The sequence below is a fragment of the Eucalyptus grandis genome, chromosome 6 (assembly GCF_016545825.1).
Source record: "Eucalyptus grandis isolate ANBG69807.140 chromosome 6, ASM1654582v1, whole genome shotgun sequence".
Lineage (NCBI taxonomy): Eukaryota > Viridiplantae > Streptophyta > Magnoliopsida > Myrtales > Myrtaceae > Eucalyptus > Eucalyptus grandis.
This window is the reverse complement of record NC_052617.1, coordinates 49,071,330-49,215,508: the sequence shown is the minus strand read 5'-3', so window position 1 is coordinate 49,215,508 and position 144,179 is coordinate 49,071,330. Positions and strand designations below refer to the sequence as shown.

At 39.8% G+C, this 144,179-nt stretch overlaps 9 protein-coding genes, 1 long non-coding RNA gene and 3 pseudogenes across 11 annotated transcripts in view; 5 read left to right on the top strand and 8 right to left on the bottom strand.

Moving 5' to 3' along the window:
- Positions 1–7,522: 7,522 nt before the first annotated feature.
- LOC104417011 lies at positions 7,523–10,637 on the bottom strand (annotated as a pseudogene).
- A 26,547-nt stretch (positions 10,638–37,184) lies between these two features.
- Positions 37,185–38,909, top strand: LOC104417012 (annotated as a pseudogene).
- Positions 38,910–41,793: 2,884 nt separating this feature from the next.
- Positions 41,794–44,812, bottom strand: LOC104414140 (non-functional NADPH-dependent codeinone reductase 2). The gene is made up of 4 exons (XM_010025167.3): positions 44,126–44,812; positions 42,902–43,145; positions 42,588–42,767; positions 41,794–42,306 (listed from the first exon to the last, which is right to left on the bottom strand). The coding sequence occupies exons 1-4, from the start codon at positions 44,467–44,469 to the stop codon at positions 42,082–42,084; spliced, it is 993 nt and encodes a 330-aa protein (XP_010023469.1). The 5' UTR covers positions 44,470–44,812; the 3' UTR covers positions 41,794–42,081.
- A 9,007-nt stretch (positions 44,813–53,819) lies between these two features.
- Positions 53,820–59,608, top strand: LOC104414141 (inorganic phosphate transporter 2-1, chloroplastic). The gene is made up of 3 exons (XM_010025168.3): positions 53,820–54,722; positions 58,031–58,222; positions 58,379–59,608. The coding sequence occupies exons 1-3, from the start codon at positions 54,021–54,023 to the stop codon at positions 59,201–59,203; spliced, it is 1,719 nt and encodes a 572-aa protein (XP_010023470.2). The 5' UTR covers positions 53,820–54,020; the 3' UTR covers positions 59,204–59,608.
- Positions 59,609–59,953: 345 nt separating this feature from the next.
- On the bottom strand, positions 59,954–67,991 carry LOC104414142. The gene is made up of 12 exons (XM_010025169.3): positions 67,527–67,991; positions 67,096–67,147; positions 65,980–66,417; positions 64,729–65,078; positions 64,457–64,654; positions 64,181–64,378; positions 63,942–64,016; positions 63,784–63,850; positions 62,591–63,641; positions 62,348–62,404; positions 60,624–60,695; positions 59,954–60,469 (listed from the first exon to the last, which is right to left on the bottom strand). Exons 1-12 carry the CDS (start codon positions 67,881–67,883, stop codon positions 60,421–60,423), a joined length of 2,964 nt encoding a protein of 987 aa, XP_010023471.2. The 5' UTR covers positions 67,884–67,991; the 3' UTR covers positions 59,954–60,420.
- Positions 67,992–69,158: 1,167 nt separating this feature from the next.
- On the bottom strand, positions 69,159–76,992 carry LOC104417013 (ABC transporter B family member 26, chloroplastic; the record flags this gene model as incomplete). The annotated part of the gene is made up of 18 exons (XM_010028340.3): positions 69,159–69,695; positions 70,097–70,157; positions 70,229–70,293; positions 70,415–70,696; positions 70,807–70,881; positions 71,220–71,294; positions 71,383–71,439; positions 71,827–71,900; positions 72,436–72,646; positions 73,010–73,112; positions 73,254–73,324; positions 73,465–73,519; positions 73,708–73,811; positions 73,891–74,013; positions 74,118–74,162; positions 75,038–75,080; positions 75,424–75,551; positions 76,579–76,992. Coding segments are annotated over 18 exons (2,067 nt in total), but the record flags the coding sequence as incomplete, so codon positions are not given.
- Positions 76,993–83,923: 6,931 nt separating this feature from the next.
- Positions 83,924–86,326, top strand: LOC104414143. The gene has a single exon (XM_010025171.3). It carries the CDS (start codon positions 84,191–84,193, stop codon positions 86,120–86,122), a length of 1,932 nt encoding a protein of 643 aa, XP_010023473.2. The 5' UTR covers positions 83,924–84,190; the 3' UTR covers positions 86,123–86,326.
- Positions 86,327–89,117: 2,791 nt separating this feature from the next.
- Positions 89,118–89,771, top strand: LOC104417014 (MADS-box transcription factor 4). The gene has a single exon (XM_010028341.2). The coding sequence runs from the start codon at positions 89,118–89,120 to the stop codon at positions 89,769–89,771; it is 654 nt and encodes a 217-aa protein (XP_010026643.2).
- A 2,717-nt stretch (positions 89,772–92,488) lies between these two features.
- On the bottom strand, positions 92,489–93,656 carry LOC120294715. The gene is made up of 4 exons (XR_005551956.1): positions 93,516–93,656; positions 93,107–93,264; positions 92,640–92,878; positions 92,489–92,540 (listed from the first exon to the last, which is right to left on the bottom strand). It is a non-coding gene; the product is annotated as an uncharacterized LOC120294715 (long non-coding RNA).
- A 1,993-nt stretch (positions 93,657–95,649) lies between these two features.
- On the top strand, positions 95,650–96,291 carry LOC104414145 (agamous-like MADS-box protein AGL82). The gene has a single exon (XM_039314641.1). The coding sequence runs from the start codon at positions 95,650–95,652 to the stop codon at positions 96,289–96,291; it is 642 nt and encodes a 213-aa protein (XP_039170575.1).
- Positions 96,292–100,664: 4,373 nt separating this feature from the next.
- On the bottom strand, positions 100,665–102,474 carry LOC120294514 (annotated as a pseudogene).
- A 1,431-nt stretch (positions 102,475–103,905) lies between these two features.
- On the bottom strand, positions 103,906–107,219 carry LOC120294513 (fructose-bisphosphate aldolase 6, cytosolic-like). The gene is made up of 3 exons (XM_039314640.1): positions 107,192–107,219; positions 105,023–105,250; positions 103,906–104,801 (listed from the first exon to the last, which is right to left on the bottom strand). The coding sequence occupies exons 1-3, from the start codon at positions 107,217–107,219 to the stop codon at positions 103,906–103,908; spliced, it is 1,152 nt and encodes a 383-aa protein (XP_039170574.1).
- A 32,396-nt stretch (positions 107,220–139,615) lies between these two features.
- Positions 139,616–144,179, bottom strand: part of LOC104414148 (F-box protein At1g70590) — a 23,156-nt gene continuing 18,592 nt past the window's right edge. The window contains exons 4-6 of one of the 2 annotated variants that reach the window (XM_039315145.1): positions 140,835–140,989; positions 140,458–140,626; positions 139,616–139,933 (exon numbers count right to left, since the gene is read on the bottom strand). In XM_039315145.1, the coding sequence (XP_039171079.1) occupies positions 140,459–140,626; positions 140,835–140,989 (323 nt within the window). In that variant the 3' untranslated portion in view covers positions 139,616–139,933; position 140,458. Of the gene's footprint in view, positions 139,934–140,457; positions 140,667–140,834; positions 140,990–144,179 lie in introns of those variants that run through there. The other variant, XM_039315147.1, reaches the window with a different exon arrangement.

Genomic DNA, 144,179 nt, shown 5'->3' with positions numbered 1-144,179 from the left:
TATCCAAACATCGTGTCAATGCTAATTCCTTGTTAGTATCTCAATTAATGAGATTGGCTTTGTATTGAGAAATAGACTTATGTAATTGACTCGGTACACATCAATCTAGTTAGAGTCCCCAAGTTTTTCTTATAAGTATGAAATTTTTTTATGTTTTAGGCCATCATTTAGGTTATGATTAGCGCCTTATTTTATCCATAAAATTAATTTGGGATACCTTATGGGCTCAAGGCTTACTTAACACAGGCTTTCATGTCATTAAAGATATCGGTGTTTGACCTATCGATAATGCAACATATACATGTGCTGAATCAGATGCACAACTTAAGTTTGACTTCCCTATTATCTAGTGCAAATTATCTTGTAGATTTCATTAACAAGTGCCTTTAGGGAATCTGTTAAAAACTATAAATAAATAAAAAAGAATCGTCCTTTTCAATGTACCGTCTCTCGTGTTATATGCAATTAATGTGTTGGACACAACAATTTCTTCATATTAAGTGTGGTTATTGAGACCCTAGTCTTATATATGGACCATTCGCATGAATTTTGAATGATGTCTTATGTGATATGTGAAGTTGTTACGACATTTAAAGAGTCAAATTTACCTAGTTAAGGCGAGACTCATTCGGTCTTGAAGAAAGGAAAAAAGCATACTCTATCATTGCGTTGGTGACGAAATCGTGTGTTAATAGAATTCAAACATGAAAAAACGTTGTTTCCTCACCGAATGTAAATCTTTCATTAAACTGCATACACGATCCTATGCCAATTCTTTCCTTGGGATATAGCAATATAAAGTGTTTGTACAATATATGTAGTCGTTATGTCGTAATTGTGCGGTGAAGTCCTATAACTTATGTTCACCTTACGGCAAAGCTAGCTTTGGGATTGACGTTTTAACATTGGATGCATTATGGATATCGTATAACTCGACAAGACGTCTCAAACGAGTGACCTTTCGCCCTGAAGAAAGTCATGCTCGGTTTCTAATTGTCATTGGCTAACACAAATTTATGACTACTAAGGCCATCGGCAAGCCCTCTTAATAGAGTTCAATGACACTATCTATTGATGCTTTCAATCGTGCCCTGGTGTACTCCACCGCACAAAATAATTTCACAAATCATACCCCCAAAAGCATCTCTCTCTCCCCTCAACCCACAGAGTTTGCCCTACGCCGCCGCCGCGTCTACCTCTGTCTCACCTCGGCCACACCTATCAGACCCATTGCTGGCGGCTGAACATCATCGAACCGCCACAGCAACCCCCATCATCAGCTCCTCCCTTGCGGAGCATCGAGCTCAAGAATCCCACCGGAGGCCATCGCCGACCTCGTAGAACGTCGGATCTACGGCCATCGAGAGCGGGCCAAGCCCTAGATCTCGCACGCCCGAGTGCACGACAAGAGTACTAACGAACGAGCGCCACCTTAACGAGTAGAAGCCACGGCATGTGACCAGACTTAGTCCATACTAAAAATAACAAAAAGAGCGAACACCAAAGGGATCCGTGAGAAAACTAGGAAGTCCTCGGATATGCTCTCTCGCATGGATCTAGATAAATTGCTTTCATACGGATTGCACGGTCAGGATGCTGCCTCCCGCAATCCACCAGCAGTCCAGCGCCACGCGTGTCTGGTGTCTCTTGTTCTTATACACGCGCACCTTCACATTCCTTGCCGTCTCAGTGGAGCCAGACTTTGCTCCTCATGCGGTACAGGGCTAGGCTACACATTCCCCTGTAGAGCAGTTGACCTTCTTCACAAGAGGAAATACAATAAATAATAATCGGTTCGTGTAACGAACGATTCTGATGCCACTTATGAAGGATAATCCATCCCAATAACTACAGGAATTATAAGTCTTTTTATATCATGATGCAAAATTATTAATATAAAATGGACTTTCTGGTTGTGAGATAGTTCGAACTTTGTAATTATTTTAACGACAAAATGCGGTTGGATGGAAACATAGAACTTTGGAATATGATTATTAGAATATGAGTTCGAGACCAATATTATATTCTCTTTGCAGTTCTAATTTTTGTGAAGGGTCATATGTAATACTAAGATAGGAATAAGGTCATGGTCTAAAGTTATAAATGCGGAACACATTTAAAAGAGTGTGGAATATCATTGAATAAGCTAACTTCGTCAACTAATCTTAATATCCTCAACACGGTTCTTTGAGATTAACTACCGTGGAGAAATCAAACTACTTTATTAGATAAAGGTACGAACTATTTCGATTAATAGAAACCTATTCGATATTGACTCGGAGTTGATAAGAAATCAATCCATGCCTAAGAAGTAAGGGAATAGGTAGTCTCATTCATTCGCTAGCGCTTATGGGTATGCTCTATTGACCTTTACAGCTTCCGATCTTTACAATCATGGAACACTTTTCACTATATTTCATTATAAAAAAATCAGTCAAACAACGGTTGCATATAATATGAAAAAAAAATTATTCCGAAAATGACAAACTCCTTTTTCTTTTTTATCAAGAGTGCACTTGATAATAAGACTCAACTTAATGCACGCAAGTAAATACATTGATATATATATATATATATATGTGTGTGTATATATATATGTTTAAGGTGAGTTTTATGTATGTAAATTTTTTTGTGGTTCCTTTTTTTTGTGTTTAATCTAAGAGAGGCAAAAGGCCATGGGAACGGGGGAAGCGGGAAAGCTTTGTGCCGCCGAATCAGAAAGTCAGCGTTGGGGGCGCGAACTCCGAAAACGACAGACCTTCCCCTGCGTTTCTTGCCTCCTCCCCTCTCTGAATCTCGAGGGAAGATCCGATTGTCGGCATTTAAATTCCCTTCCCCATCGCCATCAATGCCTCCATTCCTCCTACTCCCTCCCTTCCCCATCAAATCAATCTTTTTTCTCCCTTTTTTCTTCCCCCCTTTTTTTTTAAAAAACCCTGTTAAAAAAAAAAATTTTAAAAAACAAATCTAATTAGACCAAAAGCCTAATTGAATTCACTACTTATTTTTTTATTCAGATCTAAAGGTCAAAGTTTTCAACATTTGTTTGAATATTCACGCGATATCAACGCTTTCTTTTTTCTTTTCGAAATTTAGATGATTTTAAGTTTTGCAGGAGCGCTTCTTGTGACTCCTACTTAAAGCTTAAAAAGGAAAAATCGGAACCTTGGTCGAGTACGTTAAAGAAATCGTCTTTCATTTTTACAAGTATTAACTATAGATAAAGCAAGATAAAAATTCTCAATTCACTCGTCAAATAAATCCACTTTACAAGGAAACTTCATTGATTGGGTAGAACTTGTTGAATAAGAAACACGAGGAAACATTGAATTCTTTAATATATGGAGTTTTCTCCCAAAAAAAGAATATCTTATGAATGTTTTGAAATAGTTACATTTATCAAGTGGAATTAATAAATGCTTCACCGCAATTATTAACGGTAAAAAAGAAGCAAGAATAAAGCCATATATTTCCTTATGTAATCGCTTGATAAAAATTCTCAATTCACTCATCAAATAGATCCACTTTACATGAAAACTTCATTGACAGGTTGGTAGAACTTGCTGAATAAGAAACACAAGGAAATGTTGAATTCTTTAATATATGGAGTTTTCTCCCAAAAAAAAAAGAATATCTTATGAATGTTTTAAAATAGTTACATTATCAAGTGGAATTAATCAAAAATGTTTTTTTTTTTTCAAAGTCAAAGCAATTGTTAACACTTAAAAAAGAAAAAAACAAGTACCTTATTCTAAGGTAGTTCAACCAACGTCACATTTAATTTAGCGAGTGAACTGAAATGTTTTCTCTATCATCAAAGTATCATAAAAATTCATATTTAATTTATCAAGTTTACACTTTTTATTTCGTTTTTCACTAGAACACACAATTTTTTGTAAAGTAAAAAATAGGTACTTTAATTTTTTTCTTTGGGGTAAAATTAGACTAGAACTATCATCATGTGAGGTAACTAATTGTACGGATAAGAAATCCAATCGCAAGAGGTGCGTGGGTGATCGTGACGATAAGACATGTTCCTATAAAGCCTTATTCCCCGATCGCCTCGAGAAACGAGGGACCTTAGATCCTTGCTCTGAGGCATGGATTTGGATTTTGCTTTTCTGTCTCGTGGTACAAATATATATGGCCGTGAACATTTCTCAGTTTGTATAAAGGAAAAGCTGACCTATTTTTTTGGTTTTTCCATTAAGGACCCCCTTTTTTTTTTCTTTTTAAAAAGTAATTGTAAAGCTAACTTTAAAATCTGGTGTCTACGTATGAAATTAGCAATGTACCCTCGACGTATAATGTTATCTTGACTAGGGAGGATGAGGGAACGTTTTTTCTTTGCAACCATATGCGTCTAATGAAGAGAAAAAAAAGAGGAGAAGAGATAAGACACAAACAGTTCATGAACTTTGATTCAATGTGTAATTTGGTCTCTGAACTTTTAATTTGTTTAATGCGATTGTTGAACTTTAGCCTATTATGCAAAGAGATTCATGAACTTTTGATTTATTTAATATAATCCTTGAATCATATGAAAATATTCAATATAGTGCTTCAATTAATTCAAGAATAGTGACTACATTTAATATTTCCATACAATTCAAGGATCGTATTAAACATATATAAAAAGTTTATAGATCATATTATACATCAGGCTAAAGTTTAGAGACTATATTAAACGAATTAAAAGTCTATGGATATTGAGCGAAAGTCTTGAATAATTTATGTCATTTTCACAAAGAGGAAAGTAACGAGTGAACACTTGTCATTTTTTTTTCTTGCGTGGAAAATTACTTTCCTTTTCAGTACGTGCGGACCAATTACATGATAAAGGGGCTTCATAGCTATTAAGCGAGGAGGGGGATTAGAACACTAGTTTTGTGAAAAGGGCTTTACATCCATGTGTCTTAACTAATCTAGTTGGCGAGCTTATTTCTTTATTTTTACAGGATGGTGGGCTAGCTTTTGATGTGGATGTTGGGCTAAAAGTACCCTGCAATTGGTGATGTGCGCGTGGACATCCTAGGAGCAGAGCAAGTCGCCCGTGAGAAAATCTATCGAATTTAGATTGTTTGACTCAAGGGTAAAGTTCAGTTGATATTTTGTTGACAGATACTTGAGGATTTGAAGACAGGCAATGGTTTCGACTTGAAGCCCTGAAGAAACCTTTACGGTCCCACACGAACCCATCAATCAGTCTCCCCCCAAAATCGCGGCAAACGCAAGCTATGGAGCATTTAGATGATCATTCATGGAAAGACCCCGATATTAGTACTACTTTGCTTGTTGGTGTCTATCTCGTGGGTTAGTCACCTGGGTCCGTTCTTCTCTCTAATTCTTGGCTATTAATGTAGGATCTAGGAGTTGGTGCTTAGAAACATGGGAATTTCTTGTAGTCCACATGCTCTACAAATCGACTGCATCCAATTCAAAAAGCATGGGTGCTGAGGTAAGCTTTTCGATCTTTAACAACCATTCTTCAATTTGAGTAATTTCTTGATTCGAGATCTAGTTGTTGAGTTCAGGGACTGGCCGCATCTGTTTTGTCCATTGACATCGGAGGTTCAAGCTCCTTTTGGCAAAGAGGGCATGCCGACTTAGGTACTGTCTTCCTTCTAAATAGATTTTCTATGGTAGATAGGGTATTTTGGCACACGCTAACATAAATAGTCTCGTTTTTGATAGAGCTTTTAGATTCCATAACCAAGGCGATTTGGTAGGAAGATGAGGCCTGATTTGCGTTGTGCTTTGTCTCAGTGTCTCTGAGCTTGTTACAGTGGCTTTTGATTGAGCAGCATCCTAATGGATCGCATGTCTAGACTACTAGCTTATCTGCTGCTGATGTTGTTGAGAGATGAATAGCTAGAATATCATCCAGAGCTTGCTCGTCATAGAGATGAGCAGCATCCTAATGGATCGCATGTCTAGACTAGCTTATCTGCTGCTGATGTTGTTGAGAGATGAATAGCTAGAATATCATTCACAGCTTGCTCGTCGTAGAGAGAATGTAGTCTTTGCTCATTCCATTGTGTTTCCTCTATTATTAATTTCGCCACTAGCCTCGGCTCATTTTGGTTTGCTAGACCCCAAAATATGCCTTTCTTTACCCACCTGTCCTATCTGATTTTGTTTTGTCGTCTATTACCTGCTGACCATCTCACCTCCAGAATTCCCAGATGGGTGAGCCCTTTCCAATATGCGAGAAGTCACTATGGGGAAAGTAGATACCTTTTAGTATCTACTTGATAGAGCATTTGGGGTTTGAGTGAGTGTCTAAGCTTGTTTGTCCAACATGACTTCCTTGAACTTTAGGAGGTCCCTCAACCCCATTCGTCCCCTTGTCTTTCTTTTGATTTCAATATCTCCCACTTTTTTCAATGCAGATCAGCTCGGATGCATTTATTTTCTGTTCAAAAGATGCCATCTTTTGCTCAAAGGCTTTATAGATAGACAGTGAAATTTTGAAAATTGACATCACATATGGTAAAAAAGTCCACACCACAGCTTTGATTAGAATTTGCTTTTCCATCTTGAAAATAAAGTTTTCTTTCCAGCCTTCAAGTTGCATGTTCAACCTCATCATGATCCAAGCAAGCATTTGTTTTTTAGATTGGCTCCATTACGATGATATCTTCAAGAATTCTTTCTTTTTTAATTTTTGGGACTCTCATTTCCTAAACTATGTTCTTTCTCAAAAGTTGTGGACATCCAACATTGAAGTAGATTCCGGACTTGTGGCAAAACAATATTCACCTAGGATAATGGCTAGATTCTAACATTCCCCAATCTTCCCATCAAGAAAAAAGGATGGTCATTTAAAAACAATAGATGGGTCAACATAGGTTAATTACTGTTTACTTTGATACCTATTAAGCTATTGTCTTCAATTGTTTTTTACATGAGGAAGGAGAGTTCATTGGTCACACTTATGAATGGGTAAAGGGGATATTAGGTCACCCTAACGAAGTCCTCTTGAAGGTTTGAAGTAGTTAAGAGGTTTCCTTTAAATTTAACACTAAGAGAGACTGAAGTGATATATTACATGATCCATAAATTTCATCTCTCACCGAATCCCATTTTTTATCGTAGAAGTTTCTAGGAAATCTTATTCCACTCTGTTGTAACCCTTTATCATTCCAATTTCAAAATAGCCCAAAATATCTTCTTTTTTTCTTTTCTTTGACTTTGAGTTGGTGCACTACCTTTAGAAAAGTGGAAGAAAAAGTTATGGATATGAGCTTGCAACTATCAATTAGCTAAAAATTGAAAAATAAAAACCATTCGTACGGAACGCGCATTTTACTCTTTTTTGTTTTTTTGGTAGCAGTAGAGACTAGAGGCTACTTACAAACTTTCTCATTAAAATCTGAAATCTTATTGTAAATATAACATAAATATTTAAATTTTTGCGAATGAATTATATAAGACAATATACGCATACTTTGAAAGACATTTCAAGTTAAACATAGGTCAACTCACAAGAATTGTAAGATTTGAAAGAGTATTTCAAATATAAACTGCGAATCATATGAAATAACATTTAATGCATACGAAATACTGGCCTAAAGATAATAGCAAGATTAAACTGAGTGCTAGCAAGTTCGGATTACCCAATCAGGCCTACAATATAATCGTTGGCCTTTTACAACTTCAAATCTAGAATCACCATCCTCCCGTTTGATAAAGAAAAATTTGCTCGATAATCATCGACAAGCCGAGCTTATGTGCTTGTCACCTCAAATCACTAGAGTCTCTTCTTTTTGGTTGCTTTTAAAGGAGGTTTCTTAAATTCGCCGATAAATTATCAAGGCAGATGATTGTTCAAATCTCGTGAGTGATGTCCTAACACAATCATGCACACATCAGTGGATTAGCACTGCTTGTGCAACTGATGTCTCTGCACAAAACAACCCTGTGCCCCTTTATTTCAAGTCTAACGATCCACACCAAGAAGCCACTCAACAGGATCCATAGAGAAGTCCAGGAAAGTGATTATTCCAGGAGAAGAGTGCCATTTTCATTCCCAGCTTCAGAGCTCTCCATCCCAAAGCTCTTCCGCAGATTCGAATGGCCACTTAGCTGAGGCAAACTCTTCTTTGAGCATCATTTTCTTTTGTGGGTTCAACCTTCTCGTAGTCGCCCTAAGTCAGTTCCCAGTCGAAGATGCCGAGGTTCTCCTTCAGCCTCTCCTTCTTGAAGCTCTTCACCACAAAAGTGACTCCTTGCTCATAGAGCCATCTCAGACATACCTGCCAAGGGCAATCCCCAATCGTTGCATTTAAATGTGCAAATGGCTATCCATTTTGACTTGCAAGTTTATGTTAACCTCCATCTGAACTTAGCTGCCTAGTCTTAACATTTTGCTATTGTCACTTTCAATGGTTGGATTCGCTCATAATCAGGTGTCTTCTAAGGCTGATTTACTTCTATTATGACTTGCCTCTGTACAAACAATAGGAGTCCAAGAAGTCAATTTGAACAATAAAACACATTCAAGATGTCGAAAAATAAACAGTCAGCTTTCATAGTAAGACCTGGGCAATGCTCTTTCCCCGAGCCTTCGCAATCTCTTTCAGAGATTCATTGTCCATGACTTCATTCGTTCCCCAGTTCGCTCCTCGAGCTCCCAAGGAGAGAAAGCAGTGATGATGACATTATTCGCTTTACAGAACTCTCTCGGCTTCTTCTGCTGCCAGAGAGGGTTCATTTCCACCTGCAAGACAATCATCATCCAAACGGTTATTGGGTGCGGACACATGCATACTGCCATGTCGACTAGTGTTCGACTTCCCTTAATCTTGTACCACAATTGAATGGATAAGAAAAACAGGCTCGCCTGATTCACCGTGGGAGGGATCTTGGCGAAGCTGAGGTCGTTTCCAAGCTTCTTGCAAGAGAAGTTGCTCACTCCAGTGGCCTTTGTGAGACTAACCTCTGGCCCTCTTCCATGGCTGCCCAGACTGCCTCAAAATCCATCAGCATGAGGTCAGCTTCGTCCACTGGGTACACGTATGTCCCTGGCTTACAGCTGATTGGCCAATGAACGAGATAGAGGTCAAGGTAATCCAACTTAAGATTGCTGCACATATGGAACAGTCGGTGAGCTTCGGTCCTCCAAATCTGATGATTTTACAAGAATAAAATGAATGACATTGATGATAAATGATTTTACAAGTATCATAGTCTCCCGCATGTATGGCTTTGATTCAGAAACTGTATATCACGATGACTTAAAATGCAAATGATGAGCGTCTCTGCTAAATTCAGCCACAATATCATCTTTTCTTCCCTTGCAATTAACTGAAGGAAAGGAAGCTCCCTTACTGTCACGGCCAAAGGACAGCTCGATAATTGCATAGGACAGTACACCTAACAGTGCAAAAATTTCGTGCTGCAAGTGAAACTGATGTAGAGAAAACGCTCTTTAATCTGATATAGCACAAAATTTTTAACTTCAACTGATGCGAATACAAGTTTGTTCGTTCTTTCACAGAAATTCATTCTATTAAGTTGTGATTACAGCTACTGATTCTTTATACTACGGGTATCAGAGCGGGCTAAAACTTAGATAAACTGACGAGTTTCGCAACAAAATTTCTTGTTAGAAGCTGCCCAACTCAAATCTAGGGAACATCCCTGAAATCTAAAAGCACGCATGTTCGTCTTTTTAGGAAGACCACTAATTTCTTTGAGTACCCCAACTGTCGATTGGACAAACAAGCATTATGAAACATAACTAGACAAGAAGGTACTTTCTTGTCCCTAGTCCGTATGTCTGAACTCGTTTAAAATCATCAGCCAACAAGAATCGGCCCTACTGGATTCGCAGAAAAGTCGATTGCAGTGCAACTATCTACTCACGACCGAACAAAGAGAGGCCCAGATAGCAGGATTCTGCAGAAAACAGTTAGCCAGTGACAACAATCGATTGAAACAAGTAACCTCAATTCTATGCATCAGAATTCCTAATCACGAACAGCATAACATCCCGAAATCCATAGATGATTAAGAACGGTACCACTAAAATAAATCACGGTCGGTCACTCTTGAGTCATGAGCTAAGGTCCAATGGCTAATGATTACCTCAGCAACTGCCTAAGCACAGGCACAACGTGGTCGGCGTGAGTGTCACTGCTCCAGAGCTTCGAGATGATGGAGAATTCAGCCCTTGAGCCAACGAGACTGAGCCCGGGCACTTCAGCCAGGACTTCCCCTAGTGGCTCCTCAGATCTGTACATGGAAGCCGTGTCGAAGTGCCTGTAGCCGAGCTTGATCGCCTCCAGCACCACTGTCCTCATTGCAATCGTATTGAAGGGGTCTGCTGCCGTGCCAAGGCTGATCACTGGCATTGGGCGGCTCCCGGCGGCAACGGAGTTCAGCCTCACCTCTGGGACAGCGATTGACGGCCCTGAAACGCTCTCCATTGCTGCTTGAACTTCGACTGCTTGTGAAGACAATGGATGGAGGAATTGAAAACGATTTTGGGGGCTTTTGGCACGGGAAATGGAGTGAAGAGCTCTTGAGGGTCACGAGTCAGGAAGTTGCAGGTTGAGACTTGACAGCGTAACCGAAAATCCTCGCCGCCCTCAATATTTCAAGATAATCTTTAGCACTTGCATTATAACAGTATTAGCTTCAACTTGCGGACGATGGTGGAGCCCCATGGGGCATCCTCCACTCCTTTTATATCCTGTCTACGATTGTTCAAGCTCTCAAGATATTTTTAGCACCTGCATGATTACAGCTTTAGCTTCAACTTGGCGACAATGGTGGAGCCTCGCAGTGTGCCGTCCCCATCTCTTATATTCCGTCTGTGGTTGTTCTTGTGCGGACTAGAACGCAACCCTGAAGGACCTTCAGGATCTGCAAAGGCCGTCGACTGATCTTCGAGTTGGACCGTCCACAGTGAGGGCCAAAATCGCGAATCACAAGCATGGGGGCATTAAATCACATGTCCATTTGAGACGCGACGGACCTTGGCCAGCCAGCTATTTCTCGAATGCGATCCCTTCAGGATAAGCGTCTGACTGTACCATTTAACGTCAAACTGAGGATTACGATGTAGTTCGAGATTAATGAGCTCATAGGTACAACCCCGTAACTATCCTTGCAGCCAAGAAATCTCTGTCCGAAGTATGCTGCTGCTAGCCAATGGAACACGAGCTATTCAAAGGTAGGGGTGAGCATGGTCCGAATGGGTAGTTCTCATCTTAGAACTAAGAACCACCCACTAAGAACAGACTCCGAAAAATTAGAACTTAGACCCCCTGTTGGTTCCATGGATCCACTCAGGAAGTGTACCGCCGGTCCAGTCTGGTTCCTAAGTGGGTCTATGGAATCGATTCTCAATCCCTACAAAACTTGTTCAATCTTATATTCGGATTGAATTGCGAGCCATTTATTTTGATTAAGAATTGAAAATTATAAAACAAAATGAATCGACAATACTCATTAGTTAAAAACTTTATTTACTCGAAGATCACGGTGTGATTCTCTTAAGGTTTCTTGACACCGAAAACAAGTTGAGAATTACACTCCACATTAAAAGTCCTAACATCATAAAAGTTCAAACATTACTCGCTTGATTCATCTTTTTTCAACATCAACCTAATTGAATCATGGGATGACTAAGGAAAGACCTAATTATACTCTTAAAATGAGCCATTGGCTTTTATGGACATCTTCAATCGGTTCTCTTACACAAAATTAGTCAATAATGTTTAATAACTACAAATACACATATATGTAAATATATATTTTGTCGAATTAAGTAATTAAAATAAAATTTCTTTTAAAATATATATATACCGGTCTTATCCGGGTGGGTGGGCGAGCGATTCCGCATCTAGAACTAGGAACCGGACCAATACTCATTAGTTCCACTAAATTGGAATCGGGAACCTAACCTGCCCCATGAAAACCGTCTATTTCGGTCCGATTCTAGGTGGTTTTCGGTTATTTTGCACACCCCTATTTAGAGGTTTGTCACTTAAGATATGAACTGTGTCGGAAAGCAAAAAGTAAAAGAGAAAAATCAGAGAAGAAGACAAGCAAATTTTTACATGGAAAATTCTTTAAGAATGCAAAAGGGGGAAAAAGACATAGGGTGCGTTTGGGAACCACTTTTGAGGAAAGTTTTTAGGAAAATGCAAATACTTTTGAGTTAAAGATATTTTCCAAAATGCAACCGTGTTTGGTAAATTGTACTTTGAAAGTTCTTTTGTGAAGTACTTTTAGCAAAATGGCATTTGGGGAATTACATTTATAAAGGATCTTTGTGGTAAAAAAAAAAATTATCAAAAGAAATTTTTTTAAAAATTGACCAAAGAAGGGCAGCGGCTGCCGGTGACCTCCAGCAACCTCCGGTGACCCCGAATCTAGGGCGGTGAGGTCGCGCGACGCCGTTGCGACCTCCGGTGACCCTGGATTTAGGGCGGCGAGGTCGCACGATGCCGCTTCGACCTCCAGCGACCCCGGATCTGGGGCGGCGATGTCGCATGACGTCACCTCAACCTCCGGCGACCTAGATCCGGGGCGTTGAGGTCGCGGGAGGACCTTCGCCACCTTGGATCCGGGTCGCGGCGGGGTTGCGTGACCTCGCCGCCCCGGATCCGGGGCGGCGAGGTCACGGGAGGCTGCGCGACGCTGTCGCGACCTAGATCCGGGGTAGCGAGGTTGCGCAACCCAAATCGGGAAGAAGAAGAAGCTCGCCGCGACCGCTCAGAAGAAGAAGAAGAAGAAGACCGCTTGCCACCCCCAGATCTGGGTGCGGCGACCTGCAGACCTCGGTCGCGCCACCCCTCGACGGTCACCGGCGTCCAGTCACCGGCCCCTCATACTCGCATTTAATCGAAGCTCCCCGGAGAAGATGAACAGTGTCACATACAAGGGCAAGAACCGGAAAAACAAAAAACTCGTGAGGACAATTTTGGAAAAAAAAATATGAACAGTGCCCGCGTGGGCAATGCCAAAAAAGCCAAAAGCTGGCATTTGGAGAAAACGGGTTCAAAATTTTTATCAAACGGGCTGGCATTTGCCCAAGTATCTTTAGGCCTCCAAAGGGCTTTGGGAAGTGGTTCCCAAACGGACCCATAGTATCACGTTAGGCAATCTTTTCACTATCAATATCAATTTACAATTACAAGAGATATTATCCCAACATATAGAAAGAGTCCATGGCATACAATTCTATGTTGAAATTACTGGTGCACTCTTAAGAGTAAATTCCTCCATCGAACCCTTCAATCTCTCACTTGAATGCCAATATTAAAAAAGGCAAGTCTCTCATAGTCTTCACGCTTTTTAATTGTCCTACTATGGCGGCACCTCCTCATCACCAACGATGAGAGCTAACTCAGGCAATACACAACATCAATTTCTTAGTGGTGATAGTCTTTTTTAACAAATCTACTGGATTTTTTGCAACAAGGGTCTTCTTTGATAACCATGTCCCATTATTTACTAGCGTATGAATATGATGGTACTTCAACTAAATGCGCTTTCTTTTTGAATGAAATATTGGATTCTTTACAAGATAGATGGTACTTTGATCATCACTGAAAAGAACGCTGCTATCCTACTCCTTGCTTATTTCCTTCAGAAAATTCTTCAACCAAATCATCTTCTTGCCATCTTTAGATATAGCAACATAACTCTATTTCAATAGTTGAGAGGGACACGCATTTCTAAAGTCTAGATATCCAACCAACTATAGTGCTATCTAAGGTAAAAACATTACTGGAGGTATTCTTTTCTTTGTCATGTCACCAACAAGACTAGTATTGACGGAGCCTTATGAAACAAAGTGTCATACTTGAAAATTAAAGTAGTAAATTCTACATGCCTGCGTTTGTTATAGAACTATGGTTCTAAAAATTCAAGTGTTTATATTTAATAAAAGATCACCAATGCTTAAAAGTAACAATAAAAAGAGAAACTAAGGATAAGTCATTTAATCACCCGCTCAAAGGGTTTAAGAGTTACAATATTTCCATTTTGGCAAAACATGTTTAGAAAAATAGATTTGTGACTTTGAGAGTCACTGTATATATTATTAACAAATATGCAGATGTATTTTATGTATGCAAAGAAATGACATTCGAAAAATAAAGAGATATACATAATTACTAAACATTTGGATAATTAAATAATGAAAAGATTCCTTCGCTCAAACGGTGAGAGTGAACTTGGCGATTTAAGCGAAAGTGACTGCCATTGTAAGAATCTCCAAAAGTACTTTCAAGGAAGAACCAAACTGATGTTGGAGAGGGAAACAAATCGATTTGATCGGTGAGTGAGATAACCGGTGCTGCAGATCAAGTAAGTTGCAGAGATACATAATCACTAAACATTTGGATAATTAAAAAAAATGAAAAGATGCGTTCACCTGAATGGTGAGAGTGAACTCAGCGATACAAGCGGAAGCAACTACCATTGTGAAAACCCTAAAGTACTTTCAATGAAATCAAGCTGACGTTGAAGATGAAAACAGATCAGTTTGATCTAGTGAGTGAGATAACTGACGTTACAGATCAACTAAGCTAGGAAGTTAAGGCTCTTATCACAAAAGCCCAATCTCGCTTGAGTAATTTCCATAACTTGAAGTTAGCTCATTGCAAAAGAGATTGTAATAAAGTTTTGTATTGGGTCATCAAAGTCCATCGCAACAAACCCTTCCCTCTAACTAGGACTCTTAGCCCTTTGGAGTTGCTTTGGTCTGAAGCTAATACCTTGTACTCTCGGTGTGACATCCAAATTTTTGTTGTCAAAATAACATTTAGGCTATAAAGCTAAGTATGATAAAGCTTAGAAGTTAGGTGGATACGTAGAAATCTTAGTTAGATCATAAATTTTGTGAGGCACGGAGGATGATTTTTCGACAAATGTAATCATCTCATGTTTGACATGTTGAAATTAAATTAATAGACAATTAGATAGTTAAAGTAGACATCGATGGATACGTGGATAGTTAAAGTGGTGTTAACTAATTTACCACCATCTTAGTTGTTGATAGGTACTGATATTTTTCGAATTATGTGGTTAATGATTGTCGAATTTATAATTATACTAGATCGAAATTTTCCTAATATTTGGTATGACTTAACCAAAATTTTGGTGAATTTAGGATGTCATTGATTATATTATTCATTTAAAATGTAGTTAATTAGTATTAATTATTATTTATTTACATTAATGATTTCATAGATTATAAACAATGATGAAGGTGTTGGGAGCGTGCATAAGAAGTTTGATACCTTTACCTATGAAAATCACCAAGAGGGAGCCGAAATCCGAGCCTATCAATATATCTAATTGGAACCACCTTTACTCAAAAGCTTAAACCAATGAGTTATGAGCCAACTAAAATATATTAACTGTTCTACTACACACCAATTTTCCAATGTGGGACTTCTTTGACACAACTCACTCGCATGTGTATCCTAATAAACTTTCCCTCACATGTGAGCTCCGTGTTGGGCCTACTCCCTCTTAATTCAGGTATCATTTTGCATTAATTTATGGTCACACGTTGCCATGTTACAACGCTAATTTGTTTGGAAACCGCAACCATTGGCTCTAATACCATTTGTTGGGAATATGCAGTAGAAGTCCAATATCTTGACTTGGGGCAATCGCCAAGAGGAAGTTCAAATTCGGCCCGAGGCCCACCACCGTTAATTCAGGTATCTTTCTGCATTAACTTATGGGCCTGTTGCAAGCCACAATGCTTGCTTGTCCGAAAACCACAACTATCGACTTTGATATCTTTTATTAAGAGGGCGTAACAGAAGCTCAATACCTTATTCTAAGAAGATTGCCAAGAGCAAACCCAAGTCTAAACCAGTCAACATATCTAGTTGAATCTACCTTTACTCAAAAGTTTAAGTCAATGAGTTATGGGCTAACTAGAATATATTAATTGCTTCACACCACATCAATTCTCCGATATGGAACTTCTCTAATACAACTTAGTCATACATGCATCCTAACAGAAGGTTTACTCACTTGTGTGGTCAAAGGAGGATGAATTTCTTCCCAAATGATATTTTTAGAAGCCACTTGTTTCTTCTTAATGGTCTATTCTTGACACATAAAACATCAGTTACCATTCTATATTGCTCTTATTAAGACACGTCATGCCCACTTGTCTTCTTCAAATAGAAACACTTATATACCTAAGGCTAAGTTATCATCATTCCTATGATTAGCCATCCACTCTTCTTAAGGTTTTTGCACTTGGTGATATACTAAATAAAATCTTGTAGACATCATGTATAACTTCAAATTGGCATGCAATATTACACCTAACAATTTAACTCCAAGTCACCACTCTTAACTTAAAAAAAAAGTTTAAACTCATCTCTGACATTTTGCTCTCCCCTCGATCTTCAAAAGAAAATTTCTTCTACCTTCAAGTCTAGATTTCATTTGTCAAGAATTTCAAGGTGGCTTAAACTTGGGGTTGTGCAAACTCCATTCAAGGTGAGTGAAAATTCTAGGCGTTAAGTTAGTTTAATATACTTAACACTTTGGACTTAGTTGGTTGTTATGTGACTTTAGTTGTAATTAAAATTGATAATAAGTGTGACTTTATTCCATAGTGGTGTGCTGATATGTTGTAATGTTTCGATTGGGGATAAGTATACTAATGGTGCCATAATTTGTGTACGGAGCTTACTTTGGTGCCAAAAGTTTCCGCCGGATTACTTAAGTGCCAAAATTTTTGAAAAACTCTCACTTTGGTGCCACTCCGATCTGATTGGCCGGAAATCCGACATGACATTTTTTTTTATTAATATTTGAAGCCGACGTGGATCGCCGGAGAATACAATCAGCATGCAAACAACAAAACGACGATGTTTAACGTCTTTTCCCCCAAATAAGAAACCCTAAATCGCCAAATTCGAGTAGAATCGGAAATTGAAAAACCTAAATCCCCAATTTGACCAATTCGAATGCATACTTCGATTTTCTCTCAAAGTTATCAGCTCGCTCTTGCGAATGGAGGGCAGAAGCTTCAGCAGTGGCTCACATTCCTATAAAAAAAAAAAAGCGAATTAGATGGTGAGTGTTACTGTTATTAGGTTACCGAGTCCGAGAAGAACATCTTGGACTCGGTTGAATCCCGGGAGAAGATTCCATGGGTGTGGCAAATATAAAGAAGGCTCGAAGTGCAAATATTTCAAATGGGTTGATAGGAAATTCTCTAATTGAGCGATAGAAGTAATCCTGGAGTTACTTGAAGGCCGAAATCAACCTCCACCTACGTTAATGGACGAGTTAGAGGATGTCGACTCAATGCAAGCTCAAATGAAGGGTTTAACATCTCTGGTCGACCATTTGAAGAGGGAGGTTTCAAGACTGAAAATTGAAAGAAACTTTTATCGAGCATTGATTGTGTTCTTATTCTCTTGTGTAGTTTATTCAAATGTGAAGTTAAGTAATGAGAAGAAGTTTGTATGTCTACCATTGTCTACCATTTTTTATGAAGCAGAAGGTTTTGTTGTAATCCATGGTAGAAATGCAAGGTTGGAGTTGGAATGCATTAATTGTGAGCACTTCAGAAATGCAATGTTTGCTTATTGTATTTTTTATTTGCCCTCCTGATTTGTGTTAAGAGAACTATACAAAGTACTAGTGATGTCAAGAACAGAGCAAGGAAAGAAAGTGTCGAGAACAGAGGAAGGAAAGAAGCTGATGAAAATGAAGAAAGCAACAATAGAGATTATAGCACGTGTAGCATGTTTACATTGAGGAATCAATATTCAGTTTTAAGCGTGTAAAGTCAAACTTTCTGTTTTTGTTTTTAGTTAGTTAGTTGGTTTTCATTCTGTTGTTATCCTCCAGATCGATATAAAAACTGATAAGCCAAGAGTAAACAATTAGAAAATTTCTTTGATGTAAGCGAGCTCTCATTGAATAAGAATACACTTTTTCTCTCTGCATCGTTTTTCATTTTTCTCCCTCTCGTTTCCATTTTTATTATGTTCATCAAATCTCTTCAAGCTGGTTTGTTGGTTTGCTGCAATTGCAAACTATGGTCGAAATGGAAGGTTGGAGTTGGAATGCATTAGTTCCGAGCACTTTTTATTGTTTAGTTATGTATTGGCAATGTTTGTTTTGGTTAGTTTTTGCTTCAAATAGAATAGTTGCTGCATTTTTATCGTTGTAATGGTTTGCTGCAACTGCAAACCATGGCAAAATTAAGGGATGGAGGCAAATTAACGATTGACCATTTTAGTGCCAAAAGTTGTAAATAGTGATCGCTTGAGTGCTAAGTTTTTATAAAAGTGATCATTTAAGTGCCAGTCACGATTACAAAGTGATCACTTATGTTGCACAAGTTGTAAATAGTGATCGCTTGAGTGCTAAGTTTTTATAAAAGTGATCATTTAAGTGCCCAGTCACGATTACAAAGTGATCACTTCTGTTGCACAAGTTGTAAATAGTGATTGCTTGAGTGCTAATTTCAAACTTGCACCAGTCGTGGTACATCCTGCATCTTGTTCTTGCACTAATTGGCTTGCTAATGCATCTTCTTGCAACACAACAGCCCTGCAACGAGATGCACCAGCACCCAAAACTGCATCTTATTCCAGCACATACAACCAGAACCCCATAGACAACATCAACGCATCAACTGCATCCTATTCCAGCACATACAACCAGAACCCGACAGATAGCATCAACGCATCAATGACTTCAACCAGCAACACTATATGCACACATTTAAATCTAAAAATAATAGCAACCTCATAAGAACATTGCACCAACAGCAAAATATACAGAAACAGCTATTGTCATTGATATTGATTGATTGTTTACAAAAGAAAAGAAAAACATGAACTTCACTCCCCAATCACTAAAGGTTCAGCATCCTCTTAAAAAAAAACCAATGGCAATATGGAGGCAGCAACTACCATCGGTGATATAATATCCAGCACCCTCCTAAAAAAAGAAAACATAAAAAGATGCGACCATGTCCAGCACCACATAAAAATAAACATAAACTATGTCCAGCACCCTCCCATCAGCAGCACCACATAAAAAGAGACCAAGTCCAGCACCCTCCCATCAGTCAATATGAACAACACCCTGATCTCCTTTTCGTCTTAGGGCTTTGAATTGATTCATTATCTGAGCACTCTTTCAAACTGGATGTGCAGGTTCTTTAAATGGGCGTTCTGTCACCTCCTTTTCCTTGTTTTTGATGGTGGCTATTCTTGTTCTAGCACGTGTCATGTGTTGGTCCATATCATCACTATCGCGCCCATTCGTTGGTTGAGATGGAACTGGTGCTGGGTTCTGTTTGGATGGCTATTTTGCAGCTATTCCCACTGTCTTCTTCTTTGGAGCACTCTTCTTTGGCTGTGCCTTTGATTCTTGAGTTGGCCCACCTTGAGAGAGAAGTACCTTCGAAGTTCTCCCAGGCTACAAGAACATAGTGATATTGTCAACCAAATGAATTGAAGTATAACAAATTAAATGCATGAGGCCTACAAATCTTACATTCAAAATAGTCATTCCAATTCGTTCATCTGTGTAAATCTCATAACCATATTGCCTTAATCTTTCTCCAATAGCCCATCTTGTTCGCTGTGGTGCATCATTTTCAGCAGCAACAGATGGGGGAGCAGCCTCTACAACTTGTGCAGTTGCTCGTCTTCTCACCTGAGAAATACATAACAAATTTAAAATTCAGCCCATAAAAGACAAACACAGCGATGTACAACTTACATGAACTTTTTTTCTTCTCGTTTGCTCAACGGTGGACTCAGTTGTTGTTATTGTCCTGCCTATTCCAATCCCTGTCCCTACACTTGAGCCTACAACAGGGCCTTTTTCTAGCCCTTTAGAAGGCCTTACAACAATGTACTATATCAGGATCATGACCAACTACAATGAATAATTATACATCTACTCATTTTCATGGTCGAAACAAATGGAGAAAACTTATCAAATTACAAATGCATGATAGAGGAAAAGCACCAGAGAAGCCAGTGCACATGGTCAACCATCAAACTCTATCGAATAGGAAATGTAAAGTTACTGAGGTAAAGAGGATACTTACCTTACAGTAGGGCTTTTTGTTTGCCCTTCAGTAGACACTACTACAGGGCCTTATGTCCTACCTTTACTAGGCCCAACAAGAAGCTCTTCAGTAGAGCCTTCTGTCCTACTTTCAGCCATTATATCTTGCTGTTGATGCTGCCTTTTCAACTAACAACCTTTCTTATTGTGCCCTTCCTTGCGGCAATATGAGCATTTCATCTTTGAGCCAGTCCTACTTATCCTTTGACTTGATGCCTCTTCCTGCTGCATTCTTCTTTTCTTTTTTAGCCTTCCAATTTGCTTCTTCAGCAGCAAAGGTAGAGGGCTTTCATGATTTGTTGGCTCCCAAAATTTGCTGCTTCTGATAGGCTGCATCATGAATTGGTATGAAGCAAGGTATGAGCTTTTTTTGTACCAATCATGTAGGTAATCATCTGGGTTTTCTTGCTTCATCTGAATAGCACAAATTGCATGGGCACAGGGAATTCCATTCAGTTGCCAGGCTTGGCATGAACACTTTCTTCTATCCAGGTTGACAACATACTTATCTTGATTTTGAATAATCTCATATCCATTATCTCCATTCCAAACTGGATGGCAGAACCTACTAGCAGCAATGTTTGCATCCAATCTCTTCATAATCCTAGGGCCACAGTCTCTAGTCCATTTCGTAGCCTCATCTCTTTGTCTATGCAGTATAGTCATCACCATCACTCGAATATCATCAAGCATGCTGATGATTGGTTTGCACCTAGCCTCTAAAATTCTGCCATTGAAAGCTTCGCTAAGGTTGTTATAAATGATATCGCATTTGAACTCTTCGCTGAAGAAGGCCCGACACCAGTGCTTAGCTTCTGTTTAGAAGAGTGCATTAAAACCTTCCTTTGTCAGCTGCAACAATCCTTGTTTGGCTAATATGAAATCAGCCATGTTTGTACTCTTTGCTATCTGCCAGAACTGCTTCAGGAGCCTATCTCCTTTGAAGTTCCTTGACCAGTTTGCATATATGTGCATCACGCACATTCTATGCTCAGCATGTGGCATCAACTCAGCCAATGCAAGAATAAGTCCCTACAAAAATTCAAACCAATAAATACAAGTCAGGAAAAATATGCAAATGATTAATATTAAAAAGGAGTGAATTAATTGACAATGAAATTACCTTCTGTTGGTCGCTCATGAATGCCCATCCTCCCCCATCGGTTATCTCAAGGTCAGCTATTAATTTTTTGAGAAACCAGGACCAAATATCCTTGTTCTCTATCTTCACCACCGCCCAAGCTATCGGAAACATTTGATTATTGGCATCTCTTCCCACAATAGCCAACAACTCCCCCTTACACAAATCCTTTAGAAAACATCCATCAAATCCTATAACTCTTCTACAACCAGCCAAGAAGCCCCGTTTGCATGCATCAAAACATACATAAAATCTATCAAATCTAGGCTCAAGATCAGGGAGTGGCCACTCCATAATCTCTACATACACCCTACTATATGAGTTTTGAAACATGCACTCGCCAGCATAGTCTCATACCTGCGCATATTCTTCCTTATACCCACCCATCAGTATTTTCATCACCATCATCTTAGCTCTCTTGCATTGATTCCTTGACACATTAACCCCTACTTGCTCTTTCACTAATTGTTGAAATTGAGGACTCTTGATCCTGGGCATTGCTTTGATAGTATTGAAAAAATGCTTCGATAACCACACACTTGTTATCCTTTTATTTTTAAAAATAATTGGACAAGTATGTTCCTCCTGCAAGGACCTAATCTAGAATGACCAATTCTTACTCATCATGTCATAGAGCTTCCATGGACAATTGGGTTGTGAGCACTTAGCTCTCACAAATTCCTTCGTGTTTCTAATGAATTTAACACTCCTCTGTTCACCAATGGAGTTCTTCACAACAGTTTCCTTGAACTGTTTGACATCGTCAAATCTCATGCCCACAAACAAAATAGGTTTATCAACAGTCGGATCATAGCAAAGGTACTTACTTTTTCTTGGACAAGCAGGTTCTTCATCATCATTGTCAAGCTCATTCTCCGAACCAGCAACTTCATCGCCGTAGCTTTCTTCATCTTCACTTCTATTACCTTCAGCTGGAACTCCATCCTCATTTATTAGCTCGGGCCTCTTTGCTGAAGGTGCAAGTTTTTTTCTCAGAAATTCTTTTTGCTTTTGTCTTGATTGTGCGAGTTCATCATCATTTTCCTCACTTAAGAAATTTACTGAAGCAAAATATTCATCTTCCGATTCACTGGATAAAGCAATTTCCCATTCTAATCCAATGAAGTCCTCATCACCCAAATCTTCACCCAAGCTTTCAGGACATGTCACTGTTTGTTCATCTTTATCAATGTGAGTTCTCTCCCTTTCATCCCTGACCTGATTACTTGCTTGAATAGAATCCCTCACTTCTCCTCTTTCAGTGGTGGTCTGCTCATCCACATCCTCATCCTCATCCCCATCCTCATCATCACTATAATACTCAATATATACCTTAGCTTCTTCACCGTGAAGATAATAGTAAATGATATCCTTAATACCATTATCATCATTAAAAAATCTCAACCCATCCTTCAATTCCTTCCTAAGAACACAGTAATGTAGTTTTTGCACTTTGCATCGTAAAAAATACACCAAATCCCTCAGAAAATCAATATATGATGGTTTCTGAACATTGACATAAATAGTACCTTCATTTCCACCAGTATATTCCCAATCATTGGTGCCGATAAGAAACTCTTCACCATAGCAAACAATGATGCCTACCTGATTCGCGTCCATGTCGATGCTACACCCAATGAAAAAAAAAACAAATGTCATTACTTGTTGGGACCACATGACAGAATTAGCAACTTCACATGGAGGTCCTTGTCATTTTGTTGTCAAGAAACAAATGCAACTAATCTCCCCAATTCAGTGCTTTTACAGAAACAAAAGAAACTGAGTTGAATAAACAAAATGAGGTCCCACCATCGATTTTTCATTTCAATCACATTCGGTCCCCCTGTTTCCCCACGAAACAGTCTAATTAATTAAATAAATTCAGTCCCACCACTGTTTCCCCGAGTCGAGCCCATTTTCCCTTTGCGCCCTATTTTTCTATTCGGTCCCCACAAAAGAAAGGGAACGAACGACGAAACCCTCAATTCGGTCCCCACGACTTTCCCCATGACTTTCCCCTTGAGCTAAGCCCTCAATTTGCCCTCCACGCCCTAACTTGCCCATTGGAACCCTAAATTTTTCAGTAAATTGATCCACGTACAGAACATGACAAACCCGAGTGAGTGACAGTTGAGAACGTAACCAGTGAACGAACGTGAACGACGGCGCAACTACAGCGGTGGCCGAGCGATGGCAGCCGAGCGACCGCAGGCGAGTGAATGACGGTGGGTCAGCGAGCTACGGCCTTTCTTGTAAAGCGAGAACCCTATACGAACACTATTTTTGGCCCACGTCGTTTTTCACCGTATTAAATCCACTATACGACGATCGTTTTGTAGGTAATCCACGTGGAATGGTAAAACAACGTCGTTTCTTATGAAGAAAAGGAAACGACGTCATTTTATGCCATCCACCGTGGACAATATTAAGAGTTGTCGATTTTTTTTTAAAATATAAATGCCACGTAATCATTTTGGCTGGAATTTCTCGCCGATGGCACCAAAGTAAGCGTTTTTTCTCCGATTTGGTACTTAAGTGATCCGGCGGAAACTTTTGGCACCAAAGTGAGCGCCGTACACAACTTATGGCATCATTAGTGTACTATCCCGTTTTGATTGATGCTTATATGCCTAGCAAGTGTTCGAGTTATTTCCTTGGGATGTGATAACATGTTACATAGAAAGGATAAATCTAATTTGCCTACAAAATATGAGTATATTTACCTTTTGAACTTGAGTATACTTACTCCTGAAATTTGAGTATGTTTACTTTTTGAGTCGAGTATATTTACTTTCTGAATTTGAGTATACTTACTTTCTGAGTTTGAGTATATTTATTTTATGAATTCATATATCTTCATTTGTTTGATCGGATTTCATTGAGTCTAGACAAGTTTATTTGTTCAATAAGATTTTACTGAGTTTGAATACACTTACTTTCTAAATCTGGGCATATTCACTTATTAAGTCTAAGTATATTTGATCCCGAATTGTGATCTCCGGCGGTTTCTCGGTCAACAAAAAAAAGAGTCTAAGTATATTTATTTTCTGAGTTTGAATATATTTGCTCACTTAGTATGAGTATATTTACATTCTCAATTGATTTGCTTCTAAGTTTAATTCACTCTCTTAGTATGATTACTTACTGAATATGATTCTCTTTCTAAGTCTAATTTTCTTTTAGAATTTGATTACCTATTAATCAATTTCACGTCCTAAGTATGATCAATGGGTGCTTCTTATTCAATTGGTTGACTAGGGGTGTCAAAATGATTCATGGACCCATTTTTGGACTCATATTTACATGGGTTGTACATGGGTCGAGATTTTTAAAGACCTAGTTTAAACTATGTTCAAAAAGTGAGCATGATTTAAATGAGTCAAAAATGGGTTAGAACTTATGATCCACCTTCAACTAGGGGTGTGCATGGTTCGGGCGGGCGGTTCCCGACCTAGAATCGGGAACCCCCCACTAAGGATCGGTTTCGAAAAATTGGAACCGGGATCCACCCGGGAACCGGACCGCCAGTCCGGTCCAGTTCCCGGGTGGATCCATGGAACCGGTATCAAAGCTAACATTTTCCCAAAAATAGACTCGTTCCCTCATCAACCAATCCGTCCAAATCAACACAACCGCATCCCCGACGCGTGATACCAAGGCAAATCGTTCGATTATGCCCCCTAAACCAAACCAAGGAATGAAATTCCACACAAGCAAAGCCACGGCCGAGCAATTTCGACCATGGATTTCATAGCCTCGAAGAGGGAGAGGAAACCCCTCCTCCCCCCCGGCAATGCTGAGAAAGCCCTTGAGCTGGAAAACAGCCACGTGGCCTCCATTCGCTTACTAATCATACACGCTGCATAGTGCGGTATCTTTGCGTGTTTGCCCCTCTTCTTCTCCGACCTCATGCACCCGTTGACGAACATCAAGCAGTCCATCAAGCTCTCTCTGCTCAGCCCTTTCATATCATGCTTGCGATCTTCTCCAAGCTCTTGCAGTGATTGTTCGCCAAATTTGACAAGCAAAGAGCTCTTGTGGTGTCTCTGATGGCAAAATCAAGGGTTTGTTAATTAGTAATTTTAATTTTTTTAATATTAAAAATTAATTGGTCCGGTTCGGGTGGGCGGGTGGATGGATCCGCCCATGGAACCGGGAACCGGACCGGTTCCCTCAAGAACCACCGGTCCGGGGTGGTTCAGGCGGATCCCGTTCCTTTGCACACCCCTACCTTCAACCCATTTACAATATGAAACGGCCCACTTAACCCCTGCAACTCTTGCAAGGGAGATGGCTATTGATGACCCCTTTTTCACTCTTTAGTGACCTAAAGCTATCAACCAGCTGCTCACCTCTACCTCCACCTCCGCCGCTCGCCTTTGTGTCATCTCCGTCACGTCTTCGTTTGACCCAATCATTTTTTGCTTCTCTTTGAGCAATTTCCATCTTTGTCTTCGCTTGAAAATTCGAATTTGCAAAACCGAAGGAGATGAGCCTTGATTTTGAAGGAAAAAACTTGAAAATAGAGAGGATTGTGATGATCTATGTAGCACCGACACGCGACACGACATGACACGCGACACGACATGACACGTGACACGTCATTTCTAAAAAGTAGAGAATTTCGACATATTCCGACACGTTAAATATTAAATAAATATTTTTATATATAAATGCATAAATAAGTAAATAATAATAAAAAGAGTCTAGAATTAGTCTATACTAAAAACATTAATCATACATTTGTTAATATCACTCATTCTTTTAATTTGACAAATTCAACTACATTTCATTGTAATAAACCATAAAACTTGAAGGAAAAAACAAGCAATCCACATTCCACTATTAAATTTAAAATTTAACAATAAACAAAAAAAACAATCAACATTACATCAAGTAATATAACAAAAAGTCATTCATCTACATTATCCACTTCTTTTGCAAAAAAAAAACAGACTCCATCTCCGGCACATCAAGTGAAAGATTTGTAACTTCAAGCATCCCAACATCTTCAAACGAGTCAAATGCATCTCCGCCAATATCCCACATTTTAGTCTCTCATTCTGTGTATTGTGGGTTTTTTCTTGATAGAAGACGGAGATTGCTATGAATAAAAACAAAATCTTCTGCACGTTTTGGGGTCATTTTATTTCTTCTCGCCGAGTGCACAAATGAGTAAGTACTCCAATTTCTCTCAGCACATGATGAAGAAGAAGGTTATGCAAGAAGCTTTAAGGCTATGCTTTGAAGTATCGGTGCACATGCACCATGATTGACCCACCAAGCCTTAGGATCCATTGAATATCGATTTTGAATGGAATCAAATTCTCTAAAATCCCCATTTTTACTTGCAAAATCTATGTACTCCAAATTCACTTTGTTGCGCTCATCCAAGTTAGGAAAGTATTTCTTGAAGCATTTCAATCTTTCTTGGTTGATCTCATTATTCTTGTATAGAGAAATTCTAGTAGGATCTTCATCAAGCCATTGATCACTATAGTACCTTTATTTAATAAAATGAAATAAAATTAGAAAACAATAATAAATAAGAAGAGTATTATATTATCATGTTAAAAAAAGAATAACTACTAAAGTAATAATCTCATACAATTTTAAAACTTACCTAGGATTTAAAGCGTGTGCCAAGCAATGAAGTGGAGTGTTGTTTTTTGTCCAACAATCTACAAGAATTGTGTGAATCATCTCATAAAATGTAGACTTCTCATCTAGCCTCTTCACTTCATGTGCATATATAACTTTCTTCACTTTTTCGATCATCGAACCCCACATATCATAAACTAAGTGAAGACAAGGCTTATCGATGTCACAAACTCTAAGCATATCATAGATAGGAGCCATGAAGGAAAGTATATAATCAATCAAATCCCACCAAAAATCATTCAACACCTTCTCCTTGACAAGCTTAGCTTTCTCTTGATTAACATCCCGATAGATATTCCATTTGTCACAAATCACCATGTTTTGAAGACCACTTTTTATCAACTTGAATCTCTTAAGCATCACAATCATCGAAGCAAAACATGTATCCACTACAAAAAGTAACTTCAAGCTAACAAACTCATTGTATATTGATAATCTCATAGAATGGTTCATGATGAAATGTTTGATTTGCATAACTTCATTAATAATATCTGAAATCCAACTACATTCCTCATAAACTATTTGATTGCTCTCCATATTTTTTGCGGCACAAATGTTCTTTAAAGCTAGATTAAGGGTGTGCACCACACAAGGCGTCCACATAATGGATGGAAATTCTTGCTCAATGAGTTGTCCCGCGCCCTTACAATTTGAAGCATTATCCGTAATTACTTGAACCACATTCTCATGTCCAATTTCATTGATAACTCATTTCAACAAGTTAAAAATGAAATGCATATCTTTTGTTTCTCCCATGCATATCTTTTGTTTCTCCTGAGCAATCAACCAATTTTATAAACATTGGTTCTCCATCCGATACCACCATGAAATTAATAAGCGGTCTTCTATGTGAGTCGCCCCATCCATCACTCACAATACTTATACCCTTCTCTTTCCACATGATTTTGATAGGTGTACACAACTTATCAATATTTGCCTTCTCCTTTTGCAACAAAGTGGTCCTCAACAAATTATATTTCGGTGGTATATAATCCGCAATATTATGATTAGCAGCATAAGTGAAAGCGGATTGAAAATAAGGATTCCTTGCTAGATTAAACGGCAAGCCCGCCGAATAAAACATCTTAGCAATCTCACAATCTAGACGTTCCTGTTGAGTCATATTAAATGCATTTTCAAGTGATTTTCCACTCCCACTTTCACCTTTCCTTTTTTTGAAGTTCAATGATAAATCCATTCCATCACCACCACCACCACTAAGTGAATAACTAGTAGGAGGCAAAGGTATATTTCTAGGTGCAATACTCATTAATTTAGTATTGACCTCTTCCTCTAATCTTTCCATCTCCAAAAGATCTTTTTTTCTACTTTTGTGCACTTTCCAATTCATTTTCCACTTATCATCATCAAATGGCACCTCACTCTTGTATATGAACTCTTAAAATCTTTTTCACAAAAGTTGCATCTCCAAGACAAATTTCCCCTCACATCAGTATGATTAACTAACTTAGTAACATACCTCCATAATGGTTGTTTTACAATTGCATTGCTAGAGGTAGCTTGTGTACTTGAAGTACTACTAGCCATGTTTGAACTTGAAGACATTTTACAAAAAAAATAAAAAAATAAATAAACATGTTATTATCAATTGCTATAAGATTTCAAGTCGGAAGCAAGTGAACCAACATCAACGCCAATCAAACACCCAAGAAGAAAGAAATGAGAACAGAGCACAATCCATATCACCTTAAAAATCGAGCTAATATGGTTGAAATCTCAACAGAATAAGACCAATGAACTCGAGACTTGGGAGTTTGATAAGACCTCTAACCCTAAGCCAGACTCTACGCTTGAGCTCGGCTGGAATCAACATACCCAAGATTGACTCAACCCATATAGTTTCTTAACTAGATGAGTTCAAAGAACTTTGAAGCTTGACCAATCATACAAATTAGACAAGGATAAAAACCACTAAACCAGTAGTTTCTCACTGTAAGCCCCCTTTCCTAAACCAACATTTAGAACCCAGATCATAGATTGCACTAATTGTATAAATGATAATGCTTTAATATCAATTACAAATCAGTAAATCGCCCAAAAAAAAAAAAAAAAAAAGAACTTTGTAAAGGGGAGAAACACATTCGAACGCTACAGAAAAAAAAAAAAAAAAGAACAAAATTCGAAACTATCCCCTCATGCGTTAGCAACAAAAGCAAGCCAATCAACCATAGAAGTTTTTAGTCCCGCAGAGTATTCTTTGCTTTGCATCGAGAGAGAGAGAGAGAGAGAGAGAGAGAGAGAGAGAGAGAGAGAGAGAGAGAGAGAAACAGAGAGATTCTGACTCCAAATGCAACCCCGAAACTGAAACACAAGCGCAAAAGACGAGTACCCACCTCGGAATCAATACTTCGAATTCGAAAGGCAACTCAGATTTACGGTGACGATCGCGATGGTAGAGAGAGTTTCCAAGCAGCAATCGACAGAAAAGACAATTCACGGAAAATCTCACAATCAAGTGAAAAAACGGAACGGACGGAGCACCAAAATCTGAAAAAAAGAAGGAGAACGCGAAGCATCAGTCAACGAGCAGTCCACCGAACAAAAACAACAACAACCCAGGGAGCGAAATCGGCAAAAGAATGGCACAAGAGCGCCGGAGACAGAGAGACGGAAAGAGGTCCGAAAATCCCCCTTTCCCCGAACTAGGGTTTACCAAAAATCCCAAATCGCAAGATGCTAACCCGAGGCGGGGGCTACGGCGAGTTGGCGACTAGTGGGGTGGGCCACACGGCCGGCAAAGCAACACCGGCGACACTCACGGCGAAGAAGAGAACCAAAGTGGTCTGCTCACCGCTCAGGCTCGTTCGCTGCGACTGAAGAAGACAAAGAAGATCAAGACTGAAGTGAAGAACCCGTGCGTGCGAGTGCAACTGACGTTTTAGCTTTTATTTTATTTTATTTTATTTTATTCATATATTTATATTTAGAGCCCAAAACTTTTGAAAATTTATAAAAATAACCCCGTGCGTGTCGGACTCACGTGTCGGAATTTTTTACTCGCGTGTCAAAGCGTGTCAAAGGAAGTTGACCGCGTGTTGGTTTTCCCGACACGCGTTGACCGCGTGTCGGAGTGTGTCGGACACGTGTCGGAGTGTCGGACACGACACGAAGGGTCCTGGAGAGTATCCGTGCTTCATAGGTGATGATAGTCTCTCTATAATTTCATTTTTTGTTTTTGTCAATCTCTCAAATTGACTAGTATTGCAAACACCGCGTAGTTAGTAATGTTTGAGTCAATTTTCCTTGTATGGTTTGCGGTCACACCAACCTAGGTGGTGCACTCATTTAAAATGTGGTAAACATGTTCTTATAGTATCACATAAGAATGCTGTTAGGTCAAAAATTTTGCTTATGTAGTATTCATTGTTGGTTATTTGTTTTATCAAGAATGCCACTGGAGATAGTCATCTCTCTGTGTATTTTGGCATTTGTTATGCTTACTTGCTGCATTTTGGGGGCGATGATAAAGGCTCATTGTTGTCTTCTTTTGTGCATCTTGCCCAAGAAGCAGTCGTTTCTCAGAGCCCCTTATTGGCCCTATTTTTGTTTGATTGTAAGTTTTCTCTGTTATAAGGAACTTACGAATTGATTCAAGGACGAAGTGGCAATCACTTTTGCTTCTTTATTTGGAAAAAGGAAATGAAGATTTTCCTTGCAAGGATAGTGAAAGTGTTGCTTATGGATCTCCACTTCATTTGGGTTTGTAGTATAACCTATGGATGGTAGTTTTGTCTTTTACCTTCTCATAATACTTTATCATGTTTAATGAAAGTATTGAAGTTTTATCTGCATTGGATTATGTATTTATCCTTTTCCTAGTCTTCTTATTGCCAAAATAGGATCGGTTGATAAAATCTGACTTTATTTGATTGTTTGTCAATGCTCTTGGTTATTTGATTCTCAAGGAGACATATACGATCAAGAGAGTCTGTTGAATGCGATTAAGCAAGTTGATGTGGTAATCTCTGCTGTGGGGCAAGTGCAACTAGCGGACCAAGACAAGATTCCCAGCTGCGAATATCAAGGTCATGTTGTTTTTTTATAATTACATCCAAGTTACTACTTTTGTTTACCATTTGACTGATGATATAGGTTGGCATTACCTTAATTCTTTTCTTCTGGTATAAGTGCATCGCGTTCTCCTCATGAGCTTTGCTTTGATGAAATAGGATGGACTGTTGTATAAACTTAACCTCTTTCTTTTCTTATATGAACTTCTTAATCCTTCAAATGGTCTTTTTCGGTGGTGTTATCATTGTTGCAATTATGTTGCCAAAACCTAGTTAGTGGATAGTTTAGTATGTTGTTACTTTGGCGGTTGACGGTCCATAATGAGTGGAGCTCAGCATGCTCACAAAAGGTATTGGACTTACCTCATATTTCATTAGTTGTGAAAGTGTCCAAGCAGGCAACATGTGCGTGCTTGTGACATATAATTTGCTGTATCTTTTGAATGGAATTAATGATGGAAAATGATGAATGCTTATGCTTTTGACATATAATATTGTATGTTAGAAATTTACTCCTATCTCAATTCCCACATTCCCACCTTTTTCAGGTTCAAGATTCCATATTGTATCATACAATGTAGTTGCAGGAATTTGCTTTGTAAATGTCAAGCTCACTGGATCATTCATGAGGTCTTGTGAATAGTACAATTTTTACTATTTTCAAGTTCTTGTTCAATGTGTTTTGAATGAATCTATTTTATGGTGATTGTTGTTTGTTGAGGTGTGGTATGAGATGGTGCATTACTGTGTGCATTTGAGAGAAAAGAAGAGAAGTGTTACTCCTAACTGACATTTTTGCAATATTGGGCTTGTAATGGTACCATGCAAACTGGGGTTAACCTATATTAGGCTAAAGGGAGTGACTAAGGTTTTAGTCTTTGAAATCTATCACTTGATTGTTATCGCCTATTTGGTCGCATGTTTTCTCTTATGTACTCTACTCTTAAAAGGGAATGAAAATTGGAGATGCTTTCTTTTAGTGTTAAATAGAAATATAACATGTTATTTTTTCTTTGAGTGTAAATAACTTATTCTAATTCACATTTTCTTTAACTAATTAGTTGACATGCCAAGATCTAATGAGGATCAAGAAGAATATTCAACTACGTAAGGGTCCAAGAGATGTAGAGCCGCATCCTTAGTTCATGCAAATGAAGAAAATAACTCTACTTGCTCTATATGATAAATAAAAAAAATGCACTTCTGTCGTATGGTCTAAATTCGAAAAATTCATAGATGAGGATAGCAAGAAAAAAGGCCAAGTATAAATTGTGTGAATCAACTTACATGACTAGCCATGGGACAAAAATATTGTTGCATCATTCACGTACTCGTCCCAATCGAGAGGCCAACCTTGATGATTCCACGGTGTTTAGAAGCAAGCTAACAAAAGCAATAGTCAAACACAGTTACATATACTCTTTTGTAGAGCATGAGACCATTAGAGAGCTACTTAGGGTGCGCATGAGAAAATTTCTGGAACAGAAATCAATTTCTATTTCAAAAATTGAGAAGTTAAAAATTTTAGTTTTTGATTTCTTCTTCAAATCTATTTCTGGAATAGAAATCTGTTCCAAAAATAGAAAAATCAAATTGCGCAACCAAACGAATTTCTGTTCCAAACCTGTTTCGAGGAACAGAGAAATAGAGAAATAGAGAAGTAAAAAATTTATCATGCACGCCCTTAGTTATCTTGGTTTTGATGTGAAGCACATATCAAGATAGACAACAAGAAGTGATGTAGTAGAAGTTTATGAGAAGAAGAAGAGAAATTTAAAATCAAACATGGTGTCACTTTCTAGCATAATATGTTTAACTTCTAACTTGTGAACTTCTGTGACACCGATCATCATATGATCGTCGCTACCCCATACATTGATGAGAATTGAGAATTGAGAATTGTATGCAAAGGTTTTGTACTTCTCCTACGTGCCACCTCCATACAATGGCATCATTTTATTGGAAAAATTGCTGACTTTGTTGAGAGAGTGGGGCATTGAGAGGAAAATTGTAAAATATGGGTTGAAAAAGTCAAAAAGAAGAAGAAGAAAGGTTGAATGGTCAAAAGCAGAAGAAAGAAGAGAAAGAAGAAGAATGAGGAGGAGAGACCAAGAGTCTTTGGGAGAAAATGTGGAAGAAAAAGAAGAAAGAGAGAGAGAGAATAGGAAAGAAAAGAAAGAAAAAGAAAAGAAGAATGGACTTCAACTTTAAAAGAGAGAGGGGAGAGCATGAGCAAAAGAAAAAGGAAAGAACAAAGAAGAAAAAATAAGAAAAATGAGAGAGGAGGAAGAAAAGGGAAAATTTTAGCGCACTCATAATCTAGATGCCTCACAAGCCAACTTAACTCTATTTTGCAATGCCGGTAAGTAATCGAAGCCTTTAATCGTCTGTTCAAAGGAATCATCGCAGTTAGGGCTTGAAATTCGGAATTCTTGGAGATTTGTGCGGCGAAGTCCGATTTTTGAGTCGTTGAGCTATGTAGTTTTGTAGAAATTATAGTTTATAGTATTGTGAAACTGTTGGATTTTACGGATCTTGATTTGAGCTTATAGTTTACCCGAAACAAAATTTTGAAATTTCTCATGCGCGTCCAGGACTTCGAGGCAGTATTTCATTGATATTCAGTTTGATTTTGGGTCGACTAAATAGGGGTTCTTGTAGTATATTAGAAGGGCTTTTTATTGACTATAAGTACGTTTGAAACAGGGTTCAGTGGAGAAAGTTATGGCATGAAAAAATTTTGCGCTTAAGCTCTACACTATGGATAGTTTTGAGAAATTGCTTTGGGTGAGGGATTTATTGGTGCATGGGAGTCGTTTTGTAAGTGTTCAAGCTTAGTTTAGTCAAGTCATGGTTGAGGTAACAATTTACTCGATTTTAACATTGATAAGATCGCGAGTTTGACGATTTGAGTAATGTTTGTTATTTGGTCATAAATATTCTGAGATGAGTGGTGATATATATTCTAAGAATTTATAAAGTCATGTCTTCGAAATGACAAAGTTTGATATTTTATGAGATATGAATAAGTATATTTGTTGCTTAAAATTTGGATCGGGCATTTGCTACATTTTGGTATTTGTGAATGATGTAAGAATTGGATTGTGGAAAATATAATCTATTTGAGGAACGAAGATAAGAAATATTGTATATTTTGGGTTCGCGAAACCCTTTTACAAAAAGCTCTTGATTTTGAGAGATATCAATTTGTGAAATGCTTTATGATATGCATTTGATTTATTTCGGTTTGTAAAATCAATTTATGAGATGAGTCTTGGAATGATTTGAGAAATATTTTATGAAAAGTATGAGTTGCGTTACAAAAGATTATGTGGTTGATTTATAAAATATATTGTGATATATTAAATGATTTATGGATTTGGCATCGTGGATTATGGAAGATGCTGTAGTGAATTGGTATTGATGCTCAATATCACTTTGTGAGCCCAGTGAGGGGCTTGTGGGTATATGCATATTGGTCTAGGATATGCTTATAAGCTGAGCCACCGGCTACTAATAAGTGAAAGCCTTGCCAAAGGGGATCTTGGTCGCCTCGTTACCAGGCGTTGTATTATGACCATGGTTTGAAATTTTGCAACGGATTGGTCAATGGAGTGGACCATTAACAGGTAACAAGAGTTTGGTTAATTGAGCTAATCATTGACATGTGATTTGAGTTTAGTGAATTAAATAGACCATCAATATATGATTTGAGATTAGTCGTTGGAATAGACCATCGACGTGTAATTTCATTATACCATTTATATGTGGCATGAGATTAACTAATAGAATGGATCATTGGCGTGTAAATTAATGAGACTGATCAATGGATTTGACCATTGATGTTTGTTTTGATATTATTATAAAATGATTATTTCTACTATAAATATTGCCATGTTTTTTTTTTTTTGTGACTCGAGAACTACCGTACAGCCGGTAGTCGACGGTGTAAACCTGAGACAAACTGAGCCACCACCACAGACCCGATGCGAGTGAGTCACGCGAATGCGACGCCTCTGAGATTCGAACTCATCCCCTTCGTGAGGGGAAGAGAGCAAAATATTGCTATGTTGAACCATATGTAACCTATTCTTTTATTGTGTGTTTGTTACATCATGGATTTGGGTTTAAAAAGCTGTGGTTTGGTTTTGTAAATATGCACAGTGGGTGCTTGATCCGCTTAGAAGAGATGCACTACTCACTGAGTTGTCCTCTATTTGCCAATCTTTTTCAGGTTCCTCAGTTAACAATGAGTAATAGGAGAGCGATATCGATAAAGGGACTTTTAAGAGTTGGATTTTGGGAGCTTTTAGGCTACGTCCTTCAGGTGGAAGGATGGTCATTTCATCCCCCATTCATGATGGTTTTGGGGTGAGACATTTGTGGTATCAAAGCTTAGGTTATGATATTTGGATGAAGACTTTATGGGACATGGTGTGGTCGTGTGTTAGTCTTTTGTTAGACACTATAATGTATGTCTCATTTGGGTCAAGGTGTGTGCAAGGATGTTTAAGTGTGTGAAAGACCTTGTGAGTGCTATGAAAGTCACTATTGGGCTCAAATGGCCGTAATGTGCTGATTGAGCAAAATTTTGATAATCTCAATGTGACAAAGTATGGTATTACTATGGCAAGAAATGTTGAGTTAAGGAAATAGTTAAAAACATTGGTGTTAGTCTTGTAAAGCAGATTGCAAAATGTAACTGATGATGTCGTTGGAGATGGCACTTATGCCCCAAAATCCTCACATGAGCAATTTTTACTGAGGGAACAAGTCAGTTGCAATCGGGATGATTACAATAGACAAGGGACGTAGCTTCAACATGGCAATTAAGTAAAATGTTAATAGTTATAATATATTTTTTTCTTTTTTTAGGGTGTATGGAGAGGCCGAACTCTTTGACAAAGCGATTCATCTGTTTCTACTGATACAAAGGAAGGATATTGAGTAGAATGTTGTTACCTGCAATACTTTGATAAAGAGATATGGAAAATCTCTTAAGAATGAGATACGACAAATCTGGTCTAGGAGATGCAGAATATAGGAATTGAAGCAAATGCGATTACTTATTCAATAATAGTCGTGATATGGGGCAAGGAGGAAAAATTAGACTATGCAGCGACTTTTTTTTTCAAAAGCTAAGGAGTTCAAAGATTAAAATTGCTCGGGTGCTTTATAAAACCATGATTGTGACTTGCAAAAGAGCTGGCTGGTTGGTCATGCAATGAACATAGGCGCTCAAACAATATCCCTAGAGAGACCACAATAACATTTCTTGCTAAAGCTAGTCAGTTAGAGAATATCACTTGGATTTTTGTCAAGCTTTTGATGCGGGAGAGGTAAAGGCTATGGCAATATTTAGCCGCATGACCGAGCTACTTTCAAGGAATAGATAGTATGCCAACGTCATCAAGGTGTTTGATAAGATGAAACTTGCTAAATACTTTCTTGATTCCGATGGCATTGCTATCGTCTTGAATGCTTTTGGAAATCGCGAGAATTTGGAAAGGTAGATGCAATGTACGTGGAGTTGTAGGAAGAAGGATTCATTCTTTTTAGATGAAGTTCACTTCCATATGCTCAGAGTTGAAGGTGCAAGAAAGGACTTTACGATGGTAGAGTCTCTATTTCAAAGATTTGACTTTGATCATAACATTAACAACTAGAAGAAGTTACATCCTGTCGTGATGAGTATATACTAGAGAGCAGTTAAACTAAATGATGCATCCAGAATGATGAACAGGTTGAACAAGAGGCGTATCATCATATGACAATCTTAAAATGGCTAAGGCAGTTAGTTCCATAGAATTTCACTTGCTTGGCATTAGCAAACTTTAAAGGGCATATTGGAGTTGAGATAATCTTGCACGAATGGGAAATGGAAAGCATAAAAGTTCCAGGAAGTTCAAGCTGTGAAATACATCTATTTTGTTGATTTTTCTATAAATCATTTTCTTGAGGAAGTGTTTATTCTCCTCTTCAATGAAAGTGAGTCTAATTACCTACTAAATGCCACTTGCTCCATAGTACTGTTTAAAGTAGCTTCCTATTATATGTTTTGGTATATAAATTAGAAGCAAGGAACTTAATTTGTACTTGCCACTTACATCGTGGCTTTGAGGATATAAGTTGAACAGAGAATACTAGTGCATCTTGACCGTGGATTTAAATCCAACTACTCCGGTTTGATTCAACATATATGTTTCGACATTTTGTCTTCTAACTAAATTTGGACTATCCATTTGGCAATGATGTGGAGAAATAGGAAAGCTAGTCTATAAGATCTTGCCACTTTTACTGGTGGTGAAGTAATGACTAAAGAGCTTGGGATGAACCTCGAGAAGATAAATCTTAAGATTTTTGGATCTTGTAAGAAGGTCACAGTAGCTAAAGATGACAAAATTATCCTTAATGGTGCTAGTGACAAGAAGTCCGTAGAGGAAAGATGTGAACATAGTTCCACTATTGAGTTGAGCACTTCATATTATGATAATGTGAAATTGCAAGCAAAAATTAGCGAAACTTGAGATAGCTAGTATAAGCACTTAGAGGGGGGTGAATAGGTGTAAAAATATTTTCTCAAGATAAAAGAGCAATACTTAAGCAGACAATAGAAAGGAAGTTCTCCTTTTGTTAAAACAGCAAATTATGATCAAAGTAAAACAGAGAGTAGGGAAGAGAAAATGAACACAGAAATTATAGTGGTTCAGTTTATTCCAAGCCTACGTCCACTCTTCCGCACTGACAGCCCACTGGCTGGATTTCACTTTGAACAAAAGAGTTTTTACATCAAGGTTCTCCCTTGATTCCACAGTGTAGATACTCTACCACACTTCCTCAAGGTTTCTCAAGAATATGAACTCTCTTTTGCGTACAAGATTTCGCTTAGAAAATGAATTGACTAAGAACAAGGAGTTTCAGACTTTGGAATTCTTCTATCGCGCACACACTCGAACAACTGGAGCGTCTTCCTTATATACTTCTTTATGCCATCATACCCATTGGCACTTACCAAAGGAATTCTTCCAATCTTCCTGTTGGACAGAATCAATTAGGAAGATTATTCGAGCTATTTAAGGAACATGTCGATAGCCCATCAATCATGCTCGCCCATACAATTAGGATCTAGGTTTCCATAAGTAGAACCTTCCAAGTATACTTCGCCAATCATCGGATCCTTAATCTTTGAATCAATAAAGGATTTCGTTATGTCATATCCAGCCAAGAGATCTTCTCCAGTCGATAAGGTCAAATCCTTAACGAAACATCTAGTCCTGGTAGCCCTTCTTCGACGGATTAGAAATTGTCAATGAGAATAGACTTTGAGTCTTGAGTTTGGCAATCCAGAGGTCTTCAGACTTTAAATAGTAAAGTCTGCAAATCTTCAGACTAGACTGATGGAAACGTTTTGTCAGCTTCAAAATACTCCAGGAAGATTTCTCCAACAAAACTATCTAAAGGCATAGCTATCTTAAAGATCAAAAGAAGCTAAGTGAAGCAAAAGTAGGTGAGAAGAAGGATAAGGATTACTAACATCTCAAATGCTACAACAACAACTGGATACTAAGGTATAGTATCAGGTGGAGTTGCTGCTCTTCTTTATGCACCAAAAGAGTGGGACAAATTGTAAACTGCCAACTTTGATCAGATGTCAAGTGTCCAAACTATTTAGAATGCATTGAAGACATTTGTAAATAACATTGCTTACAATGCTAGAGTAAAGGGAGTTGTTGTTGTAAGGAAGCTCTTGGAGTAGGATAACCCCGACCTAGGATATGGTGTAGCAAAATGTGATTATTTGGTTATGGTGAAATATGGAGTTATTGAGCCATTAAAGGTTATTAGGATTGCTTTGGTTGATGCTACCAATATGTCATTCATATTGACAATGACCGAATCAATTGTGGTTAAACTCTCTAAGGATGAGAAAAATGGTGCATTAAATACCTACTGGCACGGGCGGCATGGACTATTAGACTTATAATTAATGGTGCATGCCAATTGAACTCACCAATCTTTATAAGGAAAAGGGTTTTGGTTAGGACCAAGGGTTTATGCCCATCTTATACAAGTTGACTTTTTATGACAAATGTGAATCTAGGATGGAGATATTGGAAGAAAATTGAATTGGTATAGTGCGAATAAGGGGAAGATCGAAGGTGGCAACTCTACTTATGCTTTGTTGAGGTCTATCATGGTGGACATTTAGACTATGGTGAAGTTTCAAACCTAAAACAAAGCTCTTTGCTCATGGTTCCTTGCAAGTATGTAACCAAAAGTTTGGACAAAGGAGTCACTTGAGCCACGAGAATATGTAAGAGTTACTTTTGAGCTGCCTAAAAATTGACTCAACTTCAAATAGTTGGAGTAGTTTTTGGGTATAATGAGGTAACTGAGCTATTATAGAAGATACAACATTCTCCAATAGTGTCGGAAATTCATTTACCGAGAGTTTAGAGGTGGATTTTACTAATTTTGATAATGGATTGGATGAAGTCTATGAAAGCTGACCTGATACTAGTGTAGTAGATGCTCACCACTCAAGAAACTACTGATGAGAAAGTTGGGTCATGTTTTGTAAGGAAAGTTACCAATAGTAGGAACCTTAGTATAGCTTCCGAACATTAAGGAACGTTTCCTTAAATGCACAATCAAAGTTTGTTCTTTCAAATATTTCAAACTTTCACCGATTGGCTATTACCCTTAAGATCTAGTTTTGTGGCTAGTGGTTCATGCTAATAGGCCAGTGCCATATCCGCATCCAAGTAATTATTTATACACTAGCCATGTGGAGTATGGTTTAGAGGAAATTCTATCAGTTGATAGTCGAGGATGACAATGGTACCCATTCATTGGATAGGAAGACGAATGACATGTTTGGAGTCTCTAAGAACTTATTCTTTTTGAGCCATGCAAGAAGGATTTTTCTCTTATGAAAAGGAATCTAGTACAAAGATTTACATGAACTACACATCATGAGTCGTTGTGATTGCAGAGAATATATGTGAAAAATCTAATGGTAGAACCACATGGAGAGCGAAGTTACTTCGGAGATTGAGGATGAGGTAAAATGAAAATACTTTAACTTGTTTGGTGATTAACGTATATCTAAATTTCGATAACGAAATTTTTTAAGGAAGGAAGAATGTAAAATATGGGTTGAAAAAGTCAAAAAAGAAAAAAAAAGAAAGGTTGAACAGTCCAAAGTAGAAGAAAAAGAGAAAGAAGGAGAATGAGGAGAGACCGAGAGTCTTTGGGAGAAAAGGTGGAAGAAAAAGGGAGAGAGAGAAAAAGGAAATAAAAGAAAGAAAGAAAATGAAAAGAAGAGTGGACTTCAGCTTTAAAAGAGAGAGAGAGAGATGTAGAGCACAAGCAAAAGAAAGAGGAAAGAACGGAGAAGAGAAAAGAAGAGAAAGGAGAGTGAAGGAAGAAAAAAGGGGGAAAATGTAGTGCACTTGCGATCTGGATGCCTCATAAGCCGACTCAACTCTATTTTGCAATGTCGATAAGTGATCGAAACCTTTAATCGTCTATTCGAAGGAATCGTTGCACTTAGGGCTTTGAAATTTGGAATTCATGGAAATTTGTGCGGCGAAGTCCGATTTTTAAATTGTTGAGCTACATGTTTTTGTAGAAATGATAGTTTCGGGTGTTATGAAACTGTAGGATTTTACGGATCTTGATTTGAGCTTACAGTTTATCCAAAACAGAATTTTGAAGTTTCTCACATGTGATAAACAGTGTGCGTCCAGGACTTCAAGGTAGTATTTCATTGATTTTTGACTTGATTTTGGGTCGACTAAATTGGGGTTCTTGTAGTATATTAGACTTTTGAAACAGGATTCAGTGCAAAAAGTTATGGCATGACAAAATTTCGTGCTTAAGCTCCGCGCTATGGACAGCTTTAAGAAATTACTTTGGGTGAGCAATTTATTGGTGCGTGGGAGTTGTCTTGTAAGCATTCAAGCTTAGTTTAGTCAAGTCACAGTTGAGGTAGCAATTTACTTAATTTTAACATTGTTTCTCACTTATTTGATAGGATCGCGAGTTCAACGGTTCGAGTAACGTTTGTTATTTGATCATATCTCAAGGTGAGTGGTGCTATCTCTTCTAAAAATTTATAAACTCATATATAAAATGACAAAGATTTGATATTTTATGAGATATGAATAAGCATATTTGTTGCACAAAAGTTGGATCAGGCATTTGCTACGTTTTGATATTTGTGAATGATGTAAAAATTAGATTGTGGAAAAATATAATATGTCTGAGGAACAAAGATGAGAAATATTGTGTATTTTGGGTTCGTGAAACCTTTTTACAAAAAGCTCTTGATTTTGAGAGATATCGATTTGTGAAATGCTTTATGACATACATTTGATTTGATTCTGTTTGTAAAACCAGTTTATGAAATGAGTCTTGGAATGATTTGAAAATTTCTTATGAAAAGTATGAGTTGAGTTGCGAAAAATTATGTGGTTGATTTGTGAAATGTATTGTGATATACAAAATGATTTTTTGGATTTGACATTGTAGATTATGGAAGTTCTTAAATTGACATGCATTTGATTTGATTCTGTTTGTAAAACCAGTTTATGAAATGAGTCTTGGAATGATTTGAAAAATGTCTTATGAAAAGTATGAGTTGAGTTGTGAAAAATTATGTGGTTGATTTGTGAAATGTATTGTGATATAGAAAATGATTTTTGGATGTGCACAAAGAAAGTTCTTAAATTCGCTGATAAATACGGAACTTATTCACCATACATCTTTTCCAGAGTCAGGCATAACTGTTTATAAGACATGTCCATGTGTAAATATAAAAAGCTGAGGATTAGCAAAAGCCAAGAAAACTAGACATGAAAGACAACAAAGAGGGATTACCTTAATTTAATCATGCCCACATTACGCGATTAGCATAGTGTGTCCAAGAGGTCTTACACAACACGACCTGTGCCTGTTCTACAAATTCCACAATCCATACCAAGAAAAAACACTGAACAGTACCAAATATGTGGGACACAGGCTCAAGCCCATGTCTCACACTCCTTTCAAGCTGGCCCAATACATCTATCTATCTGCTACTACAGCCACCCTCAAACATTAGAGTGATCATCTCTCTGAAAGAATGCCATTTCATTCCAAGCTTCAGAGCTCTCCATCCCAAAGCTCTTCCACAGATTTGAATGGCCCTTTGGCTGAGACAAACTCTTCCTTGAGCATCATTCTCTTCTGCGGGATCCGCTCTATCTTCTCATGGTCGCCCTCCGTCAGTTCCCAGTCAAAGATGTTCAGGTTTTCATTCAACCTCTCCTTATTGAAGCTCTTCACCACAAAAGTGACTCCTCGCTCATATAGCCATCTCAGACATACCTGCCAAGAGCAATCTCAGAATGTTGCCGTTAAATTTGCACATGACAATCCATTTTGGCATGCAAGTTTATGCCAATCTCCATCAAAATTTAACAGCCTAATCTCTGTATTCACTTTTGTAACTTCGAATGCTTGGATTTACTAATAATTGCGTGTCTTCCAAGGCCAATTTACTTCTAATATGACTCACATATGTCCAAACATTAGGAGTCACGGTAGTTTATCTTAAAACTGTAACATCTAAAACATTGAAGAGATTAACAATCAACTTGATAGTGAACCTGGGCAATGCTCTTTCCCCGAGCCCTTGCAATCTCTTTCAGAGATTCATTCTCCATGACTTCATTCGTCCCCCAACATGTTCCTCGAGCTCCTAAGGGAGAGAAAGCGGTAATGACAACGTTATTCGCTTTACAGAACTCTCTCAGCTTCTTCTGCTGCCAGAGAGGGTTCATTTCCACCTGAGAGACAATAATTATCCAAACAGTTGTTGGGTCATTTACAATGCGGACAATTGCATACCGCCATGTCAACTAGTTATCAACTTCTTATAATACTTGAAACAGAATTGTATGAATTAGAAAAACAGGCTCACCTGATTTACTGTTGGAGGGATCTTGGCGAAGCTGAGGATGTTTCCAAGTTTCTTGCAAGAGAAGTTGCTTACTCCGATGGACTTTGTGAGACCTAACCTCTGGCATTCTTCCATGGCTGCCCAGACTGCCTCAAAATCCATTGGCATGAGGTCAGATTTGTCCTCTGGGAACCCGTACAACCCTGGCTTACAGCTGATTGGCCAGTGGATGAGATAGAGGTCAAGGTAATCCAATTGCAGATTGCTGCACATATAAAACAGTCATTGAGCTTCAGCTGCTGAATATGGGAGAAAATGATTTTAACAAGAATCAAGATATTGATACTGATGCTGATGATGAAATTAACATGGCCTCCAACATATATGGCTTGGGTTCAAAAATCGTGTATCACGATGACTGAAAATGCCGGTCATGAGCGTCTTGGCTAAATTCAACAACAATATCATTCTCATCTTCCATTACCAATTACCTGAAGGAAAGGAGGCTCACTCACGGTTATAGCCAAAGGACAACTCAATAATTGCATAGGACAGTACACCTAATATAAACAATTTTCATCCTACAAGTGCAACAGATGTAGAGAAAAACACTCTTTAGTCCGTTAATAGAGCAAAATGTTCAAGCTATAACTGATGCGGATACGACTTTATTCGTTCTTTCACATGAATTCATTCTTTCAAGTTTTAATTACAGCAATAGATTTTCCTTATCCTGAGAATCCGAGAGGGCTCCAACTTAGATAAACCGACATGCATCGCTACAATATTTGGTGTTAGAAGCTGCTCAACTCAAGTCTAAGGAACATCCATGAAACAAGCTGAACAGCAAACATGTTCATCTTTCTTAGGAAGACCACTAATTTCTGCTGGTGCGTCAACAGATGAGCCGACAAACAAGAATGATTAAAAAAAACTACCCAACAAGGTACTTTGTTGTCACTTGTCAGAATGTTTAAAATCATCGTTTTTAAAATCATCAACCAAAACAATAAGTGGTCCCACTGGATATATTGAAAACTCGATCACAGTACAACAACTATTACTAATTCCAGAACGAAGACAGACCCAGATAGCAGGATTCTGCAGAGACAGTTTGCAAGCAACTTCGCCAAAATGATTGAAACAATCAACCTCAATTCTATGCATTATAAATCCTAATCGTGAACAACACAACAACCATACAATTCATGGATGAGATAAAGGTCCAATCGATAATCGATTTACCTCAGCGACTTCCTGAGCGCAGGCACGACGAGATCCGCGTGGGCGTCGCTGCTCCAGAGCTTTGAGGTGACGAAGAGCTCGGCCCTCGAGCCGACGAGCCCGAGCCCGAGCGCTTCGGCCAGGACTTCCCCGAGCGGCTCCTCCGACCCGTACAAGGAAGCCGTGTCGAAGTGCCTGTACCCGAGCTTGATCGCCTCCAGCACCGCCGCCTTCATCGCCGCCGCGTCGAGGGGGTCCGCCGCCGTGCCCAGGCCGATGACTGGCATCGGGCGGCTCCCCGCGGCGGCTGAGCCGAGCGGCACCTCCGGGACCCTGATCGTCGACGGCCCTGAAGCACTCTCCATTTCCGGCTCCAACTTCGTCCGCAGGTCAAGACGACGAGCGGAAGAACCCAGGATGGTCTCGAGGGCTTTCGGCACGCGAAGTGAAGAGGAGCAGTTCAGGCGTCGCGAGTCAAAAAAGCTGCAGGTCGGGGGCTTACCCGAAAGTCCTCGCAGCCATCAAGCTTTCAACGTGAGTTTCAAGCAGTAAGCACTTCCCATGATTGGGAGCTCAGCTTCGACTTGGCGGCGATGGTGGGGCCTCGCGGTGGGGCGTCCACGTGGCTCGTATCCTGTCCGAGATCGGTTCTGGTGTCGGCACGGACGGACGGAACCTAGAAGAAGCTTCAGGATCTGCGGAGGCCGTGGAGTCTTCATCGAAATCGGACCGTTGACCGTGAGTTTGCTGGGCTGAGGCAAAGCGGAGTATGTTAATAAATTATTTCCTATATCAGATTTACACGTGCGGCGCTCCAGTTCTCACGAGGGTTGGGATCTGGACGCGCCACCACCCCAGGATTCGGACGGCCCGGATTTATCTCCCATGTGTGATCATTGAAAAATGAGATAAAGGTACCGGAAATTCTTAAATTTCTCAAAAAAGTGCATTGGGTCCCAAATTTTTAAAAAAATAGAATTAAGTCCTAAATTTTATCAAGTCTATGCAATCGAGTCTCTTCATTAACTCAACCCAAATTGACAAACAAAATCTCAATTGCGTCAACTTAACAAGTTTTAACACTTAATTACACAAACTCGACAAACTTTACGATTTGTTTGCATTTTTTGGAAATTTAAGGATTTAATTGCACTTTTATGATAAATTTTAGGACTTAGTTATACTTTTTAGAAATTTTATGACTCAATTATATATTCGTGAAAAGTTTTAGAACTTTCAGTACACTTATCCCTTAACAATTTTATGTAACTTGGGAGTTTTAGGATCGAAAATGTGAATCACAAGCATAAGGCATTAGTTCCCAGGTCCAAGCACAATGTAACGGACCTTGGCCATCCAGCTGAAAAACCATCAAAACATTCCGTCCTTCTCGAATACAATTCCTTCGGGACAACGGTCGATGGGTTGGCCAAGATAACAACGGGATTTATGATTGATAAACTTGAACATACGATACAAGAGTCTGATTTGTTATAAAAAAAAAAAAAAAATTACTAGCGAAAAATGGGCATATGATGGCCGACAAAGGCAAAAATTTCGAAATTTAGCTTTGGCACTATGACAGCTTAATTGACGTGCAAATCGCTAATATGTTCATCTAAAAATATGCATTTTGAAGTGTAAAATCAGACATTATGAGTACTCAGTGCGTCGAGAACTTACCCAGTGGTCTGATAGAGCTTTAGACCAGCAAAACACCGGTAAACTCAAAAGAGAAACCACCAAAGATGTTGGCACCATTTCAAAATTTGATCAGCGTTAAAGGGTTAAAGGGTAAGGGGTTCCAGGGTGAGTAGGTCTCAAACTTAAAAGCTAAAATCTACCTTGTCAAAATCAGTTCTCAATTTTTGGAACTTGGTATCTATCTTGTAGATGAGAATCGACCTTGTCGATCTAAACTGGTCCTAGGATCTATTTGGGAATCGACGAATTTCCTTTTCTTTTCTTTTTCTTTTTTTATATTTCTTAGAAGCATAGACTAAAGTAAAACATCTCTTTATTTACAATTGAGACAAATAACAGTTACAGGAAATTAGCAAAGCAATTGGAAAGGAGCCAACTCATCCCTTAATCGACCAAGATGAAAGTTAAAGTAACAATGAAAATTCCCATCCGCCAAAAGCACTATTCCATAATATATGAAAAAATTAAGGCATCTTCAACTACGGTATTGTGGAGTGTTTGGAACCGTCAATGATTGAAACACTTGAATTATTGAAGGAGGTGGAGGTCAAACAATCTATGTCCCTGAAAAGTTTGCCCCATGTGCCGACATTCAACGAGTTGGAGACACATCAAACGTGGCCAGAAGCTGTCGAGCACACCATTCAACTGGGGAAGCGATTATGTAGGACAAATAACCATCATAAAAAATGCAAGAACTTATGCTAGATGAGTATGAAATGTATGCAAGTTAGAGATAAGCAGTTCTAAATCGGGTAGATTCCCGATCTGGAACTTGCCCTATTAGGATCACTTTCCAGTTGTTGACATCTGGAATAGAACCATAACTGATGGGGTATGGTCGATCCAACCCGATATCAAGGTCTAGCCAAACTAGTGCTCACCCTTAATCATTTGTCTCCCCAACTTCTCATTTCTTTTTCTACTTCACACCTCTCCTTTTTGTATTCTTGATGACTTCGAAAAAAAAATTGAGAATTTTTTTTTAAAATATGTTTCTGTCAGATTTGGGACTGTCGTGGCTCTGTGTCGGCTTAATAAGTAGAATCAAGTTTCCTTCAATGTTGACCTAAAAACCATAGATGAAGAAGTCTATTGGGATTCTAATGGGATGCTCAAAGGCTTACAAAATAAAGGCGGGAAGTCGTAAAATTAGGGAGAGGAGTTAGGAAATTGTCAAAGCGTAAGCTCATATACAACAAATTTGGGCATACTTCTTGTGGTCTGGCGTTTGAATGTTTACACTAACCTTGTAACATCCCTTTAAAGTCATTATCTAATAGCTCAGGCTGTGTTTTTGGGCTAATTCTACAACTTGAACCGGGCCGGGCTTTTGGGCTTCATAGTGTGTAGCTATGTAGCACGGACACTCTCCGGAAGCTTTCATGTTGTGTCCGACACTCCGACACGTGTCTGACACGCTCCGACACGTCCCGACATGCTCCAACACGCGGTCAACGAGTGTTGAAAAATCCAACACGTGGTCAACTCTCTTCGACATGCTCCAACACGCGAGTCCAGAATTCTGACACACGATTCCGACACGCACGAGGTCAATTTTAAAAATTTCTAATACTTGGGGGGTCAAAATATAAATATACACAAAAGAAGTAATAAAATTGCTATAAATATACACGCATGGAGTCTTTTTCTTTTTCAGTTTTGTTTTTTTATAATTTTTTTAGCTTTTTTAAAAGTCTTTTACTATGAAAGAAGTAATAAAAAATGCTATATATGATAAATAAATAAATTTAAAAATATCATTTCAGCATTTTCTTTAAACAATGTTTTTTCCTCTAAGTTTTATGTATTAATGTAACAAATTAAAATAATGAATGATATTATTTAATATTTTTTCGTAAATTAATTCTAGGCTATTATTATTATTTATTTATGAATTTATCTATAAAAATATATTTAATATATAACGTGTCGGAATTCTCTATTTTTAAGAAATGACGTGTCGGCGTGTGGTGTCGTGTCGTGTCGTGTCACGTGTCGAATGTCCGTATCGATGCTACATAGGTATGTAGCCTAAAATGGCTCGATCAGATCTGAAATTGTTTATTTTTCCGTATTCAATTATCATATCTAGATGAATAATTCAATGGACCCACACATCATCAGAGAACAATCTCTTATCACTCTTTTTTGTAGCATTTCTTCTTGTTAATCGAATTACTCTTCCAAGTCAACAAGAACAAGGTTTATCAATGGTTTCCCTCAAATTTGAGCCCCTGCATATAAAGAGTGAAGAAGGGCTCGAATCTAGTTGATGGGCTCTTGAAGTAAAAAGCCTAGACACTTGTAGCTCATTAGAAATTCGACAAAATTCAAGGCTCTATTTGTTCTACAAAAAATAAATATTTTGAAAAATATTTTTCTTAGAAATTTTTTACTTATATTATTTGAAATAATTAGTCGATGAAAAATTATTCCTTACTGACAATAATTTTTATTTAAATATTTTCATGAACGATGAAAGTATTTCTCGTTAATTCATTTTTGTAAGTGACATAAGTGATCATTTTTAGAAAAATGTTATTAATGTACATGAGCCAACCCACCAACGAATAGGGTTAGGCATCCATGTCACATCTTCCATTCATTTCGAGAGAAATAAACTCATGCCAAATTGAAAAGGAGAATTTCGGATCGGATCTTAGCCTACCCAATTCAAATAGGCACGAATATGAAAGGGCGGGCTAGTCTCTATTATTCGATTTTTTAGGGATATATTGAAGTAAATATAATAGGGTTAATACCACAAAAAATCCAAATTAATATATATGTGATAAAGAATCACTCGTAAGAAAAATAATTAATGAGATGGGAGCAGCATAGCCCTTGTGAGGATACAATGACCCTCGCCCTAAGAGCTAAGGTAAGTGCGTCCAAGCCCTCAATTTAACTTAGGTTATGCTTTTCTGGTCATCGGCTCGAGGAAGGCGGCCGGGGTGGAGCCAAACCACGGCCATTGTAGGCCACCTCGGTCACTCTCCTATTTTTTCTAAACGTGCTCTTCACACCTTCTCTTTTTAAAAGATTTGATGGTTTGTGATATGTCTTTCTTATGTTTTTAGAAGGTTTATCTGGCTTTTATCTTCTTCTTTTTTCATATTAGGCCAGACAGGGCATTATCTCGGCCTAATGAGGCACCTTGCCAGCCTCATAAGTCATCTATGTTAACCTTAACTCATCAAGTTTTATAAAAAAATAAATATATTTTGTGGGCCTCCATGTTTTATCATTATTATATTTTTATTAAAATGTGTGAAGTTAAATTATTTAATTATATAGTTGGCCTTTTTGGAAAAGGAACGGATCTGGAATAGTTGCTAAATCATAGGCTTATGTACTCCATGTTATATAGTGGTAGAATGTTCAACTATGAAACAACGTTTTTATCTAATAACAATTGACGATGATTTCATAAAGCTTTACATTATAGAAGAGTAGTTCACACATGGAACAATGTTTCAGTATCTATGCAACGCATTGCCAAAATTTCTAAGAGGGATTTATTTAGATTTTTTTTTTATGACTCGGGAACCGCCGTACTGCCGACAACCGGCGACGTAAACCCGGGGCGACACTAGCGTGGGGACCCATCTCCTATGGCGCCACACTTAAGTCGCGCAAATGCGACCGCGGTGACTCGAACCTACCCCCAACTAGAAGAGGGGGGAATGCCCGAACCAACGCGTCCACAACGAGGTAGGTGGGATTTATTTAGAGTTAAAGCCTTGAAAAACCCCAAATGACAAATTAATCACAGACTAATTTTTTAACTACTAAAAACCCTAAATTTGTATACATGTCACAAATTTACCCTGAATTAATTTTTTGAGCATCAAAAACCCTAAATTTGGTACACCTATGACACATTTCGCCTAAACTAATTTTTTGACAGTTGGAAACCCTAAATTGGTACATTTATGACAAATTTACCTTCCGTAAAATTAGATTAATACCACAAAAAATCACAAAACTTATACACGTGTGAAAACGGAGGATAAAACCCAAAATTGGTATACCCATCAACCACTACGTGTCATCTAACTCAGCAATTTAATAGTAAAATTTAACGAAAATTCACAGAAGATGAATATGTCACATGCATACTGGTTTAAGGATTTTGGTGGTCAAAAAATTAATAATCTGTCATATGTATACCATTTATGGTTTTTTGATCAAAAAATTAATTTTGAACAAATTTGTCACAAGTGTATCCATCTTGGGTTTTTCATGGTATTAACCCATTTATTTATATTGTAAAGCTTCATACAGCATTTCACAGGGATTTTCTATGGCTCAAAAATTGATCCGTCGCCCTAAAAATATCACACCCTAATATATTTTCCCATATTTCTTCCAAAACAAAATGTGCTAGCAAACAAACACAAACCATTTCAAATTTTGATCAATTATTCTAGGGTGGACAAATTCAAGATTTGAAATCTAGAACCTACATTGTCGGGATGAGTTCCTAATTTTTGGAACTTAGAATTTATCCTATAAACCCTAGAACTGTAGATCCAGTCTAGTTCTAGGATTTACCTGAAAGCTAGTGGATTCCTTTTTCTTTCTTTTTTCTTTTTTTACATTCCTTAAAAATAACAAATTTTAGTAAAACTATCTCCTAATTTACAATCGAGACAAATAGCAGTCATAACAAAATACTAAAGTAATAACACGATGAGTAACATAGTACAAAACAAACGGATATACACAATTCATCCCTTAGCCAAGCAAAATGAACATTAGAGTAATAATAAAAATTCCCATCCGCCAAAAAAAACTTCCATAGAATATGAAAAAACTAAGGCATCTTCAATGATGTGGGTGAGCATGGTTCCAAGATGGAACCTAGAACCTAAAACCGGACTAAACCTGGAACCCGAGAATTGGATTGAGAACTGGACCGATGGGAACATAATCGGTCTAGGTTCCAAGGTATGCAATATAGATTCCAGGTTAGAAGAACATGTTTCAACAAGTATATTCTAGGTTTTAAGTTGGTGGAACCTAGAACTTGAAATCTGTAACATAAAACGTGAAACAAGTTTTTTGTATTTTTCTTGGTACATATGTTCACGCAATCATGCGGTATCCATGGCGTTCGATGATGAATGTATAATCTATAACCATTAGTCTAAGCTTTCATTTTATGGCGAAATTTTTACTTCGTTAATATTTCATATTTTTTTTTTGTCTATATATAAGTTGTGGTCAGTGGATTGTAGTAGCAAGTGATGATCATTAAATGTGATAATTCACTTCAATAGCTCAATCAATACAGGTGGAAGTTTTGTAGACTTGAAACCGACCTTGAAACTTGTGATAAGGTAAGTAGATTTCAAGTTCCAGGTCTAGGTTATGCAGAGTAGGTTCTAAATCCTGAGTTCCAAAGAATGAGAAATCTGCTCCAACACGTAGGTTCTAGGTTTCAAGTTCCAACTTTCAAATTGAACCTCTACAAAATATAGAACTACTCACCCCTTCTATGGAGTGTTTAGAGCTACTGACAATTGAAATAATTGAATTATTTGAAGGAGGTGAAGATCAAACAATCCATGTTCCCAAAAAGTTTGCCTAATGTGCCAATATTTAGCAAGTTGGAGACAGATTGGACCTCATCAGAAGCTGCAAAGCACATTATTCAGTTGGGGAAGCGATTATGACCCTCAATATCGTAGGAAAAATAAGGATCATCCCAAAAGTGCAAGGACTTCCACTAGACAAGTACAAATATATTCAAGTTAAAAGTGAGCGATTTCAAGGTGAGCAGATTATAGGTTATAGGTTCTAGGTTTGGAACCTGTCTTATCAAGATCGGTTCCTAGTTTTTGAAACTTGAAACCTATATTATAGACCTTGAAACCATATTGGAACTGGCCGGGTAGAGTTGATCCAATTTCAAGGTCTACCCTAAATCAATGGGCACTCTTAATCAATGGTTTCCCCAATTTCTTTTTTCTTTTTCCACTTCACACCTTTTCTTTTAATATTTTTGATGACTTCAAAATACTCTTGAGAATATTTCTTTGAAAAATGTTTCTATGAAATTTGGGACTGGTGCGGTTTTGTGTCAGCCTTACGAGTTGAATCAGGTTTCCTCCTCTACTAACCTACAAACCATAGATGAAGAAATCGATTGGGATTCTAATGGGATGCTCGAATGCTTACAAAGTAAAGGTGGGAAATTTAAAAATTAGGGAGAGGAGTTAGGAAATTGACAAAGTGTTAGCTCAGATACAACAAATTTGGGCATTCATGTTGGGGTCTGGTGTCTGAGTATTTATATTAGGGTAAAAGTCACTAAAAACTTTAAATTATGCCAAATATGACACATTTATCCTAAACTATTTTTTATGACACAAAAATCCCTAAATTTATACCAACATGACATATTTACCCCAAATTTGTATGTTGTGACATATTTACCTTAAATTTCTTTTTTTGACATCAAAAACTTCAAACTTATATCCGCATGACACATTATCCAAAAAATTTAGTGTCAGAAAAAAATGTAAGGCACAAGTAAAAATTTGGACCTTTTGATGTCATAAGAAAAAAATTAAAATAAATGTATCACACGATTACAAGTTTGGGATTTTTTGTGTCACGACAAATAGTTCATGATAAATATATCACAATCGGCATAGTTTAAGGTCTTTACTGGCTTTTTCCCTTTATGCTAACCTTGCACCATTCCTTTAAATTCATTATCTAATAGCTCAAGCTGAGTTTTTGGGCTAATTCTACAGCTCGGACCGAGCTAGGCTTTCGAGCTAAAATGGCCCAGTCCGACCTGAACAATTTTAATTTTTCGTATGCAATTATCATATCTAAATACCCACATCATAAGAGAACGAACATCACCTCTTAGCAGTATTTTTTTGTATCATTCGTTAGCTGAATTACTCTTCCAACTTAAAAAGTTTCAAGAGTGGCTTTTGTCAGAGTTGAAGAAGGGCTCTCATCTAAAATTGATTGATGGGCTCTCGAGGTAAAAAGCTTGAGCAATTGTCGCGCATTAGAAATTCAACAAAATTCAAGACTATTATTTTCGTAAAAAAATGAATACTTTAAAAAATATTTTCTTAAAAATAATCACTTATCTAACTTAAAATAATTAATTGAGGAAATGTGTTTATTAGTGATAATAATTTATGTCTAAATATTTTCGTCAACGATAAAAATTATTCTTGTTAATTCATTTTTGTAAATGATATGAGTAATCACTTTTAGAAAAATGTTATCCAAAAGGAAGGCCCACCCAGGTGTCTATGTCACATGACCTTCTGTTCATTTTCCGCAAAATGAATTACAAGTGAGCAGTTCCAAGCTCTTTATAGGTTTCACCTAGAATTTAAAACCTACCCACTAAAAATAGGTTCTTCATTTTTCAAAACCTAAAATTTACCTTACATACCTTAGAATTTAAAACTTTTGAATAATTATAAATAATCCACTAACCATAACTTATATTTACACACATGAAGAATAAGATATATTAATAATGTACAAATCTCAATCATAAATTAGAAACTGAGACTAGTGATTCAAAATTATATATTCATCATCAAATGCTATGAAATATCATAGGGTCATGCTCAAGAAAAAAAAAACTTCTTTCGAATTACATAAAATCCGAAATCTATTCTGCATACCTTGAAACTTGAAACCGAACGATTCCTACCGATTCGATTCCTTAATTCTAGATTCTATTTTAAAATCAAACTCACCCCTAAAACGAATGCATCCCAAATTATAGAGGAGAATTTCACATCTTAGCTCGGCCCGATCTGAAGAGGCCCGGATTCATAAAAGGGCGTACTAGTCTCTATTATTTTATTTTGTGGGGGTTTTTTGTAGTTTGAATTGAAGCGAAAACAATAAGACTTTTGAAAGAAAAAAAGGAGAGCAAACAAGCACCACTCATTTGGAGAGAGAAGCGCAACAAGCAGCCAAATCCATTCCGCACCGCACTCCTCCCCACCAGAAAAACTCTTGTATTGAGAAACAGCACATTAATGAAATCTCTTCCATCTTCTTCACCTCCATCTCTCTTCCCTTTCTCCCTCCTCCTCCTCCTCCCATGGCCGCCGCCGCCGCCGCCATCAATTCTCCTACCTAACAGCGATCCGCCCCCCTCCATCCCCATTACTCTCTCGCCACCTCTTCCCCCTCCACACACAGCAAACCCATGACTTCGCCGTACTTCTTATCCTCCACCAAACAGTACGCCACCACACCCGAACCCCTCTTCCTCCTCCTCCGCCGCCGCCACCACCTCCCAAGACACCGAGTCCTTTCGCTACTATCCTCGGACATTGGCGAAGCTCACTTCCCGCGGAAACCGTCCACCTTCTCTCTCCAACTGCTCCGACCGTCCCACCGTCTGGGGAAGCCCTCCTTTGCCACCACCATCTCGTCCTCCTTCGAGGGGGAGGAAGAAGGAGAACAGCGGCAGGATGAGGTGCCGGAAGGCATGGCGGAGGCGTTCCACATCTCTTCGAGCACCGCCACTGCGATCTCGGTCCTCATCGCCGTCGCCGTCTTTTCCTTCCCGCTGCTGATGAAGTCGCAGCTGGGGGCGGGGGCGCCGCTGAAGAGCCGGGCGCTGACGTACGTGACGCTGCTGTTCGGGTTCTACATGGCGTGGAACATCGGGGCGAACGACGTGGCGAACGCGATGGGGACGTCGGTGGGCTCGGGGGCGCTGACGCTGCGGCAGGCGGTGGTGACGGCGGGGGTGCTGGAGTTCTCTGGAGCGCTGCTGATGGGGACGCACGTGACCAGCACGATGCAGAAGGGCATCCTGGTGGCCGGCGTCTTCCAGGGCAAGGACAGCCTCCTCTTCGCCGGCCTCCTCTCCTCCCTCGCCGCCGCCGGCACTTGGCTCCAGGTACCATTCAATTCTTAGAATAGACGATTAGGAAGAGGCTAAATTAGTAAACCAGGTTCCACGGATTGCACGAAGAGACTACTGTTGTCATGTGGTATATAGTGTTATTGTCGTGAACTGTCCTGTATGTTTGGTGTTAGAAGTGACTGGTTTCAGCGTGGGTCGATTGCCACCCAGGAATTTAGAATCACTGAGCAGGATCAATTCCTAGTTTGTGGAATCGGAAACCGGCCCACTTGATCTTGGAACCGGCAGTAATATTTAGTAAATTCCTAGTTCTTGCTCTTAAAAGCTGTACCAAATAACAACCTGAATAGAGGAGTAAATTAGCAGACGGCAAAACAACCAATCAAGTTGGAGATGAAGTTTTCATCCAGTGAGCGGAACTCACAATCCGGTCATTGCCATTCACTTGCTGCAATTGTTCAATGAACATCTTGAGAATCAGCATCTTTGCATCAAGCAGGACAGAACATGCTAAGTCTTAAACTGGAGAGGCGGGTGTGAGTTTTTTAGGATAAGTCTTAAACTTTGCCAAAAAAAATAAAATTGGGCCAGTTTTGTCGGTCCAATTCGGTCTCGCCCCTAGAACCTGGAATCAAACTGATTCCTGGGGAAGGCTGATCCAGTTCCCGATTCAACCCAAGAGTGATACTCGCCTCTATTTGATATGATTTTTTGAGAATTCATATATATAAAGTTGCGGAATCAAATCATGTCTCATTGAATATCATGTCATTTGGATTCATAAGGGTATAAAGATGCGTATTTTATCTAGATAATTACATAAAAAAAAGAAGAAAAAAGAAGTAAAGAAATGGGGAAAAATTACAGAAAAAGAAAAGGCAGGACACACGTCTCAATTGCTTTGACAAGGTATAACTTTTTTTTAGTAACTATTCATAACTCTTATGTAAAGAATCAGTCATAACAAAAATAATTAATGAGATGGGGGGGGGGGGGTTGGAGGGATACGACGACCCTCGCCAACCCCAAGAGCTAAGGCAAGAGGTGGGTAAACCTTGATCTAAGGCTAGGCAAGTGCGGCCAAGCTCTCGATTGAGCTCGCGAGGGTTGCACCTACCGTCATCTAGTTAAGGCAAGGGTCATGCTTTTCTCATCGTGGCTCCAGGAAGGCAGCCATGGTCGGGCTAAACCACAGCCATTGTAGGCCACCCGGTCACTCTCCTTTTTTTTCTATATGCTTTTCACAAGTTCAATTTCTAAAAGATTTTGTGTTTCTAAAAGGTTTATCTTCTTCTTTCTTTTCATATTAGGCTTAATGGGACACATTGCTAGCCTCATAAGTAGACATGTCAAAATGAGTCATAAACCGATTTATTAACTCATATATAATAGGTTGAGTTGTTATATGAGTTAGTTATATTGGATAAATAGGTCATAAATAGGTTTAAATATAATATAAATGTTAAATGGGTCATAAATGAGTTTATAACTTATTTAGACTTAACTTATTCCTATAACTCTCTCTTTGTTATCTCCCACTCACTCAATCTCACTCTCACTCACTCTACTTGTGTAATCCATGTACCACATGACCTTTATTAATATTTTTCTTTGTTTCAACCTGACAAATTAACTCCATTTCAATAAATCCATAAAACTTGGAAAAAAAATAGTAATTCACATTCTAGACTTGCATATCAAACGTGTCTAAAGAAAAAAGAGAAAAACTTGAGGGTAAATTGTATATCACAGAAAGTGAGAGTAAAAAAAAAAAAAGATGAGAAAATATTAGATTTTTCTTCTTTTCTAATTTGTTATTTTTATTATTGATTTTTATTATTTCACATATACATTTTGACCCTTCATTTATTGAAAATTTTTAAATTAACCTCGCATGTCAAAATCATGTGTCGAAAATTCACATGTTGAAATTCCGTCTCGAGTGTCGAAAAATTTAACCAAGTGTCAGATTTTCCGACACGTGTTAACCGAGTGTCCGAGAATATCCAAGAGTATCGAACACTACAGAGAGTGTCAGACACATGTCAAAATGTCCGATATGACACGAAGGTTCCCAAAGAGTGTCGGTACCTCCTAGTTCATTCAAGTTTGGAAATGAGTTTTCCTACGTTAAGTTAAGTATGAAAGCATTTAAGTAATATGAGTTGTGTTAGATTGGGTATGGATCAATAAATTTGCATTACAAATCAGTGGGTCATAAACGGGTTGATGAATCAATTTGAATTGAATCATTTATGAGCTAATCCAAACCCGATCCAACCCATCTTTGACAGGTCTACAGTCATAAGTCATCTATGTAACCTTAACTCAACAACTTTGCTAGTGCATTAATGTCTTAACAGTTTACTCCATAAAGGAGGATATTTAAATTTAAGAAAATAAATATATTGTGGGAGCCTCCATATTCTATCATTTAGTATATTTTTTTATTAAAAAGTGTGAAGTTGAATTATTTTATCATGTATTTGGTTTTTGCTAGAAAAGGGATGCATTTGGAATAGTTGCTAAGCACAAGCTTATGTACTCCATGTTTTATAGTGCTACAGTATTCAGATATAAAATCACCTTTTTTTCTAATAACGGGTGACAATGATTTCATAAAATTTTACATGATATCAGAGCAATTTACATAAATGGAATAATATTTCGGTATCTATACAAGGTATTGCCAAAATTTCTATTTCCATGGATTTTCTATGACTCGAAAACTGATCCCTTGTCCTAAAAATATTGCACCCTAGTTTATTTTCTCATATTTCTTGCAAAACAAAAGTTGTGCTAGCATGCAAACACTTTAAAAATATACCGAGATTAATTCTTTTGTGTTCCAATGATTACAGTTTTTTTTAGTATAAGATCCTTGGGGATTGCCCTTGTATTTTGTTGTCATTACTCATTAGAATCGTTAATATCTTATCTAGGCTACTGTAAAGGCATCATGCCCTGTGAGCCAAAGCCCTAAAACAACAATGCCTTTCTAACTCAAAAGCCCTTTGGGATTGGAAAAGTCTTAGCTTCTTCCCCCAACTTTCAATCCAACAGAAGTTGATAACCATGGTGTAAAAGCCACACAAGAAGATCATAGCTCATCAACAATCACTTGCTTCTGAGATGCACAAGAGAAGTGAGCTTGCTCTAGCTTCTTGAGCTGCATCAGTGATGTCTGCAGTATAGTTTATGCCAATGCTTTTAAGGGTCGATGGACGGAGTTCTGAAGAAAGGCTCACCGGAGCTGTTGATAACTCACCGGCTTTGTTACTTTCGGCAGAACCGTTGCTGGGGTTTTAAGTAATGTTGGGTTTTATTTTGTTTTTGATCAGATCGCGTCCTACTACGGTTGGCCCGTCTCCACCACACACTGCATTGTAGGATCGATGGTCGGGTTCGGGCTTGTGTACGGAGGACCGGGCGCTGTTTTCTGGACATCGCTGGCAAGGGTGATGTCGTCGTGGGTTGTTTCGCCTCTGATGGGCGCTCTGGTCTCGTTCGTCGTCTACAAATGCATCCGCCGGGTATGCTCCCCGTCCTCCATGAGACATGCCTTGTTCATTGTTCGGACATCTGAATAGATTAGTCTGCTTCGACTCTGTTGTCTAAGATATGCTTCCTTTCTTTGAAACCTAACCTTGCTTTTAGCTCTGCTTTCTGAATGATCTTTGCTATGCCAGTTCGTGTACAGTGCTCCGAATCCAGGACAGGCTGCTGCTGCCGCTGCGCCGGTTGCGGTGTTTGTCGGCGTGACCGCAATCTCCTTTGTGGCTTTCCCGCTCAGCAAGAGCTTCCCTCTGGCTGTGGCCCAGGCTTTAGCCTGTGGCACGGCCGGTGCAGTCTTGGTTAACCGAATCATCTGGAAACAGCTCGGTCATCTCCTCGACAAAGCCGGCTCGTCCGGGATGGAGCCAAAAGAAGCGCCCGCGCTCAATCAAAACATCGGATTCCTGACCGAAATCGCTGGCCCGAAAGGCACCCAACTGGAGATAGTGTACGGGGTGTTCGGGTACATGCAAGTCCTGTCAGCCTGCTTCATGTCATTCGCTCACGGGGGGAACGACGTATCGAACGCAATCGGTCCATTGGCCGGTGCTCTGTCCATTCTTCACGGCGGGGCGGGTGGGGCCGAGATCGTTATCCCGACTGACGTTCTTGCCTGGGGAGGATTTGGAATCGTCGCGGGCCTCATGATGTGGGGGTACAGAGTGATAGCCACGATCGGGAAGAAGATTACGGAACTCACGCCGACCAGAGGCTTTGCCGCCGAGTTCGCAGCAGCGACCGTGGTCCTGTTCGCATCGAAGCTGGGCCTGCCCATCTCGGCCACTCATACACTGGTCGGCGCCGTCATGGGGGTCGGGTTTGCGAGAGGGCTGAACAGCGTGAGAGCGGAGACTGTCCGGGAAATTGTGGCCTCGTGGGCAGTGACGATCCCCGTCGGTGCATTCTTTGCGGTCGTCTACACATGGATACTGACGAAGCTCTTGTCATACGTATTTTGAGCACTTATACTTCACCCAGAAGACGATGATGGATGGTTAGTTCGACACCTGTTGTTACGATCCAATCTTGCTCTTCCCTGATGATTCTGGGGAATGATTTTTGCTTTCTCTGAGCTTTAAGGCAATTGCCGTCGAGTCGAAGTCTGCTTCATATTTTGAACAAGAGCTCCCCGTCCAAAATTGCTTCTCCTGCTTGTGTTTGTTTCAAAGCTTGAGCTCTTTCTTATCCTCCGAGTCAGTTCCTGGATGTGTTCTATTGCCTCCTTCCAGATGAGCAAATGCACAATAGCCGTTGTGCATGACTAGCAAGCAATGTTGAAGGAGGATTATCTTCCACCTATGAGGTCTTAGAATAGCATTTGTAAGGCTCTTGAGCAGAATAAATCAGCACTGGCCTTATGAGTACGGTTGCCGCCATCCCTTCACTTCATAACTTCTGTTGGCCTGACTGGAACCACCAGTTTTCGCATTTCCGGTAAGCACCAGCGCGAGCCAACGCTTGTTCAGAGATGTAATGGATTTCTTCGCAGCGATTCCTATTGGTACAGAAGAAAAACGAAGAAAAACTAAAACTACTAAGTCCACCCACAGCAAAGCAGATCTTGAAATTCTGTCATATAGCCATCCCTAACTTGATCTGGCACACCGTGAAAATTGAACACATTCCAATACCCACTTTGGCAAAGCTTGTCAGCATGATTTGCCCCTCTAAACGCAACTAGCACATTATGAGAAACTACATAAGTCGTCTTCAAGAAATTAAATTTTTCATGGGACAACCGGTACCGCCAGACACCAGCTTCCACTAGATCTCTGGTATCATTTCCATTCTATCATCATTAAAAGCGCAATACAAACACCATCAACTTTGATGAAGGAGCGAGCAAATCAAAAGATCATAGCAGACAAGCAACAATAGTCAAAACATCTACGCGAATGAGGATTCTAATTTCTCTCATCTTGACTGTAGATTACAGATGGGAAGATAACTATAGATTTGCTAGGAGATGACAGATGAGATGGATCATCTCGCAGGCAATTAGGCACTCCTTTGATTACTGTAAAATCCATGCCTTTCCTTTTTCCCCCGCCCATGATGTATTAAGACCCCCTCTGAATAGAACATGATGATGCTCAGGCATAGTAAGAGGGTAACGGAATCATCAGCAACCACCATGACTAGAGCACTCGTTTCAAACTTAAAATCAATCTTCTCGTCATCTTGGCCTTCTGATAGGTGATTTAGACCTTGACCTTCTCCTTCCCCTGCAACGAAAGAGAAAAAAAACACCAACTTTTATTGAAGATCCATATATACATATAGAAACCAATGTCTTCACCTGCAATTCTATTGTTGTTATGAGTGTCATGTCTTGAAAACATCAACAGAGTCAATTGTCAGAGGCTTAGGGAAACGTACCTATTATTCCCAAGAGAAGAGTAGGGAGAATGCCTGTGCTGAGAATGCTTGCTATGTGGGGACCTCGATGGTCTAAAAATGAGACATCCATCACACTAATTTGGTGAGTTTAAACGTGCAAATCCAAGAGAAAGATGCTTAGCCTTTTAAAACATCAATTATCCTCCACTTTCTAACAATTACTAGAATGAGACACACTAAAAACTGAAGCACCATTGTTTACAAGCCAAATGAGGAAAAAAAAGTGCCAAATGATTCGCAGTGATGATCATTAAGACACTATATCATGAAACTACATCAAGGATATGCCAATCTATAAACTGCATGGTATGAGTTCCCACACTACGATCTGTGTGCAACCACAGCTGCCAACAGCCGCTAAGCTGACCAGGAAGAGGCAGTGGGGGTGGGATGGGGAATCTATCAAAATTAGGGCATCCATTCACATAATATCTCTCAACAAAAATATTACCAACTCAAACAAGAAAGATGTTCACTGTTTAACAATCAAGGGGAAAAAGAAAACAGGTTACTTCCAGGCAAAATACAAACATTCTGTTGCTTCTATAGCTTATATTTGTTTTCGAAGCAACAAAATATTTGTGGTGGAGATGGAAGGGAAATGTGTTGCCGCATGGTTTGAAAAATATATGGAACAGAGAAGCAACAAGCAAAGCACCATTAGAAAGCAAATCATTTCTGCTGACCATCTGTCCAAGAAAACAAAGCAAAGGAAGAATTTCTTCAGATCCTTTAATAGAAAGTGTAATACCAGCTTAGCCAACCTCCACAAACTTCACAAAAACTAGTTTAAAGAGCCAAAAGCGCAAGTCACTTGCAGCTGGCTGTAAGATCAGCCCAAAGCAAGAACAGCAAAACTCCATAACAAAATGACGTTACAAATGAGCATGTATTTTACAAGTTCATTTGCTTTCCTCTACTAATTTATTTTTTGGCTCAACATCTTATGTCTTAACTGTAGGTTATCGCATTACCAAAGATTAGAGTATCAAGAAATTACAAACATTGGATCCCTAGACTTAAGAGTACGTAATTCATCCTTCACTGCCAAGCCATCTTTCTCTAAATCCAGTTTTAATAGAACCTTGCCCCACTTGAGGAGATGCAGAAAATCAATACACAAAAAACACATAATTGAGTAGAACTGAAGATAAATCATCTGCAACTTAAACAGTACTGCCTGTTCCAGGAATATTCTTCTCATCCTAAGTCCAGGACAAAAGATCAAAATCAGATGAACCACAGGCCACAAGCAACGCAAATTATGAGATGACACTGCTATCTCAATCATTAAGAGGAAAATGATTAATTTAAATACTACTTGGAAGATATTACAGACTCTCCCAGTGAACCCACTCTAAATGCTCGTATACAGACGAAAACCACAATTTTTTCATCATCCTTAGGCTCAGCAACAACTATATCAAGAAAAAAGGAACAGTACATTCCAAAAGGATTTAGATGACTTCCAAAGTGAAAAATAAGTAACCATCATCATTATTTGTCCGACATTCTTTCATGCGGTTGACACAATATTATGGACCCCTCTTAGCTATGATCATATATCCACTTATCAGTCTTGTCAGTCATCTGCCTAATCCAGGGCACATGCTTAAACGCTCAACTTCTCACAATCAGTAAAGATGCTAGATGACCATCAATATGTTAAAACCCAAAGCAACATCATTCGGTTGAACAATTACCTTCTTCTTGACCTAACAGGAGAAGGTGAGAGGTTTCGTTTCCGGGAGCGTGACTTCCTGCCAGACATCAAAAAAGAAGGCAGTTAAATCCCAACAATGTCTCTCCTTAATATTTGTAGTACCAGTAAGCGAAATTTTAGCTCAAATTTGAGGACCATCAAGGAACAGGCAGAAAATTCTCCATCAGTGAACAAATAAAGGCAGATAAACTATGACAGAAAGTAGACATCAATCATGACAAACCTTCTAGAATCGTCAGAGACTTCATCACTTGAACTTTTTGCATGTGAATTTTCCTTACTGTTTCTACCTCTACTACCAGCTGAAGAGGAACGTCTTCTCTTATGCCTTCTTGAATCATTTGAATGCTCATTCCCCAACCTGTCATCCTCCTTATGCTTTGACCTTTCATTTCGTTTATCACCTTCTTTAGCACTAGATCTATGGGATCGCTCTGCCTCCTTTCTATCGTCCCTGCCATCAACATCATTCGTTCTGCTCCTTGAATGGGATTCCTTCACTCTATCCTCAGATTTATGTTGCTCCTGCATCTCTTTGGAATCCAACCTTTCTGTCCTTTCCTTCCTTAGATCCCTTTCATCCTTTCTCTGATTCTCATCCATCTTCATATCCACTTTAACTTTACCATCTGAACCACCTCCACTTGATCTGAATCTGGACTCTTTATCTTGAGAATTATCTGGCTTAAGTTTTGACATAACATTCTCACTACGATGTTTTGACTTCATTGAGACATCATCTTTTTTGGCAACCATTGACCCAGAAGTATTGACGTCTTCATACACCCTGTTACGATTAAAACCCATCCGGTCAACTGCGCTGCCAGAAGCTAACTGTGCCATCGCATCTACCTCACTGACACTTGAGCCAATACCATCAGGACTATCTTTCCTTTTGAAAGCATTGACTTTGGTGGAGAGTGAGTCACTCTCCATTTCAGCCTGAACCCTACCACTGTCTTCAATTGTAATTGGTAGCCTGCCATTCTCAAGGGCCTTATTTAAACCATTTTGATCCCTTTCATCACCTGAGATCATCGGTGCAACACCTTTGGCATGAGTCGGTGCACTGGAGTTTTGCGCTTTTTTGTCCCCAACTTCGTCGTCATCATCAGAGGCATAGCTTACCAGACCCAAGATATTCCCTGGGGAGCTGGAACTAGACTTTTCACTGACATCTTCAGTCTCTGATTCCTTAGTGTCAAGTGAAGCTGAAAGCTTTGCAGGTGTTTTTGGAATAGGGCTGGAACGGGAAGATGGTGAGACCCTATGGTCTGAAATAGTTACAATGTAATCAGCAGAAAATTAAAAACACCCATAACGAAGAAGTCATAAGGTGGATAGATGCCACATTAATTATGCAAGAAGCAGCAAACGATTGACAAATGGAGAGCTGCAAGGTCACGATAATATTACCATCAGTTGCCGGATCATCTTCATTAAGTACATTTGTCGCTATTTCATCGAAAAGCTCATCAGTTACCTGTCCAAAAACAATATCAATTTATACTTCATACAGGTATACTGATGTATATGTTCATGAAACGAAGTATCAAATCCAAACAGTTTGTAACCTTCAAAAGAACTTCAGTTAGAACGCGTTTGATTTCTTGGTTGACGGCCGCTGTTCTGGCAGCTTCTGCATAGTCCTACAACAAAAGGGATAGCTATCTTACCAGGTGGAAAAATGCGCACTCATGCAACTGTACAATATGTGCAAAGTCATATTGAAATATTTGCTCAGAATACACCTCTCCCCACCCCTAGAGATTAACAAAAAACAGAAAGGAAAGAAGGGTGATCTTGGGTAAACCTCATCATCATCATCTTCTTCAGTTGACCTGGACGTGTCAATGCTTTTGTCTTCTCCTTGGTCACCCTTTTGGAATGACTTATCTGCTTCTTCATCCTCTATGGATTGAGATTCAACTTTAGAATGCCCCAGAGATGTGCTTGGAATAGCAGCTTTTGTCTTAATTATCTCCTCTCTAAGCCAATTAGGCACTGGAGCCTGGAAGTATGTCAAGCCAGAAGTCAGCACTGATTAAGTCATGCTTGATGGATCCACGCAAAGATTAACAACTAATACCTTTTTGGGACGCTCAGATATATTAGAAATGCCATAAGCATCGCCAGCGAAGGCTGCAGCAGGAGGTAATGCTGTTCCGGCACCCAGACTGAAAGGGCCACCAGGAGATGGAACTGTAGGCTGAAAGCTTGTTCCAGAAAATCTTGCAAATGGTGTTGCTCCATGTCCAGATAAAGGAGATGGTACGGAAGGATCAAGCTGCAAGAAAAGGTTCTTGGCAAGTGTGCATAGGCAGATATAAGACAAAACGGGAGAGAAAAAGATATCCAAACCTGAGGCCCAGGTGGATTAACTGAAGGAACTGAAGGATAAACCGCATCCGGAACCATGGAGGAGGTCCAATTATTCACAGAAGCTGAAGCTGCAGGATTAAGGTGATGAGCATAACCAGGCTGCTGAAGTGAATCTTGCTCCCGAGTGAATCTGGGAGTAAACTGCAATGGCTGATCAGCAAGATCAGTCACAGGCTCAGCCAGTTGATTGCCATATGGAAAGGGCTGTCCAGATGTAACTGATCCAGCAATAGCAGGCCTTGATGGTTGCAGATGGTGCATATTTTCCTGACCAGTAGAAACATGCCAATGCGATGACTTCTCCCTTTGATCTGCCCTGTCTTCTTGACCTAAGATTCAAATGGATAGTCAAACAGCTGACAAAGGAGAAGACAGGGGACATCTTACATTGAAATTCATGAGGGATAGTAATCAGCGTTTTATGCCAAGCATCATGAATCAAAAACTTTCAGGTACTTTGTAACTTCACAATTCATGTGCAAATCCGTAACCTTGAAATAAACATAGTCCACTATTTCAACCATATTCATATCCGATATACCTACTAATTTGTCTACAAAAACTAGATTCTTTTAGAAGTAGGAATAAAGGAATTAAGGCCTTGTCTGTTTAAAAGTTCACTTTCCCAAAAATATATAACATTAATATAACTTTGTAAAAATCATCAAAAGAAGAAAAAACATTATGTAACTTTAAATGAATTTTATGTCAAAATTGTATACATATAGCAAATAATAAAAAAATAAAAATAAAATTCATTCCAAACACAACACATAAGGAAGTCCCCATCATATAAGAAGTTAACTCCACCAAAAGTAATAACAATACTCAATAGAAAGCTAACACGACTACATGGAAGCAAAATGGACAATATAGCGCCTCTTCCACATATAGTCACATCTTTAAACATGTGGTCCTTACCTTCTCCTAAGGCAGAGGAAAGAAAAGAGTGAAAAAACATTCTGTACACAACCAGTCTCTCTGTATTCTCTGGTAAGCTTTTTTATGTCAGTGGCTTGCAATCTTAAGGGCATATTTAGAAACCAAAAGTCATTACTTCTATGTACGAATTTCCCTTGGAAATTTAAGAAAAAAAAAAGGACAAAGCTTAAGTATTGTCTATGTTACAACATCACACAAGCCAACAGTAGATTTTCTAATAGAAAGTTCCATGGAAACTGCTCATCAGCTCTAGTTTCACATGCAAACTATATGTTAAGTGAATATTACCTGAAACAGAAGAATAACTAGAAGGTACCTCCTGCTGATGAACAGATACGTTGGTCGGCAAAGAATCTTGTTGGCGAAGCACTGAGTTTGCATGTCCAGTTACTCCTCCATCTCTAGCCGGGAATGGTGAACTTCCATCCGGAAGGTAAGCTGATGGCCCAGAACTGACAGGTGTAATCTCCTGTGCATACAATGGTTGCCCTCGTGGGGGTGTGTTTGAAAGAGAATGTTGCTGATGGCCATGTCCAGATAGAGGCTGCTGATGATTTTCCGTATAGTGAGAGTCCAGTGCAGATGGATATGGGATGTGATAATGGCCCTGCTCATCCATCCTGCCTGGTGGTGCATATTGCAACTGAGAATGCTGGTTTTCTGTAGCAGCTTTGGCATCTGCCCAAGCTTTAGCCCTGGCAGCCCAATCTTCAGTATTGCTGTGTGCTGCCAAGGGTAATGAAAACAATTCATAATAAAATTTATATAAGAGCATTAAAAGGAGGAAAAAACAGTACCAAAAATTTAGTATACAAAGAAAATTCATCCAGTTAGTTATATGGTGAATGAACAGTGTTTCAGAATTACAGGGAAGAAATGACAAACTATAAATGATGAGAAGCTATGAGCAAAGCGACAAAGAGCATGTACTGACATTAACTATCAACAGGAATTAGCACAATTATATACTTTCCACAGACCACCCCTACAAGGCCTTTGTAACTACGTAAGTTAAATCAACGCTCAGAATGAGAGAAACAAAAGCAGACTAACATCTATAAGAACTCCCATCTGGTCAACTCTTGTTGCTTCCATAGAGGAAGATGGCTATGTCCCCATAATTTTCTCAGGCCAGAATTGTATGCATGGATTGCAAGAAAATAATTTTTATTATTGACATACATATACTTAAGACAAGTAGTTCAGTCTTAAGAACTTTAAGCTCTAGACAATAAGCAGCAGGTGAAATATAGAAGGATAAACAATCGGCAACAGTAATCCAGTCGCGCCTATACTCAAAGAAATCAACAGTTCACCTAAAATTGAAAGAATCCGCCAGCCCAGATTATCGACAACCAAGAACTGTAAAATACAAGAACAAACAATTTAAAAAAAAAAAAAAACCTGCTGGATGGTTCCAATTTTGCTGGTAAGCCCAGTTCGGATTGCTCCATTCCTGTAAACATGATTAGATTAGAAATCAGAGAATGCACAAAACCATTCTACAAAAAGAAAAACATATCACCACACACAAGATACTTAAACCTATTAAGCAAGGTCTCCCTGCGTAATTAACAGTCACAAAGCAAAACCAGAACTCACTGAAACTAAAACACACAAAGCCCTTCCCCATCTCCCAAAATCAAACACACCTTTCGCACAATTAAACCTAGCCTAGCTTCAGAGTTTCACCAAAACAAAACACAAGGAAGACAGAATCGATCAATTCATCCCCCCAAAGAAGGCAGCAAACCATAAACCCTCTCAATGAATAGTAGGAAACGACAGAAAAACCTTGAAAAATACAAAAGCAGCGATTCCGAGAATGAACTGACCTGCGGAGGATACGAATTAGGGTACGCCGAATGAGGAGGAGGAGGAGGAATGGGAGGAGGCGGGGGGAGGTGAGGCCGAGGAGGGAACTGGCCGTGGAGAGGGGGGTAGGGCCCCGATCCCGGAGGAGGCGGGGGCGGCGGTTGAGCCCACTGCTGCGACTGCGGAGGCGGCGGCGGCGGCGGAGGCGACGGGGACTGGTAGTGGAATTGATTGGAGTACCACGGCCCCTGATGATGATGATGCTGCGGCGGCGGCGGCGGCGGCGGCGGCTGCTGCTGCTGTTGGTACTGGTGGTAGGGATCCGCCGTCGACGGCGGCGGCTGCGGCGGCCTGGGGTAGCGGTGGTACGCGTCCATCGCCGGCGGGAGGCGGTGCCGGCCGCGGCGCGAGGAGGAGTACGGAGAGAAGGGGGAGACGGGAGGTGTTGGTGTTGGTGTTGGTGTTGGCGGTGGTGGTGTCTACGATGCGCTGCTGCGAAATGGAGAAAGGGTTGTTATGTAACGACTGGTTCGATCACGTGATGGAGGAGGTGGAGCGCACGCGGGGCTTGCGTGAGGACCGGCGTAGGGGATCCCAACACCCCCATCGGATCGGGTCGGGTCGGGTCGGTTCGTTTTGTCCAAATATAATAGTCCCAAATTTTATTTATCGCGAAAAATGTCAAAACCCTCTCAAGCGGAAATCTTCCTGCTGAATCAATCATAATCATACGAGTTTCACACAAATCTAACGATTGTGATCTCGCTTAATTTATAAACTTGGATAAATAATGATTTTCTTATAAAGATATATAATTACACAGATCAAATACATGTACCATAATCTTATAAGTCCTCATTGACTTTTAGATTGGAAATATGGTTAAAAACTTTTTTTTTTTTTGGTTCTCCAAAGCTCTATGAGTGAGACTTGCTAGTTTTCTCCACCACATTCAACTCATGGTCATTTGCGATGCTACGCCGCAAGAATCAAAGAGAGATGGCATAGCAAAAGGCAAGAGACCATTCTTGGTAGAAAATTAAGAATTCATGCCTTTTAAGCAGAGTCTAGACTTGAATCAACAGTCATGCTTGAATAATTGTTACTGCTAGCTTTTCCCTACAAGTTTGGCAAATTTGTTGGTTAAAATCTACTCTCACACTATGTGGACCTAAGTAAAGTCCTAAAACTACTTCGTTTGAATTTTGAGAGGTAAAATTTCAAGAGTATTTCCCACCTAGGTAGGGAAGAAAAATATATACCGTGCAACAAGAGGGACCATCAAAGGGAAGACAGACCATCCGACATCTCTTCGAAGATGATTATCATCTGATTGGATAGTATAGAAACCTTCCGCATCTTATGAAAACCTACCAGGATGACTCATGCTTGGCACAGCGTCTTACAACCAACTTTTTCGCCCAGTTCCCCTAATTACAAGACATTGTGCGATACAATGGCTTGATCGACAACCTTTTTGCCGCACCGACTAAAATACCCGGAGAGAGAGAGAGGCAGAGAGACAGGATACTACCGTTCTTTCTTTATCTTTCAAGGTTTACATGTGAAAAGAACTTTTCTAACAAAGTATTCCAACAACACTTGTTAAGTAACTAATTAAACAAATTCTGCAGTTCTCAAATATGCTAAGATTTTCCCCGTTATTTTGTAATCACATTATTCAAAAATGCAGTATCTATTAATTAGGTATACTTAACATGCGTTCTGGGCCACTCATAAACACGACCCGAACGAAAAATACAAAAATATGTGCACATTTTGGTTACAAAAGGAGTTATCGGCACCCGATGCTCGCCGAAACAGTATCCTCGAGTTGTAACTAAATGGCCAAAAACCCAATCGTTACAAACTGCGAGAGAGTGAAAATAAAAAAGAAGCATATAATCTGGCGAATTTGTGGGAAGCTGCCGCCTTCAGCAACTCACCCAAGCATGACCTTTATGCACCTCCTGTCGAATGATCGTCGTATAGGAGTCAGCAGTCACGAAAGAAAAATAATGATCGATCTTCTATGCTTGCATCCAATGAAGTTACGAGCACACTCCATCGAAAGAATGAGAAACCACCCGTGTTTCGCCTTTGCAAAATCACGCTACGGCATCCGCCTGCCTTCTGGTGAGTCGTGCATACAGCCCATCTCTGAGGAGGAGCTCACTGTGCTTGCCCATCTAAGAGAGAGAGAGAGAGAGAGAGAGAGAGAGAGAGGGGTTAATTGATGACTCAGGAAGATGCAGTCTTCATGCTAACTTCTAAATGATGTAGTAGAAAAGTGCAGCAGCAGCGTAGGTCAGCACACTCGGAAGTCAAAGACGTCAAAACTCGAAGTCCCGGATAAAGCACTGCAAAGTCCCTCCATCCAAACTCAGAGGCTATAATATGCTTATGAGCAGTTAGGCAGTAATTAGCCAGGTACTATGTTCCTAAAGCTTGTTCGAGCATCGTGTAGAAAGAAGCAACAGAGATTGACAAAACAACTCAGATATTCGAAATAAACCTGCTCAAGGCATATCCACTGTTCTATCGGCAAAATAAGATGACAGTTTACAATAAAAGTGGCGAGAATACGAACCTCAACGATTTGGCCACTGTCCATTACCACTATCCTATCCGCAGCTTGTATTGTGGAAAGCCTGGAGAAATGTAAGAATAAAACATCGGCACAGAAAGCGAAATGCTCAAAAAGGGCTGATAATTATCTCACCTATGGGCAATGACTAGGATAGTTCTCTTTGTGGTCGAGTTACTTCTCTCAGCACGAAGAACACCCTGGATAAAAAATTAATAGGAAAAAAAAAATTATATGAGCTGATGCCATTGAACCTGCAAAACCCAATCTCTTCCCTTTTCTTCCCTAGGTTTTCTGTTGTTGCTAAATGCACCAACCAACCTTGATATTGTGCTCACTCTCTGCATCAAGTGCGCTCGTCGCTTCATCAAGAATCAAAATGGTTGGATCTCTGAGAATTGCTCGAGCAATGGCAATTCGTTGCTTTTGACCTCCACTGAGTAGATCATCATCAACAAGAGTTTGGTAGCCATCGGGCAGTGATAAAATGAATTCATGAGCATATGCCTGCTTGGCTGCCCATTCCACATCCTCCTGTTTAACATCGTGTGTACATCCATATCTTATGTTTGAAGTAATATCCATGCGAAAAAGGCGTGGTTCCTGCCAAAGCTATCGTGTCAACAATCAAAACAAGAAAGACGAAATTCTAATACTAATGAGAGGCTAATTAGGCGCCAAGCCCTTAATAAAAAGGGCTAATTGGGTGTAACCTGTCCCACGTATCCAACTTGTTCCCTGAACCACTTCACATCCAACTGTTGAACGGGGAATCCATCTACCGAGATCTGAAATAGAAACAAACCAAAGTAGGATCATATGACTGAGCAGAAAGGCCTTGAAATAAAATCAACAGATGTAGCCTAGTTTTAAATGTCCAGACAATGGAGATGACCAATGGCAGAACAATGGCACAATAAAGTTCAATCATTCAATACGAGAATTTAACATCATATGGGAAAGAAAATCTAAATCAGCTACTGTATACTCGCATGATAACCACCAAGTGCTTTCTAAGTGAATGTTTAGCCTACAGAGAACCTGTCATTGATTTTCAGATTGAGATCGCATATTTCTTAAGCTTCAGACAATTAATATATGGTCACGGATGTTAAAGATACATCACCTGACCATTAGTTGGCTCGTAAAGGCGGAGCAACAGATTCACCAGTGTACTTTTACCGCTCCCGCTAAGACCAACCTACACAATACAAAAAGATGAGAAAAAAGGGTTCCTAAAGTACAGCCTAGAAAATAAAAGAAATCGATTATAGGTAATGTGTCCATACGATTGCAACAACTTCACCAGGTTGCACAGAAAGGTTTACGTGTCTGAGAACTGGCACCTGTTCAAAGTACTCTGAGTGTTTATATATGCATATATAGAGGGAAAAAAAATAGGAAGAGTTGTTACTGTGACCATTGACCAATACTAAGTAATACATGCGAATGCAGATCAGACAGACCCAGAGAAAGCAAAAAGAATGTAATGTTATAGCCTCATCTATAACCATGGAATTTACAGTGCTTGTTGGCTCTAGCAGAGGAACATGAGGAAAAAGCAACTGAAACAGAGAGAAATAATCCAGTGACAGTGGATACATGGTAAAGAAAACAGCGCCAGCAGCTAGGGAGCAAATGATGATAGAATGTCTACCAGAATCACATTCAGAAAAAGCGTGTACTCATAAGCAAAAATATGAAGTTGGGTCAACAAAGAAAAAGAAACTTACCGAAGGCCTAGAGGAATAATAAAAAGAGACATTATGAAACTCAACACATCCAAGAAGCCTTTGCAACTTTGAACCTGAGACATGAGAGGGAAACATTAGAAAAGGTGATCCATCACCAACAATTAAAGATTTATCACAGGCTGTGGAAAAATGCGCACAGATTATTTGAGTCCCAAAAAAAAAAAGAAAAAAACATAACCATGTAAGCTAACTTCAACTTATTCATATTGTCCATTTGAGAGAACAAGGGAAGAATTTTAAGTAAAAAACGTGTTAAGGTTTCTGATCTCCGCCTTCTTTATATGATATTCAATACTGCAATTACAGAAATGCCACTGAACAAGTATACTGCATATTATGATATAATGTTATTCTATCGATTAGCAAAACACATATTATTGATTGCATTTGTAAGGTTGAAAATTCTCCAACAATTCTATGTAAATACTGCTCCAAGCCTCTATTATAACTTAGAAAAGCTGCAAAATAAGAGGGGGAGATAAACGCTGTTTTCTCTTTAAGCCCACCTCCAGAGAGGACTCAGGAAGAAGAGACAAATAGCACTCACTTATTCAGGTTAGTCTACATTAAGCAAACTAAGCCACTTGCCTTTTGATATGACTTGGTCACTCACTGGAAGATCCATCAGTTGGAAGACTTTTTCGCTAGCCCCTACAGATTGCATTAGTGATGATAAATTGTCCCCAATCCACCATGTCGAGTAAATTAGCCACTCACTGTACAACAAAAACTTCGTGAGCTGCTCTGCAGTTGTCTGACCAGCCAGAATGGACATTCCTCCTATCAACACAGCAATAACCTACAAAATACAATCCGCATGTCAACATACAGGACGTCATCAACTTTATCTTTCATTTTAAGAAGAATATTCAATTAAATCACAAGTGAAGACTTGCTCCTTGTACTTAATACCATACGAGCCAAAGCACCAGCTCACAGCAACCTACATAGATATATACAATAGATGGGATGCCCTGAGAAATAATGCTAGAAGCACCTTGTAGTTTGATTAAGAAAATGAAATAAAAACAGCTTTTTCTCATTTCTGAATAAGGATTAGCATTTGATCTCTCCTCAGCCTATATTCTCAGGCAAAGAAGAAATAATTACTTTAGTTCTCATAAATCACTCATCAGTGAACATCGGAGAAGGCATAGCAGACCTGTGTACTGTGATAAAGGGTATTGAAACTCCAATTCCAAAATCCATATGCAGCACTCTGCCTCAAGCTTATGCCAGCCAGTTTTTCAAGCCATTTTGTGTACCTTTGGAAGATAAAGAAATATAGTTGTGTCGGCTAAGCCACCATCTAAGTGGTTTCATTTGTTGCAAAAGTGCAACTCGCACATCAAATATCAAAGTGCATGCAAAGATGCATCCTTCGAACTTGAAATATTAATAATCACCTGTTGAGTTCTCGCTTTTCTGTTCCATAAACACGTACTGTTCTCATAAGAGAGAATGTCTCTTGGGCCACCTATCAACAAAATTGCCATTTACAAATAAAAAACAAAAGAAAGAAAGGAAAAAAATATGAGGAAGCAAGGGAAGGTGCTTCTGACTGATAACTCATTTTCATAAAAAAGAAAATTCAGAAAAAATTAAGTCAGTTCCTACTTCATTAGCAGAAGCAGTGTACTCCTGGATTAGCTTTGCAGACTTCTTCTGATACCTGGGTGAAACGTTATAGTCACGTGAGAAATGCCATATGATTTGGCAGAACAGAAGCGTAAGAACATTGTCAGTACATAAAATGTGAAGTACTGTATGTTCGAAAACATATATGTAGAAATATCTTCTGCGATACCGTACTGTTAACAGTACTCCAGAGAATCAGCAAAAAAGTGGAAAGAATCTTACTGGCCATAAATAAGCATAATTGCTGACAAAGTAGAGCATATAGCCAGTGTGCATAGACCAAGTGGCCATGACAGGATTAGCAAGTAAATCAATGAACCTGCACCCTGCAGGGGTTAAGGCATAAGTACAAAGTTGTTGATAAATTATAAGCAAAACATGCGGCCCCCTAAGTGCGAAATCAACCTGAAGGGCATTGCGCAATATCAAGTTAAGATCATTGCCAATTACACGTGACACTTGCTGACAATCTGCACCAAGCCTGCTAGTCAAATCACCCACTGTTTCCCCATCAAAGAAGTTGATATCCTACAGCATTGGTATTACGAAAAGGATATTATATGAAGTATCTTAACAAACATGGAGATCAGATAATCCAGCTTGCAAAAAGAGCGTCAATGTATTTCCTCTACCTGTGAAAGGAGAGACTGGTACAGAGTTTCTCTCATTCGCTTGACCTACAAAAGAGTAAACTAAGTTAGTTTCTATATTCCTCTCATTAGACAAATCTTCCATATGACAGCTACTTGCCATAGATAAGCCCTGGATAATGTAGTTATCCTGAGGGATTCTTATTAAAAAAAAAAAAATTACAACTCTTGCTTCTACCTTTATGATATATTATCCTAATTATGAATTTCTAACCATATATCAAGAAATCCTCTTCCTTTCGTCTTAAAAAAGCTATAAAAAAAGTAGCAAAGAATTCTTTTAGGCCATGTAATATGCACATTTAAAGGTAATGTGCTTTTCCTCAACTATTAGAGAACAACAACCAACTCCAAGCATAGGCTCACTAATTGAGTTGTTTACATGATCATGTTATGTCTGTGCCACAAATCTTTTCAGTACCATATCTGCAGTTAATACACTAAATTCAGCTAAAAGATAGAAAGGAAGTGAAAATTAAGGATTAAAAATTCTAGAAATCCATCCTTTTAGCTATTTCAAAGACCAATTATCGAAGCCAGTGGTCTGGATGCAACACAATTAAAAAAAAATTTCCATCTCTAGTAACCGAGTCAATGCATGTATGTGTATCGGTTTGGTGCTTCACAGCTCCAAAGAGATTGTGAAGAAAATGAAATAACTCGATTAACAATAAACAAGGCTAGGTTAAAACATTTCATGCATTGTAAGCATCTGCTACATCCAGTGGAGAGCTGCATTAATCTAGCTTTATCAATTATCTTTCAATGAAAACCTGACAATGTCCAACGGTATAGCAACAAGGAACTATCGATGAGTAAATGTTTCATACAAACTGCCTTGAAAGCAACTCAATTTTGGCAGCTTGTTATTTTTATGACAACATAATAAAATGGAAACTCACAAGGATCATATTTGCAATGCTGAAACAGCAACCACGTACACCACTGCTCATCAAATGAACAGAGCATGAGGTCAAAGATCTCCCTCAAAATCTGGGGATTTGAGATACTTCAAATCAAAAGGTACATCAGAAAATTAAGCAATGTGTTCATTGGTAACATCAATGCAGAACATAAAACTGCACTAAGAAATGCCCTCAGCTAAAACGGTCTATCAACAATACAATGTGCCATCATATATTGTCAATCAGAGAAATCACATATGGTGTAGTATTACGGAAATTAAAACTTGGACATTAGGAAAAGACTATCAAAGGAGTGGAAGAAACAACATTCTACAGTTAGCAACTTAAAGGAGAAGGGAGTTTTGACCATACAAGATTTCAACCTGCATATTCCTGCACTGATGCACAGAACAACCAGGAGACACACATTCTGATGAAACACTGCGGTGTTCCCACTCTGTGCCGAGAATATTGATGCCGTCAAGTAATGTGGTATAGAGATCTCTGAAAGCTGGAAAGAGGAAAAGCAATATCATTAAAATGGACCGAAAAAAAAAAATAAAACCAAGAATTAGTTTGTTTTAGTTTCTGTGGTATCTAAGACAAACAGAAGGATATAGTGCACCAACACCAGATTACTAGTAAATTCAGTGACAGTAGCCACCACTTAAATACCAAAGACTGAAGTGCGCTTAGTGTTCTAAGATTCCTGGCAGTGAAGGGACTGGAACTATTGCCCAACCCCTGAAGAGAAAAAGCAAGAAAGGACTGTTGGCCATTGTCTTGTCTGTTTCCATAACACATGTTTTATTTATTTTGGTCACTTTGTGACCAGCTCTTAGATAGGCCAAGTTTTTTTTTTTTTTTTTCCTCAGCAATAGTAGGACGTTATGATAGCTGAAGTAAGTCCCCAAAATCTGTAATAAGTTAGAATTATCTACATTAAGTGCAATACTAAGCTAGTAATAGGTTTTAGGTGCATCTCAAGTAAAGGAAACTTTACATGAGACGCCTCAGTTGTCCTATCTGACCTAAAACAGCAATTTGCAGTCAATTAGAAGTTCTTGCACATTATACCATCCAAAATTGTACCGAGCTCCAAAGTGAATAAAAGCTATCTGATTTCGCTCACTCTTGCTCCGTACTATAATCTTCTCACCTTGATAATGAAAAATTGATGCACTTCCATAAACTAAAGACGGTCTCATCCAAGAATGGCCATCATACATGACTATTGCCGGATTCAAACACTATTCAATTGCTTCCCCAATGCTAATAGCATCCCGAGCATAATGTACTAGATAACCGCATAGCAGTCATGTATCTGAACTTATGAGCTTGACATCGATGTCATCCCTTTCATGCCGCTATAGAAGTGCAGCGACAGAATTACGTGAAAACAAAATGCAACCAACCACACTCGACGACAAACGAACGAACGAATTGCGCAAGAGTTCCAGCACAACCTAGCAATAGAGAATTCAAAGGACTAAAGCGGGAATCCTAAGGAAAGAGTGCCCCAAAAAACAATCACGGACCGCGGCGACAATGAGCGTGGAGAAGGCGGCGAAAATGATCCACCGGTCCCTGGCGACCAACTCCCACATCCTGGTCAGGGCGCGCCACACCGTGACCGGCTCCGCCATCATCTTGACCTCCACGCCCTCCGACAGGTCCCACCACCTCCCGCCGGGCAACACCGACCGGGCGGACTCCACCCACCTCCGGAGCTTCTCGAACGCCCCGGCATCGCCCCCTCCGCGTCCGCTCGGCCCGAGCAACGGCTCCGGGTGCTCCTGCACGACGGCGCCGTTGATCGACGAGGACCTCGGCCGCGAGGGGCCGGGCCGCCGCCGCCGCCGCGGGGCGCAGGAGGCGGCGACGCGGAGGCTCGCGGGAGGGCCAGGGAGGCGAGCGGCGGCGGCGGTGCCGGAGGCGGGGAGGCGGGGGCGGGGAGGGAGGCGGAGAGGAGGAGGCACGGCGGCGGTGGCGTGTGGTGGGGGAGGAGGCCGGGCCCGGCCATGGCGGAGGGAAATGGCGGTGGAGGAGAGAGAGAGAGAGAGGCGGCTTTGGTTTTCAGAGGAGAGAGAGCCTCGCAGCCATTCGGTTGCTGCGTGGGAAGAAAACGGAATGATTTCTTGAGCAGCGACGGCGGTCGGATTTACCTGGCGGTCCCCAAAAATAAAATTAATTTCAAAATTAATTTTCGCAAAAAAAAATTATATGTCGATTGAAATAATTTATAAAAGAAAATATGTTTTTATCGTAGATAGTTTCTAAATATTCTCGTAAATGATGAGATTATTTTTTTTGTTAATTTATTTTATAATCGATACAAGAAAAAATTTATAAAAAGAGAAAGAGAGGAGGAGGATGAGGAGGGATAGAAAAGAGAGGGTGCAGTTGGGTCGCCATATAATTTCGACGACCGATATGAACATAATGAGGATCATCGGACCATGGATTAAGCACAACAAGGGCAAGTGACTCGTGCCAATGGTTGATGTTGATGTATACCTCCACATGCATATAATAATCTCAACAATCAATGTGAACAAAGAAAATAGTTAAAGGGCTCGGTCCACCAAAAAGAAATAATTGCCTACCCGATTGAACATTCAGCAAAGGTTCAAAGGTCATTAACTCCTTAATTACTATGATTATATGATCCATCTCTTATATGGTAGTTAAAACAGGTACGTTTTTATTTAGTTTGTCGAAAATAGTACAATAAAAAATGAAGTTTTTTTAATGGCCAGAATAAAAATGAAATTTTGTTTTGGTCGAATAATAAAAATATTTTTGTTGGATCAAATACAAAAATTAAGTTGAGTAGCCAAAGCTGCCTTATATTGGCGTTAAGCTGAGCCGCGGAGTTGCGTCATTGAATGGCCATTGAGCTGAGCTGAGCTGAGGCAAGCTATGCTGCTGTCAGAGCCAGCTCGGCTCAGCCGTGATCCATGGTTCGTTGTTCGTTCGAGTAAAATTAAGGGACACTCGGTAAATAGCTGAACTTTTGTCAATTTTATGATACAGCAACTGAGCTTTTTTTTTTTTTTTTTTTTTTTTTTTTTCTAATTAAATACCTCAACTTTTTAAATTTGGCTCAACTTGAGTTTCCCATGATATAAATTGTCAAGGACTCATGGTGTGTGATTTAATTGATGCGGCTCATTTACTAAGCAAAAATAATGTCCATCTCCCTTTAGGTGTCGAGTGTTAATGCGAAAGAAATACTAATTTAGATGATGTTAGTCATCTAGCACATTTATGTGGACATAACATTATTTTAAGTGGTCACATCGGACGAAATAATATGACATCATTTTATCTAGACATCTTCCTTTAGGTATCAGGTCATGACGCGAGAGAAAATGGTAGTTTGGATGATCTTGATAGTTTAGCACATCTATATGGATTTGATATTATTTTAAGTTGCCACATCGGACGAAATAACGCGATATAATTTCATCTGAGTTGTTAAAGACTATTTAGCTGCGCTATTGTCCACTCTAGCATTTTGCATTTATTGTCCACTCTAGCATTTTGCATTTGCTTTTTGCGATTTCAATCATAGACCCGCATTTAAAAAATTGAGGTGCTTGATACAAAAAATAATATATATATACTTGATTGCTAAACGTATAAAAGTTCTGGGTACTTGCGGCGTGATTATCCCTAAAACGAAAATCGATTTTATATTATTCATTGGGTAATTGCCATGTTCCCCTTAGGCAAATGATTGAAGTTAATGTTTGAACAACGTAGGAATATGGACATTACCAGAAGAATTGATCACTTTAGCCTTGGACAAATTGATTTTGGATTTGGAAACTATTTCATCACTTTTTTTTTAAGTTTGGTTAATCGAAAGGTTAATATTATGAAAATCTCAAACTGATACATTTATGATAAATTTACTCTAAACTAATTTTTTAACTGCGAAAAAATCCAAACTAGTACATTTGTAATAATTTTCCCTCCATTAATTTCTGTTAAAATCACAAATTGATATATTTATGGCAAACAAAGAGTAAAACCTCAAACCGGTACGCCCACCAGTTACCTCATGTCATCTAACTTAGTATTTAGTAGTGAAATTTAATGGAAAATTTGTCATATGTGTATCAATTTGAGAAAGTGGTTACAAAATTAGATTGAGGTAAATTATTACGGGTGTAATGATTTGGAATTTTTCATGATATTGAGCCCTTAATTGAATCGATTCCTAATTACATTTTCTATTGCTAATTCTATGTTGAAACCTTGTTAAATCGATGTAGAGAACGACATATGCTGGCGGACCCCATTTTTATGAATAATTGATTGATATGCAATGGGCTCAATAATTAATTTGGTCTGGTTTATCGAATTTGACGCCGTATGCGTCACGGGCAATCTTTCTTTTTTGTCTATTTCACTTCAACTATTCTCTCTCTTGTCTTTTGCTATATTTCTTCGTAGAGTTTCAAAGTCGAATTTCACATCTGAAAATAAAGTGGAAGAGTGGTGACCTCGTTTTCTCCTAAAAAAGTATTTGTATTTCAAGTCCTTTTCTTTCTCTTTCCGAACTTATTTACGTCTTTACATTAATGGGATTAAAAAAGCAAAAATTGAATGGATAAAAATTACGATCGAGTTATAATTAATTAATATATCTTTTGATATCCCAATGTTGATTTTATTTGTAGTACTTAAATCGAGAAGGTGAAGTTGGTGCAATTTTAATGCAATAATGTGCTCATAATTTGGGTAAATACTATCAAAAACTCCAAATTGATATAAATGTGTCACATTACTTGTGTCATATTTACCCCTATATTATGATAAATTTGAAATTTTTAGGATAAACATGGCACAAATAGGCCACTTTAAGATTTTTTATGATGCAAAAATTAGTTTTTGGTAAATATGATAGAAGTCCATCAATTTGGAGTAAATATACTAATTCGAGATTTTTGGTAATATTAACATTTTTTTTGTTTAATAATGGTGGTGATAAATTTTTTATGAGTCGGATTTATTTCTTCATTGTACCATTATTGCCATCTCAAAATTTACGCCTACTTTTATCAATCCCTTAATCTTGTCCTAGGATTGACCAAGAGTTAACTGCAAATCAAAAGTTAACCGGCGAGATACAGGCCCAAAACACATTATTAGAAGTCAGGTCTGTTTAGTTAGATAAGAATTCAGACACAAAGGTTGGTATAGAAATTCATGCTAGGATGTGGTAACGTTTGTTTAGAATAATAGAATTTTGATACTTCATTATGCTGTCCATTTAAATAAAAAGTGCATGTTTCTAAGCTGTCATAATTTCGAAACGAAAAAGTCAAAAGGCTAGGATATATTGTTGTGTTGCACATAAATAAATGTTCTTGAGCCGTCGTAATGTCAAAACAAGATTTCGAGCTATATGGTACATTTTTTTCCACAGCTATATGGTACAATACTATGCTATAAATTATGCATGTTAGCAGGCCGTTATAACCATCGTTTAAATCTACAACTAGCCCATTGAGCAATGCGGTTACAAGTCAAACATTAATTGCCATCGCGATCATAAATAATAAATCGAGACCTCGTGCATGGAATTATTTATTTCATGATCCGGCTTTGAAAAAAATGATTTTAAAACAAAAAAAGTAATGATTCCAAAGCCGCAAAATCAAAACAAAGGAATCTTCGTAGTTTGCAAGTCCCATCATCGTGTTTTGAATCAATGTTTATCATGTCATATTATATGTAGTTATTGCCGTATCATATTATATCATTATTATGTTTTGTCTCAGATTTGTCATATTATGTTGCATGTAATTATTATCACTTTATGTCATTTTTCGGTTACATTTTGCATCAAATTTGCCATGTAAGTTGAACGCATTGATTGCCAAGCGAGGCCATTTTATTATTATGTTCAGCGTATGATTTGGGAATTTCATCGTTATATTATGCATTGGAATTTTCATGCTATGCTACTTGTTACCATTGCCATGTCATGCCATTTCATCGTTGTACTTTGTATTTAATAGCATGTAACTATATCGTGTTACATAATTCTTGTACTTTATGATTGAATTTTGCATTTTGGTTGACATTCGTATGCTTCCACATACAAACAAAATCACGCCATTATACCCAAGAAACGGCCCCGTTAATCAACAATGAAACCGAATAAGTGGCCTAGTGAGATTTCAAGATTTTAAAATAAAAATATTAATGCCTAGGAAATCAATTGACGAATGTTCGGGGACTTAACAAAAAAGCATCGAACTAGTCTGTTCCACGACCAACTAGACCTCGGAATTAAAGGTCCTAAATTTTCATTTGACTAGTTTCTTCACATGTGCACCTAATTAGTGAATTTTCCCATCATTATGTAGGCATTTTGGGTGTCTAATCAACCTACTTCATCTAAATTGATCGATAGCGACTGATATCTAAGTTAAGAACTATATATGATCCCATATTTTGTTCGAACCAAGGATTACGGTTCTAGAGATTGCTACTGGACATGGCAAGCCCCGGCTCGCGAGATCATAAGGCTATACAATTTTTTTAAAATTAGAAATTTGACAAAAAGACGTCGTGGGCCAAAAATAAAAATCACAAAGTAAATATTAACTTTTCCATAATTTTGTTGTTTTAAACCCACAGAGATTTTTTTTATTTTCCTTGAAAAAAGAAAAAGAAAAGAGTAAGCAAATTTTTTTTTCTCATCTCTATCAACTCACATTTGATTCTCCTCTGACGTTGCCCTGTCTTTTTGTGAATTGACAAAATCTCGTTCGATCAACTGCAATGATCAATGCTAGGGGCAAGTTTAAAGGAACCAATTTGATCCTCAGTTTCTCAATTTCCGGGAAAAAAAATAAAATCGATGCGTTCGACGACGTCGTTCCATGGATAAATTTCGCACCCCACATGATTGTACGATGTTTCGTGCCATAATTCGAACAACGATTACTGTAGCGCTAATACTTTAATACCGAAACTTTTTAGAAGCTCCATTTAAGCGATATCAATAAGGCAAATTAGATATTTTGTTATTAGATTCATTGAAGTGATTGATTTTTTTTTCTTGAAGTTATGCTATTTTATATGGTGGTGAGAAAAATTTTGACACCAAAACAAGTGTCATTTAATATATAGCATTGATACTATGAAAAACTTGAAACTAATTTGTTTTACCATAAAAAACTCTAAATTGGTAAACATATGACAATATTTTTAATTAATTTCCGCTAAATTTTACTGTTGAATTATTGAGTAGGATATCATGTAACAGTTAACAAGCATGCCAATTTAGAATTTTACCTTTCATTTAACTTAGGTGTTCCGATTTGTGATTTTTTGTTATATTAATCTAATTTAAGGGAAAATAATAAAGGGTAAAATGTAAATTTGTCAAACGGGTGGGTTGGGTGGTAAATGGTATGATCCAAATTGACCCATTAATCTGTTTATAACCAATTTATTAGTAGCATAAATTTATTGACCCATATCAAACTAAAACACTTCCATATTTAATTAAATTTACAAAAACTCGTCCCTTATGATTTAAAAAAAAAAAACATATATGGTTAAAACACTTTCATACCTTTACAAATTTAATGGATAAATTTTACAATATTTTAGATTGAGGTTTCATTTATTTCACGAAAAATGTGATATTTTATGAAAATAATAATATTTTCTAGTGTTTGATTGAAACTTGAAATTGAATTAGAAAATATTTTTCATTTAGTATATACAATCTTATTTGATTTTTTTATGCACTCCTTTTATGTATTTTTATTTGTATTTAAAAATATAATTTTAAATTTATTATTTATTTATTTTTTCATTTTTCATTTTTCTCATTCTCTTGGTCGTTCCCGATCATTAGCGACGGTGGCCGTTGACCATTGCCAACAATAGGCGAGGTCAAGGTTTAACACGTGAACTTAAGCCTCGCCACAAGCTAGTGAGCCGAGTCGAGCCAACCTTGGGCGAGGCTCCACCTCCCAGATTCGGCGAGGTTGAGTTCATCAAATTGGGGATGCTAGAGAAAGAAAGAAAGAAAAATATTTTTAAAAAAGTAATAAACATAATAAAAAAAGGCTCAAAAGGATGATATCTTATTAATTGGTTAAGTCAACTCCACCTCCCAGATTCGGCGAGGTTGAGTTCATCAAATTGGGAGACTAGAGAAAGAAAGTAAAAAAAAAAAAAAAAAAAAGAATAAACATATATTTTTAAAAAAAGTAATAAACATAATAAAAAAGGCTCAAAACGATGATATCTTATTAATTAATTAAGTCAACTAATATTTCGACAAAAAAATAAGTCAACTAATAACCTTCATAACTTAAATGAGAATGGGTTTGTATAAGCTAAACAGGTTGTAAATGAGTTTAAACACAAACCCATTTATAACTCATATATCATTTAACTAATCCATATATGACCCATTTTATTGTAAACGGATTCAAAATATAAAATGTTTTAATGGTAATTTGTCATATATATATAAATTTAAGATTTTTGGTGATCAAATTAATTACGAATATATTGATTTGGGGTTTTAGTAGTATTAATTATAATAAATATATTTCGGACGCGTAGAAACTTCGAGAGCACGCCGGGAGAATATATGTTCTGTACATTAATCTTTTTTAACATTTGGGTTTCGTACAACGTATAGAGCGGGGGAAGGCGAAATGAATATATTTTAAACCGGCGAATAATACTAAAAAAAAAGAGAAAAACAGGGACTACCCAGCAGAAAACGAAAAGAAAATTATAAAAAAATAAAACCCTCCAACCCCACGCGCGCCCCCCGCCGGGCGCGTGCGCCCCCGTCGCTCCCTTCGTCCTCAAAATCGAGTAACGTAAACCAAACGTTTCGCTCGAAGGCGAGAGAGTCCATGGAAACTACAGACGAAGGTTGACTCGACCTTTCTCTCTCTATCTCTCCTCCCTCCCTCCACGCGTGAAGAAGACAGTCGCGGTTTCTCTCTCTACAAGACGTGCGGACCCGACGTGCCGGCCCCAATCGGATTGGCTCTCCGACAACGCCGCGCGCGCCTGCTCCCCCGGTCCGACCTCCAATCCCCTCCGGCGACGAAGCATCCCCGGGAGCCTCCGATCGGTCCGCGGCGCGGGATGAATCTGCACCCGGCCAGGATCGCGGAGCCGAAGAAGGCGGCTGCGGCTGCGGCGGCGGCGGCGGCTGCGGCGAAGGCGGCGGGGGCGGGGGAGGAGCCGCGGGAGGGGCGCGTGGAGGACGCGCTGTCGATGCCGATACTCCTGTCGGAGCGGGTCCGCGCGGCGGCCGAGGAGGCCGAGTCGTTCAAGCTCGAGTGCGGCGAGGTCGGGAAGCAGGCGGAGCGGCTCTCGCAGATGCTCCGGAACCTGGCCCGGTTCGCGACCTCGAGGGCGCCGCAGCTGGTCTACGAGCGGCCCCTCCGGCGCGTCGCCGCCGAGGTCGCCAGGAGCCTCGAGCGGGCCCTGGGCCTCGCCCGCAAGTGTAAGCGCCAAAACCTAATTCGCCGCTTGGTCACGATCACTAGCGTCCAGGATTTTAGGAAGGTGCTGAGCCTGCTAGAGGCCTCTGTTGGGGATATGAAGTGGTTGTTGAGCGTTTTCGAGACTGATGCGCCCGGCGGCGGCGGGATTGTGCTCTCTTTGCCGCCGATCGCGAGTAACGATCCGATTCTGGCTTGGGTTTGGTCCTATATTGCTTCTGTTTACATGGGGGAATTGCAGGACCGAATCGAGGCTGCCAATGAATTGGGTTCGCTTGCGAAGGATAATGATCGAAACAAGAAGATTATTGTGGAGGAAGGAGGGGTTCCTCCTCTGTTGAGGCTCTTGAAGGAGGCTGCGGCCCCGGAAGCACAGATTGCCGCGGCGGTCGTGCTTTTCTACCTGGCCAATGATCAAGAGAGAGTCAGGGTCATTGTGGGCGATCTCGGCATTCCTGTCATCGTGAAGGTCCTCAGGGATGCGCCTATGCAGGTGCAGATACATGTGGCGCGGCTGGTTGCGAGGATGGCAGAGTTTGACCCCATCGCTCAGGATGATTTCGCAAGGGAGAATGCCATTAGCCCTCTGGTGTCAATGCTGTCATTCGAGACATTTATGGAGGATGATATGAAAGTTCATGCGGGTAAGCAAAGTATACATTCGATCATTCAAATGAACAAGGGTAAATTTACTTTGGCGAAATCCAACAGCCATCTCCCTCAGTCGAGCTCTCATTCACACTCGTTATCTGATGGGCTTAATAGATTGGGGGGTCACAGGAAGGAAAGAGAGAGCGAGACGCCGGAGATTAAGCTTGAACTGAAGTGTAGTTGCTCAAAGGCTTTGTGGATGCTTGCAAAGGGGAATGTTGCCAATAGTAGGAGGATAACTGAGACAAAAGGATTGCTTTGTTTGGCAAAGTTGGTCGAGAAAGAGCGTGACACATTGCAGTGCAATTGTCTGATGACATTGATGGAGATAACTGCAGCTGCTGAACTGAACAGTGATCTTAGGCGTGCTGCTTTTAAGACGAGTTCGCCAGCTGCTAAGGCTGTTGTGGATCAGCTTTTGAGGATTGTCAGGGAAATAGACCGCCTATCATTGCAAATTCCTGCCATAAGGTCCATTGGTTCATTGGCCAGGACATTTCCAGCAAGAGAAACCAGAGTAATACAGCCGCTAGTAACCCTACTGAGCCACAGAGACGAAGATGTGGCTAACGAAGCTGCCATTTCCCTGGTGAAGTTTGCTTGTCCTGATAATTATCTCCACACAACACATTCAAAGGCAATAGTTGAGTTCAGTGCAGTCCCTCCTCTCATAAAACTTTTGAGGGACAATGAACGAGCTCAGTTGAATGCACTGATCCTCCTCTGCTACCTCGCGATACATGCTGGAGATAATGAGGCTCTAGAAAGAGCTAGGGTCTTGATTGCACTTGAGGGAGTAGATCGTTCCATAACTGCACAGAATCATGAACTGAGGGAGTTAATTTCCAAGGCCGTGTACCAAATCAAGATGTATTATGGTGATATCCATTCTCATCGCATACAATCATACTTGCCCTGAAGAGCTGTGTTCCATGTTTTTTCATTAGTGTGTCACCTGGAAAAAATACATTTGATTTATAAGCACAGATAGGTTAGGGGTTTTAGGTCATAATTGTAAAAATCGATCATCAAATACACATTTGCAGTATAGTGGATTGAAATTTAAAAGACAATTTTCATGCCTTTACGGTTGCTTTTATCTGATGGAATTTGGATGTTTGCACGGGCAAACGGATGTCTTGTGGCCTTGATTGTCCTCCTCTCCAGCTGGAATCCCAAGTGGCGAGTTCTCTTATGCGCAGGTAAGTGAAATCGAAACATGAAAAAGATTGTCTATTTCATACAGAGAGCTGTTTCATTGCCTGCGTTGGATTTGCTCGAGTTTGATACTTGGCATTGACAAAGCTTGAACGGTGGATGGTGTATGCTTCTCTTCTGGTGCTGTTGGTTGAACTAACAAGCTTGAACGGCATTGGTTCTTCATTTTGGTGGCACAATCTTAATTGGGCTGAGACCAGACAGTAGTATAATTTAGTTCCACCCAATAATGCAATTTGTTCTGTACCAAATCGGACCATTTCCTTGTTTCCCCATGCCAGTTGTTGGCCAGTGACATTCGAATCTGGCCATGGACTATTCTGTCCGGCCCATACAAAAAGCAAGCATCTCTGTGTTGGTGGTTGTGGGTGTGATAATTGCGAATTAGTCGGGTCCGCTGCATCGCTGTATTCTGGATGTTCTATTGTTACCTCATCTCTTGTCTCGTTCAGAAATTGGTGGGTGTCTTCTCCATTTGTAGTGTACAGAGAAAAAGGGTATGCTACAATGTTCTGCTTGGCTTAGCTTAAAATTGAGGTCTATCGAATCATGTTGCCCGTCTAAAGAATCGGTCTTATGCGACTTGCGTGTCTGTCACTGCGCGAAAACAGCGTGTATCTATGTATGCTTTTTTCACCGGGAATGGGATTTGTTCGACGGAGTTATTTTTAGTGGTTAAGAAGTAGGACTCTGGATCCGGTGAAACTCCCAAACTCTAACCTCGCTTAATCGCCCATATCATCGTCTGTTGTTGGTAAAAGCCAACGCAAGGAGAAGTCCTTTGCATATTTGAAAACAAACACGATTCCACATCGGGCGCGCGAACAAATTTCACAAGAATGACATGCTTTTATTTTTCCCAACATAATTCCTGTCACAGGATTACAAATGTCACAAGAGTAGCATGGTGCATCAAAGGATCATTTCAGTAATTATCCGTTCTCACGATCGGTCGAAAAAAGCAGTTCAAATTAAATATGTGATGGCTCGGCTTTGATGAATCCGGAAGTAGAGGGGGTGCTGGATGTGTTCCTCTATGGTTGAATATATGTTGTTCGAATATATGTGACAATGTACTTGACTCACCCTATTGTTCTTGGTATCTATACACAATAATTAACATTTATTTTCGATTTACGAGATAATAACTTCCCGTTCATTGATCCTTTTCACATGTCACTCTCCTTTCACACGTTTGCTTCATAATATTTCTTGCAATAATGTCACGTAAGGTCTAGTATGAAACCCTTCTTGTCCCACCAAAATGGGTTGTACAACTTGTTGCCGATCGTGGGAGTTGGAGATTCATCGTGGAGCTTGATGCGATACTATGGTTGTGCTGCAGCTAATGGAAAAGAGATCTATTAATAATGCTTTTCTCATTGGTATCCCGGAGTGCTATTTTCAGCGTAGTTGCCGCGGGGGCGATAGATATACGGACGCGACGGCGAAGAATGGCCAGAATATGTCTTCAAAAGCATTATCTGACTTCAACACAATCTTTTACATTGTGAAAAGGGCTGAAAAGTAGGGAAAAAGAACTCTTTCACCATATAAAACTGGGCCGGGCCGGGCCTGGCCTAGTACCAGAGAAAAAAAGACCCAACTTTAATTTAATTCCAGTTACAAATCTACTCAAATTATTTTTCCCCGCAACTAAACCATCTTTATCCCATAAAAAGCTCCATCTTTAAGTCCAGTTCCAATTAAAAATTTGTAACATGAAGAAGGACTAATTTTTTTTTATAGGACAAAGAGTTTGGAGTAGAATTAAAATTGAAGTTAAAGTCGAGACTATTAGAATGTGAGGAGGGGCTCGCATACCATTTGAGACATAAAGAGAAGAGACTACTCGTCTCCTCCGCTCAGTAAGTTGCCTTCGGCAGCCTCTTCCATGTAGCAGATCATTGTCAATCGTGTGAAAAATTGACCGTTAAGCAAGCTCAAATCCTAATCCGAACAGCGGATTCCAATGAACATCAACTGAGGAGCTCAACAAAAGCTCGTAATGCCAAGGAATTCGCATAATAGCTCCTAAGATTCGTGCCCCTGGAAGACGGAAACGATTTAGGGACATCTCGATTCGCGATAGCACTCGATGCCGAGTCCAAGTCCGACCTATGCAACGCCAGCAAAATGGACGAACTTGAATCCCCGAGAACGAAGAGAACAACCTCCCGCACATCGAACTCCCTCCACGTTTCCATCGCTTCCAGCTGGAAAGAGCGATCGAAACCCCCTGGAAAAACTACGACTCGCCGTTTCAGCAAGCATTTCGTCGCGGCATCAGGGTTGAAGGTGTCGAAATAAGGACGCGTGTTCCCCTTTCTTTTTTCTTTTTTTAATTGTTTAAGAAAATCGTAGCCGTAATTAAGGTGGTCGAATGACGTCATCAAGAGAGCCGCCCTCGGGAACTCCAACGGTCGACTGAAGATGTTTTACTTTCCACTCTGCAGCGCCGAAAAGAGACATCAAATTTCGAACCAACGGTCGGCGCGCGGTCAGCTCTCGCTACAGACTAGAACAGAGACCGCCGCCCCCGCCTTCTCCGACGACCATCGTTCGACTCCAGATCGCCGGCGTTCGGCCTCCGGCATCGCTTTCTCGGGCTAGACTCCGAGATCTTCGAAACCCATTCGCTGTGCTCTGTTCTTTTCCCGTCGATCAAAGAGAAATTCCGGTCCGATCGAAGCATCATGGGTCGGGGCAGAACGCCGCACGGACTCGTGCCCAACGCGAGAGCGCGCAGAATCGCGTACGAGAAGAGGAAGAACGGCCTGATGAAGAAAGCCCGCGAGTTCTCCGTCCTCTGCGGCGTCGACACCTGCGTCGTCGTGTTCCCCGAGGCGGCGGCCGGCGTCGACCGCCCGATTGCGCCGGAAGTCTGGCCGCCAGATCACGGCGAGGCCAGGCGCATCATCGAGCGCTACAGATCCGCATCGCGCGACGCCTTAGCCGACCGGAAGAAGAAGAAGAAGAAGAAGGAGAAGCTCGACCTCGGCGGGGCGGGAGAGGGAGAGCTCCTGGGGGAATTGTCGGAGAGACAACTGAGGTCGCTCCTGAGCATTCTCGGCGACGGGGTCGACCTCGCGAAGCGGAAGCTCGCCGCGGTGAAAGAGGAGAAGAGGGTCGCGATGGCGGGCGCGATCTTGGGTCCGTGCAACGAAGAAGGCCCGAGCGTCGACGCGGTGCCGCAGAAGACGCCGCACCAGCGTGCGCGGCCGGTACGCCGGAATGGGTCGCCGGTGCTCAGCCCAACAACGCTCACTGCTCGTACTGCTCCGTCGACGGCGGCTGGGAAACCCTCGCAATGGAGGAGGACGATTCTACTTTCTTCCGTTCTTTTCTGACGGAGACGACCGTTTTTTGACGATGGAGTTTTTACTGATTTTTCTTTCCTGATTTGATAATACCACAGGGTCAGGCTTTTCTGGCTTGTCGTTTCTTGAGTTTTTCTTAGGGATTTTTTTCTTCCCAGTTGGAGATGAATCATGATGTACAGAAAAGTTGAAATCCATATGAATAAAAGGGAAACCACACGATCTTTGCTGCTCTGTCTGTCTTTCTATGGGTGTGGGTTGGCTCTCTGGAATTGACACTTTCATCGCAATCTTTTTCTCATCCCCAGCATGCCGAGAAGTCGCGGGTAAAGCAATTCATTCTTTTCGCTGTGAGCGAACTCGCGCCTATGCGAGGATGGGAGCGTCAATCCCATCGCTCAGGACGATTTCGCGAAGGAGAATGCCGTTAGCCCTCTGATGTCTGGACGTTGTTGTTCGAGACGTTTATGGGGCTGATGGGCTTGTGCTTGACACGGAGCATTGGTTCTATCTCGTTTATTTTGGTGTGGGCAAACCTAACTTCGGCAAAGGAATCGTATGAAGACTACAGTTTTTCCTTTCCTTCGTTTCAAGCATGGGATGTTAGAATGAGTTTAGGTCATAACTTAGTGAAATAGGTGTTATTGCTGAACAATGTTCATCAAAATACTTAACTCTGCTCATTGCTGGAGGGTGCAACGTGCGTATGGTTTGTTCGTTGTTGGTTGCGTTGTCCTGGTCCAAGGCTCATACCCTAAACTGAGCCTAAGCCTAAGCCATAACTACTCCTTGCCATAACTACTTCTTCCTCCTTCCTCCTCCTTCTGTTCTTTCGTAATTCTTGGGTCCGTCTCATACATGAAATTTGACATGATGCGATTGTAAGATGTCAACATGAATTTCCAACCTCTACCAATAATATAGCGAGTGATTATATAATACTTTCATTGGAAACTAACCCTTCTGTCCCGTCCTTCAAGGGCTTCAAGGTCTCGAAGTAAGGAGACGCTGTGCTGCACGCTGCGCTGCCAAATTGTTCTCAAAGCGTAAAAAATTAGAGGACAGGTATTTTCTCCTCTTTTGTTTAGCTTCCGCAGAAGCCTGTGAGTGCCCGTGCACTACTTTGGTTATTCATGGTTTCATGTGGGATTTTAGGTTTTATCGATAACTATGATGTAAGACGGCACAGTTTAAGTTGTGCCATCAAATTTTAATTAGTAATATTGTGTCTATCTTTGTTGGCCATAACTATTCTGTTTCAAATGTCATAACTCAGAAAAATTCCCACAACCGATTTTGACTTTACAAGCCGCAAGTTTCAAGCGGACTACATCAAAATCATATATCCATTTATTGTAAAACACACCTCGGAAAGCTACTTGCAAACCTCGGCTTCACCACAGTGCTAAGGGAACACAAACTAAAAAACTGTCTAGACAGAATCGATTTTTGGGAGAGAAGGCGTTGACAAAATCAGCATTGACCGATGAGCAGACATCGCCGCTCTTGTCTTTCGCTTGGCTCAGACGTGCAGACATCACCGCTCTTGTCTTCTGCTTGGCTCAGACATTCTGCTCGCCGCTCCTTACTATTGCGGGTGCGAGGAGCAATGGAAGAATGGAGAAAATAAAATAATAAAAAACGAGCTCCCATGTGTCCCTCTTTTATCTCATCTATTTGTGGAAATCTTAACTGTAATTAAGGTTCATCGATGACGTCATCTATTTTGATGACGTCATCTATTTCGGAATGACCAACACGTTATAATTAATTAGGTTTTTAAATTTTGTTTGATTGAGTGTTTCGTGTGTGCCACGGGCCAATCAATTGGGATTGTAACCGTGCGGCAACTTGGGCACTTCTCGACCGATTTGGATCATCAGGGCACCTAAGCCAAGCCTTGCTCAATCGACCGTACACTCGGATTGTAGAGAGAGAAAGTTTTATAAGCCAGCCTAAGCCAACTCTTGCTTGACTTTAAGCCAGCCTAAGCCAAGCCTTGCTCGATGGATCATACACTTGGATTGTAGGGAGAGAAAGTTCCTAAGCCAAACCTTGCTCGATCGACACTTGCACACAATGCTCAAGAGGGTCAATCGCACTCTCGGAAAGTTTCTAGAGAGGTGCTTTGAAAAGAAACAGCCTTTCTATTCGCTGAAATATTTAGATCGGATATAAATGAGGAGGAGGGAGAGATTAAGTTTCTGGATGATATCGCATCACCATATCTACCAATTACCAATACTAATGATAGGAGAATGAGCCTTTCTATTGTTGAAATATTTAGATGGATATAAATGAGGAGGAAGGCACTCCTTCTTATACTACACGTGAGACCGTGAATATTAATCATAATTTATGTGTTTCACTCTTAATTTTAAGCATAAAAGCCATGTTGATCAACTTTTAAATGTTTAGTCGATGTGGATGATGAAGTGCCTTGTCGCACCACCATATCTACCACATCGAGTAGAAGATAAAACCAATACTAATGAGCTTTGGTGGTCTCTTGGCTACATAAGAATTCTCAATTGAATTTGACAAATTTCATATATAATATTCATATATTATATGTGTTTTTATATTATATGTATATAAATTCGCCAGCGGGTCCTTGGGTTCCCACCTTGGAAAGTTCCGCCACCGTGGGAACCGAAAAGTCTTGTTGGGAATCCTAGCGATCGTGCACACCCCTAAGGAGAGGTCTACCGTGGTTCCAAAAGAAGTCTTGTTGGGCCCTTTTAGGTTGGAAAGGCGCGGCCCTTTTAGTTGCAAAAACCTCTTGGCCGTGACATGTGCCTATGAAAAAAAATAGATTAACATAGAAAGACTCCTGGCAAGTTTTTGAGATTGCCTGAAAAAAAAGGGGGAAAATCACATCGGGTGATGAACACTCACTCACTGGGTAGTTGCCATGCCTAGCCAAGCGCAACCACCTTGTGAACCCGACACCGCCACAGGTGGTCGAGTGGGCGGCAGAGAGACACATTGGGCAACTGTGTAACACTTTCCTTTGCGCATCTTACCCTCTCCTCAGCTTCAGGAATAACATTGATCCTGGCGGTTCCCATCCACAACTCTGCATGGCAAAGAATTTGTTGGCCATGACTCCGCTGGTGCTCACCATTGAACAGGCTCTGTTGATTCAAAAACTAGATTCATGATTGATTTCAGGAGGCGGCTAAACTCGCAAGACTTACAGCATGCAGTCGGAGCGAACATTTGGATGGAGGACCAGATTGCTAGTTTCAGGTTTCAACTATCATCTTCCATAAAAATTCCCATCACCATTTATGACTTTACAAGTTGCGAAGGTTTCAAGCAGACTTCAAACCCTTTTGACATCAAACCATATATGCACTTACTTTGAACCACAGTTGGGGAAAACTATGAGAAGAGCTCAGCTTCATCACAATGTGGTAAGGGAGCCCAAGCAGGAAAGCATCATCCAACAAATAGGTCCATCATAATATCCCTTTTGCCCTTAGAAACTTGGATGCTATGACTCCAGTCTTGAGAGAGCCTAACACATGGAACATCAGAAATGACAATCGAAGAAAGTTGTACAGGAAACTAGTTAATAATACATTAAGAAGATAGCATAAAGGGCAATCATTCGTCGCATCTGCTCATAATGTAATCAACATAAGAGCCTGTTCCATGGAACTAAACTAATCCGCAATCTCTTTGGAATTAGTCACTATCAAATCCTTCTACCACAAACAATGTGCCACTATAATCACTCAAATTATTAACCATAAAAGAAGTGACTACCGTCCCCTTCCGCTCGATAAGTTGGCCTCTTGTGGCAACTGTTCCCTGAAGAGGATCCTCGGAATCCAATGACTCCAAGACACCATCTACCACTGGTGTTTCTTCCTCCATTTTAACCACGACCTGCAGCAAGGTGGAATCATTTTCCTGTTGGAAATTTCTTATAATATCGGCTTACATTAATTAATTGATTTTCTATTTTAAGTAATCGGGTTAATGGATATTCCAATATTTGTTTAACTCTGATTGAATTGGGTATTGATATCTATTAATAACATGCTTAGTTGAGTAGCAAAGTGTAGGCTAAGTCCCCTCTCTAGCCTATAAAAGGGTAGGATTACTTTAAACGGTTATCGATTGATTTATTTACTTCAAGTAAAACAATGGCTCAAATAGGTACGCTTTAATTTTGCTGTGTTTATTGATTTCGGTGTTTTACAATCATATATGGATCCGTTTCTTCTTGATTGATTAGTTGTTTATGTAAATAAATTTTCTACATTTCCTCCATAGCTGATGATGGAGATTCGGATAACAGAAACTTGATGATATAATTGTAACTAGTCGATTGCAACGATGTTGCAATTCTTTTGGAAATGCCCCTTGGTTGCCTTTCCCCTGCAGCAGATTACAGTCCATTGCGCACTCGTTGATCACAGGACAATTTCCAATTAAATGTCCTTATCTTAGCAAGTCTCAAGTTCTGGCCATGAAAGTTTTCCATGAGGGCATCCTTCTCCTGCTTTCCCCAATGCAAAGATGTAATTTTAACTATGTTTCGCTGACCCCATTAAAGTCTCTAAAAGATTGACTTACTTGCAATCATGAGTTTAAGATAGGGCAAACGTATGAACAACATCCTTGAGTTCCTCCACAAAACTGAAAGTTTGAATTTTGAGAACAAATTCTAGAAAGAGAGAATCGGGAATTGAACCGGAGCAATACATGAAATGTGAAAAATGACCAACAAGTGAGTTCAAATGCTAATCCAAATAGCAGATTCCGATGAACATCAACTGAGGAGCCATTTGATAAAGCTAGGGGGTTTCGTACAATTGTTTCTGCAATTAGAAAACAGAGGAGAACGAAGAGAATCGACCTGCAAGATTCAATGATCGCTCCACAATCTCAAGCATGGAAATACTTGAATGAACAAGCATGTAAGCTTCTCCCAAGCTTCGGGAAGGACACCATAAATAAGTTGCTTGGTACATTGATCCAGAACGCCAAAAAAACTAATCAGAACACGACAAATGTTCATCAAGTAAAATTCGACAATCACAATGTTAATAGTCGAAGAAAACACCCACAGATCAGATACAGTTTTGTTTATTCAAACACTCAAAACTGACTCCGGGATATTAAGATCCCATCAGAAAGTTGCAAAGATAGCGAAATCCTTTTGAAAAGCAAAAGTGAAATTGAATCGGCTTACCTTTTTACAGCAACATCTAGAGAGTTGAGAAGAAAGCTTCGCCATTTTGCTCCTCTAGCTCCTGAGATGCAATGCGCGAGCCGCAGAGCCGAACAAGGTTAGCATGCACAACTTATGAAGGCACATTTAAAACTACCGTATACACGTAAAAATGCACGCTCGATCGAGTTAAGCTTCAGGAAAGTCGCGCTTTGGCCCACGACCGACGGCGAGCTGATGCTTGAAACGAAATCCTATCCTATCGGCTATCGCAATTGGCGATTACAGACATCTGGCGATAGTGGACATTGCCTCATGTTTCATATTATATAAAACGAACTCGCACGTGCGCTCCTCTTTTTTTATTTATTCAAGAAAATCTCAGCCGTAATTAAGTCGTCGAACGACGTCATCAAGAAAGACACCCTCGAAATCTCCAACGGTCGACGGGAAATATTTCCTGTTCAGCGACGGAAAGATACATTAAATTTCGAACCAACGGTCGGCGCGCGGTCAGCTCTCGCTTCAGACAACAACAGAGACCGCCGCCCCCGCCTTCTCCGACGACCTGGTCCCCACAGATCGTTCCGCTCCAGATCGCCGGCGTTCGGCCCCCGGCATCGCTTTCTGGGTCTGAACTCCCGAGATCTTCGAAACCCATTCGCCGTGCTGCGTTCTTTTCCCGTCGATCAAGAGAAATTCCGGTCCGATCGAAGCATCATGGGTCGAGGCAAAACGCCGCACGGACTCGTGCCCAACGTGAGAGCGCGCAGAATCGCGTACGAGAAGAGAAAGGACGGCCTGATGAAGAAAGCCCGGGAGTTCTCCGTCCTCTGCGGCGTCGACACCTGCGTCGTCGTCTTTCCCGAGGCAGCGGCGGCAGGCGGCGACCGCCCGACTGCGCCGGAGGTCTGGCCGCCGGATAGCGGGGAGGCCAGGCGCATCATCGAACGCTACAGATCGGCTGGCCCGAAGAAGAAGGAGAAGGAGAAGAAGCTCGGCCTCTGCGGGAAGGGAGAGCTCTTGAAAGACTTGTCGAAGAGCCAACTGAGGTCGCTCCTGAGCATTCTTGGCGACAGGGTCGACCTCGCGAAGCGGAAGCTCGCCGCGATGAAAGAGGAGAAGAGGGTCGCGATGGCTGGCGCGATCTTGGGTCCGTGCAGCGAAAAAGGCCCGAGCGTCGACGCGGTGCCGCAGAAGAGGGCGCACCAAGCATGCGCGGCCAGTACGCCGGAATGGGTCGCCGGTCCTCAGCCCGACGCTCGCTGCTCGTACTCCGTCGACGGCCGCTGGGACACCCTCGCAATGGAGGAGGATTCCACTTTCTTCCGTACCTTCCTGACGGAGAAGATGGTTTTTTGATGATGGAGTTTTACTGATTTTTTCTTTTGATTTGACAATACCACTGGGTCAGGCTTTTCTGATTCGTCGTTTCTTGAGTTTTACCGAGTCTTTTGTTACGGTCGTAGATGATGTATAGAAAAGGGAAACCACGCCATCTTTACTGCTCTGTCTCTCTGTGAGTGTGAGTTTTTTCCCATTCCCGCGTATCAAGAAGTCGCAGGCAAATCAATTCATTGTTTTCGACGTGAGTGAACTCGCGCCTATGCGAGGATGGCAGGGTTCAATCCCATTGCTCGGGACGATTTTGCAAAGGAGAATGCCACTCTCCATTAGCCCTCTAATGTCGTCGATGTTCTTGTTCGAGATGTTTATGGGGTTGGTGGGGTTTCTATCTAATCTATCCTGGCATGGGCAAACCTAATTATGGCAAAGAAAACTTAGGCTATATTTTTTCCTTTTCTTCGTTTCAAGCATGGAATATCAGAATGAGTTTATGCCATAACTTAGTGACGTGTTATTGCTGAACAGTTTTTATCTAAATACTTAACTCTGCTCATTGCGGAAGGGTGCATCGTGCATATGATTTGTTCATTGGTGGCTGCATCGCCCTGGTCGATGGCTCATACCCTACACTAAGCCTAAGACATAACTATTCCTTTTCTTTTTTGTCTTGCTGTCATTTGCCATAACTACTTCTTCTTCCTCCTCCTCCTCCTCCTGTTCTTTCGTAATTCTTGGGCAAAGATCTGTGTTATACATAGAATTTGCCATGATGCTATGGCGTGTGACTATCTTATGCTTTTATGGACGCTAGCCCTTCCGTTCTGTTCCTTTTAAGGGCTCTAGGGTCTCTAACTAAGGGGATGTTGTGCTGCCAAATTGCTGTCAAAGCGTATGAAAATTAGAGGACAGGTATTTTCTCCATCTTTTAGATTTGTTTGGTCTCCGCGGATGCCTGGGAGTGCTCGTGCATTACTTGGTTAGTTATGGTTTCCCGTGGGATTTTGGGTTTTATCGATGCCTATTATGTAAGAAGGTGCAGTTTGGATTGTCGTGATTATTGCCATCAAGTTTGAATTAGTTAAGTTGTGCTTCTCCCTCATTGGACTGGCTTACAAAATTAGGATTTGCTTTGATTAAAACTCAAGTCTACCATTTCAAAGTTCCTCTCCTATCATGAAACAAAATGCCATCATATTTCTCCCCCTTCGTTTCGTCTTGTGACACATGAACTGACTCGTTTCTTAAGCAGATCCGTATTTCTCTCGTAGGGGTGTGTGAAAAATTGCTCCGCTGAAACAATGATGATATAGTAACAATTACAATTTCCACTAGGGATACCGTTAAATGAGGATAACAGATAATTTGTATTACCGGAGTGAAACGGATTTACTTTTCGCCTAAGAATATTGCGGGGAAAGATCGGACAATCATGTTACACTCCCTCTGTACATCTTTCTCAACTTCAGGAATTACATCAATTCCTGGTGGTTCCATCACCACCACAGCTCTGCTTTGGGCATCGTATGTACCATGTGTCGGTCATAACCCAGCTCGTCACTCAACAGACTCCTGTTACTCAACAACAGATCAGACGAAGGCCAAACGTGCAAAAGACTTCAACATTTAGCCGGATTGAACTCTTCGATGAGCAAATTTCAAGTTTCAATCGTCATATCTCCTGAAAATTCCCATTATCAGTTATGACTTTACAAACTGCGAGGGTTTTATGCGGACTTCAAATCCTCTTTACATCAGACCATGTGTCCACTTACTGTAAAGCACACCTGGGAAAACTACTTGCAAACCTCGGCTTCATCACAGTGCGGTAAGAGAACACGAGCAGGAAAGCCATCATCCAACAACTAGGGCCATCATAATATCCCTTTTGCCCTCAGAAACGTAGATCCTACGAGTTTAATCATAGAGAGAGCCTGGCACTTATTGAACACAGAAATGAGAACCGAAGTAAGTCATATAGGAAACTAGTTCATAATACATTTGGAAGGTAGCTTAAAGGGCAATCAACTAACGCCTCTGCTCGTAATGAAATCAATAGAAGAACCTATTCCTTGCAATTGAACGAATATACAATTTCTTTGGAATTAATCACTATCATATACTTGTACTGCAAATAATGAGGAAAAGTGTTAGAAAAGTCTTAAACCTATTGCACTAGTACCAATTTAGTCCTAAACCTTTTAATAATGTCAATTTAGTCTTGAAAATTTTGACGAAAATTCACTAGCAATAGACAAAACATCGACACTAGAAGAGAGAGCTAGTTACACAAGCAACAAACATACTCTGTAATTTACACTCCAATAACATGGTTCCAATCGAATATTACCCATTCACTGAAAAGAGCACCATCCAATGAGCAATAATCAGAATGGAGATAAAAGAATTTTTTCCGAAATCATACAGCAGATCCAAGAGAAAAAGAAAAGAACCTAAACAGAAGAACATACCAAGGAACACAAAAGGGACAGCAGAGTTACCGACAACTAGAGTCCTGAACACAGAGGACACAACACTGTCATGTGATCGCGTGAATGTCAAACAAATTGAGATGCAAATTGGTACGAATCCCAGACAGTGAGGACAGATCCATTTCTCTTGAATGTCAGGCACAACACAAAACACATATTCATCGAACCAGCATTAATTTAAGGAAAACAAAAAGAAACTTGGGATTTTAAGGTGCCAATGACTATATCTATTCCCGGCGATACGTTCCGTTCTTTGAAAAAACCTTGACTTTGGTAGTGTGAGCAAAACAGGACTAAAAACGAGTGCTGCAAAGATGAATTATGGCTTTTGCTATTTTGCTTCCCCTCTTTCGCCGGGTTTGATGTTCTTCAAACCTCCTAAGAGACACTTCCTTGTGAAGACGAATAGAAACTTGAAGCATCTGAGTATCTAATTAGCAATTTAGGAGTCTTATCATTGCTAAATTCATTTCTAAATAAATCTATCTACAACACCGTATTTTGGTGACTAAGAGCTATAAATTTGGTGTAATAGTACTCTTATGCAGTTTTAGCATTTCAATAGCCTTGGGAATGTAGAGAGCCTCGGTATAATGATGCAGAAGCTAACATTTTCAGTGTGCTATGATCTGTCTAGATCCATGTCTAAAAGTGATGTTGAATCTAGATGAAAGTTTACAAGGACTAGGCCATGAAGATACTCAAATATCATGTCCATTCAATGTGACAGGGATGATTAGTTTGGCTAATGTTCTTCCAGCGACACCTGATACTGATGATATGCACTCGCAGGACATACATGAATGAGTGTCAGATTGTCTAAAGAGTCGATCGCCACTAGAAGCACAGTTTCTCAACAACGAACAAACATTCATTCTTCCTCAAAAGCATCCATAAACATAAAGCAACCAACGAGAAAGAGGCAAAGAGTTGAGCATTTTGTCCTAGAGCCGCATTTAGTACTTGAGGTATTAAACATGGAGAGGACCAGAAGTGCCCTTGTTGAGTTTAGCTCTTCCCTTAAGTACTTTCAGGTTTCAACTATCATCATTCACAAAAATTCCTTCGACCATTTTTGACTTTATAGAGTTGGCAAACTTGTCATACTAGATGCGAGGGTTTCATGTGGACTTCAACCCTCTTGACATAAAACCATATGTCCGCTTTACTACAACGCACACTTTGGAAACTACTAGCAAAGATCAGCCTCATCACGGTGCAGTAAGGGAGCACAAGTGGGAAAGCCATCACCTAGCAGCTAGGCCCATCATAATAGTCTCTTTTGCCCTCAGAAACTTGAATGCCTACAACTCTTGTCCTAGAGAGAGCCTGACACATATGGAGCATCAGAAATGAGAACCAAAGAAAGTGCAACACGAAAGAAATTTATTATACATTCTCAAGACAGCTTTTTTTTTTTTTTTTTTTTTGTTCTGGTCAGAATTCTAAAGACAGCTTGAAGGGCAATCAAATGTCACCTCTGTTCTCAAGATTTTTAGTTGACACAAGAGCCAATTGCAAGCAATTAACCTTATCTGCAATTTTTCTGGAATCAGTAACTATCATATACTTGTTCCACAGATGATGTGCTACAATAGTCACTCAACTGATTAAAAAAGAGAGCTTGCAGCTCTTCATAGGTCAATTGTATCCAATTTCTTGCAACCTATGCATTCAGAGTGAATAGCTAAGCCATCGTCAGTACATGCCATTATCGATCCCACATGAAGAAAGATGACCCAAAAGCAATGTACTCCGTGTTTGGGTTTACCAGATTCTCCTAGCTAAGCTAACAATTGTGAAATCCATCTAAACGCTACTAAAAGAACAATAAATTAGCCCCCCACATATTGCCGGTAAATGGTAATGAATGTACCATTAAGTTCATAAACACCTACCTCAGCGAGATGAAGGCAAAGCACACCAATTGTCAGCAAGAAACATCACACAATCACCTGGCGTGCTGACAGCTGTCGGAGAATTACATTCTTCAGGGGAACTGCTGCTCTTCGCCAGCCTGAGTAGCAAGTTCCAAGCATACAACAGCTTTCAGCATCTCATGCTCCTGCCAGAGTGTGAGAAAGCCCCCATCAGTCTCTGTATTCCCTTAAGAGAGCAAAGTCCAAGTAAGCAAAACTGATAATCCAGTTATCAGATGTCCATTCTCATACATTATTCATCATTTTGAAATGGTAAAATGAAACATCCGAATGAAATTGGGTAGCTTTATCACGCTGGATGATGAAAACAACATTTCCTGTAGTTGTTACGCACTGAAAAAGGCTCAGCCCATGCTCAAATTGAGCTTTTCTTTGACCACAATCAGCTGCTCAATCATCCAGCTTCTAGCTTGTCTCCGATTTCGGTGTAAACCCTCCCCAAATGTGAGTAGCAAAGTGCAACATCGTACATAGCACGCACGTAAACACCTTCGGCAGCTTTCAGATACCACCTAGCCTATGATAAAAGAACTGATTAATAAAAAGCGGCAAAATGATAAAAGCAAGTTAAAAGAAAGCAGTGGATCTATTGCAACACTTGCGAACTCTTTTTTGATCATGGACAATTGCGAATTATTTGCAGACATAGTATTGCAAAATAAAAGGACTAGTCAGCACATCTACTGATTTATTATAAGCCTAAACTTCAACCTAAATTCACTGAGGTTCTTCTTTAACTTGTACTTTATGATGTTCAGAAACAATGAAAGAATAGGACAGAAGGCAGCCTATTACAAGTATCAAATTCTCCAGCCCTCAACAGCATCAATGCATGTCCACATCTGATTCTTCAGTCCATTCAAACGTCACCATTGTTAAATTCACCAAGTTTTCAGACAACCAAAGCACAGAATCAGAATTAGGAAGGAACCAGCAAAAAATCTGTGTATAGACATTAGACAACATTGTGCACAGAGTGGGGAAAGGGGTGGTTACACAGTCCATCAGAAGCTTATAAGCGAAAGATATTTTTCTTGAATTTTACACAGCCACACACCCTTCCGAAAAAAGAAGGCCAAAAGACACAAAAGCAGCATACCGCTTCCACTAAATTACTATCCAGGCCACAGCCTCGATGGAGGCAAAGTGCCAATTGGTACTGCGCACAGACATGGCCAGCTGTTGAAGCTAATTGTAACCATTTGATAGCTTCCTGAGATTTTGAAGGTTCAACTGCAAGCACTGGAGCGATCATAAGAAGATGGATAACAAACTTTGGCAACTGAACCACAAGAGGAAGTCATAATTTAAAGCAAAAAAAGCAGATCATGAGCAGAGTGTCCCCTGAAAGAAGGGGAATTTCGAAACATAATAGATTTCACAAACACATTGAGAATTAAAGCAAACAACCCATTTGCCATATCATGCACTTGAGCCGTCACTCAGCTTGGTATACGTTAAAATCATCCCCTTCATGGAAATGGGGAAAATCACTCGACAGTGACCCAATTCATCAATGCTCCATTCGCAATCCTTCAGAACTCTACTCACAGCAAGTATGATCTCAATTTTCTAAAACCAGGAAAATCAAATGACTCCAAGCTTTTCCAGTTGGACGTTCACTGTCACTCCTGAGGGATAATGCTGTGCTAAATGGTTGGGAAGCAAAAGTTGCACCAAATCTCATCACATCACATCACAAGAAGTGCGTGTTATTGCTGAATAATTTTCATCTAAATACTTACTCTGTTCATTACTGGAGGGTGCATCGTGCATATGGTTTGGCCATTGTTGGTTGCATTGTCCTGGTCCAAGGCTCATCCCCTACACTGAACCGAAGCCAAATAGGGCATGGTTCGTACTGCCTTGTGAATAAGCATTAAATTAGCGTGCCTTAATGGACTCATTTCCTAAGCAGATTGATATTTCTATTTTGGGATTGTGTGTGAAAGTTTTGTCGAAACAATGATGATATAGCAACGACAATAATTTCCACAAGGGTTGCCATTGATGAACAGTTTCATCCAAATACTCAAGTCTGCTCATTGCCAGAAGTGCATTGATCTGGTCCAAGGCTCATACTCTACACTGAGCCTAAGCCAAAATGGAGTGGCTCGTTCTACCTTGTGAATGAGCAAAATTGTGTTTCTCTCTCTCTTGTTGGACTAACCTGCAACATTAGTATTTACTCTAATTAAAACTCAGTCTACCATTCCAAAGTTCCTCTCCTACCATGAAGTGGAATGCCTTCCTACTTCTCCCTCTTCAGTCTGTCTTTTTAACACACGAATTGATTCATTTCATATGTAGATCGATATTTCTATTTTAGGGTTCTGTGTGTGAAAAGCTTCATTGAAACGAAGATGATAATAGTAACAATGATAATCTCCACAAGGGTTGCCGTTGAATGAGGATAACAAGTAATTTTGCCTAAGAATCTTGCGAGGAGGTTGAGAGAAGGATCAGGCGACCACAACCGTCTTACACTTTCCATCTGCACAGCTTACTGTCTCTTAGCTTCAGCAATTAACATCAATTCCCGATGTCTTGGGCACTGTATCTGTTTGGTCATAACTCAGCTCGTCATTGAACATTCTCTTTTTACTTAAAAACATATTAGAAGGAGGCCAAACGTGCAATACTTCAACATATAGCTGGATTGAACATTTGGATGGGCAAATTTCAAGTTTCAATTGTCATAATTCACAAAAATTTCCATGACCATTTATATGAATCTACAAGCCGCAAGGGTTTCAAGTGGACTTCAAACCTTCCTGACATCAGACCATTTATTGAATTACTGTAAAACACAGCTGGGAAAGCTACTTGCAAACCTCGGCTTCATCACAGTGCAGTAAGGAAGCACAAGCAGGAAAACCATCATTCAACAACTGGGTCCATCATAATAGCTCTTTTGGCCTCAAAACTTCAATGCTACAAGTGTAGTCTGAGAGAGAGAACCTGGCACTTATGGAACACCAGAAATGAGTATTGACGGAAGTTGTACAGGAAACTAGTTAATAATACATTCGGAAGAGAGCTTAAAGGGCAATCAGCTATCGCCACTATAAAGCACGGTTTCTTAACAACCAATGACCACTTATTCTTCCTCAAAAGCACCCATAAACATAAAGCAAGCAACAAGAAAGAGCCAAAGAGTCGAGCATTTTGTCCTAGATCTGCAGTTAGTACTTGCAGTTTCAAACATCATGAGAACCGGAAGTGCCCTCGACAAGTTTAGCTTTGCCCTTGTAAGTTCTGAGCACCGCCTCCTCATCGAGTTGAGCTGTGCCTTTGTAAGTTCCAAGAGCCGCCTCTGAGTTTACCTTGCATCTCCTGAGCAATGCGGCCTGTGCCTTAGGAAAGTTCTCTTCCATTCCATCCCAGGCCTTCAAGATGCTTTGCTGTGGAGCCTGACCGAAGGAGAAGGAGAGGCTCCATGGCTTCTTGACAATGCGCTTGCTTGTGGTATGGAGACTTTTCCTTGGCTTCTTGCTCTTGGGCTTGTTCATGGCATTGAGGTTGAGGACGGCATCCCCCTCGCTCTGCCCACTGGCCAAGAATAAGACGGCTGGAACAACAGCAGGCACGGTTCGCAGCATGGCAAGGACAGTGTACTCAGCAATGATGTCAGGAGGGAGCTTGTAGGCTTCCGATCCAGGGGTGACCATGTTGGTCTGCAACAAGGTTCCCTCAACGAGCACATGGTGATCATGTAGGGCCTTGTAGCAAGCAACGAGGACACGCTCGGTCACCTCAGCGCACTTGTTAATGCCGTGGGAACCATCAACCAGGATCTCGGGCTCCACAATGGGGACTAGACCATTCTCCTGGCAGATAATGGCGAACCTTGCCAGTCCATTTGCATTTTCATTAACAGCAAGCTGAGATGGCTCATTTGGGCCGATCTTGAACACAGCACGCCATATGGCAAATCGAGCACCGGCTGCATAGTATTGTTGGCATCGCTCAGCAAGGCCATCGAGACCCTGAGTGGTGGTCTCGCCGTTTGTGCTAGCGAGCTCAACTGTGCCCTTGTCAACCTTAATGCCAGCAAGTGCCCCGCCTTCCTTCAGGATATCAACGAAGGGCTTACCTGCATAAATTTAATCAATCGGTGAATGAGGAAATTACATAAAACTCTAACCCTAGACTCAAAATGAACGTGTCTGCGGATGACTCGCAAGCCAAAACTTCATGATTAAGCGTCTCATCTACTCATTTTGAGACAGCTGAATCTTGCGTGCTTAATTAGTTGGATCCAAGGGCAATAAACAACTAAAGATCAGCTAAGAAAATACTATTGAGAACACTGACCATCAGCAGGCTTCTGAAGAAGAGTTTCCTCATCGAGAATCACTCCACTAAGGAACGTGAAATCTTTGGACTTGGCAAAGAGATGTTTGAGGATGGCACCCTTCTGGGACTCGACATCTTCAACATTGATGTCGAACGACTGCTTGCTGATGGTGCCAGTTGATTCTTCAGCAACGAGAATACCCTTTCCAGGGGTACCGAGATGGTCAGCAATGGCGATGAGCTCATCTACATAAATCCCAACAATTCCACACATGTTAAAACTCCATAACATTGTCCATCACCAGTGTGTTTAAATAGATACATGGAAAGAATAATCACATGAAAAAGATTGACTTGAAATGCCAGCAAAGAAGCAGCCCATTGTTGATGAAACTAAATCAAATTGGGCGAAAGGTAGGATTTAACTAAATTACATCCAAGCCGGTTAAATGGGTGGATTGGGTCAGATTTGGGTCGGATCATATATTGTCCAACCTATGTTGATCCATTTTTTTGCAATGCAAATTTTTGGATCCATATGCGACCAGTCTCGAGATTCATTTTTAGCATTTTTCCAGTATTACAGTATTTAACGGGGCATTAGTAGGTCTTATATCTGGAACAAGATCACCAAAAATCACGGTATCTCGGATCATTTAACAACATGCCCTGGACTTTTGAATGAGCAACACAAGCATGCGTACAACAAATCACATGAACAGACTTTCTAATAATCACGAAAGTTAACTTTATCTAATCATAACTCAGAAAAAGGATGAGCGAAAGACACTCTAATTCAGAGCATAAGAAAGCTTTTACTTAAACAGATAATTAGGAGTCTCGGTGAGCTCCCATCCACGTTATAGATGCTGGAAACCACTCTCAACCTCAGAGCTCAACTTGGCAACCAAGCAAAAATTGCAACTAAAAGACTCGATTCCATGCTATCCGAGGACTAAAACGGGAAAACACAGCAGGTTCCCTGCACTTTGATTGAAGATCTGATCATTGTAGACAAACACTAATGAAGACGGCCCTCATAAAACTCAGAACAAATCACAAAAACTTCACAATGCTTCGCATGCAAGTATTTCGCCAACTTCTTTCATTTTCCTTCTTCCAAGAGCCTGCATGTCAGATCTCAAAAGAAATTTCCATATCAACCGAAACTTCCGAAACCTAAAAACAGACAGAACCAAAACAACTGTCGGAACCCCAAAACACCCGCCCGCGAAATCCATGGTGATTTCTACCCTTTTTCAGTTTCTTTGATGAAGCTCGATCCCCTCCCGTTCAGAAAATCAAATTAGCAACCTGTCGGAGGTCGGCGAAACAAACACCTCGATCACGAGGGTCGAACCGATCCGAGCTTGAAGCTGAATGGAGTAGGCTCCAATCAGTCTCTTGGCGAAGGCCAGGATCGAAACGAAGGGCAACGGCCAAGGAGCACGAGCTACACATTATTATAGGAAGCAAGCGAACGAAGTTCAGGAGATGAGTCGGGAACGTCAGATTTTAAGGGTCGAAGCAAAGAGAAGAGCAGGTAGGGCTTTAAATGGGTTCATAGCATACCTCATCTGCGAAATTTTAAGTGGCCCATGTATAAACCGTTTCAATGAAACTTGGGTTGATAAATGGGTTTCGGACCTATTTTGGACCGTGTGTAATGACATCTGGGAAGAGCAGGATCATGATTCGTGAACTGTCAAAAGGCAAACACTTGCACAGAAGAAGAGTTACAAATAGAATGTAGGGATTGGCTAGAACGACATCATCTTCCTCTGACTACTGACGCAGAGAACTTGAATCCACGGCATGCAAAGCACAACTACCACTAAGAGCCACCACAAATATACAAATTCAGCATAACAAACTAGAAACTACTTTTACTACGGAAGACAAATTAGAATCGAACTTTGATAAACGAGATTGACCTTCTGCAATCAGGTGTCGTGCTACCACCTCCAAATCCAATTCACCGGATAGAGATTTAGCATAAAGCGACGAAAACAGAGAGAAACTTCAGACTCAACCATACAGCTGAAGATCAATTGAACCAGCGACAGATCAAGCATAGCAACATGAGAAGGATCAAACTCACTGTGACAGAAATCAAGCTAGGAAAAACCAAAACTATCAGACATAATAGAAAGAAGCAAAGCAGAGAGAGAGAGAGAGAGGAAACACCATGGTATTTTCCCTTCTGGCACGACATCTTCTCCTTCGTTTCGGGCGACAAGAGGATTGAGAGGAGAAGAAGACGAGTGCAAGAGGGTGCCAGAATGATCAAAGGCGGATGTGGGGATTTTTTTGGGCAAGGAAGCTGGCATTTTATACACGCAATGGCAAATCCATCGGTTGAGGGACACCGGCGCTCCCGCATCCATTCTTCGCTATCAATTATTATTTATTAGGGGTAAGGGTGATCAACCTCGCTCGCGCCCCTCTTTGATTAAACCGTGGGCGTCATTTGACCGGAGGCTATTCTCCCTGTCATTGTACAAATGCCAAGACACTCTCGTAAGGGCGCCAAAAACTCTCGTGCATCTCGACTTTTATTAAATTGTTTTTTTCAACTTTGGTCCATTTTTTTCTGGGGCCCACAGTAACTACTCCAAATTTTCATTTTAAAGTTGTATTTCCATCCGATTGTTCCCTTTTCTTTACTTATCCGATTTCATGATAAAGTAAATATATATTAAACCATATTGTCATCTTATAATTATAATCTCACATGATATCAGAGCTAAAATGTCTCGAATTCGAGTAACGTTTTTATTTAAAGGGTGCATGACAAACCATAATTTCTGTTCCAGAAACAATTTTCTATTCCAAATGTTTCGGAATAGAAATCCGTTTGATAAACATATTCTGTTTTTATTTCTGAAATAGATTTATGTTCGAAATAGATTTAGAGAAATCGAAGTAGAAATTTTCTACTTTTCTATTTGGAAATCGAAATAATTTCTCCATGAAATTTTCTCTTGAGATGAATATGCTTAGAAAAAGTATTACTAATAAGATGACAAGGGATCATAATATGCCGGAGATTCCATAAAATCGTGTTTTCAACTTTTGTAATGTATTTCTATTATTTTGTATTTGGAGATTTTCAATCTTTTCTTTTGTAAGGTGATACTTGTATTTGATGATTCCTATCTCAATTCTTGTAATGTGATGTTCTACTTGAGGATTTCCCTTATTTGTAATGGTCCTTTATGACAAGCTCTATTACACTTCGTAAAATTCGCCGATTTGTAAAATTTGCCGCAAATTGCCCAATACACTTATTTGTGTTTCTTTCTAAAACGATTACTTGATATCGTAAATCGTGGCGGCAATCGACGTGACACACTAGCATGAAGGGGATTAGAATATGGTTGCCCATCTTCATTCTACTAGAGTTTTGGGAACCTTCTATCATGCTCAAGAGTAATGCATATTGATCTCTTTTTTCTATTATATGGGGATTATTGATAAGTATATTGTTTGACCGTAATTGCCTATCTAGGTGGATGCTAAAGAATTTTGTGTGAAAATTTAGAAAATTTGATATAACAACTCTTACTTTGTATTTTTTTTTTCAAAAAAGGGAGACTTTACTTTTAAAAAAAAAAACTCTTACTTTGTATTTGGGTCAATGGGTTCATAAGCATATGAAATTTGTAAGAATGGACATCTCATTTGCTCCAAAAAAAAAAAAAAATTGTTTTAAGAAATAGAAATTTTATCTTTTGTTATCAAACGAATTTCTATTTCTAAAACAAAATTTTGTATCATTATCAAACAGAATTTTTGCTCAAAAACTTGTCTAGAAATAGAAATAGAAAAATCTATTTTTGTTCCGTAAATTATTTCTAAAACAGAATGGTTGTCATGCGCGAGCTTAGCGGCTCAAGCTTTTTAAATAATTGACAATACGATCCCATGTGTTTTCAATTTTTATTCTTTCTCCTATCAACTCATGGAACAAGCATTGGAGAGAAACAACTCATGGAACAAGCATTGGAGAGAAATGATGAAATAATGAGGTAATAAAGGCAAACGTTTTTGTCCAATTGTAATAGTCTTTTAATAGTCATGAATACTCGATTCATTATATCTCAATGTGTAAAGGGTGCATGACCTGTTATTTCTACTACTCTTGGGTTCTTCAAGCCAAAAGACATTAATTTTTTTATTTGAAATTAGATTATTTCTTGAAGAGATGACGGTTGGAGCCGTATTGCCGTTGCTTTGATCAAATAGCCGGTTCCGAATCACCTGCCAAGAGATGTGGGACCCGGTAAGGAAATTAAAAGGAACAACCAATCGAATGAAGAGACGGACAGTATCGGTAATGCAGTCAAAACAAAAAGAAACTTCGTTGGCGATAGTGAAAGCGAATTCATCACTAAACACATTAAATGGATGGGTCGGCTCAAAAATGGATTGATCCATATTTGATCAATTTAAACTGTTTTGACCCATATTAATGTAATATAAATCAAGTGATCCATATCCGACCCGACCCCTATTGTTAAAACCTATTAATGTTCTAGGAAAACCCATATCTACTATACGCTAATTGGATTAAAACTTCAAATTAAATTAAAAATAGTAGATACCATAAAAAAAAGTTTTAAAAAATCCTATAAATTGAAATATTTATAAAGAATTAGACCATGTATATGCTTCTCTTGTTTAAAGTGAATATATTATTGAGTAACTGAAAACTGTAACATGAAAAATATTTAACTAAATCTAAGAAAGCTCATTTTTTTATGATTTTTATATAAAAAAGTATTGTTAAAACACTTTTATGGAATATAACTTTAATGGAAAATTTTTATAATTCTTTTTAAAATATTTTTTAAAAAACGAATTTTTAATTATTTTTATTTTTAAAAATATATATATTAATTTTATTTTTTAAATATATTTTTAATTTTATTTTTAAAAATATATATTTTTCTCTTTTCTATTTTATTTTTCTTCTTCTTCGGTCAGTTTTGTCGGCCACGACGATGGGACGATCAGCCATAGGTGAGATCGAGCTCACGGCGTTGGGTGGGGCTCGATCTCATCGATCTAGCGAGGTTGAGGCCCGCGACACTAGCGAGGTTGAGGCTCCGCTGGCGCCCAGTAAGGCTTGATCTCATCGATCCGGCGAGGCCGAGGCCCCACGACATTGGCGAGCTCGAGTCTCACCAATCGTTGGTGAGGCTTGAGCTCGTTGGCGTCGAGCGATGCTCGAACTCGCCGATCTGGCGAGGCCAAGGCCTTGCCCGACGCCGGCGAGCTTGAGTCTCGCCAGATCCGGGGAGGCTCGAGCCTCGCCAATTGTCAGCGACCACAAGCTTGTCGGGCCGGTGAGCTCAAGCCTCGCCTGGCCTGTCGTCAACCGTCACCCTGCTGGCCACCGGTTAAGGAAGGAGGATGGAGAAAAAAAAAAAGAAAAAGAAAAGAAAAGAAAATTGAAATATGAAAAATAATTATAATTTTTATTTTTTATAATAAAAACATATATTTATAAAGTTAAAGAGAAAAAAATTAGTGAGGCTTGGGTTGAAAATTTAAAAATGGATTTTAAGGTTCCAACCCACTTGATATTATAAATGGGTTGAAAATTGATCACAAATTCTAACCCATTTTTGATCCATTTAAATTAGACTTTTTTTTTTACCTATTTTTAGTTGGGTTTTTAAAAGCCCTTGACCCATATATAGCCCATATAAATGACCCATGATCTAAAAATGGGTCCATGACCCATTTTGACACCTCTACTATGATATAATAATTAATTGAGCATTTCTAACAACATAGACCATTACAATAGGATAAAAACCGTTTAATGTTATTGTCTTGTTATTTCGTCATCTCTCCGATGCTTGAGGGATAAGACACAAATGATTTTATGTGATCCTAATATGATTGTGAGTTTTAATTTAATATTTAATGTGATACATGAAGTTTTAATTCGTTAAATATGAATGTAATCCTTGCACTACATGAACATGTTTAATACAATACTTCTATTAATTTGATATTAGGGAGAACATTGAATATTTTTATATAGTTTCAGGAAAAAATTGAACATGTATCAAAAGCTAAAGGACTATATTGAATAAATTAATAATTCGGGGATTGTATTACAAATTAAATTAAAATTCAAAGATTATTTTGTGTCATTTTCCTATCGAATAAAGACCAAAAGGAAGCAATCGAAAGGGAAAGAGGGATGTTAGGCGTTAGGGGTGAGCATCGGTCCAGGGTCAACCCTGGACCGACCTTAGACCGGCCCAACCCTACCGGTCCTAGTCCGGTTCCTAGAAAAACTGGATCGGTCCTTGGTCATAGAATTCTTGGACCCACCTTTGTGCGGAGTCGGTCCTCGATCTGAGAGTTACAGGTCGGCCCAACTCGAGACCAACCCTAACTATATATATATAATATTATTTATAATTTTTATATAGAGAAAATCTTAAAATAAATAGCGTCAACAACATTAAATTGCTATTTAGTGAGGAGTTCAAGTAATTTTACATTGTTATTTAATAAATTAGATTTTTAATGTCTTTTATAGTGTCAATAGTCATAATTTACGAAGGATAAAATGTTTTTGTGAGGAGTCCTCATGGCGTCCAAAAAGGCATAAATAGCTTCTTATCGCATCCTCCTATAGTATTTGTTCTCTTCTGTCTTATTTGTCCTTTTAGTCTTCAATTTGCCAAAATCGAAAGAAACAACTTCTCTGCTCACCACTCGACACTCGCCTCGCTTGCTTTGGGTCATTTGTGCCGCTTGTCGCTCGATGCTTGTTTAGCTTGTTGTTTCCTGTTCGACATTCGATGCTTATTCTGTTTGATGCTTACCCCACTTGACTCTCACCGTTTGCCTTTCTTAGTTGACCTCATTTATCATCGAACCCATTGGATCAGTACGGTCCTCGGTTGCCCTTTTAAGGAGTAAAAAAAATGAAATAAAAAATTATTAGTTGGTTGGGTTGACTTTGAAATCGGATCGAATCCATTGGGTTAGTCCGGTCTTCCATTGCTTTTTTAAGGAGTACGGAAAATGAAATAAAAAATTATCGATTAGTTTCGGGTTGACCTTGGAATTGGACCGAACCCATTGGGTCGGTCCAGTCCTCGGTTCCAAGCTCATTCGGGTTGGTCCTCAGTCCCAAAAATTGAGGATCGACATTGTGCGGGTTAGTCCTAGGGTTAAGGGGTGGACTGGCCCAACTCAGACCATGCTCACCCCTTTTAGGCGTAATATGGTGTGGCACCCCTCGATGGCCCCCGAGCCGTTAGGATCGCCACAGTTCGCTTATCTTTCACTTGGCTTGATAATATAATGCTCTGATACCATTTAAACCACAGCTGTGGCACCCCTGAATTGCCAAAGGTCGCCTGTCGCGACCAAATTTTCGGGTGTGAATCACCTAGGGTTTGGCTAATGGATTAATAAGCCTAAACTTAGCTCGGGCTCTCCTAAGCCCATACCAATTCGCGACTTAGGTTCAAGTTCTTAATATGCAATTGATTTTTAATTAGGAGTCGCCACTAATCAGTTTGTGGTAGGTTGATTATACACCTAAGTAAAATAATGGGAGAATTATTTTACTTCTACGAACTAGATATTTATGAGTTCGGGGACTTGATTACACTAGATTTCTCTAACGCCCTTTCGGTACCTTTCTCTTTTATTTTGAAAAAATATTTTGCAGACAGCTTGAATTAATTTTAATTTATCTCCTTAACACGTGAGATGATCATGCGGGTGTGCAAATCACCAATTTAACACCCAGATAAAATAGTAAATAAATTGTAAGACTTACCTCATAGCAACATTTCAAATCCAAAAAAGGAAAATTTGTTGGAATTAGTGAAACTCTTTTGATCAAAAGTGTATCTTGCGGGAATCAACCGTTTATGATTCTTTGATAGAAATAAATCAGAAAAAGGGCCGTGTTGCTGCCATTTTGAAACGATTAAAAATCACCGAAGTAATGTCTAAACCCAATGATTCAAGGCAAAGATAAAATATTTTGGAACAAGGAAATATCTTTTTTTTTAATTGTCTCGACAACTAGATCAAGAACAAGGAGTCCAAATATATTCTAAATGAGACAAAGAAAAAGGGGTTAGAGACCACTCAAAAAATCAAATACATAAGGGTTTTCTTTTGAGCTATTTCATATTTCCGAGTTACTCAACTTGAGTTTTGAGAATACAAATGATTTTTTTTTTGATAAAGAAAAAGAAGAATAAAAAAGTATTAAATAATCTTAGTCTAATTGATTTGATTTAATGCTTTTATAGATCTATTTGACATTCGAATTAAAAATACTATACAAATTATCAAAACCCCAATAACAATAAAACCTTATAATCTATCATCCAATAATTAAAATATAGATTATAGAATATAATCCATTAGTTATAATAATTAATATATAATAATAACAAACATAATTAAAGAAACATAATTAACATAAAGAAAACCATAATTAACATAATATAATTTGAGAGAATATATAATTATTAACAAACATAATTAACATATTTATATATAATTATTAATATATAATTAAATAATTATAGTTGTTATATAATTATTTAATTTGAAGAAATATAATTAATGGGATAGGGACATATGTGGATTGCTACGATTATTGGTAGTATCCTATTTAGTTTAAGATTCCAAGAGATATCGATATCGTATTGGGTCGGCTTTTCAATTGCTCCCCGATCCGTGTAATAGAATAGAGTACTATATATTTCTGGGAACCCATGCACAAATAGATGTATGATACAAAATGAATTTCACATAATTGCTTTGATAGAATACTTTGAACTTTTATTTTCATATATGTGTCCCGTTTCGTTTTTAATCCAAAGAAAGAGGATATATATTAATAAAGATCAAAGAAAGATCCAACCTCTCCTTAGAGAGAGGGGATGAATAATTTTTTTTTTTTTTTATTTAAGGGTACTATCGAAAAAAGAACAAACTCGAAAATAGTGTGATGTAATATTCGATTTTTTTATACCTTAAGACTCGCTTTCTTTTTATCATACTTATTTCTTTTTTTTTTGTTTTCCACAAAGATTAAATCATTAAAAAAGAGTACTTAACTCCTTCTTTTCTATTTTACTTCTATTGTTTGTTTGGGTTTGTAACCAATGGAAACGTAAGAGAGTAAAATGATACGTCATCAGATGATTGTAGAAGGAAGGTGGTAGTTTATAGAAAAAAAAAAAGAATGAAGAATGAAAAAGAAGGATAAATTCAAATAAAAAAGAAAAGCAAAGGGGTTGGATCTGGAATCCAATTTTGGATTCGGTATGGATAAAAGATCTTCCTATGTTATACTATTCAATTCTCGACGATGAGTTGATTTGATAGCTCAGATATTGTTATTCATGATATTGATCCGATTCAATATCATCAAGGTGTAATTCATCCCATTGAATTTACAGGCGAAAAATTTATCATCTCTATGGGATTAAATCCCGAGTTATTGCCAAATAATAAAAAATGAGATTATGGAAGTAAATATTCTCGCATTTATTGCTACTACACTCTTCATTCTAGTTCCTACTGCTTTTTACTTATAATATACGTAAAAACAGTCAGTCAAAGTGATTAATTTGAATCAAACTTAACTTCTTTTCCTAGTCAATGATTGAAGAAATAGAAGAAATCAAAAGGATTTTCATCTCGCGTCTTAAATGAAATGAGCGGACTTGAATTAGCAGTATAGTATTCTATGAGATCTGATAGTATGGTAGAAAGATTCATGTGTTTCTTTCTACCATACAAGCTATTATTCTTATTGTAATTTATTGGAATGTAACAAGTTGTACTGTATAAAAAAAAGAAAAGAATGTTAATATAGATTAATCTACAATATGTATCTTTTTGATATATGTATTGATATATGTAATGTACATAGCATCCCAATTCTATTTAATTTGTCTTGATTCCAATCAATCGAAAACAATCGAAAGGCAATTCTTAATAGTACGCTTCGCATTCCTAGATTTCGAATTATTTTCAATACGAATCCCTGTATCGATTGAAAGAATCAAATCCATGGGCGACGAGGGGTATGGAATATAGTATATTAAAAAAGGAAAATCAATTAATTTTCTTTTAGCATTCCGAAGAAGTAATTGATTGAGCAGTTAATAGATGATCCAAGAAGTTCTCTAGAAATTTCTTCGGATTTCAAAAAGGAATAAAATAAGAAAACCCACCATTTTATTTAAACTCTTGAACCATGATATGAAATGAGTCAATAAAGCCTAAGTATAGATTTCTAAAATAAAAAACAAGTGATAAAGTAAGTGCGCAATATGTGACTTGCCAAGGTAAGATCTTATTATGCGTAGTTCCTCCTTGGACAACCACTATGTATATGTTGTTTCCCATAGAAGGTACGTATCCACTTAATATAATAACCGAACGTTTTTCTCTTAATAAAAAGGGCTTAAGAAAAAGGGAAAGAAAAACAAATAAAAATCAAATAAAGAGGAAAAAGGCTTTGCAAAACGATCTAGAAAACAATCGATACAGTTTGATTCCTTGCCTCAATTAGTAGTACCTTTAGAGTCCACTTCTTCCCCATACTACGAGTGAAAGAGAAAATGTAAAGACTACCATTAAAGCAGCCCAAGCAAGACTTACTATATCCATGTAAATTATGTCCCCTATCTATATGAAGGAATTATTCCATTATATTATTGTTCACTAATAATAGTGGAATCACTGGCGTAGAGTCAAAAGGGATTCTGACCCAACACCATTGATCAAAGGCTCTAATAAATCTACTTATAACAAATTCTTCAAATTCTTATAGAATATTATTTTTCTATTAGAATCGGAAAACGTTAAGCACAAGCAAAATACGCAGTGACCCATTTAGAAGTATCAAGGGAATCTTCCTAGGATGCAGGAATAATAAGAACTATTCTATCTTTTCTTGTCTTTATCTTTAGACAAGGTATAAAAATATGAAAAATAGAATGTCAAGATAGATCGTTATCTATCACATCCTTTTATTTCCCATTTGACCTAATTCTTACTGTCTAAGTATTGTCTCTATGAAACAATTGGAGGACTACCTATTCCATTTTTGACTAGGGTTTGTTGAAAAGAAAGAATCTTTTTTTTTTTTTTTTTTTTTCATTTCAATTTTCGAAAGCCAATTTTCCATCGAATTGTTATTGGATAGCGAGGACTTAGAGACTCTCCTGAGTCTCTATAGAAAGTATCTTCAGCCCTTTCCACAACCACTAATTCGATTTTCCGTGGGGCTATCCAATCTAATTCGGGACCCGATAATTAAACACTACATTAGTAGTGGAAGGGAATCAATAAATCTTTATATGAGAGCCCTTCCACCATTCATCTGTCCTTGAATCCTAGAGGCAAGGATTTAGAGCACTTTAGCTTTCGAGAGCCAAACTTCCAGATGTTTCGAACCAAGTAAGCAAGTCTCAAGAGTCCTTTTACTTTGTTTGCATCTGCTGGGGAAAAATTCAGCGAGTTATATCAGCAAAACGAAATAAGAGATTTCGAGTTTTTTCTTGATCGAGGCTACACCCGGATTTGAACTGGGAAAAAGGATTTGCAGTCCCCCGCCTTACCGCTCGGCCATGCCGCCAAAATGTATGATACCCTACAAAATAGATGAAAAAAGTCCCCCTTTGTTTGCGTCGAGTGGGGATTCCGAAACTTCTTTTTATTGGACTTGCATCTTGAATCCCGTTTTCTTAAATTTAACCCTTGCCCGAAAAGAAAAAAATCCTTCGTTTTTGGATTGGATCCATCCCTTCGGTTGTATGTATAGTATCTCAAAAAACGAAATATCTAAAAATTAATAATTATAATTATAATTATAATTAATAATTATTTGTTTATAATCTATATATAATCATGTTTGTTTATATATGTTAGTTATAATTATAATTATAATTATTTTTTATTTGTGATTGAAAGGTTTTATGTTAATTATGTTTGTAATTATATTATTTGATTTGTTTAATTATAAGGTTTTAATATATTATAGCAACTATAATATATTTTTCATTATTATAAGGTTTTTCCTGAGTATCTCTTGTTTTATAGATCTATTATATATTTTGTTTACTGAATCGCATGAAATTTTACTCACCCCGTATATGGAATGTATGAAATGCATATGAACGGAGGAATAAAGCCAATTTTATATTCAAATTAGAATTTGGAACAGATAGAAAATCGAAAGGAATTAATAAATGCCACTTAGGCTATACTAATCGATAGGGCCTCATTGGTAAGTTTTGGATAGAATATAAAAAAAAAAAAAAAAGGTGATTCCATTTCTACCATTATTATGATATTACATACTCTAATCTGATTGGGTACCAAAAAAGAAATGGATTCGGATTTCATACGTTCGATGATATAAAGACATTATAATCATAAAAAATATAGAGTTGATATTTTTTTAGCACTTAACTTTTCATGGATTCTATTGTTCAACAAATGATTCGCATAAAAAGAGATACTTTTATTTTACCTTTTTTTCTTTTTTTAGTAGAATACGATTGAAGGGCGTAACATAGTAATAAAGTTTGTATTTATTAACCATGTGTAGATAGCTATCTATGTTTCCTCCTTTATTTAAGTTCTATTCAGGACAGCGCGTGCTATGCTATATCAAAATTTCCATTTTCTATTCCATCTATTGAATGAAAAATTGAAGCACTACAATTTACTAATAATTCTCTATAGTCATCATATATAGATATGATATCCAATTAGATATTTGTATAACAATTTATGTTCTGGGGTTTACATATACTTCTATTTGCTGTTATAATGGAAATTGGAAAGGATTTTTTTTTTTTTATGGAAAAGAATCAATACTGATTAGTTATGTATCAATTTGGATTTTCTTATATAATTAGAATTAGGATTAAGAAAAGACAATTTTGGATTCAAATCCAAGAATCGTTCATGAATTTATAGTCCCATTTAAAAGTTAATGGTTCCAATTTGTCCTTAATTTTGGCTTTTGGGATTGAAAAACCACATTTGGTTTTTCAATTTTTCAATATCAATATAAAAAAGAGAGGGAAATTTTTTAGATATTTCGTTTTTGAGATACTATACATACAACCAAAGGGATGGATCCAATCCAAAAAACGAAGGATTTTTTTCTTTTCGGGCAAGGGTTAAATTTAAGAAAACGGGATTCAAGATGCAGGTCCAATAAAAAAAAGAAGTTTCGGAATCCCCCACTCGATGCAAACAAAGGGAGACTTCTTTCATCTATTTTGTAGGGTATCATACATTTTGGCGGCATGGCCGAGCGGTTAGCAACGAAAGCACCTGCGTTGTTAGATCAGAATTTCACATCAACAACCTAAATATAATTTCTAATTAATATGCAATTTCTTTTTTTGTTTGTTTTCACTTAGTTGATGAAAATCATATAATATGCAATGCAATATTAACTAAATGACCTAATTCCAATAACATGCAATTTATAATTAAATGGACTAACAACAGTCACTAAATGACATGCATTTTGTGAATCTAATCCTATATGACATTTACATGACATTTTTTATTTTTCCTAAAAATGCAATCTATCTTAGAGAATGGAACTAATTTATTCTAATACATTTTTGTATTTTTTTTCATGAAATTCGGAACTAGATAAAATGTGAAAATTACCTAGTTAGATTAATATTCTATTCAATTTGCATTAGGAACTAGGTTAAGCCAAATCCTAATTTAAACTAGAATATTATCTTAACCCAAATAATCCTAAAATGCAATCTATCTAATATCTAAACTTATAATAAATTAAGAAAAGTATTATCTAGAATTAAACTAAGTGCAATTTTACCATAATATGCAATGACGTACAAAAAATTGCCCTAACTCTACATGACATATGCATGATGATTTTTTTTTTTGGTGTTTTTGTTTTATTAATTTCGAAATTAATAATTTTCAAATAATTAAACATGCAATTCAAAGTTATAACTAACATCCTAAATGAATGCATTTTTTTTTTTTAACAAATTCGAAATAAAATCCCTATTCTAAATATGCGAGATAACAAGAGATATTCTAAAACCAACCTAATCCTAATTCAAATATTTTTTTTGGATTTTTCCTTTTACAAAAAGTAAGATTGACTCAACTAACATGATGACAAATCAGATAAAATAGAATCGATATTCACAAATGACGAACCATATCTCGCATTTAAATCGGATTGATCAATTTTTAAATAAATTGCCGACTAGGAGATCGGATTGGCGATTTTCAAGCGATTGCGAATCGGATTTCGGACGCGAAAATCGGACTGTCAATCCCAATTTTATGTCGTGAATTCTCAATCTTACATCAAAGGGTAATTATACTAAAAAAAGCAAATAAAATAAAATAAAGAATAAAATAAGGCAAATAAATAAAAGAAAGAAAAAAAAAACTACCTAAAGTGATTTTGCTTTTGTTCTTTCTCCTCCTTTCACGGCTTGGCAGCTTCGTGGGGTTCACCGGGAGTTGGGTCGCCGACGTTCGGAACTCCGGCGAAGACCAACAATGGATAGATCGGCGGCGAGCGGTGGCGTCGCAAGGAGTAGCAGCGGGCAGCCTCACTCGGGCTCGGGCAAAGAGAGGAGCAGCTTGACTCGGGCTCGGGCAGAGGAGTCGGGTCACTAGTAGGTCGTTGGCCAGAGTAGTACCGGCGGAAAGCTGCAAGCAGAGACAAGACAGGGACAACAGCAGCGTCGGTAGAGCGTAAGGGCTGCGATCCGGCTCGGGTCAAGCTCTAGGGGATCGCTCCGCAGAGAAGGCGGACGGGAGCAGCGACTGCGAGAGGATTGCAGGTGGAGCGGAAGCGCGAAGACACCGGCAGCAGGCGAAGGCGGACAAGTGGTGAGCAAAGGCGGCTTCGTGGGCTTTACGGACGGCAACCAGCGGGGCAGAGCTGTCGTCGGGGGTTGTAGACCGACGGGCCGAGGACGCTGCAGCAGGCAAAGGTAGGTTCGAGATCTGCTGCGGAGGGGTGTTGGCGTCGGCGCGGTGGAGCAGGGACCGGACTTCAGCTGCTGGGCGGCGACCGCCACGGGAGACGAGCGGACAGGCACGCGGGACTCGGCCAGCGCAAGGGGGGCTTGGCGACTGCGGAGGCACAGCGGGTCGGGTAGCGAGGAACGACCGAAGAAGAAGCACAATAGCTTTTTCTTCTTTTTTCCTCGGTCTTCTCACGTCTTCTCCCTCTTACTGTTGTACTTTCTGCAACACTTTTCAAGACTTTTTCCCTTTTGCCCATAGAACGAACACTTCTCTTCTTTTCTTGAATTGTCGACCTTGAAAACTCCCTAAGAACCCTAGAAACGAAGTCTCTTTTGTCTTCACTTTTTGACCTAGAAAACTCGAGAGAAAAACCCCCAATGTGGCCGTATCTTTTCTATTGTGTGGCCTCCCTCCAACCCTACGTATTTTTTACCCATTTATAGGGCATGTATTAAGGTTTTTAAATTTTCCAAATCCATATCCATGAAGATTTCTTTTCGAAAAGTAATATTTGTTTTTTTTCCAAACGTAATATTTGCTTTTGAATTGAAATCTCACAAAGATAAATCCGTAAAATCTCTCCAATGATACGAGCTTGGACCGATTTGCTTTCTTTGTGGGCTTAGCTCGACTCATCAAATTAAAGTTTCTAAATCATTAATTCGAACCTATCCATTACCGGCCTAATGTAAATGCAAATAAAAAAAACAAATGCACCTAAAACTATATGCTATGCGATTAACTATTTTTTCAGGAATAAAATTAACCCATAATTCTTTAATACGATAAATGACTAAATGGGTCGCCAAAATTTAGGTGTCAACATCGCCACAAGGGCTCTCTCTTAATTACTCGATCTCATATAATTTTGACTAGAGTTTTTTTTTTTTTTTTTGAAAACGGTCCCCAGTAAGACTTATTAGCGGAAGCATAAACAAGTCTCACCAGCTTATTAAGGTCGATACAACAAAAAGACCAAGATTTTAACTATACTTGGCTATCACTCAAAAGAGGACTCAACCCTACATCGAACATGTACAACCTTCCATTAAACAAGCGTCGGCTATCTCCAAAAAGTATCAGCTCCCAATAGCTATACGTGCCATCATACCCAATTCGGTGCATCGGATGGCGGTGACGGTAACATCCCTAACATCGCTCTATCATGTCGGACATGGACAGATAAAAACTCCTGGATAACCGGGCCATCAGCTCGACCCACATCATACGTCTCCAGGACATGGACTCGAACAAATACTAAACCAGGGGCACCGACACAGACATGCTCAATACACTCTACATCAACATCAGTAGGTTTGCCATAGTAAGTACCGCGTGCAATCGGCAGCAAAGGCATCTTTCAAATCTGAAATATTAATCCCCAAAAGGGGTGAGTACAACCACTCAGCAGTAAAGATTCACCAAACTATTCAATACGTCAAATAGAACAATCAAGCTATCATGAACAAAGCATATATCATTCGTGCATTCAAGCATAACTTACCTTGCAGCCATGCATATATCACCATGTCATATGTGCATATACCATTATGCACTTATCATCAAACATTCATGCATATATCACCATGCCATATGTGCATATACCACCATGCACTTATCATCAAACAGTCATGCATGTATCACCACGCCATATGTACACATCTATGCGCATGATTCAATTCTCGATCTTTATGTTTCAAATAGATCACATCAATTTCTTCCTAGGGACCAATGTTTGCATCCCACAATTTATCGCTCGCATCCAACCTGGTATCACGTGGAACCTCCGGCACACACCTCCGAGCATCCGGCACACACACTTTAGGCATCTCGTACCCCAACTAGCATCACGAGGTATCCCCCCGGCACACACCTTCGGGCATCTCGAAACTCCTAAGGACATCCGACACACACACTCCAGGCATCCGTCTCACACACTCCGGGCATCCCAACACTTCTAGGACATCGTCGGCTCACACCTCCGACAGTCTCATTATTTTCTCAATTTATACATATGTGTCTCAATTTCATCATGGCATTCGATGCAATAATATTAGAAATCTCAACCAACTTTTCATGCCATATAACATGCCATATGTCATTACATATGCAGCAAAATCAACCACTTAAAGTATTACATCACATGGATAAATTCATTTATTTTTCAAAACACATCAATGTTTCAGATAAATCAAAATTGCCTTCCTCTAGTTAAAACTCCAAAAAAATTAGTAAATGTTATTTATAAATTCTGAAAACTTGACACATTATAGACGGGACCTAAATGCAGATATCTCATGAATAACTCAATGCCAAAAGAATCTCACACAAAATAGTATGGTCCATGCATCACAGTTTCCAAAACTTTAATATCTCAGCTTGCACAGTTTCGGAAGTAATTTAAATTAAATACCCAAATGAACTCCAAAAATTATGAAATTTTGAAATGTTATAGAAAAGTCTTAAAGGTAAATATCCCATGAAGAAATCGAAACCCAAATCCTTCTAGATTAATAGATATGGACGATTATTTCCCCCTGTTCTCGGTGTCATCTTTTCCCAGATTATCATCTTCCAAAAGAAACTCATTTCACCGACCTAAATATGTTCCTTTCTTCTAAATTTTCAGTATGTTATTCCTCAGAATATTACCTACAACTTTCATTAAGGACATATGATCAAATTTTAACTGTATGATTTTATAAAAATCACGAAATCATACTAGGTCGAGGTAGCATTTTTCCCAGATCCAGTTTCTTCAAAGAACAACAATTACACCGACCTATTTTTGTTCATTTCCTCTAAATTTTTGATATGTTCTACCTCAAGAAGTACAATACAACTTTCATTAAGAGATAAAAGTGATATTTTCACAAGAAAGTTACTTTACAGACCACGAAATCTCTAAAGGTCAGCACAACGAATTCCAGATCTAATTTCTCCAAAGAAAAATAATTCACTAACCAAAACTTGTTCGTTTTGCCTCAAATTTCAGTATGATGTTTCTCAAGGCGTTCTCTACAACTTTCATGAAGAAATCGAAACAAGATTCTGACTAAAAAGTCACATGCAACACACAATCTCATGGAGAGTCGGACTGGTCTTTCCAGAAACAGCACGCTAGACCAACGAATTTCTCCCCATAACTTCGACCTTTCATCACATCTACCGCAACCAACATTCACCATCTTCTACACACACATCACACCAATGCAAAGGGTAGGTTTTAGGACTCTACTTGCCTTAAAATTAAGCACAAACAGCAACAAAGATGGCGGGCAAAGCTGCGAACGGATGGTGGGCGGTCCTCCTCCTTCCTCTCGCATGCACGGCCTCTCCTTTCTCTCTTCCTTTCTTCCTTTCCTTTCCTTTCTCTCTTTCTCTCCTCTCTCTCTCGGACGACACTCTCTCTTTCTCTCCTTTTCCTCGCCTAATCCCCCTATTTCCCTCTTAATTTCTTCCCTTCAATCATTAGCAATCATTTGATTGCATGTAGCCGCCCAAAGGAGCCAATGGGGGGCCGTCACACTTGGCTCAACCTCCTTGCCGCTTGGCAACTCGCATGCAAGGGTTGATGGGCTTCAATGTTGGGCCGGTCTTGGGCCTTCATGGGCCGGTCGACCAGGAGGGTGGCGTGGGCTGGTTGGATGGTCTTTAGGCCTACAAATCAGCCCACCCTCTCCTATTCCTATTCTTATCCCATTTAATCATCATTTAAATAAACACCTAATTTCAACTTATAAGCCTACAAAACTTTATAATTTAAATCAATAAAATTCTACTTATAAAGTGCACCACCAAGAATAAGATTTCTATATCAATTTGCACTTTAATAAAATCCTTGGGTCACTTGTAGACATATCTCCAACCAAACAATCGTCCATGACAATGCTCGGCCTTAAATTAATTGAATTTCATTGATTCAATGGCTAATACAAAATCAATGGCACTTCCATTACCTAATCATGGTTCATGGTACTCCAGAGGTTGTCATGAGATTTTAGGATGTCACAATTCTCCCCTCCTTAGAGAATTTCGTCCTCGAAATTAGACATTACCTATGTCTCCTCAAACAAGTGAGGGTACCTTTCCCTCATCTCATTTTCACTCTCCCATGTGGCTTCCTCCACATCATGATGTCGCCATAATATCTTAACCAAAGGAATCTTCTTAGTCCTAAGAACTTGCTCCTTTCAATCCAATACTTGTACAGGTTTTTCGATGTACCTCACTTTCTCATCTACTTTGATGGCTTCATTATCGAGTATGTGACCAGGATCTGGCTGGTACTTTCTCAACATTGACACATGAAACACATCATGTAAATTTCCCAATGTAGGAGGTAGTGCCAAATGATAAGTTACATCTCCTATTCTTTCAAGTATTTCAAAAGGTCCAACAAATCTAGGGCTTAACTTACCCTTTATTCCAAATCGAGATATTCCTTTCATTAGAGATACTTTAAGAAATACATGATCTCCACATTAAACTCTAAAGGCCTTCTATGCCTATTCGCATAGTCTCTTTGTCTATTTTGGGCTGTCCTAAGTCTTTTCTTGATTATCTCGACCACTTTTGTAGTAACTTATACTATCTCAAGTCCTGTCAGTTTTCTTTCACCTACTTCATTCCAACAGATAGGGGTCCTACACCTTCTCCCATATAATGCCTCATACGGAGCCATGCCTATATCTTTCTGAAAACTATTGTTATAGGCGAACTCTATCAGGTGCAAATTCTCATCCCAATTTCCTTTAAAGTCAATAACACATGCTCTCAGCATATCTTCTAGAGTTTGAATCACTCTTTTTGTTTGATCATCTGTTTGAGGATGAAAAAGCAGGACTAAATTGAAGCTTTGTCCCTAAGGCATCTTGAAGACTTCACCAAAAATTTGAAGTAAATCTGGAGTCTCGATCAGAGATGATCGTTATAGGAATACTATGCAAGCGTATTACTTGGCTTACATACATCTCAGCAAGTTTACTCATTGAGTAGTCTACATGGACAGTTAGGAAATGAGCAGACTTCGTCAAATGATCTACTATTACCCAAATAGAATTGTGACCACTTGATGTCCTTGGTAGTCCTTGCACAAAGTCTATCGTTACATGCTCCCACTTCCACTCCGGTATATCCAATGGTCTCAACAGTCCTACAAGTTTGCGGTGTTCCATCTTCACTTGCTGACATGTTAAACATTGGGAAACATGCTTAGCTATATCCTTCTTCATGCCATTCCATCAAAATTGCTGACGCAAATTCCTGTACATCTTTATACTTCCCGGATGAATACTATAATTACTCCTATGTGCCCCCGACACAATTTCCCTCTTCACTTCTTCATTGTCGGGAACACAAAGTTGTCCTTGGCATCTTATCACACCATCTTCAAAGACTTGAAATTCTGGTCTTTTCCCTAAAGACATTGCATCTTTTACTTTCATAATCTCCGGGTCAAATTCTTGCAGGAGCTTAACTTTCTGAATAATTTTGGGTTCAATCCTTAATGCAGTAAGCATACCAGTAAGGCGATCCATCTCCAACTTGAAGTCTGAATCCACAATAGACTTTAACAGATTCCATTATGTTATTCTCAAGCTAGCCATGTTCATAGTCGACTTTCGACTAAGGGCATCTGCCACCTTATTTGCCTTTCCTGGATGGCATAGTATCTCACAGTCATAATCTTTCAACAACTCCATCCACCTCCTTTGTCTCATGTTCAATTCCTTTTGTGAAAATAGATACTTTAGGCTCTTATGATCTGTATAGATTTCAAACTTTTCTCCATATAGATAGTGTCTCCATATCTTCAAAGCAAACACTATAACTACCAATTCTAAATCATGCGTTGGACAGTTTAGCTCATGGGGTTTCAATTGCCTCGATGCATAGGCTATGACCTTGCCATGTTGCATCAAAATACATTCCAGTCCTTTGTGAGATGCATCACTATATACTGTAAGACCATCATACCCAAACGGTATAGTCAGGATTGGAGCCGAAGTCAATTTTCTTTTAAGTTCCTGAAAGCTCCTTTCACATTCCCCATTCCATTCAAATCTTATATTCTTTCGGGTCAATTTCGTTAAGGGGCTTACTAGTCGTGAAAACCCTTCAATAAATCTTCTATAATAACTAGCCAATCCTAAGAAACTTCGTATCTCAGGTCAATCTTAGAAAAGATTGAACTTCCTTGCAATTGATCAAATAAATCGTCAATTATAGGCAAATGATACTTATTCTTTATAGTCACTTGATTCAGCTGTCTATAATCAATACACAAACGCACCGACCCATTCTTCTTTTTCACAAACAAGACTGGTGCACCCCAAGGTGAAGCACTTGACCTAACGAATCCTTTGTCAAGCAATTCTTGTAGTTGAACCTTCAATTCCTTCAATTCCACTAAGGTCATCCTATACGAGGCTTTTGATATCGGTCCTGTTCCAGGCATTAGTTCAATTTCAAACTCAATTTCTTGCTCTAGTGGTAATCCAGGCAACTCCTCAGGAAACACATCTTGAAATTCCCCGACTACTTGAATCTCACTGATTTCAGCTTCTTTCTTAGTAAGGTCTCTTACCATTGCTAAATATCCTTGACATCCTTCGTCAAGTAGTTCACAAGCTTCTACCATCGAAATAATGGCTATAGAGGGGTTTATCCAACCTCCGAAAAATTCAAAACTAAACTGATAAGGCAACATGAACTGGATCGCTTTCCTATAGCAATCCACCTTAGCCCTATGCTTATGGAGCCAGTCCATTCCTATGATAACATCGAAGTCATACATAGCCATTACGACTAAGTTTATTTCCATATTCCTTCCCCCTATTGTTATCTTACATTTTGCACATATCATTGTAGATAATACCATATTCTTTAAAGGCGTGGAAATACAAAGAGGCGTCTCAAGAGGCGTAACTTCTATTTCACTCAATTGCCTATATCTTTTAGATATAAATGAATGCGTAGCACCCGTGTCAAATAATGCATATGCCTTCTTGCCATTTATGAAAATCGTACCTGATATAACATTTTTGGAAGCTTCCGCTTCCTCTTGGGTGACCGTATACACCCTTCCTTGTGCTGGTGGCCTCTAAGGATTCCTTGGTAAGTTTGGTCTAACAACACTCTGTTGTGCCTGTCGCACCGAGCCAACACTCATTTGCGACCTTTCTTGTGGGCAATCTCTCTTAAGGTGTCCCACTTGTCCACAACCACAACATCTCAGTCATCCATTGCAAGGTCCCAGGCCATGTCGCCCCATCACACCTTCGACAAACATCAGGCTGATAGGGTGCTTTCCCTATATTCAGGCCATCCTTAGCTCTTCCAAAATTTCCATAATTGTTCTTTTTCCTTTACATTCCAAGTCTGACCTTGATCAAGATATGGTCTCTTACCTTTTCTGATATCACTAAAATTCAGCTGTCTCTTAAACTCTGATCGCTCTCTTACCAGCTCTTGCTCCATTAACTGTGCCATTTCATAAATCTTATGATAATCCCTCATATTCAAAGGCACCAGTTGTTTCCTAATATCAGTCCTCAACCATTTCAAAAATCTCTTAGCTTTCTCCTCACGATCCTTAATCAATCTGGGAGAATACCTAGACAAATTAGAAAATTTTGCCTCATATTGATCCACTATTAGCTCCTTTTGTTCCAACTGAACAAATTCAGTGATCTTTTTATCCTTAACATAGTTAGAGAAATGCTTCCTATTAAAAGCTCTAACAAACTCGTCCCAGTTCACATCGCCCACACAGGTGGAAAGATTGTATCCTTCGAAGCTCTCCACCAAAACTTTGCATTTGCCTCCAATTGGTACTCTACCAAAACTATTTTCTCAACATCACTGTAGTCCAACAATTGGAAAATTCGCACCATTCCATCAATCCAATGTTCCACCTCCTCAGGACTTCCTATTCCACTAAACTTAAGTGGTTTCAACTTCAGAAATTGTTCCACCAGTCCTTGAGGGCGACATTCCATTCCAGGTTGTTGTTGCACTTGCCTATCCATCAGATTTCCAATATTGACCAATGCCTGCAAGATGTCTTCCATTCGGGGTTTAGCTCTTGCAGCAGAGGCTTCAGCCCTCGATGGATGAGCACTTCCAGCTCACACCATAACTTTCCTGCAATTTCCAAGCATTGCCTTAGAAAGAATCTGAGACTCACTGTCTCCATTTAAAAGCACTACTACTATATAAGTAACATAAACATGTTACGGGAAAGATTGAAAGCGAGAGTGAGATGCCAGAGATTTAGCTTAAACTGAAATGTAGTTGTGCAGAGGCTTTGTGGATGGCTGCAGAGGGAACGTTCCCAATAGTAGGCAGAGAACCGAGACAAAATGATTGCTTTATTTGGCGAAGTTGGTCTGAGAAAGAGGATGACGAGTTGCGTGATACTTGTTTCATGACATCGATGGAGATAACTGCAGCTGTTGAAATGGACAGTGATCTTAGTCGTGCGGTTTTAAGACCTGTTCGCCGGCTGCTAAAGGCAGCAACAGATCGGCTTCAAAGGATACTCAAGGAAATAGACCACCCATCATCGCAAATTCGTGCCATAATGTCCATTGGCTCATTGGCCAGGAAATTCCCAGCAAGAGAAGCTAGAGTAATGCAAGGACCAGTTGCTCTGGGGGAACCTGTTCAGGCATGGATTTAATCTGATGCTGCACAAAAAACATCTGCAAGAGCATTAAACCCCCACCTTCCCTGGAATTTGTTGTTCCCATTTGTTATCTGGAATATTTGGAAAAGTCGAAATAGGGAAGTCTGTTCGGTGATGACGCACCTGAGTTTAATGTTAAGAAAACCTCCAGGGAAGCTCCTGAGCTTTGTATTTGTTCTGCTCGTGGTTGCGATTGCTTGAAAAAGAGCAGAACTTCAAATCTCGAGAGGCCCCCACCCCCTGCTGGTTGGTTTCAATTCACTAAGGATGACTTGGCTTTGATGGAAGAGATTTCTGGGGGTGTTCTTCGTGATCACAGGGGTCAATGAGTTTGTGCTTTACATGAAACATTGATTCTATCTCATCTATCCTAGCGTCGGCAAACCTAATTATGGCAAAGGAATCGTATGAAAACTAAAGTTTTTCCTTTTCTTTGTTTCTTGAGTATTGGTCCCTGTGATAGGATATCAGAATGAGTTCAGGCCATAACTTAGTGAAGTGGGTGTTATTGCTGCCACAGTTTTCTTCTAAATACTTACTCTGCTAATTACTGGAGTGGAGGATACATATAGGTTGTCCGTTGTTGGTTGCATTGTCCTGTTTCAAGGCTCATACTCTTCACTGAGCCTAGGCCAATATGGAGTGGCTCATACTGCATTTGAATAACCGTTAAATTAGCATGTCTTTTAAAACATAAATGGATTCATTTCTTAAGCAGAATGATATTTCTATTTTAGATTCTGTGTGAAAAGCTTTGTCAAAACAATGCTGATCATAATGATGATAGTAACAATCATAATTTCCAAGAGGGTCGATGTGGAATGAAAATACCAAATAATTTGTATTACTAGAGTGAAATGGATCCACCTTTTACCTAAGAATCTTGTGGGGAGAGCGAGAGAAAGGTCAGGCAACTGTGTTACACTTTCCCTCTGCACATCTTACTGCCTCTCAGCTTCAGGAATTACATCAATTCCTAAGAATTCCATCACCACCATAACTATGCTTTGACACTTTATGTATTGGTCTCATCACTGACCAGACTCCTTTTACTTAGCACCAGATCAGAAGAAGGCCAAACGTGCAAGACTTCAACATTTAGCCAGACTGAACATTTGGATGGCCAAATTTCAAGTTTCAACTGTCATAATTTGCAAAAATTCCCGTAAACAGTCATGGCTTTACAAGCTGCAAGGGTTTCAGGTGAACTTCAAACCCTCTGGACATCAAACTGTGTATCCACTTACTGTAAAACACAGTTGGGGAAAACTACAAGCAAACCTTGGCTTCATTACAGTGCAGTAAAGCTACAAGCAGGAAAGCTTGTAGCTTTACTGCTATTGAGTCTAGTCTTTGCTCTCGAAAACTTGGATGCTGTGAGTCTAGTCTTAGAGAGAGAGCCTCGCACATATGGAACACCAGAAATGAGAATCGAAGGAAGTCATACAGGAAACTAGTTAATAATACAATCGGAAGACAGCATAAAGGGCAATCAGCTGTCGCCTCTGCTCGTGGTATTCAACAGGAGCCTATTACATGTTTGAACTTGTCTGCAATTTACTTGGAATTAGTCACTATCTTTTACTTACCGAAAATAACATGCCACCATAGTCACTCAAGTTATTACCCATAAAAGAAGAGACTACCCTCCTCTCCCGCTCTATAAGTTGGCCTCTTGCGGCAACTGTTCCCTGAAGAGGATCCCTGGAATCCGACACCACCCAGACACCATCTACCGCCAGTGTTTCTTCCTCAATATTAACCATGACCCGCAGGAAGGAATCATTTTCCTCCACAGCTGATGATAGAGATTCGGATAACAGAAACTTGATGATATTATTGTAACTTGGTGATTGCATCGATGTTCCGATTCTTCTGGCAATGCCCCTCAGCAGCCTTTCCCCTGCAGCAGATTACTGAGTCCTGGCCATAAAGGTTTTCCGTGAGGGCCTTCTTCTCCTGCTTTCCACAGTGCAAAGATGCAATTTTAACCATGTTTCACTCTGACCAATTAAAGCCTCTAGAAGATCGAGTTACTTGCCATGGTGACTTTAAGACAGGGCAAATGTATGAACAACATCCTTCAGTTCTTCCATGAAATTGGAAGTTTGAATTTTGACGGCAGATTCCATAAACATAGAATCAGGAATCAAACCAGAGCCATACATGAAAAATGACAGACAAGCGAGCTCAAATCCTAATCCAAACAGTGGATTCCGATGAACATCAACTGAGGAGCTATCTCCTACAGCTAGGGATTCGTATAATAGCTCCTAGATTCATGCCTCTGGATGACAGAAACAATTCAGTGCTCGATGCTGGGTCTTGTAGGATCACAGATTCAGAAGTCAAGTCCGACTTCTACCTCCAGAAAATAGCAAAATGAACGAACTTGAATCCATGAGAACGAAGAAAAAACCTGAACTTCGTGTTGGCAGCGATGAAACTCTCCAATCCTAACACTTCCATCCTATCTCTAGATGACCCGAAATGCTTTCGCTCCTAATTCCGATTTATCAGCTCGTGCCCTCGGTTCAATTGTTTCTGCAATTAGAAAACAGAGGAGGACGAAGAAAATTGACTGGCGAGATTCAGTGATCGCTTGACAAATCCCAAGCGTGGAAATACTGGAGTGGACAAGCATGTAACTTTCTCCCAAGCCGAGGGCAGGCTACCAAATAACTAATCAGAACACATCAAATCTCAATCAAGTAAATTTCGACATCACAACATTAACAGTCGAAGAAAACACCCACAGCTCAGATGGAGTCTTGTAGCCTAACCCAGAAATTGGCTTTGGGCTCCTCTGAAGATATTAAGACCCAATCAGAAAGTTGCAAAGACAGCGAAATCCTTTCGGAAAGCAGAAAGGAAAATCGAATCGGCTCACCTTTTGACAGCACCATCTATAGAGTGGAGAAGAAAGCTTGGCATTTTGCTCCTTTGGCTCCTGAGATATAATGCGCAAGCCACGAAACCGACGAGGTTAGCATGCACGACTTATGATGGCACGTTCAAAACTTCCATATACATGTGAAAATGCGCGCCCGCTCGAGCTAAGCTTCAGGGGAATCGCACTTTGGCCCCATGACCGATAGCAAGCTTGATGCTTGAAATGAAATCCTCCGTTTGCTCAGACCCGGGATTCTTCGAGCCAACTCCCGGATAATTTCACGCATTTGGCGATCACAGACATCTAGCGAAGCATACATTCCCTGATGTTTCCAATGGCGGGCGCGCGAGAGAGAGAAGTACGTTGACTCTCATCAGAAGAGGAGGAGGATATGGAGGAGAAGGAAGAACGGAGAAAATAAAATAATAGAAAACGAGCTGACACGTGTGTTCCTCCTTTTTCTTATTTTTATATGAGGAAATCTTAGTCGTAATTAAGGTTCATCGAATGACGTCATCAAGAAAGACTCCCTCGAAACTCCAACGGTCGACGGCAGATATTTCCTCTTCAGAGACGAAAAGATACATTAAATTTCGAACCAACGGTCGGCGCGCGGTCAGCTCTCGCTACAGACGCTACAGACAAGAACAGAGACCGCCGCCGCCTTCTCCGACAACCTGGTCCCCACAGATCGTTCGACTCCAGATCGCCGGCGTTCGCTGTGCTCCGTTCTTTTCTCTGTTCTTTTCAAAAGAAATTCCGGTCCGACCGAAGCATCATGGGTCAGGGCAAAACGCCGCACGGACTCGTGCCCAACGCGAGCGCGCAGAATCGCGTACGAGAAGAGGAAGAAGGGCCTGATGAAGAAAGCCCGGGAGTTCTCCGTCCTCTGCGGCGACGACACCTGCGTCGTCGTCTTTCCCGAGGCAGCGGTGGCCGGCGGCGACCGCCCGACTGCGCCGGAGGTCTGGCCGCCGGATAGCCGGGAGGCCAGGCGCATCATAGAACGCTACAGATCCGCTGGCCAGAAAAAGGAGAAGGAGAAGAAGCTCGGCCTCGGCGGGGAAGGAGAGCTCTTGAAAGACTTTTCGAAGAGCCAACTGAGGTCCCTCCTGAGCATTCTTGGCAATCGGGTCGACCTCGCGAAGCGGAAGCTCGCCGCAATGAAAGCGGAGAAAAGGGTCGCGATGGCGGGCGTTATCTTGGGTCCGTGCAACGAAGAAGGCCCGAGCGTCGACGCGGCGCCGCAGAAGAGGGCGCATCAACCATGCGCTGCCAGTACGCCGGAATGGGTCGCCGGTGCTCAGCCCGACGCTCGCTGCTCGTACTCCGTCGACGGCTGCTGGGACACCCTCGCAATGGAGGACGATTCCACTTTCTTCCATACTTTTCTGACAGAGGCGATGGTTTTTTGATGGAGTTTTTACTGATTTTTCCTTTAGATTTGATAATACCACAGGGTCAGGGAGGTCAAGCTGTTCAGGCCTGTCGTTTCTTGAGATTTACGGATTCTTTTTTTTTTTTTTTTGATTTGGGTTGGAGATGATGTACAGAAAAGTTGAAATTGATATGAATAAAAGGGAAACTACACGACTTTTACTGCTCTCTGTCTCTGTCTGTCTGTGAGCGTGAGTTGACTCTCTGGGATCGACACTTTTATCACAATCTTTTCCCATTCTTGCGCATCCAGAAGTCGTAGGTAAAAGGTTGAGTGAATTGCGTTCCTCTCGTCGTGAATGTCCTTAGGGATGTGCCTATGCGGGTGCAGAGTTAGGCGGCACGGTTGGTTGCAAGTACGGCAGAGTTTCAATCCCCTTGCTCGGGACGATTTCACGAAGTATAGAATGCCATTAGCCTTCTACTATCGTCAATGTTGCCATTTCAAGACGATGATGGAGTATAATTTGAAAGTTTATCTGGGCAAGCAAAGCAAACGTTCTCTTGTTCATGCTTGTCTTGTCATCAGTTGGCCGTAATGAGTTTGAAATAGTAGGAGGATAACCAAGACGAAAGAATTGCTTTGTTTGGCAAATTCAATTGAGAAAGACGATGGTGAGTTGCCGAACACTTGTATTGTGACACGAATGGAGATAACTGCAGCTGCTGGACCGAACAGTGATCCTAGGGCGTGTGGCTTAAGACGCGTTCACCAGTTGTGAAGGCTGTTGCAGATCAGCTTCTGAGAATAGTCCAGGAAATGGAACCCCATCCTTGCAAGTTCCTGTCATAAGGCCCATTTGGTTCACTGGCCAAGAGATTGCCAGCAAGAGAAACCAGAGATTAGCGACCGTTGGCTTCGGGAACCTCTTCAGACACAGATTGAATCTAATTGCTGCACAGAAAACAATCTGCAGCAGCTTGAAACGCCCACCTTCCCTGGAACTCGTTGTTCCCATTTGTCATGTGTAATACACTTTTAAGCAACAAAATTCGGTGATGAAGCACCTGAGTTTAATGTTAAGAGAACTCTAGGGAAGCTGAAGCTTTTGGAGTCATTCTGCTACACTTGCAGTCGGTCGAAAAAGAGTTAAGACCTTTGAATCTCAAGGGGTCTCCTCCCCCTGCTAGTCGGTTTAAACAAAATACGGACGGCTCGGCTTTGATGAATCTGGGCAAAGGGTGTGCTCAAGGTGTTCTTCGTAATCACACAGGTCAATTCATTTGTGGCTTTATGTGAAGCATTGTTTCATTTGCCTATCCTGGCAAAACTCGGCGGCTTTCTGAGATGGATTACAACTTGTTGCTGATCATGGAATTCGGAGATTGATCATGGAGCTCGGGCTATGGACTTCAGGGTTTTCTAGAATTTTATACGCACAAGCGGGTGACTAATGTTTCCATCGTTTCTACTGCATCAATGAGCAAAAAGTGGAAGATAAAAATTCTATCCAAACGCGCATTTTCAGAGCTCATTTTAACCACTACTAGAACCATTCAAGTTTTTACTAACGTCAAGTTTATTGCTTTAACAGTTGGTGGGTCAAATTGGCATTATATAAGTGTTATTATTCAATTAGGTTCTCAAAAGAGATCCGCAATGCCCAACATGTTATAATTAATTAGGTTTTCAAATTTTGTTCGATTGAGCGTTTAGTGTGTACCTACGAAAAAAAGTGGATTAACATAGATAGACTCCTAGCAAGTTTTTATCAGGTGATGAACACTTACTGGTGGGTAGTTGCCAGGCCTAGGCAAGAGAACTCAACACCGCCACAGGTGGTCGAGCGGGCAGCAGAGAGACACATTGGGCGACTGCATAACACTTTCCTTCGCGCATCTTACCCTCTCCTCAGCTTCAGGAGTAACATGGTCCCCGGTGGTTCCCATCCACAACTCCGCATGGCAAAGTATTTGTTGGCCATGACTCTGCTGGCGCTTACCATTGAACAGGCTCTGTTTATTCAAAAACCAGATTCATGATCGATTTCAGGAGGCGGCTAAACTCGCAAGACTTCAGCATGCAGCCGGATCAAACATCCGGATGGAGGACCAGATCGCTAGTTTCAGGTTTCAACTATCATCATTCATAAAAATTCCCATCACCATTCATGACTTTACGAGCTGCGAAGGTTTCAAGCATTCAAATCCTCTTAACATCAGACCATACATGCACTTACTTTAAAACACAGTTGGGGAAATCTACTAGCAGACCTCAGCTTCATCACAATGTGGTAAGGGAGCCCAAGCAGGAAAGCCATCATCCGACAACTAGGTCCATCATAATATCTGTTTTGCCCTTAGAAACTTGGATGCTATGACTCCAGTCTTGAGAGAGCCTAACACACGGAACATCAGAAATGAGAATCGAAGAAAGTTGTACTGGAAACTAGTTAATAATACATTCAGAAGATAGCATAAAGGGCAATCATTCGTCGCATCTGCTCATAACGTAATCAACATAAGAGCCTGTTCTATGCAACTAAAAAAATCTGCAATCTCTTTGGAATTAGTCACTATCAAATACTTCTACCACAAATAATGTGCCACTGTAATCATTTAAATTATTAACCATAAAAGAAGTGACTACCATCCCCTCTCACTCGATAAGTTGGCCTCTAGTGGCAACTGTTCCCTGAAGAGGATTTTGGGAATCCGATGCCACCAAGACACCATCAGCAAGGTGGAATCATTTTCCTCCACAGCTGATGATGGAGATTCAAATAACAGAAACTTGATGATATAATTGTAACTAGTCGATTGCATCGATGTTCTGATTCTTTTGGAAATGCCCCTCGGCTGCCTTTCCCCTGCAGCAGATTACAGTCTATTGTGCGCTCGTTGATCACAGGACAATTTCCAATTAAATGCCCTAATCTTAGCAAGTCTCCAGTTCTGGCCATGAAAGTTTTCCATGAGGGCATTCTTCTCCTGCTTTCCCCAGTGCAAAGATGTAATTTTAACTATGTTTCGCTGACCCAATTAAAGCCTCTAAAAGATTGACTTACTTGCAATCGTGAGTTTAAGATAGGGCAAATGTATGAACAACATCCTTGAGTTCTTCCACAAGACTGAAAGTTTGAATTTTGAGAACAAATTCCAGAAAGAGAGAATCAGGAATTGAACTGGAGCAATACATGAAATGTGAAGTGAGTTCAAATGCGCTAATCCAAACAGCAGATTCCGATGAACATCAGCGAGGAGCCATTTGATAAAGCTAGGGGTTTCGTACAATTGTTTATGCAATTAGAAAACAGAGGAGAACGAAGAGAATTGACCTGCAAGATTCAGTGATCGCTCCACAATCTCAAGTGTGGAAATACTCGAATGAACAAGCATGTAAGCTTCTCCCAAGCTCTGGGAAGGACACCATAAATAAGTTGCTTGGTACATTGATCCAAAGACCTAAACAAACTAAACATAACACATCAAATGTCCACCAAGTAAAATTTGACAATCACAACATTAATAGTCGAAGAAAATATCCACAAATCAGATGCAATCTTGTCTATTCAAACACATAAAACGGGTTTCGGGTTACTCTAAAGATATTAAGATCAGAAAATTGTAAAGACCGCAAAATCCTTTCGAAAAGCGAAAAAGGAAGATCGAATCAGCTCCCCTTTTGACATCAACATCTAGAGAGTTGAGAAGATAAATGGGCATTTTGCCCCTCTAGCTCCTGAGATGCAATGCGCGAGCCGCGAAGCAGACAAGGTTAGCATGCACAACGGATACGGGCATGTTCAAAACTCCCATATACACGTGAAAACGCACGCTTGATCGAGCTACGCTTCATCGAATGACACGTGTGCTTCTTTCTTTCTTTCTTTATTTATTTAAGAAAATCTTAGCCGTTAGTTCATCGAATGACGTCATCAGGAAAGACAGCCTCGAAAACTCCAACGGTCGACAGGGGATATTTCCTCTTCAGCGACGAAAGGATACGCTAAATTTCGAACCAACGGTCGGGGCGCGTTCAGCTCTCGCTACAGACAAGAACAGAGACCGCCGTCCCCGCCTTCTCCGACGACTTGGTCCCCACAGATACTTCCACTCCAGATCGCCTGCGTTCGGCCTCCAGCATCGCGTTCTGCGGCTGAACTCAAGAGATCTGCGAAACCCATTCGCTGTGCTCTGTTCTTTTCTCGTCGATCAAGAGAAATTCCGGTCCGATCGAGGCATCATGGGTCGAGGCAAAACGCCGCACGGACTCGTGCCCAACGCGAGCGCGCAGAATCGCGTTCGAGAAGAGGAAGAACGGCCTGATGAAGAAGGCCCGGGAGTTCTCCGTCCTCTGCGGCGTCGACACCTGCGTCGTTGTCTTTCCCGAGGCGGCGGCGGCCCGTGGCGACCGCCCCACTGCGCCGGAGGTCTGGCCGCCGGATAGCGGGGAGGCCAGGCGCATCATCGAACGTTACAGATCCGCTGGCCGGGAGGAGAAGGAGAAGGAGAAGGAGAAGGAGAAGAAGCTCGGCCTCTGCGGGAAGGGAGAGCTCTTGAAAGACTTGTCGAAGAGCCAACTGAGGTCGCTCCTGAGCATTCTTGGCGACCGGGTCGACCTCGCGAAGCGGAATCTGGCCGCGATGAAAGAGGAGAAGAGGGTCGCGATGGCGGGGGCGATCTTGGGTCCGTGCAACGAAGAAGGCCCGAGCGTCGATGCGGGGCCGCAGAAGACGGCGCCCCAAGCTTGCGCGGCCAGTACGCCGGAATGGGTCGCCGGTGCTCAGCCCGACGCTCGCTGCTCGTACTCCGTCGACGGCTGCTGGGACACCTTCGCAATGGAGGACGATTCCAATTTCTTCCATACTTTTCTGACAGAGGCGATGGTTTTTTGATGGAGTTTTTACTGATTTTTTCTTTTGATTTGATAATACCACAGGGTCAGGCTGTTCTGGCTTGTCGTTTCTTGAGTTTTTTTTTAGTGATTTTTTTCCCCAGTTAGAGATGATGTACAGAAAAGTCGAAATTCATACGAATAAAAGGGAAACTACACGATCTTTTACTGCTCTGTCTGTCTCTCTGTGACTGTGAGATAAACTCTTTGGGATTGACACTTTTATCGCAATCCTTTTCCCATTCTCGCGCATCGAGAAGTCGTAGGTAGAGGGTGAGTGAACTCGGCATTCCTCTCGTCGTGAATGTCCTCAGGGATGCGCCTATGTGGGTGCAGAGCTAGGCGGCACGGTTGGTTGCAAGTACGGCAGAGTTCGATCCCATTGCTCGAGTCGATTTGGCAAGGTAGAATGCCGTTAGTCCTCTGCTGTCGTTGACGTTGATGGAATACGATTAGAAAGTTTATCTGGGCAAGCGAAGTATACGTTCCCTCGGTCACGATTGTTATCTAATGGCGGTAATAGATTGGGGGGAGTGACTTCTGAGAAAGACGACAACGAGTCGCCTACACTTGTGTCATGACACCAATGGAGATAATCACAGCTGCCGAACCGACTGGTGATCTTAGGCATGCGGCTTTTAAGACAATTTCACAGGCTGTGAAAGCTGTTGTGGATCAGCTTCTGAGGATGGTCCAGGAAATGGACTGCCCATCCTTGCATATTCCTGCCATAAGGCCCATTTGGTTCGCTGGCCAGGACATTTCCAGCAAGAGAAACCAACACGCGACCATCCGCTTTGTGGAACCTCTTCAGGCATGGATAGAAACTAAATTGCTGCACAGAGCATCTGCAACAGCATGAAACTCCACCTTCCCTGGAACTTCTTTTCCCATTTGACCTCTTCAATACACTTCGAGCAACAAATTCCAGTAATGAAACACCTGAATTTAATGTTAAGAGAACTATAGGTGGAGCTGCCGCTTTTGGAGTCGTTCTGCTCATACTTGCAATCGGTCGAAGAAGAGTCGAAGAAGAGTCAAGGCCCTTGAATCTCAAGGCGTCTCCTCCCAGTCAGCTTAAACTACATACAGACGTCTCGGCTTTGTTAAATCCGGGCAAAGCGGGTGCTCGAGGTGCTCTTCATGATCACAAGGGTCAATGCAATTTGTGGCTTTATGCCAAGTATTGGTTCTGCCTTGCCTATCCTGGTGAAACTCGGGGCTCTCCGAGACGAATTACAACTTGTTGCTGATCGTGGAATTCAGAGATTGATTGTGGAGGTCCATGGACTTCAGGTTCTTCCGATTTTTATACGCACAGACGTGTTTGCAGAGTGGGTTTCTATCGTTTCTACCGCATCAATGAGCAAAAAAGCAAAAATAAAGGTCCTATCCAGAGGAGCGTTTTACGAGCTCATCTTGAGCGAGCTTAACTAGAACCGGTCAAGTTTTATTAAAGTCAAATTCGTTACTATAAGAATTTAGTGGGTCAAATTAGCATTATTAAGTGTTATAATTCAATTAGGTTCTCAAAAAGATTTGGCACAGTATGCGTTGACCACGACTCCGCTCATCATTGAACAGGCTCTGTTTATTCATCAACCAGATTCATGATCGATTTCAGGAGGCGGCTAAACTTGCAACACTTCAAAACATGCAGCCAGATTGAACATTTGGACGGAGGACCGGATTGCTAGTTTCAGGTTTCAACTATCATCATTCGCAAGAATTCTTGTGTCTGTTTATGACTTTACAGAGTTGGCAAACTGTCTTACAGTCTGCGAGGGTTTCCATGTGGATTTCAACCCTCCTTACATCAAACCATATGTCCGCTTCCTATAAAGCACGCTTTGGAAACTAATAGCAAAGATCAGCTTCATCACAGTGCAGTAAGGGAGCACAAGCAAGGAAAGCCATCAACCAGCAGCTAGGTCCACCATAATAGTCCCATTTGCCCTCAGAAACTTGGATGCCCACGATTGTAATCCTAGAGAGAACCTGACAAATATGGGGAGCATCAGAAATGAGCACCGAAGAAAGTGCAACAGGAAATGAGTTTATAACACATTCTAAAGACAGCTTGAAGGGCAATCGACTGTCGCCTCTGCTCTCAACACTTTTAGTCGACAGAAGAGCCCATTGCATGCGATTTATCTTATCTGCATTTTTTTTTGGAATCAGTAACTATCACATAATTGTAATGCAAATGATGTGAGACAATAGTCACTAAAATGATTAAATAAGAGAGCTTGCAGCTCTTCATAGATCAATTGTATCTCGATTTCTTGCAACCTATGCATTCAGGGTGAATCGCTCAGCCATCTCCAGTACATGCCATCATCGATCCCACGTGAAGAAAGATGACCCCACAGCAATGTACTCCAAGCTCGTGTTTACCAAATTCCACTAGCTAAGGTAACTATTGTGAATCCATCTAAATGTTAATAAAAGAACAATAACTTAGGCCCCCATATATTGCCGGTAGATGGTAATGAAAGGACAATTAAGTTCATAACACCTACCTCAGCGAGATGAAGGCAAAGCACGCCAATTGTCAGCAAGAAACATTCCACGATCACGTGATGGTGCTGACAGCTGTTGGAGAATTACATGCTTCAGGTGAGCTGCCGCTCTTTCGCCAGCCCGAGTAGCAAGTTCCAAGTATACAACAGCTTTCAGCATCTCACCCTCCTGCAGGGTGTGAGAAAGCTCCCATCAGTCTCTGTATTCCCTTAAGAGAGCAAGGTCCAAGTAAGCAAAAACTGATAATACAGTTATCAGATGTCCATTCTCAACATCATTCATCATATTAGAATGGTAAAATGAAACATCAAAATGAAATTTAGCAGCTTAATCACGTTAAATGATAAAAACAGCGTTTCCTCTGATTGTCACATACAGAAAAAAGGCTCAGCCCGTGCTCAAATTGAGCTTTGCTGTGACCACGATCAGCTGCTCGCTTCATCCAGCTTCTAGCTTGTCTCCGATTTCGGTGAAAACCCTCTCCAAATGAGTAGCAAAGTGCAACATTGTACATGGCACGCACATAACCACCTTCACCATCATATCTACCAACTACCAATACTAATGATAAGAGAATTCTAGAATTTGACTCAATTACCGTATCGCCTGCCCTTAGAAAGTTTCAGAAGAAGTCTTGTCCTAGCAATCGTAGGAGGTTCTTCGCGGAAAGGCGCGGCCCTTTTAGTTGCAGAAACCTCTTGGCCGTGACATGTACCTATGAAAAAAAAAAAATAGATTAACATAGAAAGACTCCTGGCAAGTTTTTGAGTTTGCCAGAAAAAAAGGGGGGGAAATCACATCGGGTGATGAACACTCACTCACTGGGTAGTTGCCATGCCTAGCCAAGCGCAACCACCTTGTGAACCCGACACCGCCACAGGTGGTTGAGCGGGCGGTAGAGAGACACATTGGGCGACTGCGTAACACTTTCCTTTGCGTATCTTACCCTCTCCTCAGCTTCAGGAATAACATCGGTCCCGGTGGCTCCCATCCACAGCTCTGCATGGCAAAGTATTTGTTGGCCATGACTCCGCTGGTGCTCACCATTGAACAGGCTCTGTTGATTCAAAAACCAGATTCATGATTGATTTCTGGAGGCGGCTAAACTCGCAAGACTTCAGCATGCAGCCGGAGCGAACATTGGGAGGACCAGATTGCTAGTTTCAGGTTTCAACTATCATCTTCCATAAAAATTCCCATCACCATTTATGACTTTACGAGTTGCGAAGGTTTCAAGCAGACTTCATACCCTCTTGACATCAGACCATATATGCACTTACTTTAAACCATAGTTGGGGAAAACTACGAGAGCCCAAGCAGGAAAACCATCATCCAACAACTAGGTCCATCATAATATCCCTTTTGCCCTTAGAAACTTGGATGCTATGACTCCAGTCTTGAGAGAGCCTAACACATGGAACATCATAAATGACAATCGAAGAAAGTTGTACAGGAAACTAGTTAATAATACATTCAGAAGATAGCATAAAGGGCAGTCATTTGTCGCATCTGCTCGTAACGTAATCAACATAAAAGCTGTTCCATGCAACTAAATTAATCCGCAATCTCTTTGGAATTAGTCGCTATCAAATCCTTCTACCACACACAATGTGCCACTATAATCACTCAAATTATTAACCATAAAAGAAGTGACTACCGTCCCCTTCCGCTCGATAAGTTGCCCTCTTGTGGCAACTGTTCCTTGAAGAGGATCCCCGGAATCCGACGCCACCAAAACACCATCTACCACCGATGTTTCTTCCTCCATTTTAACCATGATTTGCAGCAAGGTGGAATCATTTTCTTGTTGGAAATTTCCTATAATATTGGCTTACATTAATTAATTGATTTTCTATTTTAAATAATTGGGTTAATGGATATTTCAATATTTGTATAACCCTACAGTGATCTGATTGAATTGGGTATTGGCATTTATTAATAACAAGCCAAGTTGAGTAGCAAAGTGTAGGTAATTGTGTTTAACTAAAACTCGTAATGGGAATGGCTCAATTGACACGTTGTTGATTAGAGTTTACTAGGTTCCTTCTCTAGCCTATAAAATTGTAGATTATACATATTGGTTGCTTTAATCTCATTGGAAGCTGCTATACTAAAATAGGTCATAGAGAGGAAGATTTGGCATTAGATAGATTCGGTTATCAAATTGATCTATTTACTTCAAGTAAAGCAATGGCTCAAACAGGTACGCTTTAATTCCGCCGTGTTTATTGATTTCGGTGTTTTACAATCATACATGGATCCGTTTCTTTTTGATTGATTAGTTGTTTATGTAAATAAATTTTCTACATTTCCTCCATAGCTAACGATGGAGATTCAGATAACAGAAACTTGATGATATAATTGTAACTAGTCGATTGCATCGATGTTGCGATTCTTTTGGAAATGCCCCTCGGCTGCCTTTCCCTTGCAGCAGACAGTCCATTGCGCGTCGTTGATCACAGGACAATTTCCAATTAAATGCCCTTATCTTAGCAAGTCTCAAGTTCGGCCATGAAAGTTTTCCATGAGGGCATCCTTCTCCGCTTTCCCAATGCAAAGATGTAATTTTAACTATGTTTTCGACCCGATTAAAGCCTCTAAAAGATTGACTTACTTGCAATCGTGAGTTTAAGATAGGGCAAACATATGAACAACATCCTTGAGTTCCTCCACAAAATCGAAAGTTTGAATTTTGAGAACAAATTCCAAAAGAGAGAATCGAATTGAATAGGAGCAATACATGAAATGTGAAAAATGAACAACAAGTGAGTTCAAATGCTAATCCAAACGGATTCGATAAAGATCAATTGAGGAGCCATTTGATAAAGCTAGGGGGTTTCGTACAATTGTTTCTACAATTAGAAAACAGAGGAAAACGAAGAGAATCGACCTGCAAGATTCTGTGACAGCCTCCTCTCTTGTCCCACATCGCCTAGGGAGGGAGGTCTTGGTTAGCTTATAAGGCTTGAGTCTCTCTAATTTGGAAAAGACCGTGGCTGGGATGACGGTTCGTCCGCGCCAGGACGGATGATCCAAAGTCGACAATATTACACAGTGGGGCCCGGGATGTTACAAGTGGTATCAGAGCCGACTCCCGACCGCATGTGGGACCACAGCGAGGACACTCTTCTGTTAAGAGGTCGGTCGGGACCACAACAAGAATGCTGTTCTGACGCCCGTGTAGGACTTATGAGGCCACAGCGAGGACGCTCTTCTGTTAAGAGGTGGAGCCTCGACCGCGTGTGGGACCACAACAAGAATACTGTTCTGACGCCCGTGAGGCCACAGCGATGACGCTTTTTTGTTAAGAGGTCATTCAGGACCACAACAATAATAATGTTCTGACGTCGGTGCAGGACTCGTGAGGCCACAGCGAGGACACTCTTCTGTTAAGAGGTGGAGAGTGTGATAGCCTCCTCTCTTGTCCCACATCGCTGTTAAGAGGTGGAGAGTGTGACGGCCTCCTCTCTTGTCCCACATCGTCGTTAAGAGGTGGAGAGTGTAACAACCTCCTCTTTTGTCCCACATCACCTAGGGAGGGAGGTCTTGGTTAGCTTAAGGTTTGGGTCCTCTAATTGTGTAACGCGTTTTAAAGTCGTAAGGGGAAAAAGACCGCATTTGTGGATGAGTGGTTCGTTCAGCGCCAGACGGGTGACCAAAAGCGAACAATATTACCGGGGGGCCAGGGATGTTACAAGTGGCACGTGGCCTGACTCTCGAC

Coding starts and splice junctions, on each gene's coding strand:
- LOC104414140 (XM_010025167.3), bottom strand. CDS start 44,469: ATGGAGAGTGCTTCAGGGCCGTCGACGATCAGGGTCCCGGAGGTGCCG. Junction 43,146..44,125: donor GCGCTCAGGAAGTCGCTGAG/GTAAATCGATTA, acceptor TTATATGTGCAG/CAATCTGCAATTGGATTACC. Junction 42,307..42,587: donor GGGGAAAGAGCATTGCCCAG/GTTCACTATCAA, acceptor TGCTCTTGGCAG/GTATGTCTGAGATGGCTATA.
- LOC104414141 (XM_010025168.3), top strand. CDS start 54,021: ATGACTTCGCCGTACTTCTTATCCTCCACCAAACAGTACGCCACCACA. Junction 54,723..58,030: donor CCGCCGGCACTTGGCTCCAG/GTACCATTCAAT, acceptor GTTTTTGATCAG/ATCGCGTCCTACTACGGTTG. Junction 58,223..58,378: donor TCTACAAATGCATCCGCCGG/GTATGCTCCCCG, acceptor TTGCTATGCCAG/TTCGTGTACAGTGCTCCGAA.
- LOC104414142 (XM_010025169.3), bottom strand. CDS start 67,883: ATGGACGCGTACCACCGCTACCCCAGGCCGCCGCAGCCGCCGCCGTCG. Junction 65,079..65,979: donor TAGTTATTCTTCTGTTTCAG/GTAATATTCACT, acceptor TTTGAATCTTAG/GTCAAGAAGACAGGGCAGAT. Junction 63,851..63,941: donor TAACTGAAGTTCTTTTGAAG/GTTACAAACTGT, acceptor GTTTTTGGACAG/GTAACTGATGAGCTTTTCGA.
- LOC104414143 (XM_010025171.3), top strand. CDS start 84,191: ATGAATCTGCACCCGGCCAGGATCGCGGAGCCGAAGAAGGCGGCTGCG.
- LOC104417014 (XM_010028341.2), top strand. CDS start 89,118: ATGGGTCGGGGCAGAACGCCGCACGGACTCGTGCCCAACGCGAGAGCG.
- LOC104414145 (XM_039314641.1), top strand. CDS start 95,650: ATGGGTCGAGGCAAAACGCCGCACGGACTCGTGCCCAACGTGAGAGCG.
- LOC120294513 (XM_039314640.1), bottom strand. CDS start 107,219: ATGTCGTGCCAGAAGGGAAAATACCATG. Junction 105,251..107,191: donor CCAGAAGGGAAAATACCATG/GTGTTTCCTCTC, acceptor GGATTTATGTAG/ATGAGCTCATCGCCATTGCT. Junction 104,802..105,022: donor TCTTCAGAAGCCTGCTGATG/GTCAGTGTTCTC, acceptor AAATTTATGCAG/GTAAGCCCTTCGTTGATATC.